The sequence below is a fragment of the Stegostoma tigrinum genome, chromosome 8, assembly GCF_030684315.1.
Source record: "Stegostoma tigrinum isolate sSteTig4 chromosome 8, sSteTig4.hap1, whole genome shotgun sequence".
In the NCBI taxonomy this organism is placed as follows: domain Eukaryota; kingdom Metazoa; phylum Chordata; class Chondrichthyes; order Orectolobiformes; family Stegostomatidae; genus Stegostoma; species Stegostoma tigrinum.
In genome coordinates, this window is record NC_081361.1 from 1,827,955 (window position 1) to 1,972,133 (window position 144,179).

Genomic DNA, 144,179 nt, shown 5'->3' on the forward strand with positions numbered 1-144,179 from the left:
GGGTAGGAGAAGTTCAGAAACAGAACAGCGATGGCTTCCTTCTGACTCGAGAGGGTCTAACTTTACTTTTTAATTGAAAAATCTTCAGGTTCATTTATAGTTCTTCACGGAGTATGAATTGTTGAACTTATTCAGCTGCATGTGTCCAATAAATTTCTTCAGATGTGAGGTCAAAGAAATTCAAAACTATTCCTCATCCTCCCACAGACTTTCTCTCACTGTTAAGGTGCCTACTCATGGACTTAGGGGATCCAGGTACATGATTATTTGAAGTTTACATCCCATTTAGACAGTGGTTAAACAGTCTTTTGGCACGGCAGCCTTCATTGCTCAATTGTTTCAGTTTAGGAGTTGGGAAGTCATATTGAGGTTGCACAGGATGTTGATGAGACCTCTTCTGGAATACAATGTGCGGTTTCTGTCACACAATTACAGGAGGCATATCATGAAGCTGGTGAGCGTTAAGAAGAGGTTTACCAGGATGTTGCCTGGTATGGAAGCTTTGATTTATAAAGAAAGGTTGGATAGACTTTGACTTTTCTTGCTGGTGCTTAGGAGGTTGAGAGGCGGCCTGTTAGAAGTTCATAAAATAATGAGACATGTAGATAGTATGAATTGTGGTCGTCATTTCCCAAGGATGGGAGATTTCAAGACGAGGGAATGTCTTTAAGTTGGGAGGAGATAATTTAATAAAAAAAATATGCAAGGCAGAACTTTGCAGTGACTGTGAACAAAGCAATGGCAAGTTCCAGCAGAGAAACGGGTGGCAAAGAAACAGGTGACAGTGAACCAGGCATGTGAGGGCTAATGTGTTTCGTTTGCCAGTGACATTCACCGCTTCACAAAGTGGAGAACGTTGAAGTACAGCAGCGACGGTGATTATTTTGCAGGATATTCACCTTGCAAATGGGTTTTCCGCCAGTATCCCTGATTACATCGCAATCGACAGGATGAAAGCTGCAGCAAGACGTGTGGAGCCAGTGGTGTAATTGATACGGCATCTGATTTTGAATTGGAAGTTTGGAATATTGTATCCTCTCTCACTCGAGTGAAGTTGACAGCTTTTCTACCCTTGCAAATTGACAGACACTCCCGAAGAGGAATGTCTGGCCAACGCTGTTTTTGTCAGGTTCCCAGCAGCTTAAGTGAATGGATTGCTGGGTTTTGGAAATTGAAAATTGAAATTAAAAGGTAAATGAGTAACTTGAGTGTGGGGCTACTTCAGCTCATTGTATATTTCATATCCCAGCTCATGGCAACAGTACCCATTGTCAGGAGAAACTGCATGTGTTCCACACAAAGCTGCCTTTTGCTGGGAAACCTTGTGTACAGCAGGAGAAGCGGGTAGAACACTGTGTGTATAAGACTGACACTGAGCCACACATTAAACGGTAAAGATAACAAATAAAGTTGTAAACTTGCTCACCCAGCTGGCTTGTTTTCGTTCAGACTTTTCGTCACCACGCAAGGTAACGTCATGAGTGAGACTTCCGAAGAAGCGATGTTGTTCTCCTCCACTTGAAATTTATACTGCCCGGTCTGTTCCGGCAACTTCTGTCATTTCGCATTCTGTTCTGTATGGGTTGCATATGGGGTCCAATTCTATATGTTTGCCGACTGCATTATGGATTGAGAACCATGCCTCTAGGAATTCCCATGTGTGGCTATGTTTGGATTGCACTACTACGGTTATGTTGTCCCAGTTAAACTGATGGCCTTCATTATCCGGGTGTACTGATATTAGGGAAAGTTTGTCATGTCATTTTGCTGCCGGCTGATGTTCATGTACACTGACGGCTAGTTTCCTTCCTGTCTGTCTGATATAATGTTTGTGGCAATCGTTGCACAGTATTTTGTAAACACTGTCAGTTCTGCATGTCGTGGGTATGGTGTCTTTAATCCTTGAGAATGTTTGTCGTAGCATGGCTTTGGGCTTGTGTGCTACCGTAATTCCTAGTGGTCATAGGAGTTGTCAGTTCTGATATGTTCTTGATGTGTGGCAGTGTGTCCAGTGTGTTAGGGCATAATGTGTCCTCTTCGTGTTGCTGTTTAGTCAGTACCTGTGGATGAAATTGCAGGGATAGCCATTCAAAGCGAAGATTTTGTATTGGTGTTCTTCCTCTTTCTGCATAGTTCTGGGTCATTGCAATGAGTGGTGACCCATTTAAATAGTGTCCCGACACAGCTTAGTTTGTGCACCACTGACCTGAGTTAGTTGCCAAATTAAAAATATCCGAGCCCCTCAAGGCACTGACCCGAGTTGTGATGTGCAAAGGACAACACACAAAGGAGGATCCTTGTGTGATTGATCCAATGTGATCTGTATGCCAGGGTAACAGTGAAGACTGGTCTTTAACACCCACATTGAACCTGGCTCCACTTGGCCTCCAGTCACCTCTCACAAACTACCATGGCACTTCACTTTTCCTGACCTCCCCTCTATTCTTGTTTTAAACTGATTGCATGCCAGGCAGTTTCAGCTGGCATTGCTGCTGTGGAACTGTCACATGGAGTGAATCGATTTTGACTGATCAATGACATAATTCTGCTTCTCAAGATCAGTCAATATTTCAGATTTATTACTTTAAATGATAACCATGAACAGGCTACGACAGTGAAGGCACTGAATCGTAATCTCTGGACCAGCAGGAAAGATCAGTTTATGGCACTCAGGACACTGTCTGATTCAGCCTTGCATTCTCCCAACCTTCTGCACATGATGCCCCTCTGCTCTGTTTCGGTTTTGTTACGTCTTGATATATAATAGTCTCCAGTTATCTATTCTTTTGCCATTTCCAATACATGAGACCCTCTTTCCATGCCTTGTGCCTGGCTGCACAGCTCAGTGGTCAGAGCACTGGTCTCAGAAACTAGTGGTTGTGAGTTCGAGCCTGTGATAGTGTTTGTACACCCCCTGCTTCAATGGTCAAAAAGAGCCCTTTAAAAATTATCTGAAATTATAACAGTATCATTTCCTCCACAGACCAGAAATATGTGTGAATTTCCACATTGCTGTTTGTCCTTCCACTTGAGGAGGAGCATTTGGAATGGCAGGAAGCAGCTGGCATCAGTGATGTTTGGCTGGAAGTACAAGGTGAAGCAGGAAAACTGTAGGTGAGCAATGGGGGAGGAGCACAAACCCAGGGCATCCATCAAATACTTCCATTTGTTGCTGTAAATAGGTTCTAGTTTTGGAGTCTGGAATGGGACAGTAGAGCCAAGTGAGTGAAGTTCTGCTTTCTGGGGGTTGCTCTCTCCGAAAGCCTCTGGCACTCTCGGTGGAAGGTGTCCTTGTTAGTTTCCTTCTGTGGGTGAAAATGAGGTTCACTTCCCCGAGGGGGCATGAGCACAGTCTTCCCACCTCAAACTTCAGTTTTGCTTGTTGGTTCCTCAAAGTGTTGATCCAGAAACCCGCACAGCACACACTTCATTGGGGAGACAATGGCCTGAGGTTGTTATCACTGGACACTTAATCCAGATACCCAGATAGTACTTTGGCGACTTGTGTTTGAATCCAGTTGCAGCAGACGGCGGAATTTGAATTCAATACAAACCTGGAATTAAGCGTCTAATGATGAGCATGAATCTGTTGTCCTTTAAGGGAAGTAAACTGCCATTCTTGCTTACATGTAACTCCTGACCCACAGCAATGTGGTTGACTCTTAACTGCTCTCTGGACATTTAGGAATGTGTAATAAATGTTACCCTAGCCAGTGATGCCCTCATCCCGTGAATGAATTTAAAAAGTACGTCAGGAATTCCTCCTGTATGCAATGATAACTGATTTGCTTTGCCCAATCTTTATGCAGACTGAAGTCACCTGACTCTTGAAGTCAGTGACCTTTCATCATAGTTAGAGCTCTCTCTTTCTGCTGGTGTCTTCAATTTCCTTTTTAGTGCCTTCTGCTAAAAGTACCACGCGAGTTGACTGGGGTGTATATACATCGACCACTGTCAATTTCTGTCCCTTGATGTTTCTAAACTGTACCCAGACTCCATTTCACCAGAACTAATATCCATTGTCATTACCATATTAATTTTATTCCGTAACCAGCAAAGCTGACCTACCTCCTCCTTCTTGTCAGTCCTTCCAAGAAACTGAATACCCCTGGAGCCCAGCTTCAGACATCGTAGATATTTTGGTTTCTGGTTTACCAAAACATCCTGGATTCTGGAAAAGTCTGAGTTCAGTAGAAATTAGCAGTTGTAACACTGCTATGTAAGAAAGAAGGAGGAGCAAAAATAAGGAATAAAGCCAGTTAACATGATTTCAATCAGTTGGGAAAGTGCTTAATAATGTCTCTTCATTAAGTATGTTTCAGCAATGCTTTTAAAACAAAAATCGTATCATCTGATTAAATCAACGTGGTCAATCCAGAAGAAGACTTTCCATGATGGAGACAGGGCAGTTGCAGGTAAGTTCAAGGTCACCCTGGGGCCAGGCATGTTTGACAATTTCATTCCTTTTTGATAGTCAAACAAGTGAGGTCGCAAAGAGGAAACCAACAGCTGCATAACACCTGGATTCCCAAGAGGCATTTTGTAGGGTGTCACACTGGTGGCTAATAGATAAGATAAGGGCTCTGGAACTGAAGGTAATGTATGAGCATGAATAGAGAGTTGGTGAACATGCAGGACATAACAGTAAGTGTTGTTGTGACTGTGATGAGAGGAGTGCAAAGGATTCGAAGGTCAATGTAAACGTTGAATTAACCTCCAGGATGTTTTTAATGGACTTTCAGGACAGATGAGACCATCCTTCCTCTTGACAGCTGACCAGCCAGTCTGGCCACCAAATAAATTAATAGACGTATTGGTCACATGTGGGCAGGCCTCCTGGTGCCTTCACCCCCATGGGCAATATACCAGGAAGACTGTCAAGGGAAGATGGCGGAGATGGGAAACTGCATCCATGACATGATGCCCACGTTTACAAACAAGCCCTCCCCATATGACAACCGCGTACACGGAGATGAAGTGGAAAACAGCAGGTAACTGCTCGAACAGGTTTTGTGTTCTTTCTCAGGAAGGTTTTCTTTTAAAAAAGAATAAGCCCAGTGACATCACAATGGTTTGCCTGTGATGTCATAAACACAAACAAGAATAAACAATAACTGCTGTGTGTCTTCACTTCATGTTGAGACAACGTGAGGTGAACATTGCAGACTTGTAGCTCTGCAGTTTCAAGTGCGCATCGCTTATTTCTTTTCTCTCCCTCGTCAGTGTAATTAGAACTAACACTAATTGAAGCGGAGGGAAAGGAGCAATACATTCGTGGTATCACTCTTGGTTGTGAGAAGAGTTTTGAGGTAATTTGAATTCAATATATACTGGACACTATTTGTAAAGAAATTGGATTTTAGTACGAATTTCAAAGACGGGAAAACTGGAAAAATGATGTGAATGTGGGGTAACCCGATTGAATTGATGCGTGTATGTTGTGGGTCACAATGGTTCCAGTACTTGCTAAAACCAAAATTATATTGGCCACATTTTTGTGTCCACTCTTTGATGGAGCAAAATGTTTCTTCTGGTCTTTGCTGAAGGTGATATTAGCAGGGAAAATGTTCATCTCGGATGACCACAAGATCCCATTATCACAACAATTTGCAAAAAAAACAAGAATGGAATTCTCCCGTATAAATCATCTACTATTTATCCCTCAGTGAATGTTGTTTCAATGGAGAAACTAGTCATTACCAATTGTTATTCATGAAAACGTGCTTTCTGCACATTAACCAGTGCCTTTCCTACATTACAGCAGCCAAAAAATAGTATTTGGATGAAAAAGGCCCTTTGGGAAATCATTCCAAATGTTCAAGGAGTTGAATTAGAGCAAAGCTTTGTTGAGTTTCATTTTGAACTGAAGTATCTGAAGGGTGATGTCCTGGCTGCTCAGTTGACAAGTTAAAATGTTAAATTGTTGAAGGAAGACCAAGTAGACAGTGAAGAGGCAAATGAATATTTGACATATATAATGAGGCTGAAGTCAGCAGTTGATATTTTTTGGTCTAGTATTTAAGTGTGATCGTACTCTTTCTCTTTTCATGTTGAATTTGGCTTTTACTTTTATGGTGTTTTCATTTGTCTTTTAGGTTTGACGATACTTCACCTTTCTCATTCCTCAGACTCCAACCCACTTTGATTCTGAAAGGTATGAGTTATCATTAATTTTTCACAAAGCACAAGCTTCAATCCAGTTCCTTGTCTCCCTGTGTTCAGTCAGGCATTGACTCACTTATTCCAGACTTCACATGGAAATTTGCCTTTCGAGTCAATGGGGACTGCAGATGCTGGAGAATCCAAGATAACAAAGTGTGGAGCTGGATGAACACAGCAGGGAACTGCAGCAGCTTGGCCTGCTGTGTTCATCCAGCCCCACACTTTGTTATCTTGGAAATATTCCTGCTCCTTTGTTCCATTTGCTCATACTCATCTCTGACATATTAAATTAGATTAGATTCCCTACGGTGTGGAAACAGGCCCTTCAGCCCAACAAGTCCAAACCGCCCCTTGAAGCATCCCACCCAGACCTATCTTCCTTTCACCCACACACCCTTCAACACTACGGGCAAATTAGCATGGCCGATCCACCTAGCCTACACATCTTTGGACTGTGGGAGCACCCAGGGGAAACCCATGCAGACACGGGGAGAATATGCAAACTCCACACAGTCAGCCTGAGCCTGGAATCGAGCCCGGGTTCCTGGCACTGTGAAGCTGCAGTGCTAATCACTAAGCCACCGTGCCTCCCATATCCGACGAGATTAAAACAGCAGCGGTCCATTGACACCTCTGAAAAGTAATAGTTGTCAGCCTTGCATCAATGACAGCAGCCTGACCCTGGAGTCAGACATTTCTCAGTGTAATATCACTGAGCACAATGAGGACTGATGTGGCAGCCCCCTTGAGCGACCTTGACAGACTGAGCAATAGGTGACCCGACATCTAACTGATGTCTCTACAGTTTCCCAGCTGTTTTCTCCCCACTCCCCACACTGGGTTCAGTCTCCCACTGGGCTGACTGAGTCCCACTCACTGGACTGCAGAGGTGTGGACTCTGAGAAGCTGACTGCCTCGGGTGTCCATCTGGCAGTGCCCATTACCCTGTATTAATGCCAGAGACTGCTCTTGGTGAACCTATCCTGCATGAAGGCAGCCTACCTTGCCTCGACTGTGGGTTACTCCCTTTAGATTCTGAGACAGTGCTTCCAGGGTGTGTAGAGTGATTTTTATTTATATATTGATGTGAAAGCTTTGTTGATTTTTATTTTGAGTGGCCTAAAAAGTCTGAAACCTGACGTCCGTGTTGGCTTAGTTAGGATTTTAGAGTTGTGTTTTCTAAGCAAGAGCAATGTGATATCAGAAGAGCAAACAGATCATGGACAGATGTAACTACACTGAAGTCAGCATTTTATCTTTTTTGGTCCAGTATTTAATTTTTATGGCAGTCTTTCTCTTTACATGTTTAATTTTGTTTTGTCTGTCATGATGGTTTCATTTATCTTATAGATTTGACTGTTATTTCCGGTCAGTCAGCTTGCCGAAGCAGTCAGATTTCCGTCATACTACTCTGAATAAAAATGGTTTGTACTATCCTTGGTTTTTTACACATGACAAATTCCAATCCCCTGATTACTTATTCTTCATATTCCTATATACCATCCAACACTCACTCACTCGCACGTTCTTCCACGATGTGCAAGATGTTTTATATATTTGGTCACAGGTTTGTCCCATTTCATTCTGAGGGAGCTGAAATATTTGAAGGCTGATGCTCTCGTCTGCTCACTTGGCCTTTTAAAGTTTCAATTGTTCTAAGGAAGAGCAAGATGATATTGAAAGAGTAAACAACATTTGTGTTGACCATGAGGGATTGTCCTTCTCAACTTCTCCCTGTGCCTGACATGCTGGTTAAACAACCACCAGCTGTCTCTCTCTCTCACTCATGTGAGCACAGCCCTATGATGTGGTGTGATAATGGTGACTTTTTTTTTCGAAAGGTGGGTCACTTTGAAACAGACAAGCGGGTTTTTCTTGTGATAATCACTGACTGTTTATGTCAGGAAATATCTATTGCTGCACTTTTCAAATCGAAGCGATGTCCGTTGGGTGTGAAATCTGGCGACAGACGTTTTTCCAAAAATGTTGTCCGTTGGAGCTTCTGAAGTTGGAGTCTGTTGGGTTCATTCAGAACTTTAAGACTGCCATTTATGTTATGCCAGTGTATTCACGGTAAATGGATAAATGGTGGATAAATGGAGTTAAGAGAGAAACACATCATGATGTGATACAATGGAGCAAGCTCAAGAAACCTTATTCCTATGAATTCAGAAAATATCGTTTAAGTTCTGAGATATTCAGCAAGCAAACTGTAAGACAAATGGAGTAACAAAAGTATGCTGTGTACTAGGATAGAGATCTGTTCAACTTTTCTAATTGGTATTAGTTAAGTAAGCGACGTGCAAATTCTTCTTTTCAATTTAAGACTGAGATAGAATAGTCACCCAATTTACATTCATGATGAACATAGAACAACGACATAATCATGAAGAGGAATTGTGTCCCTTGATGTAGTGTAGTGGGGGTGGTGAACGTAACTGTCATGTTTTTCGTAAATTTTTGACAATCATCATGACTAGAACTAACTTATAGCCACAAACTGGAGTGTGTTAATAGGAGTTAAGTGTGGACATGAGATGGTGTTTCAATCACTGGCCACATTCCACTGCTCTGCCACATGCTGTGCCTGGCAACCTTCAGTTAACAAAGTCCAAATTTGAACCAGATTTGCAAACCAGTTCCTGAATTTGAAACAAGAAGAGAACATGTCATCTGTCAGGCAAGCTAGTGTGTTGTGGCATTTTCACTACGAGAGGTAAATAAAACAATGTTCATGCGGAACTCTACTTAATATTTGAAACCTGAATGTGCACACTTCAGTTGATTCTCTCCGCTGCATAATTGACTTCAACTCTTCCATCCTGCTTTTATTGACATGTTAATATCTGCTTGAGAGATTTCCTCCATGCCTGTTGATTGCTTACTAATTGCATATGTTCAATATGCTGTGAAAATGCACCAGTTTTGAATTATCGCCGCAAAAACTGTGCGTTGAGGGACTGTGATTTACTGTGCTCGATTATTTTTTTTTCCTTTTTGCTGGCATTGTGAAAACTTAGAACACTGAAGGGCACATCCTTCCATAGATATCCTGCCCTTTCTTCTGTTACACCGTGCGATGAATGGGAAGGAAAGGAGCGGGTAGAATGATTATGAAGTAAATTTGAGTAGGGGAGCTGATAGCCTGGTACCACAACAGCAGAACAGATGGAAGGAATGAGAAGTAGGGTGAGAGAGGAAGGAACAGAGATTTCACCATTAAAAATGGTGAAAGCAATGTATTGACAGCTGGTAGCCTTTATTTTAGTAACGTATTGCAACCATTCAATAGTTTTGCTCTTGTAATATTTAAACATGGACATTACGTAATTTCTCTTGCTGAGATTGTCAGCATGGTCATAAAACATCAATTTATTTTTAATGTTATTTGTCTTACTGGATCAAAATATGGTGACACATAAACAATTTGAGCTTCAAAATCTCCCCTTCCCCTACCGCATCCCAATACCAGCCCAACTCGTCCCCGCTTCCCTAATCTGTTCTTCCTCTCACCTATCCCCTCCTCCCACCCCAAGCCACACACCCATTTCCTTCTGTCTAACCTCATCCCGCCCCCTTGACCTATCCGACCTCCCCAGCCTGACCTATCCCCCCCACCTCCCCACCTACACTCACCTTTACTGGCTCCATTCCTGCCTCGAAACTTGTCTGTCTCCTCCCCACCGAACTTCTCCTCTATCCATCTTCGATCTGCCTCCCCCTCTCTCCCCATTTATTTCAGAACCCTCTCCCCCTCCCCCTTTTCTGATGGAGGGTCTAGGCCCGAAACATCAGCTTTTGTGCTCCTAAGATGCTGCATGGCCTCCTGTGTTCACCCAGCTCCACACTTTGTTAGAGATAATGGGAACTGCAGATGCTGGAGAATTCCAAGATAGTAAAATGTGAGGCTGGATGAACACAGCAGGCCAAGCAGCATCTTGTGCTCCTAAGATGCTGCTTGGCCTGCTGTGTTCATCCAGCCTCACATTTTATTATCCACACTTTGTTATCTTTGTTTGAAGGTTATACTTTTCTTCAGTCATGCTTTTTTATACTTGTGTGGGGTAAAGTTCTTAAAACGACAACTTCATTTAATTGAAACACATTTTGTACAATTTTCTATTACTTGGAACAAGTCTTGGAAATACATTTCCTGTGATTACAGACAATTCATCATTCTGACTGAACCGGCCAGCTACTCTGGCAAAGTTGAGAGGTTCACATTGGATTTCAAATTTCAAATCAGGCTCCTTAAAGAGTGCTCCAATTCCCTCCTTTGCTGACATGCTCCACCCTGACCCCTGCCCAATCCCAAAGGTATATTCATCTGCTGACATGAAGGAAACTGAATTTGATATAGGGGTGCTTGATGCGATTTGAACAATGAAGTTCTTTGTGAGAGTTCTTAATTTCTTTTGCACACTCCACAGTATCAAGTATGATAACCCTTAGGCAGCACATTGGAAGAGACCTTGCATAGCACGAGCTGTGGAACAAAAAAAAACAGAGGTTTCCTTTTTCTTCAGTTTCTCCCTCCTTCTATTTTCCGCCAAGTCAGCAAACATTTTACACCTCTCTGTTTTCCTACCAGTTATGTAAGCTTGCTTTCAAGAGTAATTAGATTCCTAAAAACAATATTGTTCAGAAATGTGAAGTCAGTGATATTGTTAGCAGAGAATTCAAACAGGATTGAAGCCAGACTGTCCTGTTTCCGGTAGCTTGCTGTGGCCTCGAGCTGTAGACAGAAGTTGCTGTACATAATTCCACATTTACTCTGTTGTGGAAACTTTCTGGCCCATCTGATGACTGGATTGAAGTAGAAATTGAGAAATAGTGGGTGGTCAGCTGAAGGGATTTAATATTAAATGTTTATTTACTTAAAATGATGGTTTAATATTCTTGAGATCGATACAAAATAACTCCAAGGCTCAAATTTCTGTTTTATATGAATCTAGCTGGCCATGTTTCTGTGATGTTTTGATTTTAACTTTGTATTTTCTTTGAATGGTTCAAGTAATACATGAAGTGACCAGCTGCTTTATCATTGGATTGAACATATTGTATCTCCTCATCAATGGTATTCGCCTCCAGCCCTTCAATGCTCATATCTTTGCACTTCTAATTCCGGCCACTTTGATCTTGCCTGCATGCTTGATCTTCTTTATTCTGTCATTGGTGTGTTCAGCTACCCAGTTCTGCGACACTCTTCCAAAACATCTCCTCTTTGTCCTCAAAACCAATCTTTCTGACCAAGCTTTTGGTGGCCTGTCCTAGTTTTAGCTTCATGAATCTTGGAGTGATTTTTAAATGATGATGTAAATGTGAAGCATTTTGAAATGTTTCTACCATGTCAGAGATCTATACAAATAAACGTTGTTCCTGCATCACATTTACTTTTTAAATTCGTACTCTCTGTAGGCATCAGGAGATGAGCTTCCATCACATCTCACTGTCGATACCTCCAACGTTCAAATTCTTAACTCTGAGACCTCAAAAAGACTCGTCGAAAATTTTGTAATCGCTCTCATGAACAAGGAGCGTTTCTACATCCGCACATTCTTTTCGACATACAAAGCATATACCACTGCTGAAAGTGTGTTGTACATCCTCCTGGACAAGTGAGCATAAATCTAATGAGCATCTCCTTTGTTTAATGGTAATGATAGAAAAGTATGTTCTGTCGAGTAATTTTTGTTATTAATCCTTCTGGCAATGAATCGCTGAAACTAGCCATATGGAAACAAACTCTCAGTAAACTGAGAATCTCCATCCAACCCTCAGTAAGGGAGACGATTTTTTGTTCATTGAAGACATGAACTTACCTGCACCCCAATCCCTCGGACATTAAGCTCTGCAAATTTGGGCTTTAACTTTCATCCAGTTTCATCAGAAAAGTCCACATTTTTTAAAGTATTCTGGAGGATTTTATCCTCCACACAGATGGTTTTATCCTCCACCTTCTGCCCAAAAGGTCCAGATTCAAATTCTATCTCCTATGTCATGTGTCATAATAAGTTTGAATAACTTGATTAAAAGTAATTAGACTTGAAGTCCTTCATAAAGAGAGACTGCAGTGGGACTGATGAGCTTGTTTGTTTACAACAAGGCAAAGCAGTCCTTCAGCCCTCCTGTTTTGTGCCCCCATCGCTTTCCAATATCCCTGATCCCAAATGGTGGCACAAATCATGTTTAAGCACCCGGCTAGTGATTTGGGACAGAAGTGAATAAAACATACTCACAAAACATAATGCTGAGACAGGTGCCAATGTATTTTTGATTATTTTTTTCGCAATAATGAAGCGATCGAGAACCAGTACAATACAACGATTAAAAAGTGTGGTGAATGTATTAGGACAATGTCTAGACCTTGGTATTAAAGATAAACAGTGACGTTGACTTCCTTCAATGCTTTTTATGTAGTTTGGGGCTTCCTACAACTATGTTTGGAATGTTTAAGTTTCTGCATGTAGTGAATGGAAAAATGTTATTTTAATTGAAAGAAGCCTATCAATTGTCTGTAATAACAAAGTGTGGAGCTGGATGAACACAGCAGGCTAAGCAGCATCTTAGGAGCACACACGCTGAGTGTCAGGCCGAGACCCAGCTTTTGTGCTCCAAAGATGCTGCTTGGCCTGCTGTGTTCATCCAGCTCCACACTTTGTTAATTCGATTCTCCAGAATCTGCAGTTCCCATTATCTCTGATCAATTGTCTGTAAGTCTGTGTTGGGCATAACAATCAAAGTTTGGAAGCTGAGTCCAGGGTGAGGAACCTTCATTGCAAAACTGAAATGTTGGTCAAATGAATGTCTGCTTCCAACTGAAATATGCAGGAATACCGCAATTCTGTAATAATGGGTGAAATGTTTTTCAAATGACATCAGTGATGGTTTCTCTCGTCACCTCAGTTTTTATACATTAGTTTTTTGCACGTTGGGTGAGCATTGAACAGTTTATGTACTTCACAAATGGTGTTTTGGGGTAACTTATCAAAGCTCAGTTCGGGTACAAAGCGATTCTCACCACTGCTGACCTTCAATTGATGTACCTCTGACATTAGAGGGATATCCCTGGGTAGGAGAAGTTTCCCAAATGTGCTATGGTTATAAAATTTGAGAAAATCAGCAAATAACCAGAGATGATTAGATTTTTCTTCAAAGCAGTAAGCTAATGAGCTGGCTTTCATGAACCCAATGGGTTGCAGAAATCGATCCAGCTGGACCTTTCAAAAGTGAATTTGGGTTTCTCTTTTTGCCTGTTGCCAAAATATTCTCTTTCTTTGCCCAACTAAATAAATGTTCCAGCAGAATAATTCCAGCAATAAGCTTCTGAGTTTTTAAAAAAGGGTGACCCATTCTTGCCGTAGAATTTGAAACATCACAGCTCACTCATGTGTCTCATGTTATCTCTCAGAGGTGAGATCGTGGACAACGATTCTTCGCAGGTTATTACTTTCTTATTTGCTTTTGTGTTAGGCCGGTGGTCATCTTAGATGATGGTATTCTTTTAAAGGTAAAGCGAAAATTCCGTAAAACCAAGGAATCTCAGCAAACTGTGGTTTGTTGAAATTTGAGGAGTTTGGTTCTCATTAAACTCTAAGGTAGCTGCGGTTAAGACAATCATCTGTTATATTTACTGTCTCCTCCTTTCACAATGTAGCTGTTTATTACTTTGGCTGCTTTGATCTCTAACTTGTCCATTGTCTTTTGGTGAAAGTCTCCATCTGCAGGGAGATTCTTGGAGTTTTTAAAAAGTCAACAACAAAATGGCTTCCATGCCATTCAAATTTCAAACCCATTTTACCAATTGGACAGATTTTGTGTTTAAGATTAGTGTTTGAGTCAACCATTTTAATTCGGCTAAAAGATCGTCATAATTCAACGGATGTTTATAGCATCCGTTCACCTTACACGCACCCTACATTTCAAAATTTTCCTTTATCCGTGGTGAAAGGGAGAAACAGTCTGACTAGATGCTACAGTTATTTTGGTGTTCTGTACTTAGATCCAGGGAATTCATCTCTTTTTACTTGAGTGTTTTCATTCACTGAGGTTTTTATTTGAGACAGAGAATTAACTTGAGTTCAAAATGGTTAGGATTGAATAGTATGAGTATAATTTTAAAAATCTGTTCCTGCCCAAGTTTTCCAAGTGTTGACGATCAGTCCATGACTTCTGAAGGAATGAATTTGTGACTGACAGATTTGGTGACGTGACAAAGATGCGCTAAAAAATTAACCTTAGAGGACTTCGGAATACTGCAGAGAAATATAGGTTTAGCAAGTCGTCAACGATCTGACAAATAGAGTTGTATATGGTAAATTTGAAGTCCATTTTGGCAGAAAGAATAGCAGTTTTGTTTTTATTGAGGGAGATTGCATTGCTCTGAGATACAGTGGAATCTGGGTATCCTCGTGCATGAATCACAAAATGATCGTGTACAGACATGTTAAGTAATTTGGAAAGCAATTAAATGCAGAGCAGAGCTCTGGAATATTGTAAATGCAAAGATAAACAGATACTTGTTGAGGGAGAGGAGGTGAAAGGTCATTAGGAGAGGCAGGAATGTAGATTTGAAGTTACGATCAGATGAGACAGAACCACATTGAATGCTTTACTCTTCCCTCCTTGTATGGGAAGTGGCAGGTATGCTGTAAAATGCCAAATTGGAGTTTCAATGCAAAGTATGAACAAACTCGGTAATCAAGGCTTCAAATGCCGAAATCCTGAACCTTCAGATGTTTTTCAGTGGCTGAATGCAAATTGTAGATTCAAGCTTGTTTAAAATCACTTAGTTTGTGCTGTCTGACCAATTGCAGATATGGAAGCTTTGACACCTCAGAGGCAGAAGAGATTCCAGTAATCGATTCAGTGAGCACAAAGTAAGATTTAATCTTATGTGTGACATAATTAAGTTTCATCCAAAATACAACAATGTTAAAAAACCTGCTGGCACTTCCTGTAAGATCTATGGAGGGCCTTCCTCCCACAGCAATGCAGCAAACACGAGACAGCAGCAGTCACATTAACAAAGTTGCTTGATTGTATCAAAAATCTACACAGATTTTGTTTGTTTAAAAAGAAAAGTTGTATCAACAGAAAAGATCCAAAAGTGTTCAGTGAAAAATTGCTCATCCATTCACTATTCAGATCTCCATTTGTCGCCAAACATTTAGATAGCTGAGCTCTGAATTAAGGATACAACATGTCGAAGAATTGAGGTTCCTACCTTCTCCCCTCCCCTCAGTCTGCCTGTGGTGTCTTTCAAATCTCCTGTGAAGGTTTTGAAGAAAAACCTACTCGCAGTACATCTGGAGGGTGATCTATTTTATAAAAACAGTTGACCAAGAATGAAATAGAGGCAGAGCTGCAATCTTTTCTTTGCTGTCATTACGGTTGGTATTGCTGAGCTTATACAAAAGAGATCTGCAGGCCAATGTCCACTGTAGGAGTTGAGGAGCTCCAATATTTGCCAGAGAGACAGACATGTGCAGCTCTCAGCTGGTGACTTAATTCATGCCCAGTGCGTCGTTAAGCCGGCTACTTTGCCCACCGCTGACAATACAGTACAATGGTGCAGAAGAGAGTTCAGCTTTCCTCCTGAACTCCCCTCCACTTTGCCAAGAATGTCATGTCTCAGGCCAAGGCCAGTTGACTTGGGACATTCAGCCCTGTATGAACAGACAGTATCTGAAGTTCTTCATTGGAAAGTTGGTTGCCCTTCTATATTTGGGCCAGGAGCTCTTTGTTTGAGATATTTTTAGACTTTGCAACAAATATAAAATGTTGAAGATATGAATCTGTTACATCCTTCTGTCCCTCTCTCTGTCTTTACAACCACACTCCAGTCTCACGGTCTTATCCTGTAAACTATCGTTCAGGGTTTTGGGGAGACCAATCACCATATTCTGTAGTTGCGTCTTGACCCGTTGTTAGAAAATTAGCTCTCAATGGCACGAAATGCCGACTCAATGTCTTTCAGGTGTATGGAGATAATTTTCTTGTGGATGTGGATGTTTCCTCAAATTTACTTGATAACACTTTTAGGACCATTTGCAGATCACCTGACGGTGCAAACTACAAGGTAGATGGGAAACCATGCTCTCTAAAATCTGTCATGAAAGAGTAAATTTGAATACAATATGTGGTTAAGGTTTGCTTTATTCAGAGCACAAGGAATACAAAGGAAACTACCGATGAGCTAAGAATTACTGGGTACAAGTGTTTGTTTAAAATGACATTCTTCACAACTAATTTCAGCAGCGGAAACAATGCTAACATTCCGAGCTGTGAGGAGCTTGAAAATCCAATTCCTCTAGAGACAGTTGCTGAGATCAGAAAGTAAGTATTGATCCAATGTATGAGGAAATGATGCTTTAATCAGAATACAACTATGTGAAGGGCAACCTCTGGAGGCCGCCATTTTCAGGAACATTATTTAGAGACTTTCTCCTGAAACTTAGCAGCATCTGTGGTGAGAAAACAAAGTGGGCATTTTGAGTTGAGGTTCCCATGTTCAGAACTTCGCATCTCTGAAGACGTGTCACTTGGCTCAACTTGAACTCTGTTTTCTGTCTGTAGATGCTGCAAAACCTGTTGAGTTTCTCCAGCAATGTCTGCTTTTCTTTCAGCTTGTCGGCTTCTGTAGTTTGTTCTTTTACATTAAAGAAACAGTTGGCTGTTGTTCTAATATTTGCTCTGTTCTTAGTGTTGTAAAAAGAAATTTTAGATGGAAGATTGTGGTTCATGCTGCAGGCCTTCTGCTGGAACTGCAACCTGGAGGCCTTGGCTGATTCTAGCGGTGACCAACAAAGAGATCATTGCCGGGTTACTCACCAGTTGACGGTTTGGCTCAGTTTTGACAGCTGCTAGTCCAGTGAAAGGGATGGCAGATCAGCACCTTTCTCAGCCCTACTGTTAATGCTGATTGTCACTGAGGTTGTGTAAGTGGGCGGAAAGTGAGGGAGGCAGTCCTTAGATGTCAGGGAGAGCCCAGGTGAAAAAGAGAACTGGCCCATGTCACATAGCTTTGCAATGTGTAGGTGGTAAACTCCCTCCCTGCCATTTTCCTAATCCTCCCACCTCCAATTTAATTGTCAGCGAATGATTGGCCATGCATTAACACACAGTCTTTAATGGAATATTTCTTTTCCAAACATTGGACTGTGCACTGCCGGTAAATATATTGAAAAACTTGACTCTCTAACTCTGTTTGCAGTGTTATTACATGTCCCACCTCCCCGCATCGCCCAAAAAAATCCAGACTATTGTGCTTTGAGAACTTGTGTGAAAGTTGAAATCCCTTCTTCCTTGCAACTCCCCCAGCTCCTTTTCCAGACTCAACTCCTGTCACTTGCAAACCACCTGTTAGAGCTTGGAAGGGAAAAACAAATCTCGATCTATTGTAGTTACATACATCAGAAATGTTGCCTGTTTAACAAATCCAGTTGAATAGGACTTGAAAACTTGAGAGGGCTTGTCATCTGAAGAGTGGTTGAGGGTTTTGGTTCAGTTTAGGATGGAGTTTAGAAGGATGGGAGGGAATTTTATTGGCACTTACAGAATACTGAGAGGCCTGGAAGGATTGTACATGGAACAGAGAAGATGTTTCCACTAGGAGGAGAGATTAGGACATGCGGGCACAGTCGCGGAGTGAAGAGGCCAACCTTTAGAACTAAGGTAAGAAAGAATTTCTTCAGACAGGGAGTGGTTAATCTGAGGAAAACATTGCAGGAAGCCGACGTCATTCGGACTATTTAAGATAGAGAGAGAGATGGGTTCTTGATTAATAAGGGGATCAAGGCTTTCAGAAGAAGGCTGGCGATTGGGCTTCAGAAACATCACAGCCAGAATTGAATGGCAAAGCAGACTGAGGAGGTTGAATGAGCTAATTCTGCCCCTATATCTTATGGTCTTATGGATTTGACACTAAATATTTCATTGGTCCTTTTGTGATGAAGCCACTTCTGGGTGCAAGTGTTTTTTTAAAATGTCTTTAGTTTTTGCCTTATATAGTCAGGAAGGCAAATGTAATGTTGGCATTTATTGTGAAAAGATATGAATCTAAAAACAGGGCTGTACCTCTGAGGCTTTATAAGGCTCTGGTCTGGCCGTACTTGGAGTACTGCGTGCAGACTTGGGCCCATATCTCAGGAAGGATGTACTGTCCCTGGAACGTGTTCAGAGGAGGTTCACGAGAATGGTCCAGGGAATGGAAACCTTAAAATATGAGGAACGGTTGATGACTCTGAGACTATACTCATTTGGAGTTTAGAAGGATGAGGGGTGATCTAATTGAAACTTTCAGAACACTGAATGGCCTCGACAGAATGGTTGTTGGGAAGATGCTTCCATTGGTAGGAGAGACGAGGCCCCGAGGGCACAGCCTTAGAATGAAGACAAGACCTTTTAAATTGGAGATTTGCAGAAACTTCTTCAGCCAGAGAGTTTTAAATCTGTGAAATTCACTGCCACAGAATGCTGTGGAGGCCAGGAAATTTAAAACTGAGACAGATAGGTGCCTGATTATCAAGGGGATCAAGGGCTATGGGGAGAAAGCAGGAGAATGGGGTTGAGGAACTTATCAGCCATGACTAAATGGCAGAACAGACTCAATGGGCCGAATGGCCTAATTTCTGCACCTATGTCTTACGGTTTTGTGGTCTTAAATAATTGCAGGTCTAAAACCTTTGACAGCCCAAACTCTGAGAAAGATGAAGAACCAAGTTCACCAAAAGAGACAGCAACAATTTCAAAGTAAGTTTCATCCTTCTGTGCTTCATTCATAATACATACCATGAAAAGAAATTGCAGTGAATATAGTAGCTCTTGAAAGATTATATCGCCGTTCGAGACAATAAAAATCACATTAAAGAAACAGCTTTAATCCCTCCGAGGCCATTGCCAGTAATTAAATCAATGACACATTTCAGCCTTTGATCGATAGAAAACATTTAAAAATGTTCAGTGAAAATTTGATTGGCCCTCAACATCCAGACCTTGTGGTCTAACTTGCAACAATGCTAAACTGCGAAACCTCCCACCTCCCCTCAAATGCACAAGCCGATGTAACTGGAGTGTCCTACATATTTTCTCTGAAAATTTGGAAAGCAAACCATCTAGTGTAGTCATTCATCTGGACTTTGACCAAATGAGGACTTGAAATACAGAGCATTTTGGGATTCAAAATTTATTTTCAATGTTTACAAGTCATTTGTAGATGCAAATCCTTTCCTTAATTTGTGCTTCATGAGCACTTGCAGCTGCAGATATTTTGGCCGTATAGATTGTCGGGTGGGTGGGAATCAAAGTTTGCCAGGCATCTGTGTAACCATGAGGAAGCAAGTTTGATCAGAAGTACTTTTGATGTGTTTTAATTCTGCAATTTGGAATGCAGCAGTGTGAAAAGGGAATGATGGAGTATCATTGATTTCAAAACTTTTTGTGCAATGTCATGAATGCCACTCCAGACTATGGCAGTCACATTAAAGTGTCTGCTGGACTGCTTTCCTAGAAAATTCATGGTAGAGATATTTACCTTAAATGATAGCATCACCATTGAAGCATCCAAAACACTTAGATGGGAAATTGTTCTCAGATCAATATTGAGGTTATATTTCTGGACAATGTGGCTCTGGTAAAATTGCTAAAGAAATGAGTTAATCTCCTCTACCCCACCTCAGCACTTCTCTGTGTTCCTCCTTCCTGCTTCAGCTGCACCCTCCCCACAAACTTCCTCCAAGTTCATTGAAGTGTCCTTCAAACGTCTGTGACATTTGTAGAAATATGTTATCAATTAAGAATGTGACCTGCTCCCCGTGTCCGAGCCTTGGTATTTCTCCCATACAATATTGCCATTGAATAATTTGCATTTTGAATTATCTAAGTTGGCCATTTGCCATGTGTATCCATGGAGTCAGGCAGAGACCTGGAATTAATCCTGAGTTTATTCAGTCCAGGTCTTTAAGGAAACTCAGAACTGTTAAAAGAGCAGGAAAGAAAAATGATTTTTTTTCAGCAAAACAGCCACTGGTGACTAATCTGACCTTAAGCTTCAGTGAATTTGAGCAATGACAAATTCCTACATCAGTGCTCCGAATCAAACTATGAGTTACAAGCTGTGCTTGTGAGGGTTGAATTGTCAATAGTCTGTAAAGAGCTTGAGTTTCTTTGCCAGAGATGAGGAAGTTAAACTTAAATCCTCTCTTTTGGGATGTTTATTGTCTGTCCCAGTGTAGAGGTTCTTTATTTGACCTCTTTACTCCTCATCTACCCACTGGCTCCCCCTCACAGCCAAAATAAGATAAGAGTGCCAGAAATTAAAAATGTGATCATGTGCACAAGTAAAATGATTTATTTGGTGTTTTGTGACCAGTTGCAGCTGTGAAAATGTTGACATGTCACACTGTGTAGTGGGTGGAAACCTAAGTTTGTCAGAAACTGAAGGAGTAATTGACAAGTAAATTTGATGTGATGACAGATTAAACCTGTTGTTCAGTATTTGGGATCTAATACTGTGAAAGGGAACTGTTGGGATTTGCTGTAGGATTATGTCAGGGTTGCCTCAGGAAGATACCCCAACTGGCAGTGCAGTGAGCACCAATCCAGACAACAGCAATCACATGAAGCAACTGCTTCACTGCTTCTGCAATGTTTGGCTTATTTTAAGAGATGGAATAATGTTGAATTAGCATAAAGCATTCAAAGCTTTTCAATGGTAGACTGAAATTTGCTTGTCTTTCAGTATCAAGTTCTTGCACAGCGCAGGAACGGCTTTCAACAAGGGTGAAATACTGAAGAAATGGTTTTCTCTCCTTATTGCCCTGCTCTGTCTCTTCCAACCCACACCCCAGCACTGCCTCAGTATGAAGGCCTGTGGGCATCCTGTGGAAGTCAAAAGGACCCCTCTCTCAACACTGTGATTTTTTGTTGTTGAATTGGGTTGGATTTAATTCTGGACGTGTTTGCCTGTTCTAAATGACTTAATTTGTTCTCTTCGATCAATTGCAGTTCTGGAAATGTTGACAGTGCAAATGGTGAGGAAAATGGAAGTTGTGTTTCTTCAGGATCCAGCGAAATAATTGCTGAGTAAGTTTAATTGCATGCATGACAAAGTGAATCATTATTCAGAATATGACAAAGCGGTAGGAAATAGCTGGGGAGCTAGCAGTTTGTGCAATGTTATACAGCCATCAAATGGTAATAGCCCAGAGACAATGATTTGATGTTTGTACCAGCTCTCAAAGAGGGACTTGCCTACGTTCACTCCTAAGTCCTTTTACTGTGTAATACTGCGAAACCTCTCCTTTCGAAAATTGTAGTTCACTTTTGAAGACCGCAATTGAAGCTGCATCCACCACACTATTCGGCAGAGCTTTCCAGTTCCTGAATAGGCTATTGAAAAAAAAAATTCCTTGTCACCATTGGTTCTTTTTGCTGATCATCTTAAATCAGTGTCCTTTTCTCCTTAAGCCTTCTGTCACAAGGCACCGATTGTTCTTATCCATTCTAACCAAATCCCTTATGATTTTGAACACTTTTACAATCACTTCTTAGTTTTCTCCAAGAGCAGCCGGAGCTTCTTCAGGCTCTCCACAGGGCTGTCTAGTTTGTCATCTCTGGTAATATTTTTTGGGAATGTTTTGTGCACCCTGTCAAATCCCTTCCTGAAGTGTGGTTGGTAAATACCAGAGTTGAGGGGAAATCAGGAGGTTTTTGTTTAATCATGATTAGTCAGAACATATTTGTTTTTCATACAATGCTCCAATTTTTAAAGTTCAGAATCCTGATGATATCTTCAACCTGCACTACCACTTCTATAATTATTGTGCACACACATACACACACACTATCGATCAAATATCAGGCATGGATCATTTCAGGAAGCACCATATCATAAGATATTTATTTTGGCTGCAGAAAAGAGGAAGGAACAATCCAGAATAATTTTGATTTGGAGGAGGTCCAACTTCAAAAGGAGCAAGAAGGCGTTTGCAGCAAGTAAATTTCAACACAAGTTTAGGCAAAACTGCAATGAAACAGCAGTCTGTCTTACAGCAGGAGGTTGTTTAGTGACAATCTCAGAGTGTTCCCACAAGCAGGAGAGAGTGGCAAATGGTACAAATGATGAGGATTATTGATGACCCCAATGTGTACAGAGTGAAATATAGGTACTTCAGAAGGGAAGTGTAGAAGGAAAGGAGACTGGCAAACATTTTCAGGTGCCTTGCAGCATTCAGTAATCTCTTGCTAAATGTGGATTTGCATGCATAAGAGATTTAAAGGACCCACAAAATATTGTGCCATATTAATGCAGTCAGAATGATTTCACGGGCAATACACACATGTTCTAATTTTCAAAATGAAAAGAAAAGAGATGTGGAAATCCAGTGTGTGACGTTCATTCTGCTTCCCCGACATTTACATTAGATTTTCTTTTCTCGAAGATGAACTTGTAACTATTTTGGGCTCTCCTATTTCCTGCAGGAATCCTTGACAACATCCTGTGATGAACTTGTTTGTTTACAACAAGGCAAAGCAGTCCTTCAGTTCTCCTGTTCTGTGCCCCTATCCCCTTCCAATATCCCTGATCCCAAATGGTGGCACAAATCATGATTAAGCACCCCGCTAGTGGTTTGGGACAAAAGTGAATAAAACATACTCACAAAACATAATACAGAGACAGGTGGCAAAGTATTTTTGATTAATTTTTCGCAATAATGAAGTGATTTTGACCCAGTACAACACAAAGTTTAATAAGTGCGGTGAATGTGTTAGGACAATGACTAGAACTTGAGATTAAGGATAAAATGTAACATTGACTTCCTTCAATGCTTTTTATGTAGTTTGGAGCTTCCTGAAACAATGTTTGGGATGTCTAAGTTTCTGCATGTAGTGAATGGAAGAGTGCTATTTTAATTGAACAAAATCTATCAATTTCTGTAAGTCTGTGTTGGGCATAACAATAAAAGTTTGGAAGCTGAATGCAGTATGAGGAGCCTTTTTGCAAAACTGAAATGTTGGTCAAATGGTGGTCTGTTTACCACTGAAATATGCAGGAGTACCGCAATTCTGTCATAATGGGTTGCATATTTTTCAAATGACATCAGTGATGGTTTCTCTTGTCACCTCAGTTTTTTTTAATACATTAGTTTTCTGAATGTCGGTGAGTATTTAACAGTTTATGCAATTCACAAATGGTTTTTTGGGGTAACTGATCAAAACTCAGTTCAGAGACAAAGCGATTCTCACCACTGCTGACCTTCAATTGATGTGCCTCTGACATTATAGGGACACCCCGGGGATGAAAAGTTTCACAAATGTGCTATGCTTATAAAATTTGAGAAGATCAGCAAATAACCAGAGGTGATTAGATTTTTCTTCAAAGCAGTAAACTAATGAGCTGGCTTTCATGAACCCAATGGATTGCAGAAATGATCCAGCTGGTCCTTTCAAAAGGGAATTTGGGTTTCTCTTTTTTCCTGTGGCCAAAATATTCTCTTTCTTTGCCCAAGTAAATAAATGTTCCAGCAGAATAATTCCAGCAATAAGCTTTTGAGTTTTAAAGAAAAAGATGACCTATACTTGCCCTCAAATTTTAAACATGACAGCTCACTCATGTGTCTCACATTATCTCTCAGAGGTTCAATAGTGCATAAAGATTCTTCGCAGGTTATTACTTTCTTATTTGCTTTTGTATTGTGCCTGTAGTCATCTTAGATGATGGTATTCTTTTAAAGGTCAAGCGAAAAATTTGTAAAACGAAGGAATCTCAGCAAAATGTGGTTTGTTGAAATTTGAGGAGGTTGGTTCTCATTAAGCTCTGAGATCGTTCTGGTTAAGACAATCATCTGTTATATTTACTATCTCCTCCTTTCACAGTGTAACTGTTTATTACATTGGCTGCTTAGATCACTGACTTGTCTATTGTCTTTTGGTGAATGTTTCCATTTGCAGGGAGATGCTTGCGAGATTTTAAAAAGTCAACAACAAAATGGCTTCCATGCCATTCGAAAGTTCAAATCCATTTTACTAATTGGACAGATGTTGTGTTTAAGATTCGTGTTTGAGTCAACCATTTGAATTCAGCTAAAAGATCATCATAATTCAATGGATGCTAATAGTATCCATTCACCTTACACACATCCTACATTTCAAGATTTTCCTATATCCATAGTGAAAGGGAGAAACAGGCTGACTAGATGCTACAGTTATTTTGGTTTTCTGTAATTAGATCCAAGGAATTCATCCCTTTTTGCATGAGTGTTCTCATTTACTTAGGTGTTTATTTGAGACAGAGAATTAACTGGAGCTCAAAATTGTTCGGATCACATAATTCCAATATAATTTTAATAATCTGTTTCTGGCCAAGTTTTCGAAGTATTGACGAACAGTCGATGACTTACGAAGGAATGAATTTATGGCTGACAGATGTGCTGAAGAGACAAAAATGCATTAAAAATTAACCTCAGAGGACATTGGAATACTGCAGAGAAAGAGAGGTTGAGCAAGTCGTCAAAGATCTGACAAAGACAGTTGTACATGGGTAAATTTGAAGTCCATTTTGGCAGGAAGCATAGCAGTTTTTTTGTTGAAGGAGATTGCATAGCTCTGAGATACAGTGGATTCTGGGTATCCTCGTGCATGAATCACAAATTGCTTATGTACAGATACATTAAGTAATTAGGAAAGCAAATAAATGTTTTCATTTTATCATGAAGGAACTTAAACACAAAATTAGGGATCACTGGTGAGCCCATATCTTGAATGTTTTTCTTTGTGGTGGTCAGCCTTATTTAAAGATGGAAGTCAATATATGAGAGGCAGTTCAGAACAGGTTTACCAGAATAATACCGAGCCTAAGTGACTTGCCTCACAAGGAAAATTTGTACAGACAAGGCTTGCATCAGTCGGTGTTTAGGGCGGAAGGCGCAATGTGATTGAAAGAAAAAAACCTGAGCATTTGTACAGGGTAGATATGCAGACGGTGTTTCCTCTTACAGAAGAGACTAGAATGAAGGGCGAGTGTCTAAAATTCAGTGGTTGTCAACTTAAAACAGTGTTTTTTTAAATATCTCAAAATGTGGGTATTCTTTTAAGTTTTCTTCCTGAAAAGATGGTAAAAGCAGAGCGCTGGAATACTGTAAATGGAAAGATAAATAGATACTTGTTGAGAGCAAGGGAGTGAAAGATCACTCAGATAGGCAGGAATGTAGATTTGAAGTTACGATCAGATGAGACAGAACCACATTGAATGTTTTACTCTTCTCTGTTGTATGGGATGTGGCAGGTATGCTGTAAAATGCCAAATTGGAGTTTCAGTGTAATGTTTTAACAAACTCGGTAATCAAGGCTTCAAATGCCGAAATCCCGAACCTTCAGATGTTTTTCAGTGGCTGAATGCAAATTGTAGATTCAAGCTTGTTTAAAATCACTTAGTTTGTGCTGTCTGACCAATTGCAGATATGGAAGCTTTGACACCTCAGAGGCAGAAGAGATTCCAGTAATCGATTCAGTGAACACAGAGTAAGCTTTAGTCTAATGTGTGACTTAATTTAGTTTCATCCAAAATACAACAATGTTAAAAAACCTGCTGGCACTTCCTGTAAGATCTGTGGAGGGCCTTCCTCCCACAGCAATGCAGCAAACACTAGACAGCAGCAGTCACATTAACAAAGTTGCTTGATTGTATCAAAAATCTACACAGATTTTGTTTGTTTAAAAAGAAAAGCTGTATTAACAGAAAAGATCCAAAAGTGTTCAGTGAAAAAAATTGCTCATCCATTCACTATTCAGATCTTCATTTGTCGCCAAACATTTAGATAGCTGAGCTCTGAATTAAGGATACCACATGTTGAAGAATTGAGGTTCCTACCTCATCCCCTCCCCTCAGTCTGCCTGTGGTGTCTTTCAAATCTCCTGTGAAGGTTTTGAAGAAAAACCTGCTGCTGTCCATGAACACACTAAATCTGGAGGGTGATCTTTTTTCATAAAAACAGTTGACAAAAGGATGAAATAGGGGCAGAGCTGCAATCTTTACAATTGTCATTGCCGAGCTTATAGAAAAGAGATTTGCAGGCCAATGTCCACTGCGGGAGTTGAGGAACTCTAATATTTACCAGAGAGACAGACAGACACAAGTGGCTGTCAGCTGGTGACGTGATTCATGCCCAGTGAGTCATTAAACCACCTACTTTGCCCACCTCTGACAATACAGTATAATGGTGCAGAAGAGAGTTCAGCTTTCCTCCTGAACTCCCCTCCACTTTGCCAAGAATTTCATGTCTCAGGCCGAGGCCAGTTGACTTGGGACATTCAGCCCTGAATGTAGAGACGCTATCTGAAGTTCTTCACTGGAAAGTTGGTTGCCTTTCTGTATTTGGGCCTGGAGCTCTTTGTTTGAGATATTTTTAGACTTTGCAACAAATATAAAATGTTGAAGAAATGGATTTGTTGCATCCTTCTCCCTCTCTCTCTCTCTCTCTTTACTTCCACACTCCAGTCTCATGGTCTTATCTTGCAAACTACCGTTGGGGGTTTCGGGGAGACCAATGACCATATTCTGTAGTTGCGTCTTGACCCGTTGTTAGAAAATAAGCTGTCAATGGCACAAAATGCCGACTCAATGTCTTTCAGGTGTATGGAGATAATTTTCTTGTGGATGTGGATGTTTCCTCAAATTTACTTGATAACACTTTTAGGACCATTTGCAGATCACCTGAAAGTGCAAACTACAAGGTAGATGGGAAACCTTGCACTCTAAAATCTGTCATGAAAGAGTAAGTTTGAATACAATAAGTGGTTAAGGTTTTGCTTTATTCAGAGTACAAGGAATACAAAGGAAACTGCCGATGAGCTAAGAATTACTGGGTGCAAGTATTTGTTTAAAATGACATTCTTCACAACTAATTTCAGCATCGGGAACAATGATAACATTCTGAGTTGTGAGGAGCTTGAAAATCCAATTCCTCCAAAGACAGTTGCTGAGATCAGAAAGTAAGTATTGATCCAATATGTGAGGAAATGATGCTTTAATCGGAATACAAAAATATGAAGGGCAGCTGCTGGAGGTCTGGCATTTTCAGGAGCATTACATAGAGGCTATCTCCCGAAACTTAGCAGCATCTGTGGAGAGAAAGCAGAGTGGGCGCTTTGAGTTAAGGTTCCCCTGTTTAGAACTTCACACCTCTGAAGAAATGTCACCTGGCTTCACTTGAACTCTGTTTTCTGTCTGTAGATGCTGCAAAACCTGTAGAGTTTCTCCAGAAACATCTGCCTTTCTTTCAGATTGCCGGTGTCCATAGTTTGTTTGTTTTTACATTAAAGAAACAGTTGGCTGTTGTTCTAATATTTGCTCTGTTCTTAGTGTTGTAAAAAGAAATTTTAGATGGAAGCTTGTGGTTCATGCTGCAGGCCTTCTGCTGGATCTGAAACCTGGAGGCCTTGGCCGATTCCAGCGGTGACCAATACAGAGATTGCTGCCGGCGTTACTCACCAGTTGACGGTTTGGATCAGTTTTGACAGCTGCTGGTCCAGTGAAAGGGATGGCAGATCAGCATCCTTCTCAGCCCAACTGTTAATGCTGATTGTCACTGAGGTTGTGTATGCACTGTCCCTGGAACGGGTTCAGAGGAGGTTCATGAGAATGGTCCAGGGAATGGAAAGCTTAAAATATGAGGAACGTTTGAGGACTCTGAGACTATACTCATTGGAGATTAGATGGATGAGGAGTGATCTAATTGAAACTTTTAGAATACTGAATGGCCTGGACAGAGTGGATGTTGGGAAGATGCTTTCATTGATAGGAGAGACTAGGACCCGAGGGCCCACTTTTAGAATAAAGAGGAGATCTTTTCAATTGGAGATTTGGAGAAACCTCTTCAGCCAGAGAGTGTTGAATCTGTGAAATTCACTGCCACAGAAGGCTGTAGGGGCCAGGTCATTGAGTACATTTAAAACTGAGACAGATTATCAAGGGGATTAAGGGTTATGGGGAGAAAGCAGGAGAATGGTGTTGAGGAACTTATCATCCTGACTGAATGGCAGAACTGACTCAATGGGCCGAATGGCCTAATTTCTGCTCCTCTGTCTTATGGTCTTATGGTCTTAATGAATTGCAGGTCTAAAACCTTTGACAGCCCAAACTCTGAGAAAGATGAAGAACCAAGTTCACCAAAAGCGACTGCAGACATTTCAAAGTAAGTTTCATCCTTCTGTGCTTCATTCATAATACATACCATGAAAAGAAATTGCTGTGAATATAGTAGCTCTTGAAAGATTATGTCACCATTCGAGACGATAAAAATCACATTAAAGAAACAGCTTTATTCCCTCCGAGGCCATTGCCAGTAATTAAATCAATGACACATTTCAGCCTTTGATCCATAGAAAACATTTTAAAATGTTCAGTGAAAATTTGATTGGCCCTCAACATCCAGACCTTGGTGGTCTAACTTGCAACAATGCTAAACTGCGAAACCTCCCACCTCCCCTCAAATGCACCAGCCGATGTAACTGGAGTGTCCTACATATTTTCTCTGAAAATTTGGAAAGCAAACCATCTAGTGTAGTCATTCATGTGGACTTTGACCTAATGGGGACTTGAAATACAGAGCATTTTGGGATTCAGTATTTATTTTCAATGTTTACAAGTCAGTTGTAGATGCAAATCCTTTTCTTAATTTGTGCTTCATGTGCACTTAACAGCTGCAGATATTTTGGCTGTATAGATTGTCGGGTGGGTAGGAATCAAAGTTTGCCAGGCATCTGTGTAACCATGAGGAAGCAAGGTTGATCGGAAATAATTTTGATATGTTTTAATTCTGCTTCATTTGGAATGCAGCAGTGTGAAAAGGGAATGATGGGGAACCATTGATTTCTTCAAAATTTTTGTTGCAATGTAATGAGTGCCACTCCAGACTATAGCAGTCACATTAAAGTGTCTGCTGGGCTGCCTCCCTCAAAAATTTATAACAGAGACAGTTGTCTGAAATAATAGCATCACCATTGAAGCATCCAAAACACTTAGATGGGAAATTGTTCTCAGATCAATATTGAGGTTATATTTCTGGACAATGTGGCTCTGGTAAAATTGCTAAAGAAATGAGTTAATCTCCTCTACCCCACCTCAGCACTTCTCTGTGTTCCTCCTTCCTGCTCAGCTGCACCCTCCCTACAAACTTCCTCCAAGTTCATTGAAGTGTCCTCCAAATGTCCGTAACATTTGAAGAAATATGTTATCAATTAAGAATGTGACCTGCTCCCCATGTCCGAGCCTTGGTATTTCTCCTATACAATATTGCCATTGAATAATTTGCATTTTGAATTATCTAATTTGGTCATTTGCCATGTGTATTCATGGAGTCAGGCACTTTCACAAGTCAGAGACCTTGAATTAATCCTGAGCTTATTCTGTCCAGATCTTTAACGAAACTCAGAACTGTTAAAGGAGCAGGATAGAAAAATGATTTTTTTTTCAGCAAAACAGCCAATGGTGACTAATCTGACCTTAAGCTTCAGTGAATTTGAGCAAAGACAAATTCCTACATCAGTGCTCTGAATCAAACTTTGAGTTACAAGCTGTGCTTGTGAGGGTTGAATTGTCAATAGTCTGTAAAGAGCTTGAGTTTCTTTTTCAGATATGAGGAAGTTAAACTTAAATCCTCTCTTTTGGGATGTTTGTTGTCTGTCCCAGTGCAGAGGTTCTTTATTTGACATCTTTACACCTCATCTACCCACTGGCTCCCCCTCACAGCCACAAATCCCAATGTTGATAACAGTGCCAGAAATTAAAAATGTGATCATATGCACAAGTAAAATGATTTATTTGGTGTTTTGTGACCAGTTGCAGCTGTGAAAATATTGACATGTCACACTGTGTGGTGGGTGGAAACCTAAGTTTGTCAGAAACTGAAGGAGTAATTGACAAGTAAATTTGATGTGACGACAGATTAAACCTGTTGTATGGTATTTGGGATCTAATACTGTGAAAGGAAACTGTTGGGATTTGCTGTAGGATTATGTCAGGGTTGCCTCAGGAAGATACCCCAAATGGCAGTGCAGTGAGCACCAATCCAGACAATAGCAATCACATGAAGCAACTGCTTCACTGCTTCTGCAATGTTTGGCTTATTTTGAGAGATGGGATAATGTTGAATTAGCATAAAGCTTTCAAAGCTTTTCAGTGGTAGATTAAATTTTGCTTGTCTTTCAGTATCAAGTTATTGCATAGCCCAGAAACGGCTTTCAACAAGGGTGAAATACTGAAGAAATGGTTTTCTCTCCTTATTGCCCTGCTCTGTCTCTTCCAACCCACACCCCAGCACTGCCTCAATATGAAGGCCTGTGGGCATCCTGTGGAAGTCAAAACAATCCATCTCTCAAGGCTGTGATTTTTTGTTGTTGAATTGGGTTGGATTTAATTCTGGACGAGTTTGCCTGTTCTAAATGACTTAATTTGTCCTCTTTGATCAATTGCAGTTCTGGAAATGTTGACAGTGCAAATGGTGAGGAAAATGGAAGTTGTGTTTCTTCAGGATCCAGCGAAATAATTGCTGAGTAAGTTTAATTGCATGCATGACAAAATGAATCATTATTCAGAATATGACAAAGCGGTAGGATATAGCTGGGGAGCTAGCAGTTTGTGCAATGTTGTATAGCCATCGAATGGTAATAGCCCAGAGACAATGATTTAATAATGTTTGTACCAGCTCTCAAAGAGGGACTTGCCTACGTTCACTCCTAAGTCCTTTTACTGTGTAATACTGCGAAACCTCTCCTTTCGAAAATTGTAGCTCACTTTTGAAGACCTCAATTGAAGCTGCATCCACCACACTATTCGGCAGAGCTTTCCAGTTCCTGAATAGGCTATTGAAAAAAAAAATTCCTTGTCACCATTGGTTCTTTTTGCTGATCATCTTAAATCAGTGTCCTTTTCTCCTTAAGCCTTCTGTCACAAGGCACCGATTGTTCTTATCCATTCTAACCAAATCCCTTATGATTTTGAACACTTTTGAAATCACTTCTTAGTTTTCTCCAAGAACAGCCTGAGCTTCTTCAGGCTCTCCACAGGGCTGTCTAGTTTGTCATCTCTGGTAATATTTTTTGTGAATGTTTTGTGCACCCTGTCAAATCCCTTCCTGAAGTGTGGTTGGTAAATACCAGAGTTGAGGGCATATCAGGAGTTTTTTTTTATAATGATTAGTCAGAACATATTTGTTTTTCATACAATGCTCCAATTTTTAAAGTTCAGAATCCTGATGAGATCTTCAACCTGCACTACCACTTCTATAATTATTGTGCACACACATACACACACACTATCGATCAAATATCAGACATGGATCATTTCAGGAAGCACCATATCATAAGATATTTATTTTGGCTCCAGAAGAGAAGAAGGAACAATCCAGAATAATTTTGATTTGGAGGAGGTCCAACTTCAAAAGGAGCAAGAAGGCGTTTGCAGCAAGTAAGTTTGAACACAAGTTTAGGCAAAACTGCAATTAGCCTGTCTTACAGAAGGAGGTTGTTTAGTGACAGTGTCAGAATGTTCCCACAAGCGGGAGAGTGTGGCAAATGGTACAAATGATGAGGATTATTGATGACCCCAGTGTGTACCGAGTTAATTATAAGTAGTTCAGAAGGGAAGTGTTGAACTAAATGATGCTGGCAGCTAATGTTAAAAGGGAATCCGACTGTCGTCCTCCATTGTGAGCAGTGAAAGGGTAGCGAAAGTGGGGCTAATGGTCATAAATCACTGTTTAATCTTCACAGAGGTAAGGGCCTGGCTGCGATACTATTCAGAAGAAGTTGATGTCCAATTCACGATGAAAAGTAAATAGTTGAGACAAGGATGAGCTGAGGTTGGGCAGCATTTTAGAAATGTGAACATTAAACAACTGCAGATGCTGGAAAACTGAAACGAAAATGGAAATTGCTGGAAAAGCTAAGCAGGTCTGGCAGCATCTGTGGCGAGAAAGCAGAGTTAATATTTTTGAGTAATTTGAGCCACTGAGCTTTTACAGCAATTTCTGCTTTGATTAGAACGGCTGGTTGTCCCTGGTGTTGGTAACTCAGAAGGAAGTGAATTGTAGACAACTGAGGATACTGAGATAGAGAAAAATAGCTTGAGGCTGCAGTGGCACTTTGCACAACAACCTAATGCTGTTTGAATGCAGGGGTGGTATCAGAGGAGTGGAGGATTACAACATGTACTATGTTTATATTCAAAAGTGTGTGGATAAATCCAGCAACTAGATTCATCTTATTGGTGGGACAGCATCACAGGAACTGTAATCCCAGTCTCAAGCAAGAATACTTGGGGAGCATATGGGCTAACATTTTATGCTGACTCAGAAATCTTCACCATCTGGTGTGTAACCTGTTTAATAAAACCATCTGATGGAGGCTTCTAATTCTGAATCTTTAATTTTCATGGGTATTTTAATGGATTTAACTGAAGATAAAAGGGTTTGCTTGAGGTGTTTTAAATTGTTCTTCATGTTCAGTTGCAGCTGTGAAAGCGTCGAGTCTGAACACGGTCCGAATTCTGATGAAATTCAGAATTTAAGTTCACCAGAAAAGGGAGCGACAGTCAAGAAGTGAGTTTGATCCAAAATGTGACCATGTTATGCTTCATTTGCAATACAGTAGTGTATAAAGGGAATGGCTGGAGAGCTGGTGGCCATAGGCTGGATAATCAGAAATCTCTTCATGAAGGCAGCGATGTTTCCATGCTGTATGACTCTGTAACACATACCACAGAAACAAATACACGGATATCATTCCAGATCATGGCACATTGATGAAGAAACAGCTTCTGAGTTTTTTTCCTATTCTCTCCCTAATTCTGAGGAACAAGCAATACAAAGCACAAGCAGCAGTTGCGTGTGAAGGTGTTGAGTTTATCTCAGACTGAAATTTCTGGACTAGTAGCAAATGTAAGCTATTGAAGAAGTGGCTTCACTCCTTGCACCTGCTCCTTTCCCCTGTTACCACCAGCCGCCACCACTGCTGGCGAGCTGCTTTGGCCCTCAAGGGCATTTCTGGTAAACTTCCTGAGGAAATTTAAAGAACGTATTCACTATTTTATGCAGTTTTACATTTAGAGTGTGACCTTGTTTCATAAAGTTAGCTGATCACAGCTTCGGATGCTGAATTTTGAGACTTCATTTTTTTATTTTACGGCTGGCAACCAATTGTAGACCTAAACACCATTTCAATTTGCTTTTTCTTTTGTGGTTTATGATAAATCGCAGAAGCATAGACTTCAACAGATCAAGCTTTCTAGAAGAATATAATTTCAGTCCTGCAGAAAAGGAAACACTAATGAAAATGTAAGTTTGATTTGACATGCAGTGAAATTGTATTTTCAATGTGAAATTTAAGAATGTGAGAAGAATTGCTGGAGAGCCAGAAAGACCTGTAAAATAATGTAGAGCCTTTGTCATGAATATATAAGGCACCCAAAACAGGATGGCAAACGGCACTCCAACCCATAACAATCACATTCAAGAAGCTAAATAATAACTGAAAGAATCACGGACACTGCAACTCAGGGACAAAAACAAAGTTGTTGGAAAAGCTCAGCATTTCTGGCAACATCTGTGACGGTAAGAACAGAGTTAATGTTTCAGGTCTGGGTGACCCTTCCAGTTCTGAGGGAGGGTCGCTGGACCCAAAATGTTAACTCTGTTTTTGCATTAAAGAAGCTGCTTGCCTTGCATGTCCAATGATTGCATTATTCCTAGAGATTGGCTTGTTAATATTTTTCAGTGTAAATCATCCAAAATTCTTTGTCTTTTGGAATTGTTTGTCCTACATGATCACGCTTTTGGGGTTGTTTATCTCAGATTGTCATTAATCTAGTTTGTGATAATGATGCATTATTGCAGGAATGGTTTTCCTCTTCACACCACTTTATTAGAAGTTATCCTGCAAACTTCCTGTGAATAGTTGAAACCGAATTATACCGCTATCTAGAGCAGTCAGATACTTGGCAAGTGGTTTGTTTGTGGTGTCCTGACTTTGGTAGCCCTCCGACTCCATGCTGCTGTTGTACGTTTTGCACATAATCGATCTTGAATTAATACTTCCTGAATCTATGAAATCCAAATAATCTCATGAAATCATTTTTCATGTTTGAAGTTTGCCAACGAAGTGCTTTCAAAGATATTTGACTGTAGAAAGCATCGCACAAATGCATCTCCAGCTGGAATTCTAGTTATTTTTGAGCTATACCAGATAGCTGAGGTTGTTTTACTGCTCTGAATAAGATTAGATTACCTACAGTGTGTAAACAGGCCCTTCGGCCCAACAGGTCCACACTGTTCCTTGAAGCATCCCACTCAGACCCATTCCCCGAACACGAAGGGCAATTTAGCACACGGCTGATCCACCCAGCCTGCACATCTTTGGACTGTGGGAGGAAACTGGATCACTTGGAGGAAACTCACTCAGACATGGGGAGAATGTGCAAACTCCTCACAGACAGTCGCCCAAGGCTGGAATCAAACCCGGGACCCTGGAGCTGTGAGGTGGCAGTGCTAACCACTGAGCCACCATGCTGCCCTGCATGTCACTTTGGCAGCATGGGGTTAAAGATGGGATTATTCTGGTTTGTCTGGCCGTTCGATTAAACTCTGTGTTTTTTGATTAAGACAAAAGAACACTTATCCAATAGATTTGAGTGCTGGACTGGACTTGGGGACTTTAAAGTTTGAAATTCTTATCTTTATATATACAGTGATTTATTTTCTTTTGTACATGGTTTGTTTATTCATTTATTTTGTTTTCTTGAGTTGATATTGTTTGTCATTTTTATAATCAAGAAAGCCAATGCCTGAAGGGCCCAGCACAGATAAATTACTTGTGAGCAAATACAAAGGCAAATTTTTGCAGTATTGCATTGAGAAAAATGGTCAATTTGAGGGAGTGAGGATTTTCAGGGAATATTTTTACTTCAGATGCAATAGCAAGCGTTCACAACTGGGCTGCACTGAAGTTTGAAAGAAAGCTCAAACAATTTATGAAAAATGCAGCAAAGGAAAAATCCCTCTTGTTAATCAAACAAATAGGACACAGTTGGCCAGGCAGCATCAGAGGAGCAGGAAAACTGATGTTTCGGGTCTGGGCCCTCCACCAGAAATTTTCTGAAGAATGGTCCAGACCTGAAATGCCAGCTTTCCTGAGCCCCTAGCCTGCTGTGTTCATCCAGTTCCACACCTTGTTATCTCAGACTCCAGCATCAGCAGTACCTACTAACTCAGAACACAGTTGGGATGCCTTGTGCATTGCTATTCACTCTAACCCACCCAGTTGGCTTTTTGGGTAAATGAAACAAAGTTTTAGAAATCTAAGCCACAGGGCTTGGTGGTTATCTGGACATTTTTCTCCAACACCTAGCTATTCATGTCTGGATGAACACAGCTAATTGTGGATACCAAATTGGTCCTGATTAATTTCACAATATTCCTGTACTAATGTCTCAAGAGACATATAGGGATGAAGTGTATGAAGGAACCTAAATTATCCTGATCCCCGATTGAGGACAGTGTAATCCTCATGAAAGTAATGTGCTGGTTTGGCATGTTATTTGGTATGTTAATCTCCTTTTGAATTCAAGTTTTTTGGGTTGAGTAATGTAGAAAAATATCATTTTTGTTTTCTACAGAATAGTAGCTTACAACCTGTCAGTTTGACATTGAAGAAAACACAGATATTTTGGGGGTTGAGTAAAAGCATGGTCAAAACATGGTTTTAAAGGAACATCTTGAGTGAGAGCAGAAGTGGCAGGAACATATCCAGTGAAGTTGTCATCGATGAAACAATTAATCTCAGATGCGCAAGTGGCCAGAATTGAAAAGAAAGACAAAAGTGCACCTGTACATAATTATTTCAATTCTGGAAGACTCTAATACTTTAAGAATACACTTCTCTCCAGTGCCATTGCAATCTAAGTTTATGTTGTGCTCGCTTTAGGAAATGATCCTTTTAGATGGTGGAAGGATGATAATGAGTAATTAAATGAAATGATGTTGTACACTGCAGCTGATTAGAGGCTTCAGATTACTCGGTAGGGATGTAGTAACTTGTTAATGAATCTATTGGAAACAGAGACTTTAATTCTAGTGGGACGACAGAAAAGTGTTTTGGGTCAAATTTTGGACTCTGCACAGTACTAATTAAGTTCTACCATATTGTCAGCAGGGTAGAGGCTCTTTAGCTCAGCAACCTATTTCCCAGCCACGAAGGCTTTCAGTAGGATATGGAATTTTTTGGTTTTGTGATCTTTTGAATTGATTTTTCTTTCTATATATTTTTGGAGGGTTACTGTTCGAGTGTTTGTAATGTGATCGAAGCATTTCTGAAAGATTCAGGACCAAATGAGCCCAGGCAACTTCCTTAAGTCACATTTCCAGTGTGTTTCAGTTAGTCACTGTTTCCGAGAGGTAACATAACAAATAACATTTCCACAGCCTTGTCCCTCCATCTCTGCAATTTCCTTGTGTCCACTTCAGACGTTTCTCTTTTTTCCAGTCCAGTTTCACTTTTTTGCCTCTCCCAGATTATGTTTGTCCTGTTGTTACCAGCCATGGCTTCAGCTGTTTAGACTCTAAAATCTGAAATGCACAGTATGCTTTTCTCCATTTTTTAAAAAGCTGATTAAAAACTTCACCTTTTATCAAGCTTTTCATAATTCTTCTGACCTCACTGAAAAACAATCTCTTGACATTTCCAAAAATGAGTCACTTCATTTCATAATTTGCCATGTTCACTAGTTAATATCATTCAGCATCTTAGCAGTGTGGGCCAGCTGTGTTTTTGAATCATTGCAAAAGAGTACGACCTATGCCAACTGACCTGAAAGCAGATGAAGTCAAAATAGTCCCTCCAGTGTAAACTATTTCTAAGTCGTATATCTTTCTCAAACAACAAGAGGCTATTGCTGCATATGGCACTATGGCTGCCTAGCACTTCCTACACCAACCACTGTTTAACAGGAATGGAGCTGTTAAAGTCTGAGTGAAGCCCCAATGTCTGTGTGTAATGTCTCACATCATATAATTTCTGTGCTGTAATGATCTATTATGAACGGACTCAAATAAGTGATCATCTGTTTCAGTGTAGGGCTGCAGATAAGGAAATTCCAAATTAAAAACTAGAACAGCACTTTCAGTGTAAAATATTCCATGTAAATTGGGGATGCCAATCAAACAAATGTTTACTTTTTGGAGTCTTTGGAACATCAAAGGTTTCTTCTGCCTATTGCATCATAGACCATAGCTGCAACTCAGTCCATGCTGGCCCACGTTGTCTCTCGGTTGACCAATGTCTGAACTTTAGATTTTTTTTCGAAAAAAACTTTCAATTCTTGTGTTCACATCCTTTCACGTTCTTATTTTGCTTTTGTCTGGAATTATTTTAAGTCCCAAACTTTGCTTGGTACATTTCTGTTCTGCCACGTCCAGTGTGCTGTGTACTTCTTATTTTTTTCATCAGCCCACCACCGTTAGTGCTTCTTCCTGCAGATGTATAGTTTCTTCCTCTAGACATCACCATCTCTCGCCTTTAAGAAACTCATGAAGAGTCACTATGACCAAATGTTTGGACACCTGTTTGAATATCTCCTCCTTTGTCAGTTTTTGAATGGTTAATCTGCTGTGAAGTGCCCTGGGGAGTTTTTCTGTGCAAAGGGTTCGATTTCAGTGGTGTGATGACTTCTCTGTGCCGCTGACGTCTTGTTGCAAAAAAGTAACCATTGATTTACCTGTGAAATAATGCTACGCGGCCTCTCAGTATTAGCCAGGCAGGCAGTTAAAATAAGTGAATTGAAAGCTGACTATGTTGGAGTATTTCATTATTCATCCTCAGCTGGACCCAATTTATCCATGTTACCGAGGTATCCAACTGCTGGCAATGCAACTCCCAGAACAAAGCCAAACAAATCATCATTATCCTTGTGTTTTTCTTTGTTCATCTGATTTGTCCCATTTGACTTTTATAAAGAAGATTTTTTGTTAAAGCTCACTTTCTCTTTACTAGCAAACTCTAAACACCAAGAGGTCCTGCTGGTGTAATAAGTAACCTCAGACACATGTGAAATCACTTTATACGTGAGCCTTAAGCTTACTTGTGCAATCTACCTAGAAGAAAACTTGGAAACATGGCCAACTTGCAGTTTCCATCCATGGCCAGCGTAATTCGAACTTGGACAGTCATTTCTTCATCATTGGGTCAAAGTGCCACACAGCCCCCCTCTGATGGCACAGCAGGATCACCATTGCCATGTGCACTGCAGCAGCCCAAGATGGCAGCTCATCTCCTGTGTGAGCACGATGACCCCATATTCCAACTTTAATCTATTGCATTTACATTTGTAGAATTAGAAGCTTTTTTCCCACACGTTTTGCTTCCCCGATAAACAGATATAAACTCTGACTTTATTTCCAGTGCTATACCTGAAATTCTTGAAATCTGGCTGGAGGAGTCTGCCGAAGACTTTCGTCAAGTTCCAACTTACTCTTGTCTCCGGAAGGTACTTTGCTACTTGAACCAGACAGTGCCGGGGTCAGATGCTGAACATCGGGCCCAGAAACTCCTGAGTCGGTTTTTGGCGGAGGAAACAGCGGAGAAAGAGATGTTCAGTAAGATTTATAATTATGTTGCAAAAATGTGGTTTTAATTCAGGGTGCCTCCCTACAAGTTTGTGTGCGGCTTGCCCCTCTGTCTCAGGATTTAGTTCATTTTGGTTTCCTTTGACAAGCTTCAAAATTACTTCCAAATTTTTGGGTAAACGAAGTTAATTAAAATTATTGCTGAATGATTACCCCTGTACTACATGATGTACGAGACCAAAGTCTGCATAGATTTGATACTCTAATATGGTCCGCTAAGACCCAGCAGCATGTAATACGACTTTCTGGACAATTTCCTTTTGAACTGTTGCCGTCAATGACATTTTATTTTATAATCTGATGTAATAAGTTTGCAAGTTATTGTGAAACAATAGATTGTGATTCGGAAGATTTCCTAAAGCTAGAAATTGGGATGGGAATCTGTCATTAAATACAATTTCTTTTGCAATTGAGATGCTCCCAACAAGAGGATTTCAGTGCAATATCATATTAATTTCACCAAATCTAGATTTAGAAGTATGAATATTAGATAACTATTGTAAACCAATGCATGACTTCTATTCACAAGTTTGTGAGATATTTTAGAGCAATGTGAACTTTGGGCACAAAATAAATGTCTATCTTCACTTGCACAGAAGGCTACCGTAGAAGAGTTAGATTCTATATTGGAGAAGAACACGACCAAACCATCGAACAAGTTGACGAAAAGCTCCTGTCCTACCCATCACGCTTCATTGCAGAGCAGCTGACTTTTATGGATGCTGTGAGTAAACAGGAATCTGGGGCCCAGTCATTCTGAATAAGATATTTCAGTCAGCAGTAGGCATCTGAATCTCTCTGTGTTGTTTAATGCTATTACTGCTCCACCAGTCGTTATAACTGAATTCCCTTCAAAATGCAGTCTTCCAAGATGTTAAAATGTGTTGTTTGACGTGTAACTTCAGTATCTCGCTTGAAATACCTGCCAACTAATACTTCAGCACTTGTCATTTGTTTTGAATGAACGTCATGTGAAATAAGTGACCTGAGAGAGCACTGAAAATCCTTTGTAACTTAGTGTTGAACCTTTACAAAATGAATAGTATTTCAGGGTAAAAGTTTAATTGTTTCATCATAACAGTCACTGTTTCTTCAAGAGTCCAGTGATTTTGTTTGAAGTATCCAGGATGGCAATTTTGTTGTTTTCCCAGAATCTTCTGGAGTGGAATCAGCCACAGGGTATTCCAGTCTCGTCTGCAAGGTGGCTTGATGTCTACCTCTAAAAAATGAGACTCGTAGTTGCTGAATCAAAATTTGAGTTATGTCAAAGTCTGGTCATAGGCTTAGGCTTGAAGTGGAAGTTCAGTGGTCTGTATGTCAGCATTGGGTGTGACTCTAGAATGTAAGTAGTCCTCTAGGTCTCAAAAATCCCAAGCATATGTTAGTGTTCAGAACAGGGGTGCAGCGATCTCATCTGGAAGTGACCACTTTGTCAAAAGTTGGTTTTGGTTATGGGATAAGAGGTAATGGGAACTGCAGATGCTGAAGAACCCGAGATAACAAAGTGCAGAGCTGGGTGAGCACAGTTGCTCCTAAGATGCTGCTTGGCCTGCTGTGTTCCTCCAACTCCACACTTTGTTATCTCAGTTTGTTAAGGGGCAGCTGCTTTTCTGCACAGAGTTCCAAAGGTAACTGTCTGTTTTCACTGCAGTTTCTGTTGCATATGTGTATGTATATACCGACTGGCATTTAGAGTCTAATCATGTGACATAATGATGACAGCAGCCATTTTTGGTGGGCAACAACCTCGTTGGGTGTCTGTCGAGGAATGTAGCTGCTTTTCTTTTGTTGAATCATAGAGATCTGCAGTGAGGGCTGAGAGTCTTTTTTCAAATCAGTGGTTTGACCTGATGAATCTCAAAGCGGTTTTTTTTGATCCTCATTGCCAGTTCTTTTTTTTTTCCTTTACTGCACAGGTGCAGGGGGCTGAAGCATTAAACAGCAGGAGTTTTATTATGTAGTTTGCTGTCGAGACAGCAGGGTTACCCTAAGCTATTCCTTGCCAGAAATGATCGATGACATCATTGTGACGTGATCAGACTGTTAAAAGTGAGAGCCCACCATGCTTGCATAAACATGCAACAGTTTCCCACTCGATGGTTTCTGAGCATTCCATTCTATTCCAACCTGTCACAGCCAACTCTGGCTTTGAAAGTGACGAGACTGACAAATTTCTCCATTCTGAATGAGTTTACGGGGATCTGAAGGAACTATTTGCCAGCTGTGTTAACTTTCACTGTTGGGGCATAATTGTTGATGGGAGTTGCTCATCTTGAAGACGGAGACAGAAGGACACAATGTAATCTGAATGGCCAGTTGACAAGCTTGGACGTTTGGCAATATTCGTGTTCAGCATGAAACCAACAGTGGGGAAGTGTTGACATTGAGATCTGTTGAACCAACAGAGGGCCAGGCTGCCATTGTGTTCTGTCAACCTGCCTTGGTGCGAGAAGTAGACATGATGCAGGGCTGCTATACTGATGCCCAGCCTGTCTAGCCTGTGGGCCACCAGGGCTGAGCATCTGTAGCAGTGACTATTGCCAGCAGAGCCATGCATGATGGTGTGCGTGGAGCCCAGTCGGAGTTGGGTGGAGATAACCAGTGATTTTAAATCTAACCTACAAATAGGAAGCAGATGACTGAAAATTCGAGGGTTTTGATCTGTCTGAATAGCCAATGTGCGCTTGTGCATCAATGTGAGTATTATGTAGCCAGTCGTTGACAATATAGCACGCAGTTTTAATGTACAATTGCAAACTAGCAGGACGAATGTACCCATGGACGGACAAATCTTGTTTGTTGTTCATTGCTAAAAACATGGCACGACTGATACCTTTACCCTTTGTTTCCTTTTTATTTTTGATCAGGATCTTTTTCGGAAACTTGTGCCCAGCCAATGTTTAGGGTCCATCTGGTCTCAACGAGGGAAGGAAGAAAAACAGCATCTGGTATCAACCGTCCAGGCCACCATTACACAGTTCAATAATGTTACAAAATGTGTCACCAGCACCATATTAAGACCTCAACAGCTGAAACCACGGCAGAGGGCTAAAATCATTGAGAAATGGATTGATGTTGCCCAGGTACACTATTCTTTATTGGTTTTTAGCCTTTGTGACATGTTAAAGTCCACAGTGCATGAAACAACCATGGTGGAAGAGAGCAAGCCATTAACACTATGTGTTGATATGTCCAAGGTTTGAAAGCCTCTTGAACTGGCAAGCAGAATACTTTTCTGAATAAGAGTTGAATGCTTCATGGAAAATCCTAGCATTCATAATTTCTGTCGTGCTGGCTGCTCATAGTTCTTGCCTCAGTTTACAGTTGCATTGAAGTATTAATGTATTTTTTTCTCATCAAAAATATTTATGTGGATAAAAAAGGCAAACTGATTTCAGATTTTTACTGGCCCTTCAAAAATGAAGTTAGTTATTGGGCATTACATAGTGTTATTTGCCTCCCTTCCAAGCTGTAATCAGTCTACGAAATAGTGTACATTTTATTCCCAATGTTCTGCATTCTGTATGCCTACATGACGGCACTTCAGTAACTTGCCTGGTTGTCTGTTTCTTATGTGTTTGCCAAAGGAATTTGTCTCAGCATGTTAGTCAGCAATCGGTAAAAGAGTGAGGAAGGGCTGTCAGATCTGATACCAGGTTTGTACTTGTCGCCAACATGTGGCATTCCCACTCGTACATTTGGAAAGGATCAGGATAGGAACCGAGTAATTAACTAATTAAGTAAAGGAAGTAATTGATTCTTACTGATTTTGTAATCCTAAATTGCACTGGATTTTGCAACAAAACTGTACTTTCAATGTATTTTCCCGTATACACGTGACAACAAAATATTCATTGATTACTAAGGTTTGGAATGAAAGTTCACAATAATTCTGTTGCCAGCTAATTTAGAGAAGTCTGGTTTGGGTCTTGGCAACACTGCCTGCATCAGTTTTGACTCGTTAACAGTCTTGAGGCATTAATGGGACCTTGATGGGGATTTGAAAGTCTGTCTCCAGTTTTACAATATGGAGCAGTTCAACCGAATGTAGGCTGACACCCAGTTGTAGACATGGATGAAAGGCTATTCTGAAGAGGAATCACCACCTTACTTTGATCACTTGGCTGACTTTTCTAGTTCTGATTTTGAGTTTTTACAACAGTTGACAAGGAGTGGCTTCCATGTTGAAGTGCCCTCCATTACTTCCATTTTACTGCAGCAGCTTTATTTCCCTGAAGCCAGAAGACTCTGGGCTTGAGAACCTACCTGCTGGCCTTAATCAGATAAGGCTCTTATGATTATGCCAATTGACGCACCTTCAAAGAAATCCCAAATGGTGTGATTACCCTGCACCTCCCTGGCCTTCCTCCCCAAGCAGAAGTGGCTTTGAGACCTGATAACAAACACTCGCAGGCTTCCTCCTCATCTCCACCACACCCCAAAGTACACATTTGGGAGGTTTGATTTGATCCAGTTTTGTCCCTACCTCCAACAGGTTGGGGGGGGGGGGTTGGTGGTGGAAACAGATGAAGGACATTCAGCTGCTAATCTAGGTAAGATTAGTTAACTCAGTATCAATAACGTAGTGACTCATAAAAGTAGACCCAATTTCCTGATTCGTCTGTTTTCCCTCGAATGAGTATCTCACGTGACTGGTCCTGCCCTCCTATTCTGTCAGATAATACAACCTATCATTCATTTATGAGCTAAATGTGATGGATATAACAAAGATGATTACCCCGCCTCCACCCCCCTACCTTTGCCACTTCTACCACTCAGATGTCCCTGTCTCAATCCTACTCATTTTAAGCTCTCCTTTGGTGTCAGTAATCATATCTAATCAGTCACAGGCTGGCAGCAAGTGAACTGAAAAGGTTGTCTCAGAGGGATACAAAACTAATATCAAGGTTTGAGTTGCCAAGAATCATGGAATTCTTTCCCTCAAAAAGTTTGTTTGTTAATGCTGTTATTTTCTCAGCTAACATTTTTCTGATAGAACCTTTTTAAAAAGTCTGAGGTGTTGGGTAATGGGGAGTCACTGATTTTTCCACAGAACTCACGGCTTTTTTTCTCTGACAGGAATGTATGATTTTGCAGAATTTCTCGTCAGTGCATGCAATTTCTACGGCATTGCAATTGAATAGTGTGTTCAATTTGAAGAAGACTTGGGCAGCCGTGTCAAAGTAAGTCATTGTTCAGAAAGAGCCATGTAATTTTTATTTAATAAATATGAGGTAGGAAATTGCAGGTTTGACCTCCAGGTTTACTTGCCCAAGTGATCTTCACACGCTCGGTGCATTCACAGGATTACCAGAGGCGCTACAGTGCAATCGTAACAATTGGCTAATTGGCAGAATCTTTCATTCTTTCACGAAGGAGCGAAGAGTTAATTTGTTTAAGTGGAAAAAGAAAACTGTTTGGCAACTCGAAATATTTAACTATCGTGTTCAAAAACTGATCTGCTGTTGGATGGAACGTAACACAGTTTCCTGTGGATATGCTGTGATGGGGTGATATAAGCCAGAGGTTTGTGTGGGATACGAAAATACAAAGACAACAATTATTTTAATCTCCCAAGAAAGCACTCTATAACACTTTGAAGTGCACACCTGTAGTTTATGTTCGTGTGCCTCAGACCATTTGATCATGGTTGTTTTTTGTAGGCAGCTTGGGAATGAAATCTCTCTTGCTACAATGAGATTCACCAAAACGACTGCACTCAAGAGCTTTTGCGGCACAATGGCAGTATCCCCATCCCTGGGTTTCAACAATCAGGGTTCAAGTTCTACCTGCCCCAGAGATTGCCAAAACATTTCTGAACAATTTGGCTAAAATAACTGTACTTATTGTAAAAATGCTTCACTGCCATTCACTGTCTGTATTACTTGCTTATTTGTCAGGTTCCTTATCAGCTGTTTGTTATCTTGACTCTATTCTGTCAAGAGTAATGTGTCTCATTCTCTTGACTAGGAGCAGTAAGACAACATTTGAAGACCTTTCAAATAATGAAGAAGATAACTTTATAGCAAGTAGAGAGCTGCTAATGGAGGTAAGGTGTTGCACTTGGCGCAGTGTGACTATATTCAGGGCATGATCAATAGTTTCCAGTAAAATATCTGCAATGAACTCAGTTGGTGACTGAATGCTTACAGATTCTGTCAATCAGTACTGCAACAGGAATATATGTATTGCGGTCCAGGTGGTCTGGCTTGGCTCAAGTCATCCAAGATTGTTTTGCCATGATTCTTACAATTGCTGATGATATTGCAGTTAACGTTTTAATCAACATCTAATGTGGTTATGCTGCAGTGATGCAGCCTTCATAGATTATCTTTCTCTGTGTTCATTATCTTGGAAATTTGAACTGAAGCAATGTCTAAAGTGCGATATCTGCCAATTTCTTTTTCATTTGCTTTGTACACTTCAAGGGCCTTGTAATTAATAAAAGCCAAGGCAAAACATTAAGAGATTTAACTGGTTCTCATAAGTGTTTTTACTCAATTACCATGTCTTCCTTTTATTGTTCTCCGCAGTAAGAACTATTTGCTGCGTAGGAATGGAGAGATATTCATATCTCTTTGTTCGTTCAGTATTTCAGACATCAACTATCTAGTTTTACTAGCGTGGACGAAAACTGACAAGTTTCTAGCCATTCCTCCTCACTCCTTTTATCATGCTCTTTGTCCACTCATTTTGCTCCTGAATTTGATAAAAGAACAAAATAATTGGTCAGATATAAATATTTTGGTGCCACCATACCAAACTAGTTGTCCAGTTCAGAAAATATTCAAAGTTTTCTTATTCTCTAAATCATTCTTAGATGGAATTGAAGCATTTTTAAGCTGGTATTTGAAGAGGGAGAAATGCAGTAATCATGCTCGCATGTTGTCAGTTTGACAGACACTCCATGTTTCAAACTGCTCAATGTTCCAGTTGCAGTGAACTATCTTTTTACATTGCTTTCCAGATTTTTGCCCCAGAATTTCTACTGCCCTGCTGTCACACTTTGTTTATTGTGTGTTGTGATTGGTGCACTGTGCAGAATTTCAACATATTTTTCTGATCTAGATTGAATCTAAAAGTAGGTTTGCTTTTGTAATCAAAAATGTGTGCTCTGTATGATGATTGTTTTTGTGGTGCAAAATTCTGTAGGTATACAGGGGAAAATGTGAGTTCATGATTGGACAGTTGTATAACTTCCATAAAGCTTTCTCCCAGATTATGCAGTGAATGACAGTGCATGGTTTGCTAATCTTGCAGCATCTTACACAAATGTGCTTTGGCAATGGTGCAGGGCACCGCAATAGTTCTTGCTGTGAGTACATTAATGTTCAAGACACAAAAGCTCCAAGTATGAACAGCAGGTTCACAGATGACACAAGAATTGGAGCGGTAGTCAGTAGCAAAATGCCTTAGTTTCTCTGCACACATTGTTCCAGCTGTGGCTCAACTAATGTTATTTACAGTTCCGTCATTACTTCTTTGCTCTTATATTCAGGCAAGTATCCAATGTTTTCTCAACTTATCCACAGGTCCTCCTGCCTTCAAGAATATGTTTATGCACACACCAAGGTCCTTCTGATCCTCTGTCATCCAGACCCAAAACATCAACTTTCCTGCTCCTCTGATGCTGCCTGGCCTGCTGTGTTCATCCAGCTCCACATCTTATTATCTCATTGAACATATATTGTCCTGACTTATTAGACTCCCAAAATGCTTCACCTCACACTTTTCTGGATTGAATTCTATTTGCCTCTGTACAAGCCTACTAACCAGCCCATATGTGTAACCCGAGAGACTAAGGCTTTTTGCTGTTTACAACCGTCCAATTCTTGTGTCATCTGTGAACCGGCTGTTCATACTTGGAGCTTTCGTGTTTTCAACATTAATGTACGCACAGTAAGAAATATTACTGTACCCTCTGGTATGCTGCTGGATGAAAGCATCAAGTTGCCGAAAAGCCCCTCAAAAATCGCATTTACTTCCTGCCACAAACCCAATATTGGTTCCAATTTGCCAATTCCGATAGATCTCCTAGGCTGTTAGGTTCTTAACCAACCCACCGTCTGAGACCATTAAATTATTTCTTTGGGTAAGAGAGGTGTCTATGAAAAGACATTGAGAAGAATTATATTCTTGAGTTTAGAAAAAAATGACGTTTAAACTTGTTGAGACAAAGTTTTGGAGATCTGGTGAGGTAAATTGTTTTTATCTTCAAGCGAAATTGCACATTACGTAGAAAATTTCCAATCTCCAAATGATGAGGTTACACAAGTTTGGTTTCCAGTTCACAGATCAGGGATCAAACGTTGAACTTGCCTGGCCTTTATAGATCTAACTATGCATTCCACTGTATAACTGTCTAAAATTTTGAGTCCTAAATTTTGATTCTAAATAGAGTTAGTTGTATGATCAAGGGAATAAATAAGACATGGAGTAGTAATTTTGAGAAATAGGACAATGAGTTCACAATGGATTAAACAAATTCACTCTCTTTTTCTAGGATATCGTTCAGGGAATTGTGCCGTACCTGGGAACTTTCTTAACAGAATTTTCAGCGCTGGATTCGGCTTTCCCGAATTGCCATTCAGTAAGTCTCTCTTACAAGATTTGGATTCCTTATTTGCTGATGAGTGCTATTATTATGGTTTCATTGCAAGCTGCTTGTAGATGAGAACCAAAGCAATAAAAAAACAAATGAGTTTGATTAATAATCCCAACCAGAATAATTTGATCCTTTGTACTGTGAATCAAACAATTTGTAAACAATGGAACATGCAAATCACTTTGCAGTTAATTGAATATGGGTTTAGTTTTCCAAAAGGTTGGATAAATTGCACATCATTTTTATTCTGTACAGGTAAATTGGTTACCTGGATGTCACTGCCTATTGAGCAGTTGAACAGCTGAGAATGTCTTCAGCTTGGTACTGATCTACTTGACTGGAGCAAAGGGCTCTATGTAGTGTCCAAGATATGACCTGGTGGTATGATAGATCATTTGTGATTGGCCTTTGACGATATACTAAAATGGAACCAAGTTTACAGAGCTTGTATTTCACTTCTGATCTTTTAAATTTCATGATCTTGTAGTACTGTTTGACCTTTGTACATTTGAACTAATTTTCTTTGTCCTTGTCTATCTCTTACAGAATGGCTTGATCAACTTTGACAAGAGACAAAAAGTTAGTACTGAAAATTGCACTGTGCAAAATGTTTGGAATTATATGAAAGGGGAGAAGCATGCCTTTCAATCTTGTGCTGCTTTATTTGCTTGATGGGGGTGTAGCGGGGGTCTACAACTGCATCCTAAATGTATATGGTCACTAATAAATCCAATAAAGAATTCAGGAGATGCTTTGTGGCTCAGAGCAGCCAGATTGCAGAAGCTGCTGCTACCAGGACTCGTTGAGAGGATGAGCACAGATGTATTTGAGAGAAAGTTAGATGTCAGAAAGGACACAACGGCATATTTAGAGTTTGAAGCAAGGTGGGAGAGGTGTAAAGATCAGCATGGAGCAGTTCAGCCAAATGGCCTGTTTTTGCGCTGCTAATGTGCTGCAATTTGCCTTTGAGCAGTCACAGCCACGTACAGGATATGCCAGGTGTTATGTGAATGAGGATGTTGTTCAATTAATCTCAGTGCCATGGAAGCTATTTCATTATTGAAGACACTGGGTAAACAATCTCTCCATATTAGTCAGTATTTTCCTTTAGATGAGAGGCATCATTTCGTCATGGGATGTCAGAAATTGAGGGAGTACAACTGTTTGGATTCTCACTGACTGGGCACTATTTTTTACTCCATATTTCTGAATTTGGTAATACCAAATTCTCAAACATCCCTGTTGTCACGGCTACTGTTGAGGGTGTCATCAAATCCCTGTAGCGTGGAAACAGGCCATGCGGCCCAACAAGTTCATAGGGCCACTCTGAAGAGGGTCCCACCCAGACCCATTCCCCATGTCTAACTCACTGAACCCCAAAATATCCCTGGGCACTACGGGCAATTTAGCATGGGCAATCCACCTATCTTGCACATCTTTGGACCTTGGGAGGAAACCAGAGCACCCAGAGGAAACCCACTCAGATTGTATTTTCATCTTGTACTGCAACATTCAGCAGGCAACCTGAGAATATTAATTTGAGTGGAATTTGACCTTATGGCAAACAATGAAATTTTGCTTACAGAGCTGTAACTTGAGGTCCCTATGAATAGAATAAGTTCCGATCAGAAGCAGCTGATGCTGAATTTGCCAAACTGGGCCATGTGATGTAAAATCAGCTGGGTGTTAAAATAGGCATCCAACGCTGTGTGACTCCAATTCACCAGCTCGGAATGTAATCTGTCAAATGGCCCGCCATTTGTAGTAGCTGATGTGGATGTAGTGAAGTGTTTCTTTTCACTGACCTGTTGACAACTGGCACGCACTTTACAAGTTGGCAGTAACATGTTGTCAGAGTTTGACTTAGAAAAGTCTGCCCCTTTTTACATGTGAAATTGTGACAAGATTCAACCAAGAAGCCACTGTGGTTGAAAGAAAATAGTCCAGTAACTTCGAGCTGCTCATGGTCCATTCAATTTCATGGTGGTGCAAATTTGAAAAATTAACTCAACATTTTCACCGTCTGTCTTGGTATCAGTTACTATAGATCAGCCACTTATTTTGTACTTGGCAGACTTCCTTTTGCTTGGATGAACGATCTTTCATAACATTTCTTGTCTTCACCCTAAATCAGCTTATGGTTCTTAAGTGAATCATTTTTTAAAAATAATCCATCTTTGAAGCGCTGTTTTGGAATTAGTGTCCTGAAACCATCCTGGATAATCTGTACAGAAATTTATCCTTGAAAAGTCACATTTGTGTCATTTATTTCCAAAGCAGAAATATTTTTGTGACATGATGTACTGTGCACTTTGAATAAAGTTATCGATGCTGTTCAAAATACCACGGACTCGGACTTAGCAGGAGCAATTATAGCAGTTTAAACTTGCCTTAACAGCTCATTATTTATTTGTGTTCTTTCAGGAATATGAAATAATTTTGGGTATCAAATCCCTGCAGTTTGCTTGCTCATCTTACACCCTTCGTCCAAACGAGAATTTTCTAGACTTGTTCTTTATGCAACAATACTTAAGTGAGGATAGCGAGTACGTAACTGGTATTGTAGGAGTGTGCAGGTAAAACAGTTAAGGGTTGTGTGTGAAATCTTCTCTAGTTATAATTGCTGTTTAATGCTAGTGAGCTGCCAGTTTACTTACTGTCTTCCTTTTCCTTGGTTTCAAAGTTTTGACAATGAATTCTGACCTATGAGGATAAAGCCAGTTGCTCAATGAATCAATTCTGTTGTAGTGCATCAAAATGCGTTTCAAAGGTATATAATAGTGCAGAATATACTACCACTAAGCCAATGATTGCAGGAAAATGCAAAAAACTTGATGAGTGACCAATTTTAGCAACATGTCCAAGAGCTCCTATTGTGGGTGCACCTACAAATCCAGATGTAAATTGTACCAGTTTTGAGAAATGTTTCTTTTCCTTCCAATTTCTTTTCAAATACATAATCCTATTACTAACATAAAATAAACAATAACCCTACACAATTGGCCAGCATTTTAAAGTATCTTTCAATGGCTGCCTAAAAACATCATTCCCTCATCTCGAAATAGCCACAGTATATTTTTAATAATGCAACCAAAAATAATCTCCAACTGAAAAACAAAACACTTTGCCATTCCTGGACCAGAGTTGATTAAGGAACCAGATTATATATCACTGAAACTATTTTTTAGTTTTGACAGAGCAGGCTTTGTAATAATTACATTGTTTGAAAACAGTTTGCTTCTTCATAAATTGGTGGGCAGAAGTTATTATTTAAAATGTACCTGATGTAGCAATTTACATTCCTGCTTTGAAAATCAAAGCTCACTATTAAGCCCATCCTCAGGCTATGGATGACCATGTGCAGCAAGCACCTGGCATTATCGTCAATTCCATCAGTGGCACAGTCAGTATTGGGCCAACTTCAAACCTGGTATTTATTTATAACAGTAATTACAAAATGTTACCGAAATTCACTTTGCATGGATCATAAGTTATATTTAAAGTTCTTTTGGATCTCTCGGATAGTTTGGTTGATTTTCGGACAGTTTGTCTGAAAATATCAGCAACAGAAAGCCTGGTCAAGAGATATACTCGTAATTTTACTACCTCCGAGATGTGGCATGTGGTGTTTTAGTCACCGGAAGTGACTGATTCATGACTACCTTTCATTGCTTGACATTGTCTGTACATTCACATGACAGTGTGGATGAGGCCCAGAGAAACTCCTGTATAACTTTACAACCTATTGTATCACCTTCGGCACTGGAAGTTTGATTCTCATGTTTTCCAGTTAACTTTTTTCAAGCCCAGTCCTCGTTAATTTTTTCTGTACCTGCTGTAGAAGTTCAAGTATTTTGTTCAATTCCACGTGTTCTGCAAAAAGACTGAGGGGGTTATCGTCTTGGTAAAAAATTACGCAAAGGAACTGCAGATGCTGGGAATCAAAAACACAAAGAGAAATTGCTGTAAACAATCAGCAGGTCTGGCAGCATCTGTGGAAAGAAAGCAGAGTTATCTTGCGGGTCTGATGACATTTCTTCAGAACTCTTATTGTCTTGATCTGCTGTTCATAAAGCAGAAAAGATCGATGTGCCTACAGTGAAAACTTTTGTCGCTCATTACTCTAAGTAATGTTCAGTGTTCTCCTGCCTGAAAACACGTGCCTTTTGCAAACAAAATTATCATTCTGCAATTTCAAATCTATGTAAATGATTGATTTTGCCATAAATAATAAGAATATTGAACAAAAGCATCTGATTCTTTTTGAATGAATCTTGTCTGAAAATGTTTATTTGCCACCCTGCAGCTCCTCTGAACTCGAGAAACCGCCAAAGCCCAAAAAGAGTGTGTTTAAACACCTCAGCTGGTAAGTATCCCATGTTAAGCACCGCAAATATCTCATTATTTCCTTTATTATTGGGATGAATGGACAGAAAGGTAATTACATCTGTTCCTTGACACATAGAGACATTTGATGTGTGGTAATTATTGCTTCATTGGAGTGAGATTTTTTAATAACTGTTCGAGTAATTTGAGATGATGCAAGGAGTGGTGCTGTTATTATCACCTCGTGCATGTGTCTAGTGTAGACTGATTGATAGAGATTCTTTGCTATGACCATGAGTGTAGAATGTGGACCTGTGATGAGCTTGGTATTGCCTAGCGATTCTCATTTATTCAGAGAAGTTTCTGCACCATGGCTAAATTTCACCGGAATAAATTTGTTTATGAGAGACAAGTAAGCAAAAAAGGTCTTACAGTGAATTAAATTGGCATATTTGTGGGCCTGTATAATGAAAACTAGCAATGTTTAACAATTTTGAGTGAAAAATCAGATTTGTATTCTACTTTGTGGGTCAGCAGGCAGCAGAAATATCTTCTGTTGAAAAATTATCAGCCATGCTTCTCACATTTGAAGCTCCACCTCAAAATTACTATCTCAATGGAGTCAAGTTAGGTAAAGGAAAAGCACATGAGATCTAGGCGTTCTTGTACATCAGTCAATGAAAGCAAGCATGCAGGTACAGCAGGTAGTGAAGAAAGCTAATAGCATGCTGGCCTTCATAACAAGAGGAATTGAGTGTAGGAGCAAAGAGGTCCTTCTGCAGCTGTAGAGGGTCCTGGTGAGACCGCACCTGGAGTATTGTGTGCAGTTTTGGTCTCCCAATTTGAGGAAGGACATTCTTGCTATTGAGGGAGTGCAGCGTAGGTTCACAAGGTCAATTCCCAGAATGGCGGGACCATCATATGTTAAAAGATTGGAGCGACTGGACTTGGAGACTTGAGTTTAGAAGGATGAGAGGGGATCTGATTGAGATGTAAAAGATTATTAAGGGATTGGACACTCTGGAGGCAGGGAGCATGTTTCCGCTGATGGGTGAGTCCAGGACCAGAGGACACAGTTTAAAAATGAGGGGAAGGCCCTTTAGAACAGAGTTGAGGAAAAACGTCTTCACCCAGAGAGTGGTGGATATATGGAATGCTCTGCCCCAGAAGGCAGTGGAGGCCAACTCTCTGGATGCTTTCAAGAAAGAGATAAACAGAGCTCTTAAAGATAGTGGAATCAAGGGTTATGGGGATAAGGCAGGAACAGGATACTGATTGTGGATGATCAGCCATGATCATAATGAATGGTGGTGCTGGCTCGAAGGGCTGAATGGCCTACTCTAGCACCTATTGTCTATTGTCTATAAAACTCAAATCTCTTTCCATGTAGGTGACATGAAAGTATGTGTTTGTGTTGTTGTGCATACATGTGTAAAGACTTCAAAGTTATTGTTTTTGATAATTTTCCTGAGTTGGGGATATTATCTTATATTTCTGTTCGATAGGTAAGGACTGACCAGAACTCAGCAAAGTCAGATTTTCCACCACCTACCCGTGTAGAGTTTCAGAGCAGCAAAACCATGCCTTGTTGCTGTGTTGTGCCTTGCAGTGATCTGGACTGTGACATGTGACTATTGTTATATAGAAACCAAGAAAGAGAAGGGAAACACTTATTCACTTCCTAGGATATCTTCTCTTTACATGAGTGTGGATGTTACATGGATGTGATTTAGGCTTCCGTGGCTTAATTGTGATTCTCGAAGTGCAGGCAATCAACATTGCGGCATTATTGTGCAATCTCACATTTCAGCAGCCATCTGCTCTTGCTCCCTGTACTATTTAATGCCTAATATACCAACAATCGGGATTTTCTGTGTGGGAATTTTTTTATCATGCCATCTGCTGTACTTCTTTTGGGAGTTTTGGAAAATTTTCGATGTTAATCATGCAATATAAATGCAAATTGCTGAATAGAAATCCTAACGTTTGCAGTACCAATATACTGAAGGCCAAATTCAGAGTACACTGTCCTACCTTACTAAGTGTTGTGTACAGTTTTCTATCAATTATCAATGGTGTTACTTTGTTTTACGTTTTATTTTTAATAAACTGCAGCTTTCAGGATGAAATTACATACACATTAGCATGTGGCCAGGTTGGGGGAAATTTTCCACCCTGTGGGTATTCAAATCCACATTTTGCCTTTCATGAGATTGAGGTTGGTAGTAGGTTGAACAAACACTGCAAAAAGCCCAGATTCTTGTGCCATTGGAATATGCAAACATTGTAACCTATTCATATACTCCCTAACTATTAGACAATGTAACGGTGTTCAATACTAGTAATGCGAGCTCTTGGTATGAGTGTGCCACTATTAACTTCTCACAGGTCAAATGTGGCGCACATCAAACTCCTGGTACTCACATCATCAATATACCTTCATTCTAGTTTAATTTTTTTTAACAGTTTGTCTAGAATGCAATGACATTTTCATGTTTGTTGTGTCCCATTTCCCTTGTGCAGCCTGTTTTCAAAGAGAGGTGTTAAAATACACAACACTCAAACTAAAAGCTCTGAGCAGCGAGCATCCCTTCAGAATGAGGATTCAGACGACAGCATTACCGCAGCCAACATTTTATCCGATTCCAGCCACTTGGAAATGGAAGAGCCGAACACTTCGCAAAAAGCGCCGGAAAAGGTGAGACAGTGAGGCACTCATCACGTAAAATATGTTGTTCTTGGAGACTCTGGTTTGTCTAATAATGTCGAGACCCTTTTTTTCTTCTTTCTTTCCTTCCTTTCTTCTGCCTTCCTGCCGTCTATTATCCTGACTACACTTTGGCAGTCAAGAGGATACAAGGGTACTCAGTGATACCGTCCCAGCCACTGGAGCTAGATGGCTGCCTAGCCAATCTCCTTCGCCTTTCTTTTAAGAGCTATTAGCCGAATAGCCATTTTGATGTTTCAGCCAGACTGAAATCCTTAATGTGAATGCCGTTCCACCAAGCATCTTCATAACTGGCTGCTGCCAGCAATTTTCCATCCCAGGTCCCACTTGCCAAAGTTGGGTTACTTGCTTTCAGAACGAAGTCAAGACAGCTGTGCAATTCCCAGCAAAATTCAACCTTTGTGCTGGTTACTGAAGCATTTGATTCCAGAAAAGGTATTATTCGCTCACGAAGTGAGAGCTGATTTTATTTGTTATTTTTTGAGTTGTGCTGTTGGCTTTGTTTTGCTTAGATATTTTATACGATTTTATACTAATAGCCAAAATATTTCGTCTTTAATTATTCACAGCATGTTTAATTTCTACACAGTATATTTTAGTGCATGGGGTACATCTGTCGCAGCTTGAAGCGCACTGCCCACAAAAACAGTATTTGGAGTATGTTGGATAGGTCTTGATCCAGCAATTGCAACAAAGTAATGTAGCTCTCTGCATGGAGTCCTCGTGACTGCACGTTTTGTTTTTCTTCAATATTTGGGCTTTGAGCTGTTGATTAGTGCATTCTCTGCTGAAGACCATTGTATCTTGGGAGATTATCAAAGTTGTGTTATGGTTATTGTTTACAGAATATGTCTAGGACTTGTCCCAGGGATATTTTCATAATGTATTCCCCTAAGAATTGGGCTAAGTATTATTAGGTCCCATTTAGGTGTTTTGGAGTGGTATTTCTTTGTTTCAAAATACCCTCTTCCTTTTTATGGATTCTCCTGTTTAGTGTTGTGACTTCCTGTATATTAATCATAAACTGAGAGCTGCAGTGACTTGGATGATTTTACTTCTGGTTTCTTTAGTTCTCTGCTGTATGTGGTTTGCTGTTGCTATCTCTCTCTTTCTTTTTGCCAGTGGTGCTGTGCCGCACACATTCTGACCTGCACAATGCACTGGTTGGCCGATTCGCAGTCACCCGCACTTCATAAATGTGTGTTTTAACTTCAAACAGTGTAGTTGTATTCAAGATTTCTGTGCGTAGCAGGGTGAAGTGGGCAAATAAATATTTATGTAAGCATGTTCACATACTGAGTGCAAACTGAAACCCCAAAGGGTTTATCTGACAAACTTAGAATTGAAGCAGCAGTTTACATGGTCAAGTGAAATGACCACAATGTTATTGTGCTGAAGGAAACTAATTAGTAATTTATGGGCATGCTAAGTACTGAATTGTTGATGTTGACTGAACAGCTAGTAAACACAAGCGGGAGTATAATTCCTCAGAAGTGATCTTTACTGGTAGAGGAAAGAACTGCAAGTTAAATATTTCACAAGACAGCAACAACCAAGAATTCATGTGCAACTTCATGTTCTTACAATTAAGCTGTCCTGCACAGAATGCCTTCACCTTTATGGGCAGCAGGAGAGCATATTTTGTGTCATAATAAATATAACTGGAAAGGGGGAAGTATCTAATATGCAACAATTGACAAACGTTTTCTTAAACAAAATAATTATTCCACAGTCATTAAAATCCGTGGATACTGCCTCCTGTGGAGGTTTATCCAACAGTGGTGCACCAGCAAAATCAAATTATGACAAAGCCAAGTCTGGTAGGCGTGCGGGTTTGGGCAGCTGCTGGTGTGCAACACGTCGGAGGGACAACCACCAGAATGAGAAAAGCTGCCTCATCCGAGTCCGATTAGAGGAGGACAGAGCACAACAATTCAAAATGATTTTGGTAAGTCCCTGGACTGGTTGCTGTCGTCATGCTCGGTCCAAATAATTGCCATTGCTCTCTGCCAGTATCGCAAGAGGAATTTTTATCCCAATTATTTGTTGCCATGCAGTCATATTCAGTGTGTATTTTCCACATTGCTGAAGCCTTTTTTGGTCAATAGGAGTGCTTTGACCATCATTTTGATCCTGTTTTGTAATGCAGTCGCAATGTTTAGGTTTTAGGCCTGAACACATTTTCCTTGCATTTCTCCTTTAAGTGTACATGGCAAGGTGCAGCACTCTGTTGCCGCATTTTGGGGACTGGCTGATAACTATTGAAGAGGAAATATCACAAATTAACACGCACCATTAACTGTACAATAAATCAGCAAGGAGGTACCAGATCTTCAGTTAGCTGACCACAGGCACTTTGGTCCATCTGTAAACTAATCGAGTAATATTAACAGAGATATTGAATATTTCTTTCCTGGCTTTGGCTCATGTGAAATTTAAAAGGCTGGTGCATGGAAGAAAACACATCAAAAATGGGTTGGAGAAGAACATAGAACATTACAGCACAGTACAGGCCCTTCGGCCTTCAATGTTGTGCCGACCTGTCATACCAATCTGAAGCCCATCTAACCTACACTATTCCATGTACGTCCATATGCTTGTCCAATGACGACTTAAATGTACCTAAAGTTGGTGAATCTACTACCGTTGCAGGCAAAGCGTTCCAATAGCAAGAGTGCAATCCAAAACAGAATAATTGCCTACTGGCTAGTTCAGGGAAGCCGAAGGAATATTGGCCAAATTAGAAGGCACATAGATTGTTTTGTTTGATCATGCATTTTCCTTGACAGGATCAGTCGTACTCTGATTGTGCCTCCACAGAGGTCAGTGTGATGTGTGGAAATTGCTTCTCGTGTTTAAATATTGTTAACAAACAGCGCCTCTTTACTCTGGTGAAGAGAACATTTGTTAGCTTGTCAGTGAGTTGGAGATGGGGCAGAACCAGCCTAAGATCTGAGGCAGAATTTGGATAAGCAAATGGCAAACAGCTTGTTTAAATTGAACATCTATGAAACACAGAAAACAAAATTCCCAACCAAAATGACGAAAATGTCTCCTGATGAATGTGCAACAAATTGTTGCCAACTAATACAGCCATGAGAGGCCAACTCGAGAATCGTGGAATGTTATCACAAAGCATAAAGAAAGCTTGACTTATTGTGTCTGTGTTAAATCTCAGTGAGAAGTAGCCTAATTCGCCACCCATCTCCCCCACCACAACCACCATTGCCCTTTTTAGCCCTGCCCTGCAAATTTAGCTCCATGTAATTATTCAGTTGTCTTTAGAAAGTAATTTAATGTGCTTTAACCACCTATTCGGATATTGCGGTTTGGAAAAAGCAGGATTCGTTTTTGTTTTTGCTTTTTCTCCCCACCAATGACCTTAGATTTTGACCTTGGTACATAGTGCCAGAAGGACCAGTAAACAGTTTCCCTCATTTACTTTAGTTAGCCTGAGCAAATGACTGTTCTTCATGATTCTATGTTCTAATCCTTACCCAATTTTGTGTCTATACTGCCACTGCCCATTTCATTCCACAGGCTTCAATTTTGCTTGCACACTTGTGTGGCACTTCTTCGAACATAATTTAGAAAATCCAATTTATCACCAATGAATCACTAAAATTAGTGATTAATCATTTAAAGTCTGAGCATACAGAGTGGAAAAGGTATTGGTTATTCAAAAAAGATCACTTTTGGGGATGTTAGTTAATGTAAAATAACAAGGTGTCGAGCTGGATGAACAGTGCAGGCCAAGCAGCATCAGAGGAGCAGGAAGGCTGACGTTTCGGGCCTAGACCCTTCTTTAGAAAGATAATGTAGTTCATCTAATCTCTAGTTGTGTAATATTTGACTCTACCACTTATAGAATTGTCGAGACGTACCGAACAAAATATCCCCCCAAACCTTTCCTATTTATGTACTTATTCAAATGTCTTTTAAACATTGTAATTGTGTCTACATCTGCCACTTCCTCAGGAATTTAATTTCACTACATTTTTTGGATTTTTCAGATTTGCTATCCATTAATATATTTAATATGATCTTTGCTTTTGACTGGGTGGCAAAAGTAATTTTTTTAGCCATGAACTATAGCAAAATTAAAGTAGAATTAAGTGTGAGTTTACTCAACCAGAAAACATTGCACTTCTCCAGAAGAAACAGAAAATTTGCTGGTGCATTTCATCTTCCAGGTCATTGCTCAAACTTGAGCTGAGATAAGCATTCTCCAAATATAACACAGAATTAAACAAAAGCAGACAATTGCCCAAAAAACTGGTCTTCTCAATATCCTGCCTATCAAATATTATTCCTGTACAGCCACATTATGATTGAATATTAAATATTTGCACTGTCTTCAAATCACAAATTGCTAAATGTTTCAAACTGTTAAAGCAATTTTATGAATAATTTATATGAATGAGCATAACATTAGGAAATGGCAGACTTCACAAACAACATTGAGCCATTTGCTGTAATGACAATAAATGTTAAAAGCAGGCAAATGGTATGGGGGTAACAAAGTGGGAAGCTGGATGAACACAGCAGGCCAAGCAGCAGAGCATCTCAGGAGCACACAGCCTGGCCTTTCAGGCCTAGACCCTTTTCTGATGAAGGGTCTAGGCCTGAAACATCAGCTTTTGTGCTCCAAAGATGCTTCTTGACCTGCTGTGTTCATCCAGCTCCACACTTTGTTATCTTGGATTCTCCAGCATCTGCAGTTCCCATTATCTCTGATACAATTTTAACCTCATTGTGAAGCCTCTTCCAGGGATACCTAACCTGAAGAAGTTACCCTCCTCTCTCCGGAAAAACCTCAGTGGATCTCTCTCCCACTGCAACTCTCTTGTAATCTCTTCAGCCTTGAAACAAAGCTTTTCTGTTGAAGGGTCTGTGCCCGAAACATCAGCTTTTGTGCTCCTGAGATGCTGCTTGGCCTGCTGTGTTCATCCAGCTCCACATTTTGTTATCTCGGACTCTCCAGCATCTGCAGTTCCCATTATGTCAAATGGTATGGGGGTTTTGGGTGGGAGGGGATGGAAGTGGATTATTTAAATTATGAATTTTGTCATTAGTTACTTGTTTCAAACTGTGTGTATAAGTAAACCTGATCACTGGGCTCTGTTTCCATTCAAATTCCAACCTTTACTGTTCACAGTAACTGTGTTATGGAGCATCGAATGCAGATTTTACAATAACAGTCCTACCAGATGTTATTTCATTAATGTAACTTTTACAACTTTCAGTGTAATGTCCCAATTAGTTTTCTGGGTGAAAGCAGCTATATTTATAAGCCCTTTGGAAATTGAGGCATTATATATTTCATTTGGTGTGTGTGTCTAATGCATTAATGGAAAGTGAATGTTGTTTTAATTAGGTGACTAATCAAGATCGTGTATCTGAAGTTCTCAACAAAGCTATGACCGCGCTCAAATTTGAACCCGAGCATCCTCAGGAATTTGATCTAGTACAGATCATTGAATCAAATAAAGGTGAGCAGTGGAAATTGCTTCAATTTAAGTTAAATCTATTTCTGAACAGCATAACCACTGCAAGGGAATTGATATTTTCTTTTGATTTCACCAAAAAGCTGCAGATATCTAAATTTATATCATTGAACATATCCAAGCATGTTCAGCAGGATTCAACTCTGAGGAATGTAAAGCCAATAAACAACTAATACCTGCACCTAATAAAAGCACATTATTTCATCAGATTGCCCTAAAGCCAAATCAGAACAAAGAACCACAAATGCTGGAAATCAGAAAGCACAGCAGCAGTAGCAGCACTTGTAGAGAGAAGTCAGGGTTAGTGTTTGGAGTCCAGTAGCCCTTTTGTAAAACTACCTAAAGCCATATTGAATGAAGGATGTACATCAGGATTTGGGTGTGGCATTAAATCCTGAATTATTCGCATTGTCAGCACATTGTTCTGCTTTGTTCATTCTTATTTTAACTGGTTATTCCAAAATAAATGTTTCCTTTTGCTGAAATTAATCTGTTCTTCCCCTCTTTTTGGCCCGTGGCTGAGAGACCAGAAATATGGGTGGGATCACTGCTGTCAAGTTGCTAATCTGTAGCAACCCTCCCCCAACCATTTCCTGGTGAAAAGTAGAAACGAGGACTCATGGGTTTCATTCTGCTGTGGTTTAAAACGTGCCATCCAGGCTGTGTTAAGCAGAATGCATTCTGAAAATGAAGGGTCCCAATGCCTTTGCAGCATGCTATCCCTGTCAGATTTCACAGAAAAGAAAAATCAGTTCCCTGGATGTAAGTCTCACTAACAAAGCTGGCATTTATTCTGCATCCATCATCGCCCTCAGAAAATGGCCATTCACTGGATCACTAACTCGTGTTTGATTTAGGTGCCCTCAGTGGTGTTATTTTCTAGATTCTAATCCAATGCTGAAGGAGAGGATAGCTTTTCTCAGTGTTTTCGCATTGATCACACTGCACCTTTTTGTGTTTGATGCTGGTATCAGCAGAAGTGACCATGTAGCTGCTGGGTCATTCGTGAATCAATTGGGGTTTTGCATTGTTCTGTAGTAAGGAAAATCTGACATCTTTACCTGGGCTACTGTATGCTGACTCTTCACAGCCTCATATCTGGCCTAATAAAGCCACTCAATTGTACAAACTGTCATGAAGAAGGCATGTGCCATCGGACAGTGAGAGGTTTGAAATGGATTTTAGTCTTGACCAACAATGCTCGTCCTGAGAATGGGTCTCAGATACAATGGTTCTTAATTGTTGAGTTTACCTAATTTAGTATAACTCCAAGATTTTCTCTTGTGTTTTGTAATACGTTCTGAATCCTTGCAGTACATTCGTTCTGTTCCTCCCAGCCATTGATATTTCCGTACCCAGGAAGCAGTTGGACCTGTGCACAATTAATGTGATGAAAACACGTGTGAATAATAATGTGCTTTCCCTCTGCTTTTTCAGTGCTCATACTTCCGGCCAATGCCATCCTGTATTATGCAATGGACAAGAAAGTGAATCATGACTTCATCCTGAGATTCACCGAAAGAAGATCTTCATGTCTATGCAAGTTTTAGCTGTAAGGAACATAATGTTTCATGGGACTCTGTTGGATCTAAAATCTCTGCTCAGTATCAAAAACCCTGCAATATATGAATAAATTACTTTGGCAGTTTTCTACTTTAAATTATTGGACAATTTGGAGAGAGTGACTTGACTTCAGACAATTGCTTAACATTAACTTTTGAGTCCAGTGCTTGTTTGTCCTTTTCAAACATCTTGCACATCAGCTATTTTTCCTGGAACGCTGGAGAATTGAACCTTGCCACCTGTCTTCTATGAACATCACAGTCATGTATCAATTGGTTGGATGAGAAAAAGAATCTTTTACGTATCAATCTTGTTGACCAATTGTGATTGAATTTGCCTGGGTTCCTCAATGGTTGTTTGGTTAAAAAGCAAACCAGCCATTTGTTCAGCCAATGGCAGGATGATGAATACTTCAACTGAAGTGTTTGGTTTGGCCTTTAAACTCTTCAGCACTCCATTCCTGCCTTCAATATTTTTATTTCTCCAGTGGCTTAAACTAATTTGGAGAGAATGCCATTGACATGCCTTCAACAAAGGGCAACTACAAGAAATAATAGAGTTAGAACATAGAACATAGAACAGCACAGAACAGGCCCTTCAGCCCACAATGTTGTGCCGACCATTGATCCTCATGTATGCACCCTCAAATTTCTGTGACCATATACATGCCCAGCAGTCTCTTAAATGACCCCAATGACCTTGCTTCCACAACTGCTGCTGGCAACGCATTCCATGCTCCCACAACTCTCTGCGTAAAGAACCTGCCTCTGACATCCCCTCTATACTTTCCTCCAAACAGCTTAAAACTATGACCCCTCGTGCTAGCCATTTCTGCCCTGGGAAATAGTCTCTGGCTATCAACTCTATCTATGCCTCTCATTATCTTGTATACCTCAATTAGGTCCCCTCTCCTCCTCCTTTTCTCCAATGAAAAGAGACCGAGCTCAGTCAACCTCTCTTCATAAGATAAGCCCTCCAGTCCAGGCAGCATCCTGGTAAACCTCCTCTGAACCCTCTCCAAAGCATCCACATCTTTCCTATAATAGGGTGCCCAGAACTGGATGCAGTATTCCAAGTGCGGTCTAACCAAAGTTTTATAGAGCTGCAACAAGATCTCACGACTCTTAAACTCAATCCCCCTGTTAATGAAAGCCAAAACACCATATGCTTTCTTAACAACCCTGTCCACTTGGGTGGCCATTTTAAGGGATCTATGTATCTGCACACCAAGATCCCTCTGTTCCTCCACGCTGCCAAGAATCCTATCCTTAATCCTGTACTCAGCTTTCAAATTCGACCTTCCAAAATGCATCACCTCGCATTTATCCAGGTTGAACTCCATCTGCCACCTCTCAGCCCATCTCTGCATCCTGTCAATGTCCCGCTGCAGCCTACAACAGCCCTCTACACTGTCAACGACACCTCCGACCTTTGTGTCGTCTGCAAACTTGTTGGCCCATCCTTCAATCCCCTCGTCCAAGTCATTAATAAAAATTACAAACAGTAGAGGCCCAAGGACAGAGCCCTGTGGAACTCCACTCACCACTGACTTCCAGGCAGAATATTTTCCTTCTACTACCACTCGCTGTCTTCTGTTGGCCAGCCAATTCTGTATCCAAGCAGCTAAGTTCCCCTGTATCCCATTCCTCCTGACCTTCTGAATGAGCCTACCATGGGGAACCTTATCAAATGCCTTACTGAAGTCCATATACACCACATCCACAGCTCGACCCTCATCAACTTTTCTAGTCACATCCTCAAAAAACTCAATAAGGTTTGTAAGGCATGACCTACCCCTCACAAAGCCGTGTTGACTGTATTTGATCAAGCCATGCTCTTCCAGATGGTCATAAATCTTATCCCTCAGAATCCTTTCTAACACCTTGCAGATGACAGACGTGAGACTTACCGGTCTATAATTGCCGGGGATTTCCCTATTTCCTTTCTTGAAGAGAGGAATTACATTTGCCTCTCTCCAGTCCTCAGGTACGACTCCAGTGGAGAGCGAGGATGCAAAGATCTTCGCAAGTGGCGAAGCAATTGCATTTCTCGCTTCCCAAAGCAGCCGAGGACAAATCTGATCCGGGCCTGGCGACTTGTCAATCTTAATGTTTGACAAAATTTTCGACAGTTGTTTATTACTGCCAGTCATATTGCACTTGTTTGAGACCTTAACTGTTTTTACTTAATGTTCAATTTTACAACAATTTAACATAAAATTATTGTGCCATAGTGGGACATATGAATGAGACTGTGTGAGTGAGAGTCAGAGTAAGCGACGTGTGAGTGAGACTGTGAGTGTGTGTAAGAGTGAGACTGTGAAGTTAGAGTAAGACTGTATGTGTGAGTGAGACTGAATGACAGTCAGTGTGAGATTATGTGAGTGATACTGAGAGTTTCTGTGAGTGGGTGTGAGAGAGTGGGACTGTATGAAGTCAGAGTGAGACTGTGAGTGAGAGCATGTGTGTGAGTGAGACCATATGTGTGAGTGAGACTGTGAGAGAGAGAGTCAGAGTTAGATTGAGAGAGCGAGACTAGGGATTTGTATGTGAATGAAACCATGCATTTGTGAGAGTGAGACCATATGTGTGACTAAGAACATGTGTGAGTGAGAGAGTCTGAGTGGGACTGTGTGTGAGTGGGTCTGTGGGTGAGTGAGTGAGTCTGTGTGTCAGTGAGTCAGAGTGAGACTGAGAGAGAGAGAGTAGGAATTTGTATGTGAATGAGACCATGCATTTGTGAGAGTGAAAACATGTGTGTGACTAAGAACATGTGTGTGAGTGAGAGAGTCTGAGTGGGACTGTGTGTGAGAGGGTCCGTGTGTGAGAGGGTCCGTGTGTGAGAGGGTCCGTGTGTGAGTGGGTCCGTGTGTGAGTGGGTCCGTGTGTGAGTGGGTCCGTGTGTGAGTGAGCCCGTCTGTGAGTGGGCCCATGTGTGAGTGAGTCAGAGTGAGACCGAGAGAGAAAGAGTAGGAATTTGTATGTGAATGAGACCGTGCATTTGTGAGAGTGAGGCCATGTGTGTGAATAAGAATGTGTGTGTGAGAGAGGCTGTGTGTGAGTGAGACTGTGTTCGTGAGACTGCGAGTGATCCGATGTGAGTGTGACTGTGAGTGAGAGTTTGAGTGACACAGTGAGATTAATTGAGAATGTATGATTGAGTGTGAGACTGAATATTAGTCAGACTGAATAAGATTGTGTGAGAATGTATGAGTGAGAGAGCATGTGTAATTGAGTGAGTTTGAACAAGACCATGTGTGATTGAGACTGTGAACTCAGAGTGAGATTGTGTATGAGTGAGACTATGTGAGTGTGAGAGGCAAGGTGTGTGAGAGTGAAATCGTGGGAAGTCAGAGTGATACTGTGTGTTTGAACCTCCAAGTAAGACCGTGTGAGGGTGAGACTGTGTGCGAGTGAGGCTATGTACGGGTGAGACTGCATGCGAGTGAGACTGTGTTTAGGTGAGACTCTGTGCGAGTGAGGCTGTGTGCAGGTGAGACTGTGTGTGAGTGAGACTATGTACGGGTGAGACTGCGTGCGAGTGAGACTATGTACGGGGTGGGACTGCATGCGAGTGAGACAGCGTTATGAGTGAGACTGTGTGCGAGTGAGATTATGTACAGGTGAGACTGCGTGCGAGTGAGACTGTGCGCAGGTGAGACTCTGTGTGGGTGAGACTGTGCAGTCAAATGAGACTGGCTAAGAGTGTCAGAGACAGCCTGTGTGTGAGACTGAGTTGGTGCGTGAGAGTCAAAATTGGGCATGTGTGTTATTGAGCCTGAGTTTGTGCGTGTGACACAATGTGAGTGTCTGTGTGGGAGGGAGTCAAACTACGTGTGTGAGACTGTGTGAAGTGAGAATGAGACTGTATGTGTGGGACTGAGACCATGTGTGTGAGTGAAAAAGTCAGAGTGAGACTGTGTATGCGTGTGACTGAAGCTGCAAAGTCAGTGTGATACTGTATGAGTGAGAGTGTGTGAGATTAGATTGGATTCCCTACAGTGTGGAAACAGGACCTTTGACCCCACAAGTCCACACTGCCCCTTGAAGCATCCCACCCAGACCCATCCCCCTACAGCCCACACACCCCCAAACACTACGGGCAATTTAGCGCGGCCGATCCACCTCGCCTGTACATCTCTGGACTGTGGGAGGAAACCGGAGCACCCAGAGGAAACCCACGCAGACACAGAGAGAATGTACAAACTCCACACAGACACTCACCAGAGGCTGGAATCGAACCCGGGTCCCTGGCGCTGTGAGGCTGCAGTGCTAACCACTGAGCCACCGTGCCACCCTTGAGATTGTGCTTGTGATACTGTGTGAGACTGAATGTAAATGAGACTGTTTGAGAGTGTGAGGGAAGGGAGTCAGTCCATGTGTGTGAATGAGTCCATATTTGTGAGTGAAACTGAGTGTGAGTGAGGCTGCGTGAAGTGTGAGTCAGACTGACTGAGTGTGTGTGAGCGACTATAACAGGCTGTGAGAAATTGAGAGTGAGACTGTGTGTGTAAGTGTGAGACTGAATGAAACTGTCAGAGTATAACAGTGAGGGAGTGTGTGTATGACAGGATATATCTGTAAAGTGCAAGCCATCTCAGGGAAAAAAAACTAACAAACTAACCATTTATCCAGACCATTAGGTGGGATGATGAGTACTTCAGCTGGCCTGTTTGGCTCGGCCTTTAAAGTCTCCAGCCAACCTTTTGTTTCCAGAGGCTTTAACTAATTCTGGATTAAAAACCCATTGATGTTTTTAACTCACTGCAACTGCAAGAAATAAAGCATTGTTTATTATTGCCAGTGGTATTGCACTTGTTTGAGACTTTAATTAATGCTCAGCTTTATAATGAATTTATTTTGAATGGTTATATTGTGAGATGCGCGCGCGTGTAAGAGAATATATATTTGTAAAGTGCAAACCATTTTGGGGATAAAAGGTATTTAAAAGATGCACAGGGGACCAGATCACCTCAGACATGAATACTGAAATACACTTGTTGTTCCTAGTTTATCTGCTTATGTTCCATTACTCAGACCTGTCATTGTTTCAAGTGGGTCTCATTGGTTAACAGCCAATTTGAAACTCATTCATTGAACTTTTCATCTTCATGCAATCACATCTCACGTGCAGGACAGTGTTGGTTATGTATATTCACTTTTCAAATGGATCCAAAACAAAAATCCATTCAAAGTAGCAAAATATCAGGAATTTTTAACAGTATTTGAGTCTCTGTCAAATTCACATTTGCACTATGTATAAATTAACACCAGGAACAACAAGCACTTTAACATTTCTGGCATTCCTTTCTTCCACAGGCAATGTTCGAGCCTCCTTCGCAATATGAATCAATGAGCTCTGGTGAGGGAGGGAATTAGAGAGCTCACCGCCCTGATTTTTGAGAGGTCGTATGTATATTATTTCCTTCTCCTCCTGTAAATCACTTGGTGCTCGACATAGGATTCACTAATTAGACATTTACACATAACCACTTTAAAATTAAAATGGTTCAACATCGAGGCTATGCCAACAATACCAGCCACAGGTAGAAGAGAAAATCATCTGAGTTCTTTGTCTAAGTTTTGTTTCTAAAAATAGTGTTCAGTAAATGTTTTTGATGTTCTTACATTTGTTTTAAATTAAAAAGCTTAAATTGCAATCTTTTGTTTCATTCTTTTGAAGTAGAAGACAAATTCTGGGCTGAGGGAGTATACTTCATCTCTAATTAGTGCTGCTTCACTAAATATAACCTCCTATCAGCAACTTGTGTTGACAGCTCACCTCCACGAACCATGTATCTGGGGTTATTGACAGCCATAATCCTAGAGAGCAAGGCAGGTACCTTGGCACCACACAGGAAATCTCTACTGGGGGGGCAGCTGATGGACAAACGGGTTGAACAAATAATGGCTCTGCCAGGATTGGAACAGTTTGTTTACAATATGTGGGAAAGGTGCCTCCATTAAAAATGGCCTCTGACATCCGTCTACTCACTTGCATCACTGACCCCATGCCATTTGTAAAATGCAAGCTTCAGTGCAAAGGCCACATTGGCCTTGATGCCCTTTCAAAGAGTTTCTGTGCAAGACTGTTGAATAATGGTTTTTGCAGTGACTGTCACATCAGCGCTGTGGGGCAACTCGTGCTGGCACAAGCATTGGTGGTACAGATAAAAGAGATAGTTCCAGGAATAGTGGCTGTACTGTTGTAGTTTTCCTCATCTTTGGATTCTGGGGAAGTATCTGGAAAACTGCCTTTGTGACACCCCTATTCAAAAAGAGAGGAAGGCAAAAGGCAGGTAACTTTAGGCCAAACATTTAATGTTGAAAAGGTGTTGGGATCAATCATTAAGGAAATAATAACAGTGCATTTGGAAAGCAATAATCTAATTAAACAGAGTCATCATGACTCCATGAAAGAGAAATCATGTCTGACTATTAGTTTTTTGAAGAATGCTGAACCAGAGCAGTTAGGGGGGAACCAGGACATGTGTTATATTTGGAATTCGAGCAGGCGTTCATCAAGGTACCTCACAAAAGGTTAAGCCTTACAGTAAAAACCATTGTGTTGGAGGTGATAAGGTGACATGGATGGAGAATTGGCCAACAGCCAGGAAGCAGTGAGCAGGAATTAGAGGTTCTTTTCCAACTTGGTGACCTGCGACCAATGGAGTTTCACAGGGATCAGTACTGGGACGGCAACTGTTTACAACAAATATAAATAACTTGGGGCAATGAAGTGTAAGTACCTGGGCCGAATTTGCAGAAAACAGAAAAATAAGTAGAAAAGTGGGTTGTGAGAGATGTACACACAGTTCACAATGAAATATTGCTCTCTGAATAGACAAAAAACAAATGCAGTATAATGTGGGAAAATGCAAATTTGTTAGTTTTGGAAGGAAGAACAAAAGAGTTGTTTTATTCAAATGGAGAAAAAAAACAGCAGAAATCTGCAATAAAGGCAGTTGAGGTCCTTGTGCACAAAACACAGGAAGTTAGCACACAGATGCAGCAGGTAAACACGAAGATTAATCAAATATTGGCCCTTATTTTGGGAAGACAAGGGAGGTGTGCTGGTGAGACACATTTGGACTCTGCCAGCAGTTTTTCCTCCCTTATTTAAAAGATATCATTTTACTGGAGGCAGCACAAAGAAGGTTCACGAGATGATCTCCACTGTGTTGGGATCACCTTATGAGCAAAGGCTAAACAGATTGGGACTCTACTGTCTGGAATTTTAAAAAATGAGGATGTGATTTCAGTGAATCGGACAGGATTCTTAAGAGGTTTGACTGGGTAAATGTGGAAAGGATGTTTCCTTCATGGGAGACTATAGGACCAGAGGGCATAGTCTCCAAATATAAGGTCCCATGTTAGAACTGAATCTGAGAAGTAGCTTCATTGTCACATATACTCAAATGCCACATATTGGGCCATTTTCGGTACAGAGGTACCCAGGTTAAGATTCTTAAGTACAAATTCATGGTCAGAATGACAATTAGAAAAATAAAGAAAGAAAAGTTCCAGGATTATAGATCAGAGGAATAAGTGCGAACAAAAGCAAGAAATTCACCATGATGGATCACAGGAATAAATTTTAAAATATCAGTAAAAAGTTCAGAATGTCAGTCCTTTTAACCCAGTTCGCGCTGGCACCGAGCCTCCAGTCTGAGCCTTGACTCCTAACCATGCCGGGCTTCGCTTTGAGACTCTCAAGGCCGGGAGACTGCTCTGGAATCACCTCAAGGCCAGAAGTCCATGCTGAGGGCATGTCAGCCGACAGATCACCTTGCCAGGCCTACACTGAGGCTGGACATTCAGGACATCACCGAGAAGAAAGAAGCCAAAATAGGGGAGACAAAAAGCAGAAAAGAAATGGACAGAGTTGACAGGTCCTACACCTCAGCCTAAGACTGAGGCGAGGAGGAATTTGTTCTGAGGTTACAGAGTCTCTGGTATTCATGGAGTCATTGAGCTCTACAGCACTGAAACAGAACATTTGGTCCAATTGTCCATGCCAACCAAATATCCAAAACTGATCTAGTCCACTTTGTCAGCATTTGGCCCATATTCCTCTAAACCTTCCTATTTATATACCCATCCAGATTCCTTTTAACTGTCATTGTACCCATTTCCACAACTTCTTCTGGCAGCTTGTTCAATATATGCAACATGCTCTGCGTGAAAACATGACCCCTTAGGTCCTTTTCAAATCTTTCTCCTCTCACCTTAAACCTGTGCGCTGTAGTTTCCAACTGCCCTCCTCTGGGAAAAAAGACCTTGGCTATTCACCCTCCCCATGTCTATCATGGCTTTTAAAAAATCTCTCCCCTCAGTCTTTGACATTCCATGGAAAATAGCCCCAGCCCCTCCTGATAGCTCAAACCCTCCAAACCTGGCAACATCCTTTTAATGAATCCTCGTAATGACAGGAATATGAATCGTGTCAAGTTTCACATCTTTCCTCTAGCAGAGAGACCAGAATTGGATGCAGTATTCCAAAAGTGGCCTAACCAATGTCCTATACAGCTGCAATGTGACCTTCCAACTCCTCTGCTCAATGCACTGAGCAATAAAGGCAAGCACACCAAACACGCTCTTCACTATCCTATCTACCTGCGACTGCACTTTCAAAGAATAATGCACCTACACCCCAATGTCTCTTTGTTCTGCAACGCTCCCCAGGACTTTACTGTTAAGTGTATAAGTCCTGCCCGAATTTGACTTTCCAAAATGCGGTACCTCACCTTTAGCCAAATTAAACTCCATTTGCCACTCCTTGGCCCACTGGCCCAAATGATCAACGTTGTACTCTAAGTTAACATTCTTCGCTGTCCACTGCACCTCCAATTTCGGTGTCATCTACATATCTACTAACCATACTTCCTCTGTTCACATCCAAACCATTTACATAAATGACAGAAAGCAGTGGAGCCAGCATTAATCCTTGTAGCACACCAATGGTCACAGGCCTTCAGTCCGAAAAGGAACCTTCTATCACCCTCTTTCTCCTACTTTTGAGCCAATTTTGTGCCCAAATGGCGAGCTGTCCCCGTCTTCCACAGATTTAACCTTGACGAGCAGTCTACCCATGCAGTACCTTGTTGAATGCCTAACTGAAGTTCATATAAACAACATCCACTGCTCCGCCTTCAACAATCTTCTTCATTACTTCTTAAATAAAATACTCAAACAAGTTAGTGAGAGACAATTCCGCATGCACAAAGCCATGTTCACCATCTGTAGTCATGCTTGCCTTTCCAAATACATGTAAATCCTGTCCCTCAGGATCCCCTCCAACAACTTATCCACCACTGGAGTCAGGCTCACCAGCTTATAGTTCCCTGACTTTTTCTTACCACCTTTCTGAAATAATGGCACCGCGTTAGCCAACCTCCAGTCTGCTGGCAACTCGCACATGTTTTTTGATGATTCAAATACCTCAGCAAAGGGCCCAGTAATTTACCCGAGTTTCCCACAATGTTCTGGGTTACACTTGATCAGGTCCCAGGGACTTATCCACCTTTATGTATTTTAAAACCTACAGCACTTCTTCCGTGATATGGACTGTTTTCAGGACATCACTATTTATTTCCCCAGGTTCCCGAGCTTCCATGTCTTTCTCCAGGGGAAATACTGATGTGAAATATTCATTTAGTATCTCTCCCATCTCCTGCGGTTTCACACACAGACGGCCTTGTTGACCTTTAAAGGATTCTGCTATCTCCCTCATTACTGTTTTGCCCTTATTATTGTTATAGAATCTCTTTGGATGTTCTTTAACCGCACTTGCCAAAGCCATTCCATGTCCTTTTTTGCACTCGTGGTTTCCCTCCTAAATATATACTTATTGCCCTTATGTTCGTCCAGGGATTCACTCAATCCCAGCTGTCTAAACCAATATATGCCTATTTTTTCTTAACCGGACCATCAATTTCTCTATTCTTCCAGCATTCCTGGCACCTCCCAGCCCTACCCTTCACATTACCGTCAACAAACTGTCTCTGGACTCTCCTTATCTATTTTTTAAAGGAGTCCTGATTCCCAATCTTTACCTGCAAATAATCTCTCCCAGTCAAATTTTGAAAGTAAAAACCCTGAAGAAACTGCGGATGCTTAAATTGGAAACAAAACCTGAAATTGCTGGAAAAGTCTGACAGAATCTCTGGAGAGAAATCAGTGTTTGGGTTTCGGATCAAGTGACACTCCCTCAGAGCTCGGGAAGGGTCACTCGACCTGAAACGTTAACTCTGATTTCTCCCAACAGATGCTGCAACACCTGCTGAAATTTACCAGCGATTTCTGTTTTCGTAACTTTTGAAAGTTCCTGCCTAATTCCATCAAGATTGGGCTTTTCCAATTTATTTTTTGATCAATCTGTCCTTTTCCATAACTATTTTAAAACTGATGGAATTATGATCACTTTCCCAAAGTACTCCTCTCCTGTCACCTCAATCATTTCGCCAGCCTTATTCCCAACAGGTCAAGTTTTGCTCCTTCTCTTGTACGTACATCCATGTACTGAATAGTAAAGTTTTCTTTCACACATTTAACAAATTCCTTCCTATCCCACTTCTTAGCACTATGCCAGGCCCAGTCTATGTTTGGAAAGTTAAAATCCCCTACCATTACAACCCTATTATTCTCACAGATATCTGAGATCTTCTTACATATTTTCTTCTCTATTTCCCATTGACTACTGGGGGTGACTATGGTACAATCCCAACAAGATAGTCACCCCTTTCTTATTTCATAGTTCAACGCAAATAATTTCCTTGGGGAAACTCCCAGGAATCCTCCCTAAGTACTCGCTAAGTACAGCCATAATGTTATCCCAAACCAAAATCACCATGCCCCCTCCTCTCTTTCCTCCCCTTAAGTCCCTCGTATTGTTCACAAACAAAACTGTTTAATCCTGGTGTCAAATTTAAGCCCTTTAATAAATTCCCAATATGTGCCAATATTTAACCCCAATCCTGAGGTCTAATTTTGAGTATTTACCTATTTAATCCTTTTTATAAAACCTTCCTGATGCTTTCTGAAAGCCCAAACATGTTACTTGCATGAGGGAAGCAGCAGGGACCTGAGGGGCAATATTTTCACACAGAGGGTGGATTGCATGTGGAAGGAACTGCCAGAGGAAGTGGTACAGACAACTACAGCTGAACTCTGCTTCGTACGTTTATAAGACATTTGGACAGTTACCCAAAGAGGAAAGCTTCAGAGGGGGATAAAGGCAAATGGGATTAGTACAGTTTGGGAAACTTGGTCGGCACGGACAAGTTGGACTGAAGGGTCTATTTCTGTGCTGTATAACTCTGTGACTCTAATAAATGCTCTAAATTGAGTGTTTATATTATTACGTTTCATTATTGGAACTAGTAGATTTTCGTGCAATCCTGAAGTGAAAATATTAAATGCAAACTTGCTTTTAGTAATGCATGTTTCCCATGGCCTGATTTAGATGTTTGCAAAAATCTGAGCTCAGACATCCCACACTAAAGATTTAACTTGGCTGCAGTGGCAAATGTGATGTGTCCTGTTCTGCAGGGAAGCCAGCTAATTGCTTAAGTCGTGAAGGTGACCCATGGCAGCTGATATGGGGGATTTTCTCAATAATTCCAACATGGGTGATTTGATATAATCTCAGCTGCATCACGCTTGGCAGTCATCAGCATAGTCTCAGAACACAAATGGCAGGTTCATGAACGTAAATTATGGTATTTATCAAATCAGATGATCACAATATGTTTGATAATGCTACTCAACCAGTTCCTGCTCATTATTGAATTACTCAGCAACGCTTCCTGCCCGCACCACTTTAATATTTTTATATAAAGTAGAAATTATTCTTCAAGGTTAGTGGTGGAATTCCGCATCTTATAACTTCTGCATACTGACCTTTGTTTAGAGCATTAGGTAAATCCCTGGTCATGATGATTTGCTCACAAGATTTTTTATCAAAATGTTGTTTGATGCTCATTGCTTGTTCCCTTTTCTAAAAAGGAAAGCTGCATGTTTATTTTTGCAGTGACTGAGCTCTGAGCTGGTGAGGCTGTTTTATCGGAAAATGCATCTAGGACCAAAGCAGGGCGAAGGAAATGTTAGCTGAAATGTTTGCTGAAATGTTAGCTTTGTCGCTTCACAGATGTTGCCTGAATATTTCCAGCACTTTCCGTTTTCCCCAATTTTCCCACATTCTGATTTCCTGCTTCTGTCGTATTTTGCTTTAATTTCATTTAGTTTGAGTTAGCCTGTGATAGACATGATTATTTTTTACATATTAAAAAAATACTGTCCCAGTAGGATCAAACAGCTTGGAAAACATTAGTCTTTCAACAGCAGACCCTTAATTATTGAAAGAGCCATTCTTCATCCCTGTTAAATTTCTGTTGGAATATGCAATTCGCAACAAGCAGAATATTCAGTTCTTCGCACAGGGTTGGTTTGGCCCCTATAGAGATTATGTGTAGTGAATGAAGAAATGAAAACCAAAAGTAATTTGGAAGAGGATTGCATTGTAGCAGCACATATTGTACATTTCCGCAGAGGTAGCGAAAACAGTTGGAGCAGCAAACAACATATTTTCTGATGAAGGCTTGAAACGTAAATAGGATTCGATGCAGCTAAGTCAGGCTCCACATGGTTTGTCGCTGTTCTGTCCACAGGTAGTTGCTGTTGAAATATACTGCATGGGAAAAAAAAACTAATAGTCCAGGAGTCTGCAGTATGTTCTAAACAGTTTAGTTTCCTGGATGACCTCCTTTATAATTATATATAATTTATTTTATTAACCTCCTTTCGAATCCCAAATTGGTCCTGTGGGAATTGTGGTACTGTCAACTGGACTGAGAACTGGAAAATACATCTTTTCAGTTTCTAACAGAATGTAGGAACACGAGTGGGCGAGTCAGACCCCTAAGCCTGCTCTGTCATTCAATTAGAGCATGTTTCATCGTCTACAGTAAAGATCCATTATCCCTTGATGCCATCAGTGTACAAACATCTTTCCATTTTTGTCTTGAGTGTGCTTAATGTCTGAGCTTCCGTAACACACTGCGGTATAGAATCCTAAAAATTCAGCAAGTTTTGAGTGAAGAAATTCTTCATACCTTGGTCTTAAATGGCCCATCCCTTACTCTGAGATTATATCATCTGCCTTTAGCCTTGCCAGCGAGAAGAAACATTTTATCTACATGCATGCTGACAATCTCCATGAGATTTGTGTTCGTTTCAATGAGATCTCCAAGCATTCATTGAAACACGAGAGAATATTTATTTTTAGTCATTCATGGGATGAGGGCATCGCTGGTGAGACCAGCATTTATTGCCCATCCCAAATTGCCCAGAGGACAATAAAGAGTCAACCACATTGCTATGGGCCTGGAGTCACGTGAAGGCCAGACTCGGTAAGGATGGCAATTTCCTTCCCCAAAGGACATTAGTGAACCAGAATCATTTTCCCAACAATTAACAATGGATTCGTAGACATCATTAGATCCTCAATTCAAGATTTTTATCGAAATCAAGTTCCACCATCTGCCATGCGCATGGTAGGATTTGAACTGGGCTCCCCAGAACATTAGCTGGGTCTCTGGATTAACAGTTCAGCAATAATACCCACTAGGCCTTCACCTCCCCCAGGGAGGTCAGCTCCCTCAATCTATCCTCATAAGACACACACACCATCACAAGAATTAGTCTGCTGATCCTTCTTGCACCGTCTCTACTTATCCTTTGTTGGAGAAGGAGACCAAAACTGTGCACAGTACAGTCTCACCAATGCCTGAAACAGTTGCAGAAAGATGCCTCCAGTCCTGTGCTTAAATCCCATTGTGATGAGGGCCAATGGTTTATCTTCCCAACAGCTTGCTGTACCTGCTGCCTACTGGGAGGCTCAAGATAGCCAGGTCCTTATAGACAGCAACACTTCTCAACCTTTCACTGTTTAAGAAAGACTCTGTCTTTCATTTTCCCTCATTCCAAAGTGGAAAATTTCACATTACATTCCAATTGCCGTGTTCTTACCAAGTCACATAAACTGCCCAAATCCCATTGAGGTTCCCTTCTCAACTTCACTTCGAAGCATTAATATAAAAGTAATCCAACTTCAAATGGCTGTGTGTATATACTACACTGTGGCCCTTTGTGACAGATATAAGTAAATCTGTGTTGGTTTTATGCAACCTTTTGATGCCATATACCCCAGGCAGTCCTAAGAAGATCAGTGTTCTGTCTATTTGATGCTGATACAAATGGAATCACACTTACAGCCACTAGGAAAGCCACAACTCTCCAACTTTCCAGTTCAACAACCCCAGCCTGTTTGAATCCCTTTGGGAATGGCACCACCTCATAAAAAAATGATGTCAGACTATTAAAATATTGTACGGGTAAAGTCTTGCAATGAAAATTTGGCAGAATGAAACAGTTAATTGTCTGTCGCATTGGCTGGTCAGAGAAAGCTTCCAGTGAACCAGGTAACTCAATACAGTATGGAAGTCAGCTATTCGGCCCATAAACTCGATACTGACATTCCGAAGATCCCAGACCTAGCTGCATTTCACAGGGCCACATCACCTAACTGGCACATCTTTGGGAAGAAACCAGAGCACCCGGAGAAAGCCCACACAGACAAGAGGAGAATGTCGAAACTCCACACAGTCACCTGAGGTTGGAATCAAATCCCAGCCCTTTTCCTGCACCGCATTGATATCCACTTACTTCTTGATAAGCTTAGTTAACATGTTCAGGAATGTTATAACACAGGTCTGGAGCAGGTGGGATTTGAGCACAGTGCTCCAGGCTCAGAATTAGGGACACTACCACCGTGGTTTCATATTCTGATCGACAACATAAATAGTTAAAGGTGCAGAAATAAAACATAAAGTCTTAAACCTTAAACTTGGACACTTTTGGATTAATCATGAGCTTGTGAAAATGTAAAGTTTCTCAGTGACTTTGTGTATGCAATGCAACCGTTTAACCCTTGGAAATTGACCCAAGGTGGTATGTCAGAGCTAGTTTAATGCATGCATTTCAAAATTGCAATGCAGTCCAAACAATGTTTTGCCTGAAAATGTTCCAAAGCCGAAATTGATGGTATCCATTTGTTGCGATGTAATCACAGGAGGAGAACCCTTGCAGTTTGTAAGGGAGGGGGAACTGGAAATAAGAAATTTTCAGAATAGAAATGATCAGTTCTTTAAAAAAATACATTTAAACCTAATTTGACTGGGAAGCCAAAAATTCCAGCTGTAAACTTAATACCAACACTAAGAAGTTGCAGGCTGGATTGTAAAGCTAATGCAGATCTCAGTTTGTGAACAGTCACACCAATATTTCTTTCAAAGGTAGCAATGTTATTTCAAGGAGCCTCTACGAAAGAAAAAAACAAAAAAAAAACTGCAGATCCTGTAAATCAGAAACACAAACAGAGGTTGCAGAAAAGCTCAGCAGTTTTGGCAGCATCCGTGAAGAGAAATCAGAATGAGTGTTTCGGATTGAGTGACCCTTCTTCAAAATTGGAGATGCTGTCTGCTTTAAGGCCATAAGACATAAGAGCAGAAATTTGGCCATTTGGCCCATCTGCTTTGCCATTCAATCATGGATGATATGTTTCTCAACCCCAATCTCCCGCTTTCTCCCTTCAACCCTTGTTCCGTTCAACAATCAAGAGCCTGTCTATCTCAGTCTTAAATGTACTCAACGATTTGGCCTCCACACTTCTGTGGCAGTGAATTCCGTAGATTCAACCCTCTCTGGATGAAGGAATTTCTCCAAATCTCCATTTTTAAAAGACCTTCCCTTTACTCTAAGGCTGTGCCATTGGGTCCTCGTCTCTCCTACCACTGGAAGCATCTTCCTATCATCCACTCTGTCCAGACCATTCAGTTTTGTGTAATTTTCAATTAGATTCCCCTTAAACTCCTTTGACTATAGTCCCAGAGTCTGCAAACGTTCCTCATATGTTAAGCTTTCCATTCCTGGGACCATTCTTCTGAACCTCCTCTGAAACCGCTCAAGGATCAGTGCAACCTTCCTGAGATATGGGGCCCAAAACTGCACACAGTACTCCAAATATAGCCTGATCAGAGCCTTTAAAAGGCTCATTACTACATTCCTGTTTTCATATTCAATTCTTCTCAAAAGAAATGCCAACATTGCATATGCCTTCCTGACGACTATCTTGACCTGGAAATTTACCTTGAGGGAATCCTGGTCAAGAACTCTCAAGTCTCTTTGCACTTCAGGCTTCTGAATTTTCGCCCCATTTGGAAAATAGTCCATGCTTTTATGCTTCTTGCCAAAGTGTGTGGTCTCACACTTTCCCATGTATTCCATCTGCCACTTTTTGCCCACTTTCCTAACCTGTCCAAATCCTGCCCCAGCCTCCCCATCTCCTCAATACCTCCTATCCCTCCACCTATCTTTGTATTGTCTGCAAACTTATCCAGAAAGCCCCAGTTCCTTCATCTGGATCATTAATGTAGAAGGAGAAATGTTGTGGTCCCAGCATTGACCTTTGCAGAACACCACTTATCATCAGCTGTCATCCTAGGAAAGGCCCTTTTATCCCCACACTCTGCTTTCTGCCTGACAGCCAATTTTGAATCCATGCTAGCGCCTTGCCTGTAACACCATGGGCCCTTATCCTACTCAGCAGCTTCCTGCGTGGCACTTTGTCAAAGGTCTTCTTGAAGTCCAGGGAGATAAGATCCATTGGCTCTCCTTGGTTACCCTGCTTGTTACTTCCTCAAAGAATTCCAGCAGACTTGTCAGGCATGGCGTCCCCTTGATGAAACCATGCTGACTTTGCCCTACTTTACCAGATACTTACAAATATTCTGAAATCTCATTCTTCACAATGGACTCCAAAATCTTACCCACAACCGAGGTTAGGCTAATCGCCCTGAAATTTCCCGTATTTTGCCTTACTACACTTTTAAACAGGGGTGTCATGTTAACAATTTTCCAGTCCTCTGGGACCCTCCTTGAGTCTAGCAATTCCTGAATGATCACCATTAATGCTTCAACTATCTGTTCAGACCTCTGGAGCGTTGTCCATCTGGTCCAGGTAATTTATCCACCTTCAGTCCAATCAGTGTTACGAGCACCTTTTCCTTGTTGTTGGTCACCGTACTCAGCTCCGTCCCCGACTCTCTTGAATTTTTGGGAGATTATTCGCGTCTTCCACCATGAAGACAGATGCAAAGTAATTATTCAGTTCCTCAGCCCTTTCCTTGTTTTTCTCACTACTATCTCTCCAGTGTAATTTTCCATTGGTTTAATGCCCACTTTTGCTTCTCTTTTGCCCTTTATATATTTAAAGAAACTCATACAGTCTTCATTTATATTATTGGCTAGCTTATTCTCATATTTAATCTTCTCCCCCCTTATTTCTTTTTTTGTTGCCCTCTGTTGGTCTTTGTAAGCTTCCCAATCCTCTGGTTTCCCACTGCCCTTCACCGCATTACATGCTTTCTCTTTTGCTTTTATGCTATCCCTGACTTCCTCTGTCAGCCATGGCTGTCTCATCCTCCCTGTACCATGCTTCTTTTCCCTCGGGATGAATTTTTGCTGTGTGTTCTGAATTACTCCCAGAAACTCCTCCCATTGCTGTTTCAATGTCTGTCCTGCTAGGCTCCTCCTCCAGTCAATTCTGCCCAGCTCCTCCCTCATACCTCTGTTGTCGCCTTTAGTCAGCTGTAATACCGTTATTCTGATCATATCTTCTCCCTGTAAAATTGCAGAGAAAATTTTGTCATCTTTTGATCACTACCTCCTGAGGGTTCCTTTACCTCAAGCTCCCTTGTCAAGTCTGCCTCATTGCACAACACTAAATCCAGTATTTACAAAATGTGAATCTGGATGAACACAGCAGATCAAGCAGCATCTCAGGAGCACAAAACCTGACGTTTTGGGCCTAGACCCTTCATCAGAGAGGGAATCCTCTCTGCTGCTTGACCTGCTGTGTTCATCCAGCTTCACATTTTGTTATCTTGGATTCTCCAGCATCTGCAGTTCCCATTAACACTAAATCCAATATTGCCTGTTCCCTTGTGGGCTCCACCATGAGCTGCTCCATAAAGCCATCTTGAAGACATTCCACAAATTCCTTTTCTTGCAACCCTCGACCAACATGATTTCCCCAGTCCACCTGCATATTGAAATCCCCCAAGATCACGGGGAATTTGCCTGTCATACACACCTTTTCTATCTCCTGGTATATCTTTCACCCCAGCTCCTAACTACTGTTTGGTGGCCTATACACAATTCCAACTATGCGCTTTTTAAAAAACTTTGCACTTAATTGTTCAGTTAATTTGAATCAAAAGATTGTGGTTCAAGTCCTACTGCTGAGATTGAGCACATCATCTGATCTGATGCTTCAGTGCAGTACTGAGGTTGTGTGGCGCTTACAGAATTTCAGTTTTAAAATGAAATTTTAAACCAAAGCCTTGACTGAGATGGATTTAAAAGATCCCATGTCACTACCTAAAGGTAGGTAAAGGCTCCTTAATGTCCTGTCCAACATTAATCCTTCAATCAACATCAAATGAGCAAGTTCTCTGGTCACTATTTTGTTGCTGTTATGGGAGCTTGCTGCACACAAAATGTTTATTGTGTTCATTATTTTCTTACTACAACTATGTAATAAACATGCTTCATTCACGATAAAGCACTTTGAGTTGTCGTGAGAGGTGTTATAAATAAATGTTGTAAATAAATGTTTGTGTTTCAAGCTCCCAGTGCACCTCCAGTGAAGTGTCGGTGTTCTGACCCAGTTGCTAGTTATGTGTCTTGGTTTGCTGGGGTGGATGCCATCCCAAAACCCACAAACGGAACTGCATCAAAACATTGTTCATGCAAGCTGCAACACACTGCAGCACCATGGAGCTATGCAAAGCCGAGGAAGAACAACTTTACCTTTGGAAACAACAGCTACCCGAAAAACATGCTCCGTCAATACCGACACAACAGACCACAACAGGAAGACACGACATGTCCAGAGGCATTAGTCACCCTTCTGTACATTAAGGATTTATCTGAAATGACCACCAGATTACTCCACCCCCTTGGGCTCATGGTAGCCCCCAAACGGACAGCGATGCTACGACAGCGACTGATGAGAATAAAGGATCCAACAACCACAAAGAACAGAACCAACATTATTTAAAAGCTACATGCAAAAACTGCCAAAAATATTACATAGGGCAAACCGGAAGGAAATGAGCCATCAGGATGCATCAGCACCAACTAGCTACTAAGATACATGACCAACTCTCACTCATTTCAATACACATGGGCAAAGAGGAACCAATTCGACTGGGACAACATAGCCATCCTAGGTCAAGCCAAGCAAAGCTACTCGTGAGATTTCCTGGAGGCCTGGCACTCAAACCAGAACTCCCTTAACAAACATGCAAAGCTGGACCCCATAGACCAACAATGAAGAAACAAATCCGGAAGGGATGCCACCCACCCCAAAAAAACAAGACACATAAATACCAAGCAGGACAGAACAGCAACACTTCACTGGAGGCGCACTGATGATGTTACCCTGCAGGGTGATGAAACATGTGCGAACAAAAGTACCAACTCAACTAGCAAGTCAACATCAGTTCCTCCTTTTCCGAATGATTCAATGAGACAACATTGTGGTGCATTTCCCCACAAAGCCTCAGGAAAGTTTTTGAATGATTGGTGATCCAGTGGTATGCTGCCTGTCTCTTGGCTAATTCTGCAGACGGTATTGCTGGGGGCTGTGAAAAGCTCAGCAAATCTCAAAGGCAAAATTTCCTCATGAGGTGGTTGAATACATTATTATTCTAGAAATAATAATTTTCTTTTCTCTCTATCTGCAGCTTTTGATCCCAGAATAGGTTGCCAATTTGTTCAGGGGCAATTTATTTTTTTTAAACTAAGCTACATGTAAGATGCAGGTATTTATAAAGAGAATAAAGGCTCAAGATTCCACATTTGTTGAATGAACAGCCATAAATTTTACTGTACAACCTATTTTACATCTCCATCACAACCACCATTAGCACTCCCTCTGTCTGTTGCTTTCAGCACTCTCACCATCTGTTCCACTTGTTCCTTCTCTCCCACTGTTAATGGCATAATACCCATTGCTTTCTAGCCCCTTTCAATTTGAAGACGAATCATACCAGATTTGAAGTGTTCACTGTTACTCTTTCTCCACATGCATTGTGAGATCTACTGAGTTTTACCATTATTTGGATCTTTAAAGTGTTTGCCTACTGTATGAACAGTAAACAGAACATCTTGTGGTTGCCCTCAGTTAGTCATTTCATTTCCTGAAACTCCAGAGCACAACTTTTCTCTGTTCCAGGTGATATTTCACACTGTTCCAAAAGGTGATGGCATGAATGCACTTTCATGGAGCAGTCGTGCCTAAATTCTAGGGTGGGCAATGGAGAATGGTGTCAAAAAGCTCGCTGACAGAAACCTTCCATGAAACTAACACGAAGCCGTTAATTTTGTGAGATGCAGCCCGGTGGAACAGATAACATGTGATCTGTTAACATAAAATACAGCATGCAGCAATCCTTTCCTTTACACTCTGTAAATTAGAGAGCCGTATTTGCAAGGTGTTATATCCACATTAATATCCCAGATCTGAGGAAGCGTCGCTCAACCCGATACATTAACTCTGATTTCTTTCCACAGATGCTGCCAGACTTGCTGAGCTTTTCCAGCAATTTCTGTTTTTTGTTTCCACATTAATTCAAGTCAACTCATCTGTACCAGATTGCATTGAGCAGAATGCCAATGATGCAAAGACAAAGATAGATTTCAGTCATAGACATCTTTAATTGGCCTTTCCAACCACCGTAATGAGACATCTCTGGAAAAGGTGGGATTATGAACCCAGACCTCCTGGCCTCGGGCTCAGAGGTAAAGATTTTACCACTGAACCACAAGAGCCCCCAGCCTTTGGTTATACACTGCCTTTCATGACTTCATAATGTTCTAAATCGAATCGTGGAAAATGTATACACTTCAATGTGCAATCGCAGTTATAGAATGTAGGAAACACAGCCATTAATTTTCACACAGCAAAATCTGTCAGCAATAAGACAATGACCCTGTAATCTGTATATTTTTTAGCCAGATTTAAACATTGGCCAGAACATTTCAAAAAAAAATCTTCTGTGCTCTTGTTTGAAGTAACGCCATGGGATATTTTATCTGACCCATGGAAAGGGCAGGCGGGGCCTTGATTTATATCTCATTGGATAGACAGATATGGAAAGATGTTTTGTTGAATTGTTTGGAATGTGAGGTTTGAAGCTCAACTCTGTATTGACCAAGAGATTAAAACTACGTTCGTCAATCTGAGAGACTGTCAAAGAAAGTTTTGCAGTCTGATATGCTTTGTGGCTTTGTTAGCTCTTATAACTTCTACCTTGGTGGATCAGGTTAATATTGAGTCAAGCATCTGCAAGTTTATTAGCAATTAATATAACATGTCAGACTTACATGTGCAGTCTGTTAAATGCTCAGATAATTGTCTTATTATATTACATCTCCAGTTGTTTGGGAGGCTAATAGATTGATTGCTTAACTGCAAGCATGAACAACAGAGTAGGATGTTGACTTCTTATCCTGAAGAGTCATGAATCAAACTATCATAACCTATCCACGGCCTCCAACCTCATCATTCCCCAACCCCACGCCACCTGTTTCTATCATCTTTCCAAAATCCATAAACCAACTTGCTCCTGCCCACTGAATTTATCACCACTTATCTTAACACTATTTTCTCCCCATCTATGTCCAGGACACCACCCATGCTCTCCACCTGCTCCAAGACTTCTGATTCCCTCGGTCCCAGTACCTCATCTCCGCTAAGGACCTTCAATTCCTGTATACTCGCATTCCCCATGCAGATGGTCTAAAATCTCTTTGCTTCTTCCTGTCCCATAGGCCCAACTGCTCCTCCTTCACCGGCACCCATATCCACCTAACCAAACTCATCCTTAACCTTAACAACTTCTCCTTCAACCTCCTTCACTCCTCCCATTGCTGACAGACGATGGGATGCCCATGAGTACCCTCATGGGCCCAAGTTATGCCTGCCTCTTTGTAGGATACGTGGAACAGTCCGTCTTCCACAGCTACACTGGCCCCATCCCCCACATCTTCCTCTATTACATCGATGACTGGATCAGCATCATCGTGCTCCCACGAGGAGCTCAAACATTTAATCAACTTGACTAACACCTTCCACCCCAACCTCAAGTGCACCTGGACCATCTCTGATACCTCTCTCTCCCTCCTGGACTTCTCTGTCCCCATCTCTGGTAACCGCCTGGAAACTGATATCTACTTCAAGCCCACCGACTCCCACAGCTCCCGAGAATACACCTGCCCTCACCCACCTTCCTGCAAGAATGCGAGCCCCTATTCCCAATTCCCTGCCTCTGCCACCTCTGTCGCCAAGATCAGACATTCCACTCGCGGATATTCCAGATGCCCTTGTATTTCCAGAACTGCAATTTCACCCGCACCCCCCACCTCAGTGGTCAAAAACACCCTTCACCACATCTCTTGCATTTCCCACACCTCTGCCCTCACACCCCCTCCCTGCAATAAAAACAAAGACAGAATTCCCCTTGTCCTCACGTATCACCTCATCAGTCTCCGGATCCAATGCATCATTCTCCGCCACTTCCACCACCTGCAATCTGACCACACTGCCAAGGATAGACTTCCCTCCCCGTCCTTATCTGCCTTCCGGAGGGGCCGCGCTCTCCATGACTCCCTTGTCCGCTCCACACTCCCCACTTGCCCCACCGCCCTGATACCTTTCCCTGCAACCACTGGAAGTGCTATACCTGCCCCTACACCTCCCACCTCACCTCCAGCCCAGGCCCCAAAAACACCTTCCACATCCAACTGATGTTCATCTGAACATCCACTAATGGATGGTCTGTTGTATATGCTGTTCCTGATGGGGCTTTCTGGACATCGGGGAGATCAAGCGGTGGCTCAGGGACCACTTCATAGAGCACGTACGTTCGGTTTGTGACAAATAACAATACCTCCTGGTCGCGAACCACTTCAACTCCGCTCCCATTCCTTTGATGACACGTCCAGCCTGGGCCTCCCAATGATGCCACCTTGAAACTGGAAGAACATCACCCCATATTCCACCTTGGAAGTCTATAACCCAATGGCCTCAATGTGGACTTGCCAAGATTCAAAATCTCCCCACCCTGACCTCATCCCAAAACCCGCCCCCCTTTTCATCTTCGCCTCGTTGACCTGCTCACCTTCTCTCCCAACTCACTGGCCAATCCCCATTCTCGTTTCTTACCTACACTCACCTTTACTAGCTTCATCCCTGCCTCCTTGGCCCGTCCGTGTTCTCTCCCACCTATCAGCTCCACTGTTTTCCTGCTATCACCATCCCTCTCTCTCTATTTATTTCAGAGCCCCCTGCCCCAAACCCATTTCTGAAGGAGGGCCCTGACTTGAAACATCAGCTTTCCTGTTCCTCTGATTCTGCCTGGCCTGCTGTGTTCCTCCAGCTCCACGACAGTTATTTCAGATTCCAGCATCGCTAGTTCTTACTATCACCATTGAAGCGTGGGTGTCTGTCTAAGATTTGTACATTGATCCAAAAAAAAACAGAGATGGCAAGGTTACAGACCATTAAGGTGTGATTTGAAAGCATTGCCTTTAGACTTTGCATTGTAGAGAACCGTGGTTCACTTTTTAATGCACGTTAATTACATATTGAAGTTATGGATGCAGTCAGTGGAATGGTGCCTTTTCTCTTTGGCCTGTGAGTTGAGAGAAACATTGACATGTTTCCCTGTAACCCCCTGTGGGATAAGGTTGGATAAACCAGCACTACCCTCAGTCTGTTACCATAGCGACAGGCTGCTTCATTGCTGAAACATTGAACTGAAATGAGAAAATCCTGGATGGATTGATTAATGAGTGAATTTGATTGATTGATGAATTTGGGTAAAGGGATATTTCAGCACATTCTTCAGCTGCTGCCTGAACTTAGTCTGGGTCACGGCATAAATCGCGGTGTTTGTGCAGCAACTGAGGAGCTGCAGCATGAAGCCCAATTCCTGCACAAACCAATGTAGATACACAGACCGATACCCAAGCCCATACATTCGAAACCATATATAACACACCATTAACATTGACCATAACAGGATGAAATTGGCCGAGATCACAAACAGTAAAATGATGGATTTTTTTCGATTTCTCATTTCTGTGTCACACTGACCGTCCCCATTGGTGTGAGCCCGGAGTCTCCTGCGGGCTCTGCTGGTCACTAAAATGTGTCTGACGGTGAAAACATTGAGCAGCAGAATCAGGGGAAATGGGAGAGTCGGGGTTAGAATGTGGTGGAGGAACTCGATTGTGACCCAGGCACGAGAGTCATAAACACCGTCTGTTACATCACAAAACCAGGGGTCGTTCGCCAGCCAATAGTGAGCTGTGAGCATAAAATACCAGAAAATGTTCTTTAAACAGCTCAGCACAGTCACTGTTCCCAGAACCACAGCCGCCGTTTTCTCACTGCAATATTTACTTTTCAGCTTCTGGCAACAAATGGCCACAAATCGATCAAAGGTGAAAGTGACGGTGAACCAGACAGAACAGTCAGTGGCTGCATAAAGCAGGACGGCGTGGATATTACACACGGGGATGGGCAACAGGAAATAAAACTGTTCCAGATAAACAATGGGAATGTGTCTCAATATCAGGTCGAGGATAATGACCAGTAGATCCGCCACTGCCATGGCCCCCAGGTAACGTCTGACACATGGAGACAATCCACAATCTTTATAAAGCAGGACGTAGATTGTCACTACATTAACTGTGAGGAAGGAAAACAAATAAATTACACATCAGTCTGGAGGCAAAGTTACCAGTTTGATTGAGGACCCAGTGACATTTTCAAATGTATCACTGATTTATTGGGAAAAAATGAAGCTGAAATAACAAATAGTAATGACTCACTTTTTTTTACAAAAAAAAATGTAACATAAGATACAAGGAACTCTCCCTCCTGTAATATACAAATGCACATCCATTAGAACAGATCGTTTCAAGAACACTCACAGGCTCGATCACTCGAGAGCAGACACGGGTCACTGCTTTACAGTTCCTGATATAGAGGGTGAAGATGTTGCCTTCCTGAAGGATTCACTCCCAGTTTCTTGAAGACACACGGAGTTTGGAAATTTCTGTCTTTTGCTCTCAATTGTGGTCAATTTTCGGTTGTGAAGAAACATGAACACAGGGAAAATATATTCACCTCTTTAACTGCCGGAGGGGATTTTGAAACAGTGTCTCCTTCTCCCCGGAACGGGATCTTTTCACTCGGGATCTCATCTTTTGTTCAAATAAATGAAATCCAACCATTCACAAATAATGTCGGTTCCAGAATGTTCCGGGGAATGTCGGTTACAGAATCTGATGGAGTCATAAAGATCCTCATCACAAAAGCCCTTCTGTCCATCAGTTTTGGTGAGACCCACTCAGCCTCGCGGTGGAAATCTCTCCCCAAACTCAACACAACTGGCAAACACAAATTAAAGGCATTGCCAGATCAGCTGAAGTGGTCAGTTATCTCACATTCTCAATCCACCTCACAGAACCAGCCCGGACACCACAAACCCTGATGGAATACCTGTTCAGCATGGAGCACTGTGCAGACCAGTCTAGTTTCCTGCTCAATACAACCCGGCAATCTGTCCAGAGTGGGACACTGTGCAGGCCTCACCAGTCAAATAGATATCAGTCCAGCACGGGGAGCTGTGCAGACCACACCAGTGCATTGATCTATAAACCGGACCAGGCATCTCTCCAGCACGGGGGGCTGTGAAGTGAACACCACTGAACTGATCTGTAATCCCGGAGCAGTTACCCTCCCAGCGTGTAGATCTGTACAGCCCACCCCAGTGCAGTGCTCGGTAACGCTGTGTTAAATCGCTGCCCAGCCTGGGGAAACTTGCAGCCCATGCTGGAAGTGACAGGATGTGAGGCTCCCATCCATCTACAGCTCCATATCTCCAATGTGCCATGACAAGGGGTGCCATGGGTGTGAAAATCACTGCCAGAGAGAGATGGTGGGGAATCAGTTTAAATACGAACAAATGGGATGGGTTGGATGTACAGACAGAGAGGGGGAGGTTGAGAGACAGTGTCATGGAAGGATGTGTTCACACGTTATAGAATGCTGACATGTAGACATTTTGATAGCATCTTGCAACATGGGTCAGTTTTTCAGGAATGATGTGTGAATAGGATATTGCTGTGAGTTCAGATAATGGAGGGTTTTGAATGAGCATTTGTTCTGCATTTGTGACTGAGAGTGTGGTGAGCACAGTCTTTGGCTCATTGGGCTGAATCTAACAATAATTTGTCTCAGTGACATTTTAATTGAGTGTGACAGAGGGATAGTCTGCAGGAGGCCGAGCTAGTTTTCTGATACTATCTTATCAAACTCCCCTCATTTTCTCCCTCACCCAGCACATACCATTCCTCTCATTCAATGCCAGCCTGATTCTCCCACCCATCATGGCTGGTAATAGTTCCCATCGCCTGGATGGCCCGGGTATTCCATGACCCCTGGCGCAGGTGCCAACTTTAAAAGGCCAATGGGCACACATTTGAACTTTCTCATTTCGGAGCCAGCCTGCACGGTTTACCCCGAGCCTGGCAGATAAGGGGCAATTGCACCAAGATTTATCGAAAGGGACACAGAGGCCCTGATGGATGGGCTAGTACAAAGGAGGAGCATTCTTTTAGCAGAGGAAGCCACACCGAGCATGGTCTGAGCTCAGCACCAAGCTCAGTGCAGTATCTGCAGTCTGAAGAAATGTCTAGCAACACAGGACAAGCAACAATAACCTTCCCTGCTCTGTCAGGGTAAGTATCACCGTATTCTCTCTGCTCCATCTCTCTCTCTCTCACACACACACACACACACACACACACACACACACACACACAGACAGACATACTCCCCGAAACTGAAAACACTGCATGGATCCAACACTGTCGACTGATTCAATCTGGACACCTCACATTCACCTTCATTCCCTCCCTCCCTTTCCCTCATCCCAAGAGAAACAGCCTGGAATAGGACAGAAAAGGCCAAGAAGGGCGGTGGTGTTCCACACATCAGTTCCGTCACCCACCTTCCCCCGCCGCACGGGGAGGATCCTGGAATGAACTGGAGAGAACCAGGACGGCCGTGTGGAGATTTCAAAATATACACGTCCCACCGACCGAGTAAGGAGCAATGTTCAGTGAAGGGTAATTCTCACTTTAACCCCACTGTCAGTTCCATTTCCACCTGGCACAGCTTAGAAACTGTGCCCCTGATGCCATCTCCCTTTTATATCGCTCCAGTACAAATGGAATCCCCACGGTCTCGGTGGGCAGGAGAGTGGGCTCACAACACATCGTCTCCACCAGCTCCCAGGAAGGGAGCACGGAGTCTCCCTCCAGCACCTCCTCCTTCAGACAGCTCAGATACTGAAACTAACCTGTAATATTTACTAGTCTCCCAACTTGTCCTTCCATCTTCAATAATCAAACATTGAAAACCTCATAGAGTCACAGTCCCCATGGAACAACTGAAATACTGTCACACTCACTGGAGAGAGCAAATACTGATGTACTCTCATGGAGTGACTCAAATAATGAAATGCTGTCCACGGAATAACAGGAATCCTGACACACACCAGATGGAATGAATGAAATATTGACAAACCACAGAGCCAGAGAAATTGTGATAGGCTCCCCTTATTTGTGTAAGTATCGGTGTATTTGTGTGTGTATCTGTGTGTTTCCGTGTGGGGCAGGTCTGACAGTCTCTGTGCTGTTTGATGCGATGCAATGCCACCCTCTGCTGGTCTCTACACGCCACTGCACAGGCAGCAGCAGAGGATGGGAACCATCAGGGATTTTTTCAGAGAGGGCCTGGGAGGGCAGTAGCTCACAACAGCATCCAAACTGATTTCTTCCCCATGTATTTATCTAAATGTCTTTTAAACATGGTAACTGTACCCACTTCCACCATTATCTCGATCTCTGGATTAATATTCAAGCGATAATACTGCTGCTGATTTATCAACAGAGGGAGGATGGTACATGGTAATCAGCAGGAGCCATGAGACTTCCAGGCATCAGAGTCAATGTTGAGTACTCCCAGGTCAAATAATCCGGTCGGAATAGGACTATGCTGCCACATCTGCCGTGACAGGCCTTCACTAAGGACAGTGATAGTGGTGTGTATCATTGTTTGTGAGGTATGTTTCCATGAGTCTGACACTGTCTCTTGACTCATCTTTGAGTTGGCTCTCCAAATTTTGCCACTAACCCCCAGATATTAGTAAGCAGGAGTTTGGGGGGGGGGGGGGGCGTCGATAGGCCTGATTCTGCAGTTATCTTTCCTAATTCCTTGGTCGATGCCAAGTGCTCCACTCAGTTTCATTGCTTTGTTGAGACTTTGCAGTGATTTGCAACTGAGTGGCTCGCTGAGGTTGGCAAATTTCTTTCCCTGAAGGACATTAGATTTTTTCTTTTCTGCCATTAGCAATGGTTCCATGGCAACCAGTTGATTCTTAATTCCATTTCTTTCATTAAATTCAAATTACACCTGCTGATTTCATGAATTCAAATTTCATCTGCTGAGATAGGATTCGAACCTGGACTTCTGTTGTTCGTTTTAATATTCTGGATAAAAGTTTAATTCAGCAGGTTTGTTCACTCATTTTTAAATATCACTAACACAGGCATTCTTTGCAAAACACATCCATCATCCTGTCTCATCCATCCTCCCCTCCAACAGCAAGTGAGGGAGACACATGGCGTTTCTGTGTCACTAAGATTGAGACAATCAAATCAGCTGCCTCTGCTGCTTCCCTCTCTTCCACAAGCCCACCAAACCAAATTGCCTGGCACGTTACTCCTCGTTTTAGGCTTAAATCATCCCAACTCCTGAACTCAAAGGTCCGAGCGATGAAGGCAGCGAACTAAACACCTTTTGAAACACCCTGACCATATGTGACACAGACTTCACAGAACTGTACCTGACAGTCTATATGCGTTTCTGCAACACCATCAAAGGCCCTAATTTAAATTGGATAAGTCCTGCCTTGTTTGTTTTGCCAAAAACAATGTCTTGCGTTTATGCAATTTGAACACAATCTGCCCCGCCACAGCCCAGTGAGTGATATTCCCAACCCCCCACAAAACCCTGACATGTTTCGCCCCAGGGTAACAGAAGAATAATGTTGCAGGATCAGGGCCGATTGCAGTGCGGTGATATTATCCCTACCTGTGGGCATAAAAGTCTAGATTCAAATCCCACAGAGCTGATTCATAGTATGTTTGAACAAGTTAACTAATTTTTTTTTCTAGAATTAGATTAGATTCCCTACAGTGTGGAAACTGGCCCTTCGGCCCAACAAGTCCACACTGCCCCTTGGACCATCCCACTCAGGCCCATCCCCCTATAATCCAGGCACCCCTGAACACTATGGGCAATTTAACATGTCCGATCCACCGAGCCTGCAGATCTTTGGACTGTGGGAGGAAACCGGAGCACCCGGAGGAAACCCACGCAGACATGGGGAGAACGTGCAAACTCAGCACAGTCACCCGAGGCTGGAGTCGAACCCGGGTCCCTGGCGCTGTGAGGCTGCAGTGCTAACCACTGAGCCACTGTGCTGCCCTATGGGGACTTAATCGAGAAGCAAGTGGTATCAGTGTTGAATTTCAGAATTCAGGCCTGGGATAACAGAAAGCACAGCCATTCGTGTTGATTCAAGTAAAACTTGCACTTTGTATGTGTGTATAAAATCATGAAGGGTATGGAGAGAGTGAATTGTCAACGTCTTTTTACCAGAGCATGGGGAGTCAAAGGTTAGAAGGCAAAGATTAAAAAAAAGGAATGAACTGCCAGACGAAATCCTGGAGGCTTGTGAAAAGAACATTTTAAAGGTGTTTGGATGTGTATATGAATAGGAAGGTCCAGAGGAATATCGGCCAAATGCTGGCAAATGGAATGAGATTAATTCGGATATCTGGTCAGCATGGACATGTTGGACCAAAGGATTTGCTACATCTTTAGGTTCAATCATCCAATTGTTCAGGATCTCTTTGTAATCTTAGACACCCCTCCCTCTCTACATTCAAATAATCTCTGTGTATACACACACACACACACACACACACACACACACACACACACACATGCATAGCCATGTCTCTAAGACAGAGATAGATACGTTGTGATCAATAAGCAGATCGAGGGTTACGGTGAGAAGACAAACATGTCAAGCATAATCAAATTGCAGAGCAGACTCGATGGGCCAAATGGCTAATTCTGCTCCAATTTCTTATATTGTCTGGTCAGAAGGTATCAGGAATATTTTCCTAAGAGAGCAATGATGGCTGAGATTGGTAAATACTTTACAGAACAGAGTCAATCGGAATACGGAACAGGTTTGAGTGGATGAATGGCCGACATCTGCTCCTATTTGTTGTGTGCTTGAAAGAGGAGGTAACCTGCTGTGAGGGTAACACACTTTAAGGAGTCTCCTAATTAACATTGAGATAAGAATATATCTTTCTCTTTAATATTGTGCAGTCTGTGGTGTTCTTATCTCCACGGAACAATGAAGACTGGGTTAGTGAAGATATTCAAGGCAGAGCTCAACTGACTTTAATGGACAGGAGAGTCCATTATTGGGAATAAACAGGAAAGGGGTGTTCAGCCACAAACAGATCAGCCATGATCTTTCTAAATTAAGCAGCAGGCTTCAGGGTCCAATTTGCCAACTGGAGCTCGTATCCTGTGTGTTGCTCTCTCACTCCAACCCTCAAGGCTGTTACAGAGGGAAAGGAAGTCCCCATTCAAACAATGAGATGGTTCTGGCAATGAGAAAGGAGATCATTTATCATATTTCAGAAGTTACACAGGATTAAAATGACGTATTCAGACATGGAGTCAGAGAGACATAAAGATATACAGTATATAAACAGACCCTTCGATCCAACTCGTCCTCGCTGCCCAAATATCCTAAATAAATCTAGGCCCTTTTGCCAGCATTTGGTCCATACCTCTCTCAACCTTTCCCAAATGTATACTCATCCTGATGCCTTTTAAATGTTGTAATTGTACCAGCCTGCACCACTTCCTCTGGCACTCATTCCATAAACACACCACCCTCTGCATGGAAATGTTGCCACTTCAGATCCTTTTAAACCTCCCCCCTCTCCCCTGAAAGCTGTGCCCTCTCGGTTTGGACTCCCCCACCCCGGGGAAAAGACCTTGATTCTTTCCACCTCTCTGCCCCTTATGGCTTTGCAAACGTCTGGAAGGTCACTCGTCAAAGACATTTTTAAAAACTTTATTGTGTACCAATTGTGGCATTTTTCCACACAGCACCCACAGCCAAAAATGAAATTAATCATTAAGATTATCTGTGTTCATGGTGTTGTGAAAGAGACAAATGTTAACCAGACTCATATGAAATCTCCCCTCCTCCTCAATACACTTCCGGGGGAAATTGAGCACCTGATTGAGAGGGCAGACTCGGTTTATTGCTGCATCTGAAAGACAGCATTTTTGACCGTACCGCATTCTGCTCAACTGTTAGTCTATATCCTGTGCTTGTTTTTCAAACATTCAAAGATTAGAATCATTGACAGTGCAACCTCTACCTGTTGATCTGACAACAAATAGCCCTAATGGTGTGTTGCTGTGCTCAGAAACACCTGGACAACCAGCTGCACACCACAGGAGACACCCTGCAACCTTTCCCAGCTGCTACACGGCGAGCCCTGGTCAGCTAACAGGAAATGCAGAGTAGGGATAATTATTTATTTTCAGTTTGGAAAGCTGCAACTACTGGAATTCCTCAGGGATTAGTGTGAGGTCATCAACAGCTTACAAACGACATTACCGCTTTGGATCAAGGGCTGATAGGATTGGAGCTCAATTTGCGGGTACGCCAGCAGAGTCGTCCAATAAGATGTCAAGTGGAGGCAGAGCATCTGCAACGGGCTGTAGACAGGGGTTGAGAATGAGCAAACTTTCGGGATTGCAAATTAAACAGTACAGTGTGTGTTATGGGAAGTTTGTATTTCGGCGAAAGCATAAAACAGCAGTAAATTATATGACTGGAGAAGGAACGCAGAGGTCAGTGCCACAGAGGGATTTGTGTGTCCTGGTACATAAATCATATAATATTGTTCTGAAGATGTTGCAAGTGATTTGGAAAGTGAATTGAATGATGGCGTTTCTTGCAAAGTGTGCCGGGTATGATCATAGGCATGTTTCCCTGCATCTGTGCAGGGCAAACACGACAATGTTTGAAAATTTTCAAAGATGGTTCTTTACATACTGCCCTGGGATGAAGGCATTATGTTCTGGAGGATTAACAGCTCAGGCCTGAGAACGAGAAATGATCTTTTGGATTATGTAAGATTTTCAAGATGGCGTACCTGGTGAATACCTGATGGATATTTCCTCGCACATGGGAGAATAAAACTGAGGAAGTAATTTTAAAAAATAAAACAGGTTCTGAGGAATGCTCACCGGGCCTGAAACAATAACTCTGATTTGTCTTCATCGATGCTCCCAGCCTGCTGAGCTTTTTTAGTAATTTCTGTGTTTATTCAGGAATAAGACACATTCATTTTAACATAGATATTGTGAAGACATTAAACATTTTATTTTTAAATTACACAGGCACACATAATCATATCTTTAAATCAAGTAGGCCCACTTGTTGCGAAGGAAATGGCTCCGTGTCCGACAGCAACAATGATGCACTGACGTGGAGCAGGAAATGTGGCGGAAACATATAGTTCGGTCAAACAGAACATGTTCCAGTTTGGGGGTCGAAGAACATTATTGTGTGACTCAACTCAGAGAGGGAAAAATAATGTAACCTCACTGTTTCGCAACGGCCTGTTGCTCCCTCTCTCTTTCCTTCTTCCTCATCACAGCAATGTATGAGAGCTAAACACTGGTCAGCCATCTTTACCACTCGTGGCGGATTCATGACAACGATTCGCTAGAATCTCCCACTGCCTGTAGCAAAGGGAATTCAGCCAAATCTAACTGTTCCAGGAAGGAATCCCATCGCCAACAACTTGTGCAAACAGAACATATTTGGAAGCAGAATAACATTTGGGGAAGTCTCATAATTTTCTTTTAATCATGAGTTCATCTCTTATGTGGACAAAGTTATTTCAAATTAACATTTCAGTTTGTCTTCAAACATACGTACGATTGTTTGTGTGTGTGTGTGTGTGTGTGTGTGTGTCTGTGTGTGTGTGTGTGTGTGTGTTTGTGTGTGTGTGTGTGTGTGTGTGTGAAGGGAAAATATCAATTTACATATTTGCAGACGCAAACTGTTTTACATTCTTCTTTCCAGCATAGCTTGAGTAATTATATGTTGGTCATAAATGTGCTTTTTAGCATATTAAAGAAAACTGCCTGTCTTGTTCCTAACACCGACCCTGACCCAGTCTGAGCCCTATATCATCAGCCACATCACCAACCTGGTTACATTTAAAATCTATTGTGACCAGTGGAGGAGTGGGACTGGAAAAGGAAACAATGACCAGCCAAGCCAGGGAACCATAGACCAGTGAGCCTGACATGAGAGCTGGGTAAGTTGTTGGAGGGGATTCTGAGGGACAGAATTTACATGCATTTGGAAAGGGAAGCATTGATTAGAGATAGGCAACACGGCTTTGTGCGGTGTAAAACATGTCTCACTAACTTGATTATTTTGACGAGGGGTAAAGAAGGTTGATGAAGGCAGTGTTGTCTATATGGACTTTACGATGGTGTTTGGTAAGGTTCCGGACAGTAGACAGTTCATTAATGGGAGGGCGCATGGGATCCGGGGGAGATAGCCAATTGAATTCAAAACTGGCTTGAAGGCAGAGGATTGTTTGACAGACTGGAGATCAGTGACAATTGGTGTACCGCAAGTATCAGTGCTGAGTTCACTCTTTTCTAACATTAATATCAAGGATGTGGATGTGAATATCAGAGACATGACTAGTCAGTTTCCAGATAACATTAAAACGTGGTGCAGTGGACAGTGGTGAAAATTATCTCAGAGCGCAATGGGACATTGATCACATGGGCCAATGGAGTTTAATTTAGGTAAGTGAGAGGTTTGGCATTTGGTCAGGTGAAGCAGGGCAGGACATATACAGTTAATGCTAGGCCCTGGGGAGCTTTGCCAGATAAAGAGACCTTGGGTGCAGGCACTAAGTTCCTTGAAAGTGGAGTAGCAGGTAGACAGGATGCTGAAGAACGCGTTTGTCACCCTTGCCCTAATCAGTCAGAGCATTGGGTATAGGGGCTGCGATGGCATGTTGCTCCTGTACAGGACGTTGATGAGGCCACTTTAAGAATACTGTGTACATTTCGGTTGGCTCTGCTAAAGGAAGGATGTTGTTAACCTTGAGAGGAGCAGAAAAGATTGGCAAGCATGCTCCTGGGTTGGAAGGTGTGAGCGACAGCGAGATGCTGAATAGTTTGAAGCTTTTTCCCCTGGAGTGTTGGAGGCTGAGGGGTGATATTACAAAGGTTTATAAAATCATGAGGAGCATGAACAGTCTGAAAAGCCAAGATCTGTTTCCCAGGAGTGAAAAAGTAAAGTGCATATGTTGAAGGTGAGAGGGGAAAGATATAGAAGGGAACGTGGGGCAACATTTTCATGCAGAGAGTGGTGTGTGTACAGAAAGTGCAGCCAGAAGTGGTGGGGATGGGTGCATTTACACAGTTAAAGGGAACCTGGGTCGGTAAATGAACAGGAAGGGTTTAGATGGATATCGGCCAAATGCTGGAAAATGGGAATAGATCAGATTACATTGTTACATTACATGAGTTTCTGATTCTATAAAATGGATGACAAGAAATTCTAAAAGTGCATTTCGAATGGGAATCCTGTTCCCCAGAAGCCTGTGGTGACTTTCTGTTTACATTTATTCAGAGCTATATTAGTGAAATAGTTAACAGATTTTGTGAAAAAAGCCAAAGCCTCTCAAGCTGCTTACTCAAGTTTTATTAACTAGACAGCTTTGTGCCTCTTGTTCAATCCCTCTCTGAAAAGAATCCAGGACAAAATAACCTATTACAGTTACAGCATTGTCACACTAGTTCGCACATCAGGCTGTTACACAGAAACCCGGGGAAGCCCAATGAGGTACTTGGCCCTGCTGTACAGCCCCTTGAGTCACTGACATATGAACAGGAGGAGGCCATTCAGCCCCTACAGGTCGTTTTGGACAACAACACTTTCCAACCACGCACCATTTAATCATTACAAAATGAGATGCATATTATTGATGGTCACATCCAAATTGTCTGCATGCCTTTCAAATTACTGTGGTCCAAACACGTAACAGTGTTCAGTCCGGAAAAGGGATTAACTCTCTGTATGGTCTCAACTAAACAATTCTCAATCCATGTGGTAGATTCCCCCTTACCCTGGACTCCAGGCTTATTCATTCACCTGTGTGCAACCGTATCAAAAGTATTCTGGAAATTCAAATACACCACTTCCACTGGTCCTCATGTGTGGATGCTTCAACCAATATATACATATTACTCAGTCGTACATGCACTAGATGAAGGACCACAAAACACAGGAATTGCCAAAACAAAGAGGAAAGAACATCCACTTCTGTCAATATTCCAGTTTTCTCTATATTTACATCTCATCATCTATATTCTCTCTCACTTTCTCTCTCTCTCATACATACATGACATATACTGTGTTAATAAGTACTCCAATCTTTCTCCATGTCTTATCTCTCAATCCTCCCTCTTTCAGGTTAAATGAATTGCTCACATTTGGATGTGACTCAATTATAATTGAGGAATGAAACTGCAAAGACATGAGGGGGGAACTGGTCAAAGTTAACAGGAATACAATCTTAGCAAGGAAGACTGTGAAGCAGCAATGGAAGACGTTTCTGGGGATAATTTGGATGCAGGTCCAAAATTTGTGGATGCTTTAGTTAACACAAACTCCACAGGCTTATCAAAGATGATTTCCCTTTCCTAACCTAAGTTGACTTTGCCAAGTCATAATATGATTCCCCAGTTTTCACAGTCCTAATAAAAGATTCCAATATTTTCCTCATAACTGGCAACAAGTTGCCCAAATTTTAGTTTTTTTTCCCTCCCACTCCGGATTTTATCTGGGTTACAACAGTTATTTTCCAATTTGCAGGAACAAGAAATTCCACAATCTTAAGACTTTTGTATGGTAGCAAATAATTCTTTCTTGTAGCTCCAAGTTTTAAATGACATTTGGATAATTGCATGAACAGGGAGCAGTTGGACAGGCATGGGCCAAGCCCAGGCAGGTGGGACTAGGATAGTTTGGGATTATGTTTGACATGGACTGGTTCGACTGAAGAGCTGTATGGCCCTGTAACTCTTTCACTAGCTCTATTGCCACCTCCATGTGTACTCTGGGATGTACCAGAGCAAAGTACCAAACTTCAGTTCAAGTAGTTTTGAGTAATTCCTCTTTATTACTTCTAATCTCCCACAGTTTCTCATTTTCACAGTCACTCTGTCCTGTGGAATTTCTGGAATATTTTCTGTATCTTCTTCTGTGGAGACAGAATTAATGTATCCCACTCAGCAGTGGGTCAGTGGGGGTGAATTGAAGAGAGATGTCCTCTGTCACCAAATGAATACATTGGAGCACTGCACTGAGGAGATGATGGACATGGCGCCCACTCATGCTTATCGACGGGTTATGCTGAAACCGGTGACACAAAGCTGTAACCACCTCATTTTAGAATCAAACTGCCCTCACACTTTGCAACTGACATCGGAGCAGGTAGAGATAAGAATAAGTAGACAATTAAAATATTTGTCACTGCAAGTGTGGCCAGAAGAGAACTGGAACTGGAAAGGAGCAGATTTTAGTTTATTCAGAAAGAGCATTGAATAAGAAGTGAAAAGTGGGAATATTATTGGTGATAAAGGGAATAGTGTGATATAAATCAGATCAGGACAAAATGGGCCAATGGTGGTTATGAACTCGTTCGTTCCTCCTCGGGTGTTTGTAAGTGAAGGTGAAAAAAGCCATGGAATAAGAATAGAGTTTGTAATTGAAAGTGAATGCAGTAGTTTACATCTTTGCCAGATATAGATCATAGAAATTGAGATGCTGTTCACAACATTTTACAGAATAAATAAATGGACAGAGATAGAGACACTGACCAGGAACACCAACAACAGCGAGGATGGGATAGTAACCAGCCTGAATAACCATCAGTACACATTCTATTAGCTGTCTTAACGGGTACCAATCAATCAAAATGCAGTAAAGGCCATCGGATAAACTCCTGTCCATGGTTGGAATATTCCAATCTATTCCTCTCAGATTCTGGTACATTGTTGTCACATTCCACTCCATTGTTCTCACATTCTGATCCATTATTGGAACATCCCAATCTGCTGGTCACAGATTCTGATCTCTCCCTCTCCCTGGAGCTGCTGATCCCAATCGTGCTGAGGATGACACAGCCACGGATACTGCGGGATAGCGCATTGGAAGAAACCCCTTATTAATAGCAGAGGGAAACCCTCCAGTGACACGGTTAGTATCCATGGAGACTGACATTAATACAAGTCACGGGATAAACAGCTCCAGTTAACCCCTTCCACTCTGACACTTTTAATGTAACAACAATACCTGTTCTGGGTGGGAAGCTGACATCGCCTGCTATAGGTCTTAGTGCCCATCTCCAATTACTCTCACAATGATAGAGATAGAGGGGAAAGGTGATGCTTTCTCTGCACAGGCTCAATGATTCTGCCGTGTCATCCACATGCGATGTCACATGTAACCGTTTACCTAAGAGCCAATCGAGAGGTTGTTACTGCACTGATGTCTCCTCCACCACAACAACTGCCAATCTAAACATTGTCTCTGGCCACAACTGCCTGGAGAATTACAGGAAATGTGGGTTTTGCTGAACTTTCCTCTCACTGCCCTAATAAGGCAACATTTTATCTTTAACACAACACTTTCAATAATTTGCTTCTAAAGTTACAAAGAACTTTTTTGCCGTTTATACAGCTTTTCTTTCCCGATTTTTTGGCTTTCGCCCAAAAGTAAACATTACATTTCCAATTGTTTTGCTTATTGGGAGTAAAGGGTCAGAGACAATATCTATGTGAGTGATTAAGAAACAGTAAGCAAGAGGGGACAGTGGCTGTGCAGACTGGGCAGGACTAATGTGATATCGCCCAGTAGCCAATTTCTTCTTCACAGACGGAATAAAATAAAACACAGAGAATGAAACAGAATAAATTTGGCTGAAGGAATGGTGAGAGACTATGCAAACAAAACACGGTAGTTTGAAATGGAATGGAGGAGAAATGATTTTATATACACTGTTTAATCAGTGTGCCTGTGCAGATAGATAAGATTGCTTACATATGCACACGACATTCAGAGTTATTAATGGAGACATGTTGAACACAATATGATGCAGAAGATGTGACTTTGTCTTGTTTGTGTCTTGTTAACATTGCACTCAATAGAGAGAACCCATCTCCCCCATTCACACCTTTATTTATTCCCACTGTACATCTGCTCCTCTTTCACCACAAGTAAAATCCCATTGTATATTGCACAGCGTCCCCATACCCTCTGGTTCCTGTCACAACTCCTCTACCTCTGCCAAGGTATTAAGAAGACCATTTTCCAATCCTTTCCAGTTTTGAACAAGGGTCTCACTGGACTTGAAAGCTTAACTCTGTTTCTCTGTCTCCGAGACCTGCTGAGTTTCTCCAGAAATGAATCGGCACTGACTGAATTTTCAACAAAACAAAGCACCGTGCATGCTGGAAATCTGAAGAAAGCAAAATTGCTGCAGAAACTGAGAGCTTTGAAAAGGCTTCACTGGGTCCAACAGCTCAACTTTGCTTTCACTCTGCAGATGCTGCCAGACCTGCTGAGTTTCTTCCGCAATCTGTGTTTTTGAATAAATTCTGAAAAAGTGTGTCAAAGTTGCTCAGCCACCCTGTCCAACATGGATCCCCAAACCCTGAGAAGTGAGTGACAGCACAAGGTGCACAAATACATTGGTTCCAAATGACATAACGCTGTCATCACTGACACTGCAGAGCTCTTAATCATGGTCAGGGAGAGAAACATTCACTTTAAAAATGTTCCTACAGTGTGGAAACAAGTCCTCCAGCCTAACAAGTCCACACCGACCCTCAGAGCACCCCATCCAGACCAATCCCCTTGTTACCAACCTAACCTACACATCCCTCAACACTATGGACAATTTAGCATGGCCAATTCAGCTCGCCCGCACATCTTTAGACTGTGGGTGGAAAGCCGACCCCCTGGAGGAAACCCACGCAGACAAGGGGAGAATATGCAAACTCCACAGAGACAGTCACTGAAGGGTGGAATCAAACTTACATTCCAGGTGCTGTGAAGCAGCACTGCTAACCACTAAGCCACCGTGCCACCCGAAGATGCCCCTACTGGAAGGGAAAAGATTCAGATGAATATGTTAAATGTGTTTTGAGGAATGTAACAAATTGTAGACATGACGCCATGGAAAGACCCTCAGAAGAACGAGAATATTAAAATGGAAGTGTGACCACATCAGAAAACAGAGTAGGTCACTGCGTACAAGGGCAATGGGGACTCCGGCTGAACCAGGGGGACATTACATTGCATTTATTGCAGCTCAAAACTGGGCATCCATGTGGTGATGGAAACCACAGCAACAGCAGCAGCAAAATTGTATTCCACCAGAATCTGTGACTCTTTGTCCCGGATATCCCCTCAGTCTATGGTTACCGTGAAGCTGGTCAATGGTTCAGTGACAAGTGCAGTCAAACACGTCGGGGTCAGAACCATGTGTACCTGAAACTGATGGCAACCCGTTGTAGCTACCACATTTGACTGCTTGCATTACAAACAGCAGAACTAACGCATTACAGACAGGATGGAATGATTGCAAGATCAACAGACCAACTATCCTGCCAGGGCCAGTCATAAATGGTGATGGGGGCAGCAGGAACTGCCGATGCTAGAATCTGAGATAACAAGGTGTGGAGTTGGATGAATGCAGCAGGCCAGGCAGCATCAGAGGAGCCAGAAAGCTGATGTTTCAGGAGTGAACACTTCTTTAGAAAAAAGGGAGGGGAAGCGAGCTCTGAAATAAATAGAGAGAGGGGGATGCAGTGAAAGAAGGTAGATAGTGGAGCAGATAGTTGGAGAGAGGATGGACAGGTCAAGGAGTTGGGGATAAAGCCAGTAAAGGTGAGTGTAGGTAGGGAGATATGACGGGGGTTGGTCAGTGAGGAGGGAGGGGCGGGTAGGTGGGAGGGAAGATAGACAGTTTGAGGAGGCAGGAATGAGGCTAGTAGAGGTGAGGTGAGTGTAGGTGGGAAGTGGGGGTGGGGGTTGGTCAGTGAGGAGGGAGTGTAGGTGCTCCACAAAGCAATCTCCAAGCATCCGAGGTAACACGGTGTGAGCTGGATGAACACAGCAGGCCAAGCAGCATCAGGGGAGCAGGAAAGTTTGACGTTTTGGTTTGGGGCCCTTCTTCAGAAATGGGGGAGGGGAAGGGGATTCTGAAATAAATAGGGAGACGGGGAGGCAGATGGAAGATGGATAAAGGAGAAAATAGGGTGAGAGGAGACAGACAGGTCAAAGAGGTGGGGTTAGAGCCAGTGAAGGTGAATGTAGGTGTGGAGTTAGGTGGAGATAGGTCAGTCCAGGGAGGATGGACAGGTCGAGGTGGGGGGTGTGGGGTGAGGATAGTGGATAGGGGATGGGGGTGGGGCTTGAGATGGGAGGAATGGTTGGGCAGGCGGGGACTAGCTGGACTGATTTTGGCATGTGGGCGAGGGAGGGGAGATTTTGAAGCTTGTGAAAACCACATTGATACCGTTCGGCTGCAGAGTTCCCAAGCGAAACATGAGATGCTGTTCCTGCATCTTTCAGGTGGCATCATTGTGCCAATGTAAGAGGCCCATGATGGACATGCTGTCTGAGGAGTTGGGGGGTGGGAATTGAAATGGTTCGCGACTGGGACGTGCAGTTGTTTGTTGCGAACAGCACTTAGGTGTTCCGCAAAGCGGTCCCCAAGCTTCCAAGATAATGAAATGTGAAGCTGGATGAACACAGCAGGCCAAGCAGCATCTCAGGAGCACAAAAGCTGACGTTTCTGGCCTAGACCCTTCATCAGAGATGGGGATGGGGTGAGGGTTCTGGAATAAATAGGGAGAGAGGGGGAGGCGGACCGAAGATGGAGAGAAAAGAAAATAGGTGGAGAGAGTATAGGTGGGGAGGTAGGGAGGGGATAGGTCAGTCCAGGGAAGACGGTCAGGTCAAGGAGGTGGGATGAGGTTAGTAGGTGGATGGGGGTGGAAGAACAGGTTAGGGAGGCAGGGACAGGTTGGACTGGTTTTGGGATACAGTGGGTGGAGGGGAAGGGCTGGGCTGGTTGTGTGGTGCAGTGGGGGGAGGGGATGAACTGGGCTGGTTTTGGGATGAGGTTGGGGTAGGGGAGATTTTGAAACTGGTGAAGTCCACATTGATACCATTAGGCTGCAGGGTTCCCAGGCAGAATATGAGTTGCTGTTCCTGCAACCTTCAGGTGGCATCATTGTGGCACTGCAGGAGGCCCATGATGGACATGTCATCTAAAGAATGGGAGGGGGAGTGGAAACGGTTTGCGAATGGGAGGTGCAGTTGTTTGTTGCGAACTGAGCGGAGGCGTTCTGCAAAGCGGTCTCCGAGCCTCCGCTTGGTTTTCCCAATGTAGAGAAAGCCACACCGGGTACAGTGGATGCAGTATACCACATTGGCAGATGTGCAGGTGAACCTCTGCTTAATGTGGAATGTCATCTTGGGGCCTGGGATAGGGGTGAGGGAGGAGGTGTGGGGGCAAGTGTAGCATTTCCTGCGGTTGCAGGGGAAGGTGCGGGTGTGGTGGGGTTGGAGGGCAGTGTGGAGCGAACAAGGGAGTCACGGAGAGAGTGGTCTCTCCGGAAAGCAGACAGGGGTGAGGATGGAAAAATGTCTTGGGTGGTGGGGTCGGATTGTAGATGGCGGAAGTGTCGGAGGATGATGCGTTGTATCCCGAGGTTGGTGGGGTGGTGTGTGAGAACGAGGGGCCTCCCCAATGTAGCGGAGGCCACAACGGGAACAGCTGATACAGTATATAACATTGACAGATGTGCAGGCGAACATCTTATTGATGTGAAAAGTTTTCCTCAGGCCTGGGATCAGGGTGAGATATCGGGGCAGGCAAGGCACTTGCTTCGGTTGCAGGGAAAAGTGCCGGGGGTGGTGGGGCTGGAGGGGAGTGTAGAGCGGACAAGGGAGTCACGGAAAGAGTGGTCCTTCCAGGAAAGCAAATAAGGGTAGGAACGGAAAAATGTTTTTGGAGGTGAGGTCGGATTGCAGATGGCGGAAATGTCGGAAGGTGATGCGTTGGATTTGGAGGTTCGTCGGGTGGTACGTGAGGATGAGGGGTATCCTGTTTTGGTTATTATTGCGAATAATGGTTGTGAGGGATGAGTTGTGGGAAATGCGGGAGACACGGTCGAGGGCATTTTTGATCACTGTGGATGGGAAGTTGCGGTTTTTGAAAAAAGATGACATCTGGGATATTTGGGAGTATCATAGACCTGTACATCTAAATCAAAGATCATCAGTCTCCTTTGCTTTGTGCAGAAAAAAAACTTCAGTTTCTCCAACCTGACCTTACAACTAATATCCCTCAGTTCCTGAATCTTTCTGATCAATCTCCTTTCAATCACTCCACAGACCCTCACTTCCTTGGTGCACACCACCTGTTTGTGCAGACCCGAATGCTCTGTGTTCAAGTGGGTGAATTAATCACACCCGGGCAACTGGTCAGTGACGTCAGTCTGATTCCTGGGCATTTCATGAACTGTGGGTTTCCTCTCACCCCAGTGCTTCTGATATTGTTTGAGCTGCAGACTCCAGCCTTTGATTTTAAAGTTGAAGACAATGAAATTATTTCAGTATTTTTAACCAGTAATGTACACATTTTGTATCAGAGATAATGGGAACTGCAGATGCTGGAGAATCCGAGATAACAAAGTGTGAAGCTGGATGAACACAGCAGGCCAAGCAGCAGCTTAGGAGCACAAATCCTGATGTTTTGGGCCTAGTCCCTTCATCAGAAAAGGGGGATGGGGAGAGGGTTCTGAAATAAATACGGAGAGAGGGAGAGGCGATTCAAAGATGGATAGAGAAGAAGATAGCTGGAGAGGCCAAGGTGGCAGAAAAAAGTACTGCTCGATGTCCTAACGTGACTGCCATTCATGGATGTGTGGGTGAATGGGGACAAAGGTGAGACCCTTATTGGGGACTAACCGTTTGACCTCAGTCAGTGGGAGGTCTGGGGGATGGTGAAAATTCGGCATGGCTCAGCGTGGCTGTGTCCTCTGGGGCTGCTGGCTGTGGGCTTTTTGGCCTGCTCTGTTTATCCAGCTCCACATTTTGTTATCTCATGTACATATTTTGCTTCATGTGCTGTTCTCAGTTATCTGACTCTGGTGTTGGTGTGATGTAAATCACGTCCCACTATCTTGAGGATTTTGCAGAGGTGACAAAGAAGTTTGATGAAGGCAGACAGGGTAACCATTGTTTGGATGCACTTCAGAAAGGTGTTTTAAAAGGTTCCTCATGGTGGACTGGTTAGATCACATGGAATCCAGTGGAAGCTAATGGTTTGGATCTAAAACTGGCTAGAAGGCAGGAGGAACAGAGTGACGGTAGAGTGTTATATATCGGACTGGAGACCTGTGACCTGTGGTGTGTCACAAGAATCAGTGCTGGGACACTGCTTACACATAATTTTATATAAATGATTTAGATGGAAGCATAGGAAGGATGGCTAGTAAGTTTGCAGATGGCCCCAATATCCATGTTGTTGTGGATAGTGAAGAATGTTATCTCAGAGTACAAAGGGACCTTGATCAGATGGGCCAATAGGCCAAGGAGTGGCAGATAGAGTCCAGATAAATGTGAGGTGATGCGACTTGGTAAGGCAAACTAGGGCAGGACTTATAAGTTAATGGTAGGGCCTAGGGGAGTGTCACCAAACAGAGACATTGGGGTGCAGATGCATAGTTCCTTGAAAGCGGAGCCACAGTTAGACAGGATGGTGAAGAAGGCATTTGGCATGCTTGCTTTTATTATCAATGTCTTGAGTATTGGAGTTTGGGTGCTACGATGCAGATGTACAGAACATTGCCACTTTTAGAATACTGCACTCAGTATAATATCCCTGCTACAGGAAAGTTGTTTAACTGAAAGGTTTCAGAAAAAGAAAAGATTTACAAGGATGGTGCATGGATTGAATGGTCTGAGCTACAGGGAAAGGAGGCTGACTAGGCCGGGGCTGATTCCCTGGAATGTCAGAGGTTGAGGCGTGACCTTACAGAGGTTTACAAAATCATGAGGGGCTTGGATGGGGTGAATTGGCAATACCTTTTCCTCAGGGAAAGGAATCCAAACCTGACAGCATGGGTTTAAGTTGAGAGGCGAAAGATTTAAAAGGGACCTGAGGGACAGTTTTGCATGTAGAGAATGCTGCATGTATGGAGGAGGTGGTACAATCCCAGCTCTTAAACAGCATCAGGATTGATAAATGAACAGGAAGGGGACAGAGGGATACGGGCCAAATGCTGGCAAATGGAACTAAAATAATTTAGGATATCTGGTTCGAATAGACAAGTTGCAGCAATCAGTATGTTTCCATCCTTTATATCTCTACAGCACTTGGATCTTAATTTGCAATTCTAAATTAGCAGAGTGTAATTGGAATGTGTGGAGTCGAAGCCAAACCATTCGTGACTTATTCAATGTACTGAACTTAATATCCATCATCCATGAAGGGAGGGGAGTGATGTTAGGGATGTTGGAGTGGTTTGGAGACCAGAGTTCATAATATTCCAGGTCAGATGGATTAGTCTAAGAAATTGTGTTCATATTTGTGACCCAGTTCTTCCTGACAGTGATATTATTCGATCAGAATTAGAATTTGTTTCAAGTATTTGATTTGATTTGGGAAGAGGCAGACTTTTTTGCATTGCTAACAGTTCATTTTGTTTCGTGCACGAAACAGAACAGCACAAAATCAGACCCTTTTATAACTGCAGGCACACTGACACTGCAGGCAGTTACACATTCCAAAGAAACAGACGGGGTGGGATGGGTTTGGAGGGAGGGGTGGTGATTTGCCTTTTTTTGCAACGACGAGAAACGTTTATCAAGGGAGGTAGATGCACCGTCTTCAGCGAGTGGTTCCTGCCGGCTGTGCACTGCCTGAGAGGGCGCTGGAAGCAGAATCATTCATGGCCCTCAGGAGAGAGTTGAATGATGGGTGTTTCGACTGAATGGTCACATCTCAAAGTCTCAGGGAAACAGTTCTCAGTCAGGGCAAGGAAGACAGGATTCAGTCAGAAGATCCTGACACAGCATGTCTAAGGAATAATTTAATATCAGCCATTTGGGGCAAGCAGGATCAGGGGATCTGTATCACTACAGTACAGAGAGGTGGCCACACTCACTACTAATTACATTCTCAAAATGGTCCAGTAGATTTGTTGAGCCTGAATTATGTTCATCATTCCAAGCTGACCCTGTCCATTCCTGCCACTGGGGGTCAGTTTGATGAAATTCTCAAGGTGTTCAGGAGTTTGGGAGGTTCAAGTCCATAGCTCCCTGAAACAGCAACACAAGTAGATAAGACAGTGAAGAATTTCACACAGCATCAGGATCTGGTCAACTTTGATATCTGGCTCATAAGTGAGATGAGTTTTCTTTTTCAAACATGTCAGAGCATGTATTGTTCCTACAAAGAACAACTATGGTTCCATTCATGCATTTTTTTTTGTTTCAACCATGAAATGGACACAACTTGATCAAAGGGGAAAGTGACCATCAACCAGTTTGAACAGTCGGTTGTAAAATAAGTTAAGACAGAGATAAATGTATTTGCAGGACATTTTTTAAAAAATTCATTCATGGGATCTTGATATCACTGGATAACATTGGAAGTTTCCTTCCCTAAAGGACATAGGTTTTTCCAACAATGACAATGGATTCACAGTCATCATTAGGTTCTTATTTCCAGATTTTTTTAAAAAAAAACTCAAATTCCACCATCTGGAATGGTGGGATTCAAACCTCGGCCCGCAGACCATTATCTCGGTCTCTGTGGAGTAAAGGACAGCAGACTAAATAGAAAATAAACCAAGACATTGTGTGATGCCTACTGTATCGGTATTCATCATGAGATCCATCACTGCTATGGACTACAGGTAAAGATCTGAAGATCTTTCCCACCCCGCCTCGAACAGAGTCACAGTAGGCACCAGGTTTCATAGCCTATTGGGAAAATGCAATCAGGATATAGTACAGGACTCATCCCAATCTTTTGTTTAGATTTAAAACTTTCATTTTGTGGCCAAAAATCAAAAGAAAACATTACATCATTTCCAATCGACAAATATCTATTAAAATTTGAAATGTGTCTGTGGAGAGCAATAGGATCCGTAATTGTAAAAGGTGTGCAGACATATTGACCAGGCATAACTAACAAATAAAGGGCCATCGAGATCAACATAGAATTCCTACAGTGTGGAATTTCTACAGTGTGGAAGATGGCCATTCAGTCCCTTGAGTCCACACAAATCCTCCAAAGACCATCCCACCCAGTCTCACACCCTACTCTGTCCTTGCATTTTGCACACAAGACACTAAGGGTAATTGAGCATAGTCAATCGACCTATTTTGCACATTTAATGGACTGTGGGAGGACACCAACGCAGACAGGGTCTGGGTAGGACACTCTTCATAGGTTCAGTGTGAACTTGATGGGCCAAATCGTCTGCTTCCACACTGAAGGGATTCTGTGGTCTCCAGAAACAAGCCCAAAAATACCTGGTTTGGAGACAGCTAACAGCAGAATAAAAAAAAAGTTACTCAAATTGGCTGGTAGTTAACCAGTCCTGATGAACCAGGAAACCCCTTTTCACATGCTGTGCAGGTGGATAGTCTTTCGTCAGTGTGAATGTGTCGATGTGTCGTGATGACGTGACTATTTCCAAGCTCTACCTGACAGATATACAACTGTTATTAACATTTTATCCACAATACCAGTACTTTTAATTGAGCAGGATCAGTAACATCAGTACAAACAGCCCAAAACTATGGTTCATTTGATCATGAGAGTGAGAGCAAAATCCTTCAATTGTGCTTCTTTGTGAACCACTGTTTGGATGCTTTCCCACACTCAGAGCTCATGAATGGTCTCTCCCCAGAGTGAACTTGCTGGTGTGTCAGAGGGGAATTCAAGTCAGCAAAGCCTTTCCCACACACAACAGGCCAATGGTCTCTCTCCAGTGTGAATTTGCGCGTGTATCAGCAGTTAAGTTGTCTGAGTGAATGCTTTCCCACATTCCGAGCAAGTAAATGGTTTCTCTCCAGTGAGAGCTCCCTGGTGTTTAAGCAGGTTAGATGACTGAGCGAATCCCATTCCATAATCAGAGCAGGTGAATGGTCTCTCTCCAGTGTGACACTGGTGGTCAGTTTCTAGCTGGGATGGATGAAGAAATTCCTTCCTGCAATCTTCCCATTTCCACAGTCTCTCCCCACTGTCACTGCGCTGGTGTTAGGACATTTCAGATGAATCTTCACAGACTCTTTGACACACAAACCATTTGCATTTCTCCAAAGTGTGAGTGCTGCTTTTTCCTTCAATGTTCAAAATACTGAGATAATTGGGTTGTGATAAACAAAATGACTGTCAGACCTGGATGTGGAACAGTTTGAATTCTCCAAATTGCAGACTAAGCTTTCAAACAGAAAGTAAGTGCAGTGAGTGAGAAACCAGAAGAAAACAGATTGTGCAACTGAGAAATCCTCTGGACATTTGTGGAGCGACACTTGGGGAATATGCTAGATCATCATTAGAACAAATTCATTCACAAATAAATATCATCCAGGTAAGCAATCCAGTCTGTTTGCACAAAATTACGGAAAGAGAGGTGGGACAGCCAGGGGGGAAGGACAGGCATTGTATAGATCTGTAACTCAACCTTTCAATCCCGCTGAAAGACTAAGAACAGCGCAGAAGTAAAATTGTAGAAATCTGAAATGAAAACACAAAAATGCTTAGTCCGAGTTGTACAGCATGGAACAATCCCAGTTGTCCATGCTGACCAGATATCCTAAATTTATCTAATCACATTTGCAAGCATTTGACCCATATTCCTCTACACCCTCCCTATTCACATACAACATTAAAAGATATCTGGGATGGTTAATTGACGAGCTTCCACCAGTTCCTCTGGCAGCTCATTCTATACAGGCACCACCCGCTTTCCCTGTTAAAACTTTTGCTCTAAGCTTAAACCAGTGTTTAGTTCTCATCTCCCCTACCCTGGGAAAACAACCTTCGCTATTTACCCTACGCCCACCATAATTTTATTAACTTTTAGAAGGTCACCCCTCAGCCCTCAGTGCTCCAGGGAAAATAGCCCCAGCATATTCAACCTCTCCCTACAGCTCAAAATTTCCAACATCCTTCTAAATCTTTTCTGCACCCTGCCCAGTTTAACAGCATCATTCCGATAGCAGGGAGACCAGAACTGAACACGGTATTCCAAAAGCAGCATAATCAATGCCTTGTTCTGTCTATAACATGACCTTCCAACTCCTACACTCAATGTACTGACCAATAAATGCAAGCATAGCAAATGCCATCTTCACTAACTTCTGCACCTGCAATCCACCTTCAAGGAACTGTGCACCTGCACCCCAAGGAGTCTCTGTTGCATAACAGTCCCCAGGGCTTCATCACTAACTGTTTAAGCCCTGCCCTGATTTTCATTACCATAATGCAATAGCTCCCATTTATCCAAACTAAACTGATTTCTGTCACTCCTCGGCCCATCGACTCATCTGATTAAGTTCCCATTGTACTTGGAGGTAAACTTCTTTGCTGTCTACTACACCAACAATTTTGCACACTTACTAACCATTCTTCCAATATTCATTCCAAATGATTTGTATCAATGACAAAAAGCAGTGGATCCAGCACCGATCCTTGCAGCACACTGCTGTTCATAGTCCTCCAGACCGAAAAAAAACAACCCCCCCCACCCCGCTATACGATCCTGTCTCCTACCTTCATGCCAATTTTGTTTGAAATAGCTAACTCTCCTTGGATTCCACTTGATCTAATCTTGCTAACCTATCAGTCATGTGGAGTTTTGGTGAATGCCTTGCTGAAGTCCATATAGACAATGTCCACTGCTTTGCCTTCTTCAATCTTCTTTGCCACTTCTTCAAAAAAAACTCAGTCAAGTTAGTGAGATAAGATTTCCAACTCACAAAGTCATGTTGATTATCCCTAAGCAGTCCTTGCTTTTCGGAATACATACAAATCCTGTCCCTCAGAATCCCCTCCAACAATTTACCCACCACTGACATCAGGCTCACCAGTCGATAGTTCCCTGGCTTTTCCTTACCACCTTTCTGAAAGAATGGCACCACATTAGTCAGGCAGTCTTCTGGCACCTCACCAGTGTCTATCAGTGATACAAATATCTCAGAACAGGGCCCAGAAATTATTTCCCTCGCCTCTCCCTGAGTTTGTGGGTAACACCTGATCAGATGCCAGGGCCTTATCTACTACCTTTATGCATTTTAAGATGTCCACCTCCTAATCCTGTGTAATATGGACACTTCCATTATTTATGATTCCAAGTTCTCTCGCCTCCACATCCTTCTGTGCAGTAAATACTAATGTGAAATATTCATTTACTATCTCAGCCTGCAGTTCCACACAGACAGCCTCGTTGATCATTAAAGGAGCCCTATTTTCTCCCTTGTTGCTTTTTGTCCCAAACGTAGTTTCAGAATCTCTTGGGACTCGCCTTAACCTTATTTGCCAAAGATGGCTTCTGTCTGCTTTTCACCCTCCCAATTTCCCTTGAGTGTACTCGTCCTGCCCTTATACGTCGAGGGACTGATCCAATTCGTGCTGTCAAGAACAACGTGTGCTGCCTTCTTTTTCTTGACCAGAGCCTCAATTTCTCCAATCATCCAGTATCCCCTACACTTACCAGCCTTGCCCTTCTCGTAAACAGGAACATACTATCTCTGGACTCTGCTTATTTTGTTTTTGAAGGCCTCCCATTTTCCAAGCATCCCATTACCGGTGAATTGCCTCTCCTGATCACCTGCCCAACACTGTCAAAATTGGCCTTACTCCAATATAGAAGTTGGAAATTTATATTAAATATAAGTTTTATATTTAAACTGATCCCATCTGCCTGCATCTGGCACATATTCCTCTAAGACTTTCTTATACATGTACTTATTCAAATGTCTTTTAAACAATGTGACTGTACCTGCATCCACCAACTACTCTGAAAGTTTGTTTCACACATGAACCACTCTGTAAAAGAAAAAATGTCCCTCATGTCGTTTTTTAAAGATGTATTTCTCCTCTCACCTTACACATATCCCCTTGTCTTGAAATCCCCCAGCCTAGGGGAAACCCCTTACTAGTCACATAATCTGTGCCCTCATGATTTCATAAAGTTCTAAGGTTACCCCTTAACCTCCTTTACTGCAGTGAGGAAAGTCCTAGCTTTGGCAGTCGATTTTGATCATCAAGCCCTCCAATCCTGGCAACATCCCAGTGAGTCTTGTCTGAACTGTCTCCAGTTTAATAATAGTGTCCTTCCTGTAACAGGGTGACCAGAACTGCACACAATACCACAAGTGAAGCCTAACCAATGTCCTATACAATCTTAACATAACACCCCAACTCCTATACTCAAAGTTCTGAGCAATGAAGGAAAGTGTGCTAAACAACTTATTAACCACCCTGTCTACTTATCTCCATAAACTTCGAAGAATTATGTACCTGAATCTCAGCATTTCTCTGTTCCACAACACTACCCTGGGGGCAACCATCAATTGTGCAAGTCCTACCCTTGTTCATTTTACCAAAATACAATGTCTCACATTTATTCAAATTGAACTTCATCCTCCACTCCTCAACCCATTGAGCCAATTGATCAAGATCTCACTGTCATCTTAGACAGCCTTCACTAACTACTGTAACCACCATTTCTAGTATCATCTGCAAACTTATTACTTTTGTCCCTTAAATTCTCTTCCAAATCATTTATATTAATGAGAAACAAAGAAGTGGACCCTGTACCGATTGCTGTGGAACACGGTGGTCACAGAACTCCACTCTGAAAAATCCTGCAGCACCACGGTCTCTCCTACAAATGAGCCAATTCCGCTTCCAATTAGCAAGCTCTTCCTGAATCACATGTGATCTAACTTTACTCATCAGTCAACCATGTGGAACCCTGTCAAAGACTTTACTCTTATTCTAGAGATGCTGCATATCTGACCCAATTCTCCCACCATTTGTCCACCACCCTCTTGATCATGCCTTGAAAAGTTAAATCCCAAATCTCTTGAGAATCACTGCTAAATCTGCATCCAGCTGCCATTCAGACTGTTCCAGGTCCTGGGAACTTGCTGAGTCAAGTAATCTTCACATTTTCACCCTGCATTATTTGCCAATTATCTGGATGTTGTATTCTGCAGTTACCAAACATTGCACAATGTTAATAATTTCTCTCTGCAAACTAATATCCTGGAAACAAACCTACTACTCGACAAAATCATTCCTAATCAGCCCCAAGGAGAATTATCTCAGCTTCTTCTAGCTCTCTCCAAACCAGAAACACATCATAATTTTAATTGACTCATGGGATGTGGCCTTTGCTGCCCAGAGTAATATTGATTGCCATTTTTATTTGATTTGCAGAAAGTGGTGTTGAACCACTTTCTGTAAATGCTGCACTCCACGTGCTTCAAGTACACCACTGTGCTGTTCAGACGATAATCTGCGCTGAAGCCTCAACACCCTCTCTATCGGAGGAATCATTCCTCAAACCTCACTACCCTCCCTATCATGGGAATGGCCCTCGAGTCTCACTACCTGCACTATTGTAGCCATCACCTCAAGCCTCACCACCCTCCACGTTGCTGGAATCCCTCTCAAGCCTTACGACCTTCCTATCGTTGGAATCCCCCTCTAGCCTCAAAACTCTTACCCTCTCTGTAGATTCTCCAGTCTCACAAACCTCACCTTTAATCTCCTCCAGGTTTCAAGGTGAGGGGGGAAACGTTTAAGGGGGATATGTGTGGAAAATTCTTTACACAGCAGGTGGTGGGTGCCTGGAAGGCATTGCCAGCGGAGGTGGTAGAGGTGGGCACGATAGCATCATTTAAGATGTATCTAGACAGATACATGAATGGGCAGGGAGCAGGCAGATACAGATCATTGGAAAATAGGTGACAGGGTTGGATAGAGGATCTGGATCGGCACAGGCTTAGAGGGCCGAAGGGCCTGTTCCTGTGCTGTAATTTTTGTTCTTTGTTCAACACTCTCCTGTCTCCAAAATCCTCCAGCCCATATAAACTTCCTTAGCTCTAATTGTCTTTACCCTCACAAACCTCCCTTTGTTTGACATCTAATCCAGCCTCACAATCCTCACCATTTCTGTAACCTCCTCCAAACTCACTTTTCCCGACTTTTGAAATCTTCTCCAGTCTCAGAACCCTTCCTGTCTCTAATATTCTCCAGCCTCACAAATCTCAACATGTCCCTTCCTCTAATACAGTCCTAATGATGATGCCCCATTTTTATTCCTCCACTTGATGGTGGCACCTGCAATTTCCTGGGATTCAAGCTCCAGAAATTCTTGGTAAACCACTTCATCGCTGTACCTCACTTTTCTCCAGAAAACATTGAATAGCTCATGATTGATCATTGTAGTATCTCATTTTCTGAAATGGCTTGAAATATTGCTTGGCATCTTCCTATGTGAAGAGTCTCGAAGGTCTCCAGTCCAGAAAAAGGCTCTGTGGCCCATCCAGCCTGTGCCAGTTAAAAACTATTACCTAACGACTCTAAACTAATTTTCCAGCACTTGGCCCATAGACTTGTCTGCGTTGGCATCACAAGTGTGCATCTAAATATGCCTTAAACGCTATGAGGATCTCTGTGCCTACCACCCTCACAGACAGTGAGGTTCAGTACCATTGTCACAGCATGATGACATCACAGACAGGAACAGAGACGAGCTGAGTCTGTGCAAACCAAAGATCCCACACACACTGTGAAGGACGGGAGGGTCCCTGATAGGGGGCAGAGGAGATTTAACAGAATGGTTTGTAGGGAGATGGTTTTTAGTTGCATGGTTAGAGCTTTTTTTTGACATTATTCTTTCATTTGACTTGGGCGTTGCTGGTACACAGCAAATATCCATCTATAATAGATGGACTCTCCTTCTCAACCTCTCCCCTCGAGTCGGGTGTGGTAATCTTCAGGTTAAACCAGCCCAATGGTCAGTTAGGACAATGGTGACTTTACCTTTGGCACAGTGATGCCACTGTGCCTTGGTGGTGTAGAGGGGAATGTCGAATGTGGTGGATGGGACACGACTCTGACAGAGCACTTCTTCTGGAGGATGTTCACTTTTTCGAACAGTGTTGGGGCTGTACGCATGCAGGGAAGTGGAAAATGTTCCAATACAATCCAGACGAGTGCCTTATAGACAGCAAACAGTCATTGGGGAATCAGGTGTTTGGGGAAACTGAGATTGCTCTCCTTGTCACAAAGGATTTTGAGGGGACCTTTGATAGAGGTGTTTACAAAAGAAACACTTTAGAATGATAAAATGTAGACTCATGACTGATCTTAAAAAAAATTACAGGACACATTGAAAATTTTAGGGACGATCTATTGAGAAAATGGGGTGATTTTAGAGAGAAATTTTACACGGCAAATGAGAAATGAGCAGGAACACAATATTCACACACAATGCAAATATCCAGGTGCTGATGAATTGAGTAATTCTGTCAGAGTTTGGTGTTAAAATTATTGAGTTCCCCACATGGAAGTCCCCTTCTATTATCCTGTAACACAAATTCATGAAATCCATCACTGTCAGTCTGGGTAGAAATTCACAACATCCCCACATTGTGGCCGAAGATAACTGTGCATTGTCCCTATTACACATTATCCCTTGTGGAGGTCAGTCGTTGATTCAGGGAGAAATCTATTTGGGTTTCTCGGAATTTCTAACTTGAGACTTCATGTCACTGACCAGAACTGCAGGTCTTTGACATATGGCAAAGAACGGCCATGATTTAGAGAGATGCACATGGCAGGATTCACTTCCTTTTCTTCTGTGCTGCTGCACTGCCACATCAATGAGACATTGGGCTGGAAAATCAAACAACTTGATGAACAAGTTGTCTCGATTTTGAGAAATGGACTGCAAGCTTCTCCCAGTCATTCAAAAGGATGCCCCTTAAAAAGGCAGCAATAATATACGTGTCATCTTGCCCAGTGCTCCCAACAAAAAGATTAGAAGAATGGAGGGAGGATCTCATGAAGGGATAACAGTCAGGTTCCGTGAGGGTTACAGTTTATGGAGAGATATTGATAAATGGGTGACAAGTTGGCAAATGGAGTATAAATGTGGGAAATTGTGAAGTTTATTCTTGAGGAGACAAACAAAGAACAGTGTTATTTAAAAGGTAAAAACTGTGGAAAACTACATCACATAGGGACTCAGGAATATTTGTGCAGGAAATACAAAGCGTGCACACAGTTGCAACAGGAAATCAGGAAGGGCAAAGGGATGTTATCCCTTATGTCATGATGTTTGCAGTATAAGAGTTTGGAATACATGTCTTAGGGCAAATGTACAAATTGTTGTTAAGACCACATCTGGAGGAATGTGAGCAGCTTTTTTTGGTCCACTTAAGCAAATTCATCACTTCATTGGAGGTATTTCAGAGAAGATGAACTAGGATGATCACCGGTTTGGAGGGATTATCTTTTAAGCTAAGACTAAATAGGTTTGGAATCTACTAACTAGATTTTAGAAGAATGAGAGATGATCCAATTAAAAATACAAGACTCTTAAGGGAGTTGACGGGATAAATGCTCAGGGGATATTTCCGATCGGGGGAGCAGATTCTTGATAAGGCAGCGAATAGAGGGATCTCTTTTGGAAAGATCAAATTTAAGGCAACACAGACATGGATAAGGGGTTTCAGTTATAAGTGAGGTGGAGAGAAGGAGCATTTCAGAGGTTGAAATTTCTGGCATGTGATTGAGAAAATGTATGCTAAGATGTTCATGTTGAGGGGAGATATGAGAGCATATTGAGAAGTGTGCAGTTCAGCCTCAGACATTTCCCAATGAGAGGGATGGATTCAGTACAGTAGTAAGAAAAAAAATTTGTAATAATAACTGAAGGCAATGTGTTTAACTATCACAAAGTGTTATTGGAGGAAATTTCAGCTAATCAAGTAGCGGAAGCATCATAAGCAGTTTTAGAATTGAGTAACAGTGGAGCAAAGGAGAGTGATGGAGGGGAGTTGGATCTGAATATTGTAGTATATGTGCAAAACCTAACACGGTGCCTGTGGAAGATCTCACCTCCTGGCAGTATGTCGGTGAGAAACAGCATGAGCCAAGGATAGATCGTTGAGGGACATGGACTACATGGATTTCAGACAGGAAACAGAGAGATGGAGTGGGATTTTCCAATGACAGTAAGGTCAAACATTGGTTTTAAACAGAATGGGGGAGAAGGACATAACCAGAAAAGAGAAGCAGACAGAACAAGTGACAATATCTGAACTGGCATGGGGGGGGGGGGGGAAAGAGGCAAGGAGGAGGAGCAGGAGGAGAAATAAGAGAGACTTAGAACGTTTGTAGTTTAACGAGAATAGGGCAAAGGATTAAGATGAACTCTGATCAGGCTTACACAAGACTGGAGAAAGATGCAAGTTTAGGACGAAAACAATGAGCAACGTGCCAGGCAATTTGGTTTGGTGGGCGAGGGGAAGAGAGGGAAGCAGCAGAGGCATCCGATTTGGATTGTCTCAATCTTAGTGAGATGGAGTTTCTATGTGTCTCCCACACTTGTTGTTGGAGGGGAGGATGGAGGAGACAGGCTAATGGACAATGGTTTGCAAAGAAACAATGCCTGTGTTAGAGATATTCAAAAATGAGTGAACAAACTTGATGATTTAACTTTTATCCAGAATACTAAAAATGTACAACAGAAGTCTGGGTTTGAATCCCATCTCAGCAGATGGTGGAATTTGAATTCAATTAAAAAAAACTGGAATTAAGAATCAACTGGTTGCCATGGAACCATTGCTAATGGCAGAAAAAGAAAAAAAATCTAATGTCCTTCAGGGAAAGAAATTTGTCAACCTCAGCAAGCCTCTCAGTTGCAAGTGACTGTAAAGTCTCAAAGGAATGAAGCTGGGTAGACCACTTGGCATCTACCAAGGGACTAGGAAAGACAACTGCAGAATCAGCCCGATCGACTCCATAAACTCCTCCTTACGAATATCTCAGGGCGAGTGGCAAAATTTGGAGAGATGGCTCAAAGACTCGTCAAGAAACAGTGTCATATGCATAGAATCTATCTTATAGCTAAGTGACACACCCACCATCACTGACTTTAGTGAAGACCTGTCCCAGGAGCAGGACAGACGTGGCAGCACAGTGCCATTCTGACCGCAGTAACTGACCTGGGAGTACTCGACACTGACTCTGACGCCTGGAAGTCTCATGGCTCCTGCAGAATGCCATAGACCATCCTCCGCAGGTGATAAAATCGGCAGCAGTATTATCGCTAGATTATTTATCCAGAGACCCAGATAACATCCTGGGGGCCTGGCTTCGAATCCTGCCATGACAAATAGTGGAATTTGAATTAAATAATGATCTGGAATTAATAGCCGAATGATGACCGTGAAGCCATTGCTCATTATCCAGGTTCACTTATGTCCTTTCGGGAAGGAAATCTGCCATCCTTACCTGGTCTGCATGACATGCAACTCCAAACCCACAGCAATGTGGTTGACTCTTAACTACCTTTGGGGCAATTAGGGATGGGCAATAAATGCTGGTCCAGCCAGCGATTTCCACATTCCAAGAGTGAATTTTAATTTAAAAATCTCCATGTTGAATGGCACTTGGAGGAAACACTGTGAGTGTAAATGGCACGAAATGTACTCAACGCCCACCATCAGGAGGAGTTCGCAGCAGGATTACCAATCAAACTGGTCACGTCCTGAAGGAAAAAAAAAACTGCTTGGCTGGGACTGCAGCAGGTGGTGACGCAACCAAGAGAAGGGAAAAACATAGCTGGTCTCATCGTCACAAATTTCCCAGCTGCAGATGCATCTGTCCGTGACAGGATTGATAACAGCGACCACCGCAGTACTGTGGAGACAAAGCCTCATCTTAAACTTGAGAATACCCTCCATTGTGTTGAGTGGCACGAACTTTGGCTAAAAGGGACAGACTTGGAACAGATACAGGAACTCAAAACCAGATATCTATGAGGCTTTGTGGGACATCAACAGCAGCAGAACTTACTCTGGCATAATCTGTAACCTCAGGGGCCAGCATATTGTGCACCCAACCATTACCATTGATCCAGGGGAACCACACTGATTAAATGGATAGTATCAGAGGGCATGCCAAGAGCAGCACAAGGCATAGCTAAAAATAAGGTGCCAATCTGGTAAAGTGATAATGCGAACTGCAGATGCTGGAGAACCCAAGATAATGAAATGTGAGGCTGGATGAACAGAGCAGGCCCAGCAGCATCTCAGGAGCACAAAAGCTGACGTTTCAGGCCTAGACCCTTCATCAGAGCCAACCTGGTAAAACTTCCCAACAGGACTATCTGAATGCCAAATAGCATAAGCAGCAAGAGTTAGAGCTGAGCCACCCCATAACCAATAGATCAGATCTAAGCTCTGCAGTTCTGCCAAACACAGTCGTGAATGTTGATGAACAAGTGAACAACTCACTGGAGGAAGCATGCCAAAAATCCCCATCCTTCCTGACAGAGGTGCCCAACCTATCCATGTAAAAGACAAGACTGCAGCAATCTTCAGCCAGTCGTGCCAACTGGATGATCCATCTCAGACTCCCTCAGAGGTCCCCAACATCAGAGATGTGAATTTTCATCCAATTTGATTCATTTCAAATAATATTAATAAATGGATGAACACTGCAAAGGTTACAGGCCCTGGCAACACTCTGGCAATAGTACTGATGACTAGTGCTCTAGAGCTTGCTCGTCTCCAAGCCAAACTGTTTCAGTACAGCTCCAGCAGTGGTATTTACTGACAATTTGGAAAACTCCCCAGGTCTGTTCAGCACAAAAACACAGCAAATCCAACACGACCAATTTCCCCTCAAACTGTCTACTCTCTCTCATCAGTAAAGTGATGGAAGGTGTTGTCAACAGCGCTATTAAGCAGCACTTACTCAGCAGTAACCTGCTCAGTGACACCCAGTTCGGGTCAAGGCGGGCACTCGGTTCCTGATCTTATTACAGACTTGATCCACAAATTCACAAACAGCTGAATACTGAGGTGAGGTGAGGAGAGGATAAATAGCACAAAAACCATTTATTTCCACTTCAGTGACAATGACCCGACAACGACACCTTAGTTTCAGCTCATCTGCTGAACCTCTCATCTATTCCTGTGTTACCTCTAGACGTAACTATCCAAACTCACTGCCAGTTGAAGGCAATAGGGGACGGGAGGGGTGAGTTGGATACTCCTGTCCATCCATCAAACTGTTTTCTCTTCTGCATTTCATCTTGGAATATCTGGGAGAAACTCTGCTGGGACTTATTGTCATTTTAGTGGAGAGTTTGGGGTAGGATGGGGATGCCAGGATGTGGGAAAGGAAGAGTAGGATTCCACGACCTCCCCCCACTATCCCATGACCCAATCCCACCTCTTGGCCCCTCTTGGCCTGTCTGCGAGGTTTGGGGGTGAATGGAGGGAATTGTTCCCATTGACTGGGACCTTATTCTGATATGTGGGAGGGGTGGGGGTGAGGAAGTGGGTGTCAGTGCAGGCGCCGGGACAGGGGAAGGGCTTAGCATTACAAGGGAGCAGAAACTGCAGGGTCTGATGTCCCATCCCCACTCCCTCCACGCCAGTGCTCAGAATGAGCTTAGCCTTCTCCATCAATGTGTGGCCATTTTCACATTTTGCTGTTTGTGGGACCATGCACAGCGGGGAGTCTGGGGGTGGGGTTGGGGTGAAGATGGGAGTGTTGGAGGGAAAAGGAATACAGCTGAACCAGGTAGAGGTGGTCATGTTTAGGGGGGCTAGGTACAGTATCTAGGGAGGTGTTCGTGGTGAGGGGTTAACTCCCGTGTTCAGTCTGAGCCTGCTCCAAGTTGAAATGGGGGAGTGTAATATTTGTTGGTGGGTTCAGTGGGGGAGAGGCCTGTTTACACATTGCAGCCTATGGAGGAGGGGTGGGCTCCGACAAGGTGTTGAGGGAATCCCTCAGCAGTCCCACACACAGCTGCCGGTGGAATCATACTGTGCACCACTGCAGCCAGCAGGTCACCCTCACATGTGATGCAATGCTATCCACAGGGCCCTGGGCTGAGTCTGCTGATGGCCTGATAGTGAGTGTCGTGAGAGGGTGTGTTGTCCCTCTATCACCCCCACTACCTCAGCCGAGACCCACCCCACCTCCCGTCACCCCCTCAACCTCCAAAATGTGACATTGACATTGCAAATGCCCACAGGGCACAGTGGGGAGATGGGAACACATGGCAAACATATGGCAGGAGAGGGCATTGCTTTTGAAACATGGAGGAAATGGGGGGAGTGAGGGGCACTGATTGATTCTCGAGCAGGAGAAAGTCAACAGAGATGGATCCATGGATAGGGACAGAGACAGAGACGGGGAGGGAGAGAGACAGGCGACTGGACACTTTGGAAGATTCATCGTTAATATTTCATGTAGAAACAGCACCAATCCCAGATGGAGTGGGCATGGGGTTTGTGCCTGGTGAATCGGAGTGGGCAGAGGGGAACATTGATCATTTCTTTGGCTACTCCTCACTGGAGTGTCAGAGAACAAGCTGGTGGGGACGGGTTAAACATTAAATGGGGAGACGGAGAGGGACAGGGTCTGGGGAGTGACTCCCCACCACTGAGTCTCTGCCCAGCATCTCAGGAAATAAACCCTGGGGGCAGTCAGAAAGCATCTGTCCCTTGTTCCCAGTCAAAATCTCTTCCATTTCTCTGGGTTCAAAACCCCAGGGGAAAGTGCTGATAAAATGGGGAAATGTTGGAGGTCAGTCACTGGCAGGATTGCCTTTGTTTCTGTTTATTTTTATTTCAATTTAATTTGATCAATTTTTGTCTGCCTGTTTTTCTCTCTCTCTTCCCCCACACCCCCCCCACAAAAAAAAAACAGGGCACCTCTGTCTCTGTCTTTCTCTCTCTGCTGGGGCTGGTGGGGAGATATCTGACACTGAAGCTTGCAGACAGAGTGAGACACACAGATTCTGGGAGTGGGGATGGGGGATGTGTGAGGGGGTGTGAATCCCAGCCCTGGAGTAAATATCTCTCCTGCCCTTCCCCTCAAACAGAAACACTGGGACAGTCCTGAGGCAGTTTGAGACATCTTCCTGTTCCCCATTCTCTGGGTTTAAAATCAGGAGCTGTGCTGGTGTTTGGGTGGGGAGGGCGGGGTGGGGTGGGGTGAGGAGAGTGTGACAGTGTGGGTGCTCAGACATGTTCAGCAGTGGGATCTTGCTGTGCTGGGTGGGGAATGTCTCAGATTGCTGAAGGCGGCAAGCGGTGAGATTTTGCTGTGCTTTCAGTGCTTTTTAAAAATTTCAATCCATTTTCATTTCTCTCTGTCTTATCACCACCCCCAAGGAGATTTTATTTGGGAGCTGAAACTCGGGATGATGCAGCGACAGGGAGAAGCAAATCATTCTGCAGTGAGGAATCGTCAGACAGGAGCTGGGACCAGAGAGAGAGAGAGAGACAGAGAATCATAATAAACCATCCTGTGTCCTTGTCGTTCACTTACACACTCACATGCTCACAGGGGAAATGAATTATGGGACTCAGGCAGTCTCTGGAGTTTGGACCACAAGGGCGTGAGACCTGGGCTGTGGCTTGGGGGAGACAAAGGGACAAAAATGGGGCTGCTGCACAGTCTGATCCCACAGATTTTACTGCCTTCCTCTGCCTCCATATTCCCAGCTTCTTGTCTCTCTCACAGCTTTCCATAAGTCTCCATCTCCCCCACATCCTTCAAATCTCCCCCATCCACTCTCCCCTGATCCTCTGAGATCCATTTTTCAAATCATTTGCTCTCTTCCAGTTCCATCGTTCAATCTTTCTGAACTCTGACCTTCCCCATTCACCTCTCTCTATACTTTCACTCTCTCGCTGTTCTATGGGATCTTGCTGTTCCTGCCTGACGGTCATTCTGTCTGCATGCTCCCTCACTGTCTCTCCATTACCTACTCTCGATGGTATCTCTCTGCCTGCTCTTCTTTCACTCGATTTCTCTCTGTCCCTCTCTCTCTCTCTCTCTCTCTCTCTCTCTCTCTCTCTCTATCCTTTCCTATTTTCTCCCAGGGATTTCACTCTCTCTCTCTCTCTCTCTCTCTCTCTCTCTCTCTCTCTCTCTCTCTCTCTCTCTCTCTCTATCCTTTCCTATTTTCTCCCAGGGATTTCACTCTCTCTCTCTCTCTCTATCTCTATCCTTTCCTATTTTCTCCCAGGGATTTCTTTCTCTCTCTCTCTCTCTCTCTCTCTCTCTCTGTCCTTTCTTGTTCTCTCCCTCGGATTTCTCCGTCTCTACCTGTCCTTTTCCATTCTATCCCTGGGTTTTCTCTCACTCTAAGTTGCTTTCTGATTCTCTCCCTGGTTTATTTCTCCCCCTCTCTCCCACTCTCTCTCTGCCCTTTTTCTTGTTCTCAATGGGATTTCTCTCTCTGTCCTTGTCTGTCTGCCCTTCTGTCTCTCCTGTTGTATTTTTGTTCTCTCTTATTCTTGTCTCTGCCCCGGGTCTTCTCTTCATGTCTCTCTCACTGGGATCTTTCTGGCTCCCTCTGTCTCTCTCCCTTTCTGTTCCTCTGTCTCTCTCCTCTATCTTTCTCTGTCTGTCCTGTCTTTCCCAGCCTCAGGTTTCACTCTCTCTCGGTCCATGTTTCTTTCTCGCTTGTCTGTCCTTCTGTCTCTCTCTCTGGGGTCTCTCTGTTCCTCTGTTTCTCTCTCCCTAGCTTTCCATCTCCCTCTGTCTCTGTCCTACACCTTTTCTCTCCCTGGGATCTTTCTCTCTCCTTCCCCCTACCCCCCTTCTCTCTCTCTCACTCTCTCACTTTCCCTCCCTCCCTGGGTTCATCTGCCTGCCTGCCCATTGGTGTCTCTCCCTCCCGGGGGGTGTGCCACTCTGTCTGCCTGTATCTCTCTGTCTGTCTCCCAAGGGTGGATTTGGACCTTGTGCCACAGTGGAGAGGGGTGAATAGTTATTGGAGTGGGGTCCTCCCTGTTTTCCTCACTCCCTCTCTCTCTTTGTCTGTCCCCCCTCCCCATGACCTCATTCTTCTTCTGTATCTCTATGCCTCTTCTCTCTCTCTCTGTCACTCTCTCTTTCTATCTCTCTCGCTCTGTCTCTCACCCCTCTCCCTCCCTCTGTCTGTTCCCACCTCTCACTCCCCATGTCTTGTCTCTCCCTTGGCCTATCTGTGCCTCTTTTCTCCTCTGAGGTTCTCTCTCCCCGTCTCTGTCAATGACCCTCTCTCCCCATCACTTGTTTCACCTTCTGATCTTCCTGATCCCTGCCCCACCCGAGTTTCACCCCTGCCTGCTCTCTCTAAACTGAAATGGGGGTGTTGTTAGGTAAAGAACGTGTCTCAATGAGGGGGTGCACGGTCTGCCTGGGGACCAGGATCTTGCTGTACTGTAAGGCAGTCAGTGAAAAGGCCCCTGAGTCTCTCGCCCTATGCCCTGTGACCTCTGCCCCCAGGGTGAGGCAATGACGTGAGGTGGCCTCCATGTCCACAGAAGGAAATGTAGGGGCCATTTATATACAGTGGATTTGCGGTCACGGAGGAACTGGGAGGGGAGAGAAACTCTATGGCGGGGTGGCAGTTACAAACTGAGAGTTGAAACATTTTGTGAAGGGCAAAATATTTGTGGGGTAAAAATCAAGATGGGGAATTTGAAAGGCGTTGCAAAAATTTCTTGAGGGGGCAATATCAGAGGGAATGCAAAGTGGGGGAGTCCCAAAATTGGGAAGGAGGGCAAGCTTTGGGGACAATATTGTGGAGAGTAACTGAAATGGGGGGAAGCAGCAATATAAGGGAACAATATTTGACAGGTCGGGGCAAATTACTTATGTCGGGGGGGGGGAGTGCAATATTGTTTTGGGGAGGCACAGGATTTGGAGATGGGGTACAATATTGTGATGGGAGGGAAAAAGTGGAGGACACATTTCTGGGGAGGTAAAAAGGGGCAAAACGTGAAGGCAGTGAAACATGTTGGGCGGAAGATTTGGGCAGGAGGCAGAAAATGGAAGAGAGGAGAGTGTGAAATGAGGATGGCTCAAAATTGCATGCCACAAAATTCTAGGGGTCATTTTGGCAGGGGTCATTTCAGGGGAGCGTATTGGGAAGCATACATTTCAGGAAGGCGTTTGATAAGGTTCTCCATGGTAGGCTCATGCAGAAAGTAAGGGGGCATGGGATCGGGGGAAATGTGGCAGATTGGATTCAGAATTGGCTGATGCTTCGAAGGCAAAGGATGGTAGTGGACGGAAAATATTCAACATGGTACTCGTTACAAGTGGTGTACCTCAAGGATCTGTTCTGGGTCCTCTTCTATTTGTGATTGTTTTGAATGATTTGGATGAAGGAGTGGAAGGGTGGATTAGTAAGTTCGCAGACGAAGTGAAGGTGGGTCGAGTTGTGGATAGTACGGAGGGCAGTTCTAGGTTACAAAGGGACATTGATAGGATGCAGAGTTGGGCAGAGAAGTGGCAGATGGAGTTTAACCCTGAAAAGTGTGAGGTGATTCATTTTGGAAGGGCAAATTTGAAAGCACAATACAGGGTTAACAGAAAGATTCTTGGCAGTGTGGAGGAGCAGAGCGATCTTGGGGTCATGTTCACAGTTCCCTGAAATCTGCCACGCAGCTGGATAGAGTTGTTAAGAAGGCGTATGGTGTGTTAGCTTTCATTAATAATAGAAGAATTGAGTTCAAGTTATGCTCCAGCTATACAAAAGGCTGGTTTGGCCACATCTGGAGTATTGTGTCCAGTTCTGGTCACCTCATTACAGGAAAGATGTGGAATCATTGGAAAGGGTACAGAGGAGATTTACCAGGATGTTGCCTGGAATGGAGGGAAGGTCTTACAAGGAAAGGTTGAGAGACTGAGGGCTTTTCTCTTTAGAACTACGAAGAATGAGAGGTGACTTGATAGAGATGTACAAAATGATCAGAGATATAGATAGAGAGTACAGCCGGAGACTTTTTCTAGGGTGGAGGTAGCTATTACGATGGGGCACAGTTTTAAAGTGAGTGGAGGAAGATATAGGGAAGACATCAGAGGTAGGTTCTTTACTCAGAGAGTGGTGGGGCCGTGGAATGCATTGCTGGAGCAGTGTAGTGGAGTCGGCCTCATTGGGGGCATTTAAGCGGCTATTAGATAGGCATGTGGATGACAGTATGAGGTCGGGTGGAAGTGAGATAGACCTTAGGTTTCAGGTAAAAGTTTGGCGCAGCATCGTGGGCCGAAGGGCCTGTACTGTGCTATGTTCGAGGTACACTCGAGGGGGTGGAGGGAGCTACTTGTGGGATCTCACCGAGCTGAGTAGGGTAAAGGGAGGATGGGGATGCAGGAGGGAAAAGGGAGACAGCTGAAAGAGGGAGAGGTGGGTGTGGTGGCGGGGTGATAGGTACAGGATCTGGGGTGGGGGGATAGGGGAGAGGAGGTTACTCCAGTGTTCAGGCCGAGCCCAGCTCCAAGTTGAAATGGGAGAGTTCAGTGTTTGCTGGTGGGGGAGACCCTTTTTGCACTTTGCAGCCTGTGGGATCTTGCTGTGTGGGGACGGCCTGCAGCTGTTTCTTTACAGTAGCGAGGCTACACTTTCCAAATTCAGATGTGGTGGGGCGGGTGAGGAGGGAGGGCTTCCGAAAGTGGGTGGAAATGATGCAGAAACGTTCAGGCTTCTTCAGTGTGGGGTAAGGGCATTGCAGGGGACAGCAGGTGGGATCCTGCTGTGCAGAATGTCCTTCATTCCTATGTCAGCTCGTCTCCTTGTGGGGGCGCTGTGGTGGTGGGGGGATGGGCTCCGACACGTCGTTAAGGGAATCCATCGGAGGTCCTGCTTACCGTAGTCTGTGGGATCTTGCTGTGTACCCACTTTGGCTGCAGATCGCCCTCAGGCTGTATGCAGGGACCCAGGCTGAGTTTTCTGACAGTCTGATAGTGGGTGGGGTGTATCATCCTTCCTTTTGCCCCCTTGGTCAGACACGCCCCTCCCCACCACCTCTAGTCACCCCCTCACCCTCCAAAATGTGACAGTGACATTGCGAATGTCTCCCAGACACAGCGGGGAGATGGGAACACGTGGCGAATGTGAGGCAGGAGAGGGCATTGCTGTCAAATAGGGAGGGAATAGAGAAAGAGGGAGGCATTGAGCAATTATCGAGCAAGAGAAAGCTCAACAGAGATAGAGACAGTGATAGGGACAGAGAGAGAAAGCACAGGGCAGAAGGGAAAGAGAGAGAGAGAGGTGACTGTACCAGTGGAAGCTCATTTTTAATATTTCACATAGAAACAGCACCGATCCCAGACAGAATGGACATGGGGGCTTAGCCCAGTGAATGGGAGTGGGCTGGGGTGGAGGGTGAGGGGTGCATTGGTTTTGTTTTTCAACATCCCCCACCCCATAATGTCAGAGAACCAGCTGGAGGGGGCAGGTTAAACACGGAGGGAGGGAGAGACACAGGCCCTGTGGGGCCACTCCTACCACTGAGTCATTGCCCAGCCTCTCAGAAAATAAACCCTGGGGGCAGTCAGAAAGCATTTGCCCCTTGAATCCAGATGAAGTCTGTTCCCATTATCTGGATTTAAAATTTTGGGAAATTGCTGAGAAATTGGGGAGATTTTGGAAGTCAGTCAGTGATGGGACATCGTTTTGATCCTCGTTATTTTTGTTTCAAAATATATTGGCTTTGATGTGACCAATTTCCATCTCTCTCTCCCTGGGGGATTTCTGAGAGACTGAAACTTGGGCACAGACAGAGGGAGACAAACAGAGTCTGGGAGTGGGGATGGGGGTGTGAATCCCAGCCTCTAGAGTAAACATTTCTCCTGCTCCCCTCCCCTCAAACAGAAACACTGGGACAGGCCTGAGACAGGTTGAGACACCTTCCTGTTCGCCGTTCTCTCAGTTTAATATCAGGGGCTCTGCTGGGGGAATGGGAAGCTGTCAGGTTGTGAAGCCCTACCTGCTGTGGGATCTTGCTGTGCTTTTGATGTTTTTTTAAAACTTATTCAAGTTTCGTTTCTCTCTGTCTTTCCACACCCTGCCCCGAGGAGATTTGATTTGGGAGCTGGAACTCAGGACGATATGGGGCTGCTGCACAGTCTGATCCCACAGATTACACTGTCTCCTCTCTCTCTGCCTCCATACTCTCAGTTTCCTGTACCTCCCACAGTTTTCTATAAATCTCTGTCTCCCCTACATCCTTCACATCTCCCCGTTCACCATCACCCCACCTCCTCAGGTCCCTCCCCCAACCCTCTCACCCCTTTCCCCAGATTTTGCAGGAACTGTTTTAACGTTCAGCCTTTCCCATTTCCGACTTTCCTTCTTCATCTCTCTCCACACCTTTCTCTCTGCCCAGTGGGATCTTACTGTTCCTGCCTGATGCTCATTCCATCTGTGACCATCCCTCTCTGTCTCTCCATCACTCCCTGTCAATAGTATCTATTTGCTCTCTTCTCCTTCGATTTCTCTCTGTATCTGTCCTTTCTCTGTTCTCTCCCTGGGATTTCTCTCTCTCTCTCTGTCAGTCCTTCTCTCTCTAATCTGGATTCATTCCCCACTCCCACCTCTCTGCCCTTTTCCTTGTTCTGAATGGAATTTCTCTCTCTCACCCCGTGGCTTTATTGTTCTCTCTCTGCTCCTTTCCTTGGGTTTTGTCTTGTCTCTCTCACTGGTTTCTTTTGCTCTCTACTCCTTCTCTGTCTCTATGCCAGGCCTGTACCTCAAACCCTTCTGCCCTCCCAGATCCATGTTCATCCAGTCTGTTCCCAGCTCTCTCTACCTGACACACACCTTTCTCAGGTACGGAGCAGAGTAAGAGGCTTCGTTGTGAAATTAAACCGGGGCGGGGGGCGCATGAGTTGATGTGAGAGAAAGCAGCAACTCCACATTTCCATACAATGGCTCCTGTTTGTCCCTCCCTTCACCTGTCAAACAGCCACTCTCTCTCTCACACTCCTTCACTCTCTCTCTCACACACACACACACACACACACACACACACACACACACACACACACACACACACCAGACCTGAAATCCACATTGAGACAAAGCTGCAGTTTCAAACTAGCTACAACACCCTTTCATTCAGACAAGCGAACAGAGTTTTCTGCAGCCAGGGAACCCAGATTTATCCCACAGGGGAACACAATACTTTCACACAAACACAAGATGTGAGTGGGATTGAACTTAACCAGTACAGTTGGCGAGTTTACTTTTAATGATTTTCTGAGAATGAACATCAATCAGTTTCACAGATGGACATCAAGTGATGCCATGGATCTGTTGTACCATTGGGCGTATGTACATTGCACAAATACTCATGTGTTTCTTAAACACATTCACCTTCTCCCTGACAGTAGCCAAGGGACATCACAGCACTGTCCCACTTTCTCATTAGCATTTCATTCATAAAAGCTGGGAATAATCTGATTGACAAGAACTGTCTTAAAGATGGTTAATCTCAGGGCGGTATCAATAACTGCACATGGAATCTGTATGAGTCATTTTGTTTCTTTGTGTCTGTGTGTTTCTGTGGGTTTATGGTGTCTGCTTCTGTGTTTATGTGTGGCTGTGTCTATCTGTGTGTTTCTGTCTTTTCATGACTGGGTCTGCATATACACGTGTGTGGATAAATGTATCTGTTTGTCTCCATGCCTGTGCCTATATGTGCGTGTGTCTCTGTGTCTGTGTGTATATGTGTGTGTGTGTGTATAAATGTGAATGTCTCTGTATGTATGTGTTTTAAAGTGTGTGTCTGCTTTTTGTGTATAAATGTGTGTGTGTCAGTCAAACTATCTGTGAGTTTGTAGCTGTGTGTGTGCTAGTGAATCTGACTGTGTGTATTAGCGTGTGTCTCTATGTCTGTGTGTGTCTCTGTGCCTGCGTATATATGTCTCTGTATAAATGTGTGTGCCTCTAACTGTGTGTGTGCCTATCTCTGTTGAACTATTTGTGCGTTTGTAGCTGTGCGTGTGAGCTAGTGTTTCAGAGTGTGTGTAGTAGTGTGTGTATCTGTGCCTGTGTCTCTGTGCAGTGGGGTCCCTGTTGTTTTGGGGGTGAGTCCACTGAAATGGGGTGATCACCGTTCCCTCATTTTCAATTTGCCTGTTCTTCTAACGGTTAAAGTGAAACAGTTGCAATGTTGATATGTGTCATATGTGTGTCTCTGTGTCTATCCCTGGCCAGAGTGGGACTTACTGGATGGAAGTTTGAATGAATGGATTAAAAAGTGATGAATTAAAAGCTTGGAGTCTCTTTCTCTTTCTCTTTCTCCCTGTTGTGTTTATAGTGATACAATGCCACTGTCTGGTGGCCACTACACAAGCAGCAGATAATTGTGGAGAAAACCTGTGAATCTCAGGTTACACAGTCACTTCCTTCTTCAAACAATGGAGACTCAGAGCAGTTTTTATCTATCGGTGTTGTCCTGAGATATCAGCAAACTGAGAAATTAACACACTGCTGGGCTCACCCCCTCCACTGTTGAATTATTTTCCCAATGAGGATCTAAGAGAGTAGATTACAAAACATTACAAATTGCAGAAAATGCGATAACATTCACCATGTCTCCTGGCAAAACGATTCAGTCAGATGTGCCTGAATAGAGTTACAATGATTGTGTATAATGTTCTGAAAACTGCCAAAAGATCAATCATTATCACATTGCAGACGGAACATAAACATTTCTGAACATTGGCATTTTCACTCTGACCAGCCTCAGTACAATTGCAATCCTCTCCACACCAGCACACTGTGAGTGTGTGTGAAAGCATGTGTGTGCGCCTGTCTGTGCCTGTGTGTATTGACGCTGCTGTAGGCTACTCTCTCTCTCTCTGACTGAACCCCTGCTGGCTTTCACCATCTCCCATCCTTGTGCAGTGGGGGGAGGAGGCCAGCAGAGGATGGCATTGGTTCAGAGATAGGAGGAACTGCAGATTTTGGAGAATCTGAGATAACAAGGTGCAGAGCTGGATGAACACAGCAGGCCAAGCAGCATCAGAGCAGCAGGAAAGCTGATGCTTCAGGCCTACACCTAGACATTTTCTGAAGAAGGTTCAAGGTCCAAAGTATCAGCCTCCCTGCTCATCTGATGCTGTTTGGCCTGCTGTGTTCATCCAGCTCTACGCCTTGTTATCTCAGAGGCTGGTATTGTTTCATTTTAAACACGAGGGAACAATCGGGAGTGAGACGCAGATCCTTCTCTCTCTCTCTAACCCCCACCTCATTCTGTCTCTCCCCCTTCTCTCACTGCCTCTCCTGCTCTCTCACTCCATCTCTCTACTCCTCCACCCTCTCTCTCTTGCACTGTCTCATCCCTGGAGTTTGGCCCACCATGAGGAAAGCTCATGTTTGATGTGATGGTGGGTGAACGCCCCCTTTCTGCCAGAAGGTGCGGAAGGAAGGTGATAAATCTAATGCGCGAAGCAAAATGGGACTATGGACAAACTAAGACAGTGAACATTAGAAGATATTGAGTGTCTGTGAGCAGCTTATTGTTGAGAATGTGATGCCTGAGAGCCCTGACCACTTCCCTTCCATCACTTCACTGAACATTGAAGATAACTCACTGGGAGACAGTAGGAACTGCTGATGTTGGGTTGTGAGTTAACACAGTGTGGAACTGGAGGGATACAGCAGGCTGGGCAGCATCAGAGGAACAAGAAATCTGATGTTTTGAGTCGCGACCTTTCTTCAGAAATGGGTGAGGGGGAAGGAGGCTGTAAAATAAATAGAGAGAGGGGCGGCGTTGATATAAGGTAGATTGTGGAGCAGATAGGGTGGGAGAGAAGACGGACAGGTCAAGGAGGCACGGATGAAGCTGGTAAAGATGAGTGCAGGTAGGCGGTGGTGGGGATGGGTCAGTGAGGTGGGAGGAGCAGATAGGTGGGAAGGAAGATGGACAGGCCAAGGAGGCAGGGATTGGGGGACAGTGCTGGTCTTGAGATCCAGTAGCGGGTGTGGAGGGTGGGAAGGATATATTTCCCTCTCCACCCATCTGCCTTTTGAGGCACCGCTCTCTCCATAACTCCCTCGTCTGCTCCATACTCCCCACTCCCGACTAGCCCCACCAACTCCAGCGCATTTCCCAACCGCAGGAGGTGCTACACCTGCCCCTACACCTCCCCCATCACCCCCCATCCCAGGCCCCAAAAAAACCTTCCACCCTAAACAAATGTTCACCTGCACATCCAAAAATGTGGCATATTGTATCCCCTGTTCCTGATGTGGCCTCCTCTACATTAGGGAAACCAAGCGGAGGCTTGGAGACCGGTGGAACACCTACACTCAGTTCGCAACAAACAACGGCACCTCCCAGTCGCGAACCACGTCAACTACCCCCTCCAACTCCTTGGACGACATATCCATCCCGGGCCTCCTCCAGAGCCACATCGATGCCACCCAGGAACTGGAGGAACAGCAACAATAATACAGTTCACTCTGCTGCTTGGCTCTCTTTAATGTATATATTTGTCAATCACAAATTGAAGTGATAGGTACAGTCAGTGGAATGGTGCCTTTACTCACTGGCCCATCGAATTGAGAGAATCATTGAAATATGTCCCTGTGACCCCCTGTGGGATACGGTTAGACCAGCGTTACCCTCAGTCTGTTACCACAGCGACAGGCTGCTTCATTGCTGAAACATTGAACTGAAATGAGAAAATCCTGGATGGATTGATTAATGAGTGAATTTGATTGATGGATGAATTTGGGTAAAGGGATATTTCAGCACATTCTTCAGCTGCTGCCTGAACTTAGTCTGGGTCACGGCATAAATCGCGGTGTTTGTGCAGCAACTGAGGAGCTGCAGCATGAAGCCCAATTCCCGCACAAAGGTATCTAGATACACAGAGTCATACCCAAAATCATACATCCGGGCCCATATAGAATACACCATTAACATTGACCATAACAGGATGAAATTGGCCGAGATCACAAACAGTAAAATGATGGATTTTTTTCGATTTCTCATTTCTGTGTCACACTGACCGTCCCCATTGGTGTGAGCCCGGAGTCTCCTGCGGGCTCTGTTTGTCACTAAAATGTGTCTGACGGTGAAAACATTGAGCAGCAGAATCAGGAGAAATGGGAGAGTCGGGGTTAGAATGTGGTGGAGGAACTCAATTGTGGTCCAGGCAAGAGAGTAATAAACACCGTATGGTACATCACAAAACCAGGGGGTGTTCCGCAGCCGATAGCGAGCTGTGAGCCTAAAATACCAGAAAATGTTCTTTAAACAGCTCAGCACAGTCACTGTTCCCAGAGCCACAGCCGCCGTTTTCTCGCTGCAATATTTACTTTTCAGCTTCTGGCAACAAATGGCCACAAATCGATCAAAGGTGAAAGTGACGGTGAACCAGACAGAACAGTCAGTGGCTGCATAAAGCAGGACGGCGTGGATATTACACACAGGGATGGAGAGCAGGAAATAAAACTGTTCCTCATAAACAATGGGAATGTGTCTCAATATCAGATCGAGGATAATGACCAGTAGATCCGCCACTGCCATGGCCCCCAGGTAACGTCTGACACATGGAGACAATCCACAATCTTTATAAAGCAGGACGTAGATCGTCACTATGTTAACTGTGAGGAAAGAAAATAAATAAATTACACATCAGCCCGGAGGCAAAGTTACCAGTTTGATTGAGGACTCAGTGACATTTTCAAACATATCACTGATTTATTGAAAAAAAAGATGAAGTTGAAATAACAAACAGTAATGTCTCTTTTTTTTACAAGAAACGTAACGTAAAACACAAGAAACACTCCCTCCCCAAACACACAGATAAATATCCAGGGAACAGATGGTTTCTAGAACATTCCCAGGGACTCGATCAGTTGAGAGCAGGCACAGGTTACTTCTTTACAGTTCCTGATATAAAGGTTGAAGACGTTGCCTTCCTGAAGGATTCAAAAAGGAATTTTGGAATTTTGTGTCTCTTCGTCTAATTTGTGGCCAATTTTTGGTTGCGAAGAAACATGAACGCAGGGAAAATGTATTCACCCCTTTCACTGCCTGAGGGGATTTTGGAACAGAGTCTCCATCTCACTGGAGCGGGATCTTTTCCCTCGGGATCTTATTTTTTGTTCAATTAACTGGCATCCAACCGTTCACAAACAATGTCAGTTATAGAACATTCCGGAGAATGTCCGTTACAGAATGTGATAGTGTCATAAAGATCCACATCACAAAGGCCCTTCTGCCCATCAGTTTTGGTGAGGCCCACTCAGCCTCGCGGTGGAAATCTCTCCCCAAACTCAACACAACTGGCAAACACAAATTAAAGGCATTGCCAGATCAGCTGAAGAGGTCAGTTATCTCACATTCTCAATTCACCTCACGGAACCAGCCCAGTCACCACAAACACAGATGGAATATCTGTTCAGCATTGAGCACTGTCCAGACCAGGCTAGTGTCCTGCTCAATACAACCTGGCAATCTGTCCAGAGTGGGACACTGTGCAGGCCTCACCAGCCAAATAGATATCAGTCCAGCACGGGGAGCTGTGCAGACCACCCCAGTGCATCGATCTATAAACCTGGACCAGGTATCTCTCCAGCACGGGGGGCTGTGAGGTGAACACCACTGAACTGATCTGTAAACCTGGAGCAGTTACCCTCCCAGCGTGTAGATCTGTACAGACCACCCCAGTGCAGTGCCCGGTAACGCTGCGTTAAATCGCTGCCCAGCCTGGGGAAACTTGCAGCCCATGCTGGAAGTGACAGGATGTGCGGCTCCCATCCATTTACAGCTCAATATCTCGAATGTGCCATGACAAGGGGTGCCATGGGTGTGAGAATCACTGCCAGAGAGAGATGGTGGGGCATCAGTTTAAATATGAAAAATGGGAGGGGTTTGCTATACAGACGAGAGGGGGAGGTGAGAGACAGTGCCATGGAAGGATGTGTTCACAAGTTATAGAATGCTGACATGTAGACATTTTGATGGCATCTTGCAACATGGGTCAGTTTTTCAGGAATGATGTGTGAATAGGATATTGCTGTGAGTTCAGATAATGGAGAGTTTTGAATGAGCATTTTGTTCTGCATTTGTGACTGAGAGTGTGGTGAGCACAGTCTTTGGCTCATTGGGCTGAATCTAACAATAATTTGTCTCACTGATATTTTAATTGAGTGTGACAGAGGGATAGTCTGCAGGAGGCTGAGCTAGTTTTCTGATGTTATCTTATCAAACTCCCCTCAGTATCTACCTACCCCAGCACATGCCATTCCTTCTATTCAATGCCAGTCTGATTGTCCCAACCATCATGGCTGGTAATAGTTCCCATCGCCTGGATGGCCCAGGTATCCCATCACCCCTGGCGCAGGTGCCAACTTTAAAAAGCCAATGGGCACACATTTGAACTTTCTCAGTTCGACCCACCCTGTACGGTTTACCCCGAGCCTGACAGATAAGGGGCAATTGCACCAAGATTTGTCGAAAGGGACACAGAGGTCCTGATGGATGGCCTAGTACAAATGGGGAGCATTATTTTAGCAGAGGAAGCCACACCGAACATGACCTGAGCTCACCACCCAGCTCAGTGCAGTATCTGCAGTCTGAAGAAAAGTCCAGCAACACAGGACAAGCAACAATAACCTTCCCCGCTCTGCCAGGATAAGTATCACCGTATTCTCTCTGCTCCATCTCTCACTCTCTCTCTCTCGCTCTCTCTCTCTCTCTCTCACACACACACACACACACACACACACACACACACACACACACACACACACACAGCCATGTCTCTAAGACAGGGATAGATACGTTTTGATCAATAAGCAGATCGAGGGTTACGGTGAGAAGACAAACATGTCAAGCATAATCAAATAGCAGAGCAGATTTGATGGGCCAAATGGCTAATTCTGCTCCAATTTCTTATATTGGCTGGTCAGAAGGTATCGGGAATATTTTCCTAAGAGAGCAGTGATGGCTGAGATAGGTAAATACTTTACAGAACAGAGTCAATTGGAATACGGAATAGGTTTGGGGGATGAATGGCCGACATCTGCTCCTACTTGTTGTGCTCTTGAAAGAGGAGTTAACCTGCTGTGAGGTTAACACACTTTAAGGAATCTCCTGATTAACATTGAGATAAGAATATATCTTTCTCTTTAATATTGTGCAGTCTGTGGTGTTCTCCTCCCCAGGGACCAGAGAAGACTGGGTTAGTGAAGATATTCAAAGCAGAGATCAACTGACCTTTCATGGAGAGGAGAGTCCGTTATTGGGAATAAACAGGAAAGGGGTGTTCAGCCACAAACAGATCAGCCATGATCTTTCTAAATTAAGCAGCAGGCTTCAGGGTCCAATTTGCCAACTGCAGCTCGTATCCTGTGTGTTGCTGTCTCACTCCAACCCTCAAGGCTGTTACAGAGGGAAAAGAATTCCCCATTCAAACAATGAGATGGTTCTGGCAATGAGATAGGAGATCATTTTTCCTCTCTCAGGAGTTACACAGGATTAAAATGACACATTCAGACATGGAGTCAGAGAGACATAAAGATACGCAGTACACAAACAGACCCTTCGATCCAACTCGTCATCGCTGCCCAAATATCCTGAATAAATCTGGGCCCATTTGCCAGCATTTGGTCCATACCTCTCTCAACTGTTCCCAAAAGTATACTCATCATGAAGCCATTTAAATGTTGTAATTGTACCAGCCTCCACCACTTCCTCTTGCAGCTCATTCCATAAACACACCACCCTCTGCATGAAAATGTTGCCCCTGAAGTCCCTTTAAATCTTCCCCCTTTCCCCTTAAAGCTGTGCCCCCTCGTTTTGGACTCCCCCATCCCGGGGAAAAGACCCTGATTCTTTCCACTTCTGTACCCCTTATGATTTTGCAAACATCTGGAAGATCACTCATCAAAGACATTTTTGAAAATTTTATTGGGTACCAATTGTGGCAATTTTCCACATAGCACCCACAGCCAAAAATAAAATTAATCATTAAGATTATCTTTGTTCATGGTGTTGTTAAAGAGACAAATGTTAACCAGATGATAGGAAATCTCCCCTCCTCCTCAACACATGTCCGGGGAAAATTGGGCACCTGACTGAGAGGGCAGACTAGATTTATTGCTGCATCTGAAAGACAGCATTTCTGACTGTGCAGCATTCTACACAAATGTCAGTCTATATTCTGTGCTTGTTTATTCAATGCTCAAGGATCAGAGTCATTGACAGTACAACCTCTACCTGATGATCTGACAACAAATAGCCCTAATGGTGTGTTGCTGAGCACAGAAACACCTGGACAACCAGCTGCACACCACAGGAGAGGCCCTGCAACCTTTCCCAGCTGCTACACAGTGAGTCCTGGTTAGCTAACAGGAAATGCAGAGTAGAGATAATTATTTATTTTCAGTTTGGAAATCTGCAACTACTGGAATTCCTCAGGGATCAGTGTGAGGTCAACAACAGCTTACACACTAGATTACCGCTTTGGATCAAGGGCTGATAGGATTGGAGCTCAATTTGCTAGTACACCAGCAGTGTCGTCCAATAAGATGTCAAGTGGAGGCAGAGCATCTAAAACGGGCTGTAGACAGGGGATGAGAATGAGCAAACTTTCGGCAATGCAAATGAAACAGTACAGTGTGGGTTTTGGGAAGTTTGTATTTCGGCGAAAGGATAAAACAGCAGTAAATTATATGACTGGAGAAGGAGCGCAGAGGTCGGTGCCATTGAGGGATTTGTGCGTCCTGGTACATAAATCATATAATATTGTTCTGAAGATGTTGCAAGTGATTTGGAAAGTGAATTGAATGATGTCGTTTCTTGCAAAGTGTGCCGGGTATGATCTTAGGCATGTTTCCCTGCATCTGTGTAGGGCAAACATGACAATGTTTGAAAATTTTCAAAGACGGTTCTCGACACACTGCCCTGGGATGAAGGCATTGTGTTCTGGAGGATGAACAGCTCAGACCTGAGAATGAGAAATGTTCTTTTTGATTATATAAGATTTTCAAGATGGCATACCTGGTGAATACCTGATGGATATTTCCTCGTGTATGGGAGAATAAAACTGAGGAAGTAATTTTTAAAAACATACAACAGGCTCTGAGGAAGGTTCACTGGGCCTGAAACAATAACTCTGATTTATCTCCATCAATGCTCCCAGCCTGCTGAGCTTTTCTAGTAATTTCTGTGTTTATTCAGGAATAAGACACATTCATTTTAACAAAGGTATTGTGAAGACATTAAACATTTTATTTTTAAATTACGCAGGCACATATAAACATATCTTTAAATCAAGTAGGCCCACTTGTTGCGAAGGAAATGGATCTGTGTACGACAGCAGCAATGATGCACCGACATGGAGCAGGAAATGTGGCGGAAACATATTGTTCGGTCAAACCGCTGGTGGAGGATTCATGACAACGATTCACTAGAGTCTCCCACTGCGTGTAGCAAAGGGAATTCAGCCAAATCTAACTGTTCCAGGAAGGAATCCCATCACCAACAACTTGTGCGAACAGAACACATTTGGAAGCAGCATAACATTCGGGGAAGTCTCATATTTTTCCTTTAATCATGAGTTCATCTCTTATGTGGACAAAGTTATTTCAAATTAACATTTCAGTTTGTCTTCAAACATACATACGAGTGTGTGTGTATGTGTGTGTGTGTGTGTCTGTGTGTGTGTGTGTCTGTGTGTGTGTGTGTGTGTGTGTGTGTCTGTGTGTGTGTGTGTGTGTGTGTGTGTGTGTGTGTGTGTGTGTGGGTGTGTGTGTGTGTGTGTGTGATTATTTTTCGAAAGGGGAAATATCAATGTACATATTTGCAGACGCAAACTGTTTTACATTCTTCTTTCCATCATAGCGTGTGTAAATTTATTTTGGTCATAAACATGCTTTTTAGCAGATTAAAGAAAACTGCCTGGCTTGTTCCTAACACTGATCCTGACCCAGTCTGAGCCTATATCATCGACCACATCACCAACCTAATTACATATAAAATTTGTTGTGATCAGTGGAGGAGTGGGACTGGAAAAGGAAACAGTGACCAGCCAAGCCAGGGAACCATAGACCAGTGAGGCTGACATGAGAGCTGGGTAAGTTGTTTGAGGGGATTCTGAGGGATAGGATTTACATGCAGTTGGAAAGGCAAGCATTGATTAGAGATAGGCAACACGGCTTTGTGCAGTGTAAAACATGTCTCACTGACTTGATTATTTTGAAGAGGTGATAAAGAAGGTTGATGAAGGCAGTGTTGTCTATATGGACTTTAGGATGGTGTTTGGTAAGGTTCCGAACGGTAGACAGTTTATTATTGGGAGGGCACATAGGATCTGGGGGAGATAGCCAATTGAATTCAAAATTGGCTTGAAGGCAGAGGATTGATTTACAGACTGGAGACCAGTGGCCAGCGGTGTACCGCAAGTATCAGTGCTGAGTTCCCTGCTTTCCATCATTGATATAAAGGGTTTGGATGTGAATATCAGAGACATGGTTAGTAAGTTTCCAGATAACATTAAAAAGTGGTGCCATGGACAGTTGTGAAGTTTATCTCAGAGTGCAAAGGGACATTGATCAGATGGGCCAATGGGCCAAGGTGTGGCTGGTGGAGTTTAATTTAGGTAAATGAGAGGTTTTGCATTTGGTAGAGTAAAGCAGGGCAGGACTTGTACAGTTAATGCTAGGATCCTGGGGAGTGTTGCCAGATAAAGAGACCTTGGGTGCAGGCACTTAGTTCCTTGAAAGTGGAGTAGCAGGTAGACAGGATCTGAAGAACATGTTTGTCACCCTTGCCCTAATCTTTCAGAGCGTTGGGTATAGGGGTTGGGATGGCATGTTGCTTCTGTACAGGACATTGATGAGGCCACGTTAAGAATACTGTGTACATTTCGGTTGGCTCTGCTAAAGGAAGGACGTTGTTAGCCTTGAGAGGAGCAGAAAAGATTGGCAAGCATGCTCCTGGATTGGAGGGCTTGAGCGAGAGGGAGACGCTGAATAGTTTGAAGCTTTTTCCCCTGGAGTGTTGGAGGCTGAGGGGTGACATTGCAGAGGTTTATAAAATCATGAGGAGCATGAACAGTCTGAAAAGCCAAGATCTGTTTCCCAGGAGTCAAAAAGTAAAGTGCCTATGCTGAAGGCGAGAGGGGAAGGATATAGAAAGGAACGTGGGGCAACATTTTCATGCAGAGAGTGGCGTGTGTACAGAAAGTGCAGCCAGAAGTGGTGGAGACGGGTGCATTTACACAGTTAAAGGGAACCTGGATTCTTAATTGAAAAGGAAGGGTTTAGATGGATATCGGCCAAATACTGGAAAATGGGAATAGATCAGATTACATTGTTGCATTACATGAGTTTCTTATTCTATAAGATGGATGAGAAGAAATTCTAAAAGGGCATTGCAATTTGGAATCCTGTTCCCCAGAAGTCTGTGGTGCCTTTCTGTTTACATTTATTCAGAGCTACAGTCGTGAAATAGTTAACAGATGTTGTGAAAAAAACCAAAGCCTCTCAAGCTGTTTACTCAAGTTGTGTTAACTTGACAGCTTTGTGCCTCTTGTTCAATCCCTCTCTTAAAAGATTCCAGAACAAAATAACCTCATACAGTTACAGCATTGTCACACTAGTTCGCACCTCGGGCTGTTACACAGGAACCTGGGGAAGCCCACTTAGGCACTTGTCCTGTTGTACAGCCCCTTGAGTCACTGACATATGAACAGGTGGAGGCCATTCAGCCCCTACAGTCATTTACATGGAAACAGAGTGAGGTAACTGATGCTCCAACATGACAAGCAAATGGAGCACGGGCTGCACAGATCGTCTGCCTCACGCTGTTCCTCATGTGTCCATTGCTCGTAGTATACATGTGGTACGTTAATGCAGTTTTCCAGCAGTGAGGTGGGAAGCCTAATGTTTTGTGCAAAATCTCAAGCTCGCATCCTCCTACAGACAGACTTGTGTTCTCTATGGACGTCAGAATCTGGTTGGAATGGCTTTCTGTTTCAGAAGTAAGGTATTATGGCTAATGTCAGGATTGTGAACTGCATGACATTCAGTGTAGGGTCACACATCAATGTGGAGAGAGTTCATTCAGAGTCTGCATTTCTCTCTCAATTGACATGGAGCTCTGTGTAATTCTACATGTAAAACCAACATGTATTTACATCGGTAAAGTATGGAATTTCTCACCATATCAATGTGTTGTTTGGGCATAATTGTTCATCACCAACCCTAAGTTTTCATGGAATTATCTGTTATTCTTTCACAGCTCTACAGATTAAACAGCCAGTTTCCTCATGGTGCCATCATCTCAGGGATGAGACTGGTGATACTTGTCTGCACCGTGCCTGTGGGAAGGTGATCTTTCCTTACAAAAGAGACCATATTGTACACAGTGACCCAAAATACTCTCTGATCAAGGCTCTACAAGTGCAGAAACATGGCTTTATTTTTGTACTTGAATCATTTACAATGTAGGACAACATACCATTTACTTCCCTCATTACTGATACCCCTGTATGTACTATATTTGGCAACCTTTGATCACAGACATACAGGTCGTTTTGGACAACAACACTTTCCAACCTTGCACCATTTAATCAATACAAAATGAGATGTATACTATTGCTGGTCACATCCAAATTGTCTGCATGCCTTTCAAATTACTGTGGTCCAAACACGTAACAGTGTTCAGTCTGGAAAAGGGATTAACTCTCTGTATGGTCTCAACTAAACAATTCTCAATCCATGATGTAGATCCCCCCTTACCTCTGGACTCCAGCTTTATCCATTCACCTGTGTGCAACCGTACCAAAAGTATTCTGGAAATTCAAATACACCACTCCCACTGGTCCTCATGTGTGGATGCTTCAACCAACATATACATATTACTCAGCCGTGCATGCACTGGATAAAGGATCACAACACACAGGAATTGCCAAAACAAATAGGAAAGTACATCTACTTCTGTCGATATTCTAGTTTTCTCTATTTTTACAACTCATCATCCACATTCTCTCTCACTTTCTCTCTGTCTCATACATACATGGCATATACTGAGTGAATAAATACTCCAATCTTTCTACATGCCTTATCTCTCAAGCCTCCCTCTTTCAGTTTAAATGAATTGCTCACATTTGGATGTGACTCGAATATAATTGAGGAATGAAACTGCACAAACATGACGGGGGAACTGGTCAAAGTTAACAGGAATACAATCTTAGAAGGGAAGACTGTGAAGCAGCAATGGAAGAAGTTTCTGGGGATAATTTGGATGCAGGTCCAAAATTTGTGGACGCTTTAATTGACACAAACTCCACAGGTTTATCAAAGATGATTTCCCTTTCCTAACCTAAGTTGACTTTGCCAAGTCATAATATGAGTCCCCAAGTGTCACGTTTTCACAGTCTCCACAAAAGATTGTAATATTTTCCTCATGACTGGCAACAAGTTGCCCAAATTTTAGTTTTTTTCCTGCTCCCACTCCAGATTTTATCTGGGTTACAACAGTTACTTTCCAATCTGCAGGAACAAGAAATTCCGCAATCTTAAGACTTTTGTATGGGAGCAAATAATTCTTTCTTGTAGTTACAAGTTTTAAATGACATTTGGATAATTGCATGTACAGGGAGCAATTGGAGAGGTATGGGCCAAGCCCAGGCAGGTGGGACGAGGATAGTTTGGGATTATGTTTGACATGGACTGGTTGGACTGAAGAGCTGTATGACCCGGTCGCTCTCTCACTAGCTCTATTACCACCTCCATGTCTACTCTGGGATGTACCAGAGCAACGTACCAATCTTCGGTTCAATTAGATTTGAGTAATTCCTCTTTATTAATTCTAATCTCCCACAGTTTCTCATTTTTACAGTCACTCTGCCCTGTAGAATTTCTGGAAGATTTTCTGTATCTTCTGTGGAGACAGAATTAATGTATCCCACTCAGCAGTGGGTCATTGGGGGTGAGGTGAAGACAGATGCCTCTGTCACCAAGTGAATACATTGGAGCACTGCACTGAGGAGATGACGGACATGGCCCCCACTCATGGCCATCGACGGGTTATGCTGAAACCAGTGACACAAAGCTGTAACCACCTCATTTTAGAATCAAACTGCCCTCACACTTTGCAAATGGCACAGGTCCAGGTAGAGACAAGAATAAGTACACAATTAAAATATTAGTAACTGCAAGTGTGGCCAGAAGAGAACTGCAACTGTAAAGGAGCAGATTTTAGTTTATTCAGAAAGAGCAGTGAATAAGAAGTGAAAACTGGGAATATTATTGGTGATAAAGGGAATATTGTGATATAAATCAGCTCAGGACAAAATGGGCCAATGCTGGTTATGAACACTTTTGTTGCTCCGCGGGTGTTTGCAAGTGAAGGTGAAAAAATCCATGGAATAAGAATTGAGTTTGTAATTGAAAGTGAATACAGTAGTTTACATCTTTGCCAGATATAGATCACAGAAATTGAGACGCTGTTCACAAAGTTTTACAGAATAAATGAATGGACGGAGACAGAGAGACTTACCAGGAACTCCAACAATCCCAAGGATGGGATAGTAACCAGCCTGAATAACCATCAGTACACATTCTATTCGCCGTGTTAACCGTATCCAATCGATAGAAAGCCAGAAAAGGCCATCGGATAAACTCCTGTCCTTTGTTGGAACATTCCAATCTATTCCTCTCAGATTCTGGTACATTGTTGTAACATTCCCGTCTATGGCTCTGAGATTCTGATCCATAATTGGAACATCCCAATCTGCTCTTCACAGATTTTGATCTCCCCCTCTCTCTGGAGCTGTTAATCCTAATCGTGCTGAGGATGACACAGCCACTGATACAATGGGATAACGCTTTGGAAGAAACCCCTTACTAATTAAAGAGGGAAACCCTCCAGTGACACAGTTAGTATCCATGGAGACTGACATTAATTCAAGTCACAGAACAAACAGTTCCAGTTAACCCCTTTCACTCTGACACTTTTAATGTAACAACAATACCTGGTCTGGGTGGGAAGCTGACATCACCTGCTTTCGGTCTTAGTGTCCACC

The 144,179-nt window shown here is 42.8% G+C and overlaps 1 protein-coding gene across 1 annotated transcript; it reads left to right on the forward strand.

Moving 5' to 3' along the window:
* Positions 1 to 17,503: 17,503 nt before the first annotated feature.
* Positions 17,504 to 67,127, forward strand: LOC132209882 (ral guanine nucleotide dissociation stimulator-like 1). The gene is made up of 21 exons (XM_059647704.1): positions 17,504 to 18,915; positions 21,169 to 21,246; positions 28,278 to 28,355; positions 30,637 to 30,714; positions 31,547 to 31,627; positions 32,667 to 32,759; positions 33,417 to 33,494; positions 38,611 to 38,804; positions 39,431 to 39,558; positions 41,702 to 41,917; positions 43,914 to 44,017; positions 44,805 to 44,883; positions 47,338 to 47,424; positions 47,986 to 48,018; positions 49,864 to 50,015; positions 51,746 to 51,805; positions 54,289 to 54,463; positions 56,226 to 56,441; positions 59,871 to 59,985; positions 61,438 to 61,552; positions 66,882 to 67,127. The coding sequence occupies exons 1-20, from the start codon at positions 18,725 to 18,727 to the stop codon at positions 61,548 to 61,550; spliced, it is 2,349 nt and encodes a 782-aa protein (XP_059503687.1). The 5' UTR covers positions 17,504 to 18,724; the 3' UTR covers positions 61,551 to 61,552; positions 66,882 to 67,127.
* Positions 67,128 to 144,179: the final 77,052 nt, after the last annotated feature.

Excerpts from the sequence above, each read along its gene's own strand:
- LOC132209882 (XM_059647704.1), top strand. The coding sequence starts at position 18,725 with ATGGGGTTGAGGAACTTATCAGCCATGACTAAATGGCAGAACAGACTC. Across the intron at positions 28,356-30,636 it reads GCGACTGCAGACATTTCAAA|TTCTGGAAATGTTGACAGTG; the intron begins GTAAGTTTCATC and ends GATCAATTGCAG. Across the intron at positions 41,918-43,913 it reads AATGGATTGATGTTGCCCAG|GAATGTATGATTTTGCAGAA; the intron begins GTACACTATTCT and ends TTTCTCTGACAG.